At 36.9% G+C, this 144,179-nt stretch overlaps 1 protein-coding gene across 1 annotated transcript; it reads right to left on the bottom strand.

Moving 5' to 3' along the window:
* Positions 1–88,401: 88,401 nt before the first annotated feature.
* On the bottom strand, positions 88,402–90,593 carry LOC149190044 (uncharacterized). Its single transcript, XM_089413342.1, has one exon. The coding sequence runs from the start codon at positions 90,473–90,475 to the stop codon at positions 88,466–88,468; it is 2,010 nt and encodes a 669-aa protein (XP_089269468.1). The 5' UTR covers positions 90,476–90,593; the 3' UTR covers positions 88,402–88,465.
* Between the last annotated feature and the right edge of the window lie 53,586 nt (positions 90,594–144,179).

Raw genomic sequence — 144,179 nt, 5'->3', positions numbered from 1 at the left:
TCCTATTAAATCCTGTAACATAAATGTAGACGGACCTATGACTTCTATGATTTGAAAAGGGCCAAGCCACATTCGTTGAAATTTTGTATGTTTCCCTTTTTCCTCATTAGCCTTGTCCCATTTTAAAACTAGATCTCCCCTCTAAAAATATTTTCTGGATATCATGTTGGAATCAAAAGAGGCTTTTACTAATGCTTGATGATGAGCGGGAGTTACTTTAGCCTGTTCTCGTTGTTCTTATAACTTAATTATTTCCAGTTTCCTTAGTTGTAAGGAAGAAGTTGGTGCTTCGTCAATATATTGAACCAAGGCTAAAGAGGGAATTTCCAAATGAGTTGGAAGAACCACTTCTTTCCCATAAACTAAATTAAAGGGAGAAGTGTCGATGGAGGCTTTCTGCTTTATTCGATCTTCCCATAAAGCATATATTAAAGACTTATGCCAATTTTTATGATTTTGGTCAACGGTTCGCTTAATAATTCTAATTAAGTTTTTATTTGTATATTTAGCTAATCCATTCCCATGTGGATAGTAATTGGCAGAGTATTTAAGCTTGAAACCTATTTTGAGTGCAAATTCAGTCATTGCATTACCAGAAAAATATGATGCATTATCAAACATTAAAGCAAAAGGCAACCCAAACCTGGTAATTATGAACTGATCTATGAACTCGATGATATTTTTAGCATTAGCCGTCTTGAGTGGAACTACTTCTACCCATTTAGTAAAGTAATATGTTGATGTAAGGATATATCTCTGTTGTTTAGAAGAGTGAGGAACGATCTCACCTATTACGTCCAATCCCCACTGATCGAAAGGTTGCTCAATGTTAACTAGTTGTAGTGGAAAGGATGGTTTCTTTTGTCTCCCAGCAGCGGTTTAAAAGACTTGACATTTCCTCACGTGGTTATGTGAGTCTTTGAATAATGAGGGCTAGTAATAGCCTGTGCGTAGGATTTTATGAGCAGTAGCGTCTCCAACATAGTGTCCACTTGCTAGCCCATCGTGGAGTTCCTGCAAGACTTTTTCAGCTTCATATTTATCAAGACATCTAAGGAGAACATAATCATAATTTATTCTAAAAAGAATATTGTTCACGAGCTGATATTGTTTGGCTTTCAACCTTAGAGCTCTTTTCTTGGTATGATCGAGGTTTGAAGGAGCATATCCATTCTTTAGATAGTAATTGATATCAGCATATAATGACTCAACATCATTTAGGCTTACCTCGTACATTTGTATCTCTGCAGATGGAATTTCAGACATAAGCGATGCTCTGGCCAACATTTTTCAAAAGCCTTGACCTTTTACAATACTTTCTGGTTTGATTTCTACGTCATATTCCAGTAAGGCAGTAACCCAATTAGCTCTTTTCTCACCCACATCTTTCTGTACTAGAAAATTTCTTACTGTCGGAAATAGTACTATGATTTTAGTATGTGTTTTGATTAAAAAAAGTCTGAAATATTTAATTGCTTTGAAAATAGCATAAGCTTGTTTCTCCACATCTGAATAATTTAACTCAGCCCCTTGTAAATTGGAACTGAAAAAAGCAATTGGGTCTTCTGCCTTTTCTTGATTTGCTTGAGTGAGTATCGCAGTGTATGATCTATCAGAGGCAAATGTATATAAAATAAAAGGATCGGAAAAATTAGGAGTTGCTAAGGATGGAGCATTAACAATTGCTTGTTTGATCAGATTGAATGCCTCATATTCATCTTGGCCCCATTTAAATTTTGAGTTCTTTTTAATCGTTGCTTGTAAAGTAGACACGATTCTTGAAAAATCTGGAACAAATCTCTTTTCAAAGTCAATCTGGACAAGAAAAGATTGCATGGATTTCTTGTTGTGAGGTAGGGGTACTGCATAAATCTCCTTGATTCTGTCAGGATCAATGTGAATTCCAGATTTTGACACTATGAATCCGAGAAGTTTTCCTTCACTTAATGCGAAAAAGGATTTTTTCGGGTTAAGTGAAATTCCATACCTTTGACAACGTTGGAAGCTTTGGTTTAAGTCTCTAAGATGATTGTTTCGTTTCTTGGAATATACAGTTATATCATCCAAATATATTGCCATTAATTTATTAACCAACCCCTTGAATGCAAAGTCCATGGCTCTCTAAAATGTGGCACCAGCATTAATCAGACCAAATGGCATCTTTTGATATGCATATGTGCCCCATTTAGTTCTAAATGTGGTTTTTAATTGATCATCGGGATGTACCAACACTTGATTGTATCTTGAGAATCCATCCAAGAGTGACATTAATTTGACCCTGCGACTGCCTGCAGTATTTGTTCCATTAGAGGAAAAGGAAAATTATCCTTTTGGCAGGCTTTGTTAAGATTTCGAAAGTTAATGCGGATTTTAATATCTCTATTTTTCTTTCTAAGAGGGACCATATTGGAAACCCATTTGGAATGTCGAACGAGAAAAATTATTTTGGCTTTCAATAATTTGTTGAGTTCAAATTTGATCTGGTTTTCTAGATTGGGATGGATCTTTCTCAACTTTTGTTGGACAAGTTTTTCATCGTCTATCATTGGAATAGTATTTTGGATGATGGAGGTGTCGTATGTTTTGAGTTCATCGTAATTCCAAGCAAAGACACTTTTGTATTGTCTCAAGAGAAAAATATACGGTAATTTTTCTTCAGGAGCTAGACCAAGACCTAGATTGATATTCTATGGTTTGGCATTAGTTCCTAGATTTACTAATTCATAGTTCAAAGTTGAACTTTGGAGTTTTAAATTGGTAGATCTTTTAAACCGATCTTTCAAATCATAAAGGTGCTCTAACTTAACTATTGACTTAGGTATGGCATTGTTAGTGCTATCTTGTTGCAATTGTCGGTCATGTTGGTCTTCGTCAATTATTTGATTGGTGTAGGATCCTTCAGATGTGAGGAAACTCACGATAATGTTATCAGGAATAGATGGTCTAAAAATTAATTCAATTGAAAATCAATCAGGGCTAAAATCTTCTGAAGGAATGAGCTTGGAAGCTACGTTGGCTAAGAGGTCTGCACTAGCATTCTAGAGTCTGGGAATTTATGAAATATTAAATGTTATAAAGTGTTCAATCAGATCTTGAACTAAAGATTGGTAATGTTTTAAATGACCTGATAAACAATGTATATTATTACGTACCTGTCTAATTAAAATTTCAGAATCTCTGAGAACTTGAAGGTATTTTATGTCTAATCCGATTGCTTTGTACAACCCTTGTACTAAAGCCTCGTATTCTACGGTATTGTTCGTGCAATCAAATTTGAGTCTACAAGTTAGCATAGTTTTATCTCCCTTTGGACTTATTAACACGCATCCTGCTCTTTCTCCTTCATTAGATTTAGAACCATCAAAAAATAATTTCCAGAATAAAGATTTATTTACAGGACTATCTATAAAATTAATACATCTAGAACTATCTGTTTGAGAGAAATTTTCTACTTGAGATAAAACAAAATGTTCTAAGTAAGGTGAAGTATGAGCATTAAAATTTCCTAGGAAAGAATCAACTGAGTAGTTGCCAATGATGTTATTGTTGTATGCTACTGGTTCATTTTCTCCCTCCAGTTTTGTTACTCTGTATTTCTAATGTCTTTCCCGCTCAACTTTTATTTGATTTGGTTTACCATTGTAAGGGAGCCACATGTGCGACCAGTCAGTTGCAAAGTATCCATGAAGTTTTTTTGACCAATCTCTGCTAAGAATTAAGCCATAAAATTCCGGAATATCGGCAACTAAAATGTCGATTACTTGACATACCTTTGGATTGGATGACATCCTTATGGTAACCTGATTTAATTCGCCAATCACTTCGACTTGCGATCGATCTAATTGGACTATGCGCACAATGGATTTTTGTGGTTGAACGTTCAATTTTGCACATATTGACTTTGGTAAAATATTCGATGAAGCTCCAGAATCCACTAAGCAATTATTAAAATTTTTATTGAAAATTTCTTAAGTAAGAAGAAATGGGGGAGTATGGGATCTTGATCTTCCTCCAATTAAGGCGATATCATTTGGATCAACTTTATTAATCGCATTAGTTGGAGGTCTTCCCATGTCATGGGAAGCTTGAGAAATTACAACGGCGGGCAAAGGTGCAACTGGTACAGCATGTAATTCTTTCAAAAGTACCTTTTACTGGTGTTTTAACTTGCTCAATTCGTAAAAAGTGATATTGGCCCTAGTCTTTTTCATGTCTTCTATGATATTATACTCCATTTCATCCGAAACAATTAGCATTTTAGATGGAGTTGATTGGTCTATCTGGATTGGGCTGGTTTGAGTCACTTTAGGTGTCGTTTTCTTGGCTACGACTTTATCCTTAGTCATCGAGCTTGCGCTCTTTGGATTAGGTGTAGGTTGAGGAGGATCAAGTTGATTTCTACTACGAGTACGAACTGGGGATGTCTCTTGATCCTCTTCATCTGGGAGTATGAAATCCCACATACCTTGTAATTCTGCAACTTCTTCTTCATTGGTATGTTCCTCAGTAGTGATTTCCTCCTCTTCTTCTTCGGATTTAGCACTTGTAATAGCATTAGGGGGTTTGGAATCTGTCGAAGGGTTTCTTTTAAAAGGTTTGTACGGCTTCTTAGAAGAAGTTTCTACGACTTGTTTCTTAATGTCGACCATCTCGTTAGACATGGTCTTCAAAACTTTTTGCAATCCTTCTAAATCGAATGGATCTTTCGATTGATTTTTCTTGGGATCTTCCTTGAAAGTAACCTTCTTGGATTTTCGTTCTTCTATCGCGTTTTTCTTTTCTAGGGCTATAATATGTTTCTCTACTGCTATTGCTTCTTTCATATTTTCAGCTAAAGTTATTTTGTTAGCCCTATCAACAAATATTGCTAAGTTTGATGGTAAAGCAGTGATGTACCATTCACTTCAGACTTCTTCGCTAGGTTGGGAAGAAGTAGGAATTTTGTTTAAGATTTTATTGAAACGTAAATTGAAATCTTTGATAGGTTATTTTGACTCCGCCCTAAGGTTAGACAGATTGTTGATCAGTGTCGCCGTAGACCTATCATCACCAAACTTAATAAGGAATTGTTCTTGGAAAATCTCCCAACTAGAAATAGATCCGGATGGTAATGAAAAATACCATGATCCGGTTGTTCCTTGCAGAGTATAAGGAAAAAGTCGAACACCAGCATCTTCGTTGGTAACTCCATTGAGATTTATGGATAGCATAAAATTATTTATATGTTGTTCTGCTAGCATGCCTGCCTCAGGATTAAACTTAGGCAACCATTTTTCAGGATGGACCGGTAATTGACTCAAGGGTGCAGGCATTAAGAATGCCCCTGGGTTATTCCATGGAGATTTGGCCATCGCTGAACTACTAACAGAGGAAAGTGCAGAAGCTGATCCCTGCGGTTGAGAAGATGAGGATATTACGACTCCAAATGATTGAGAAGAATATGTGGTAGTTCTAGTGGACTAATGGACAATGATCTGAAGTGGAGGAGTGGATGGTTGACTTCACGGTGGAGAGGTTGAGATGGATGATGATGATGAAAGAGTATCGCTATCAGACCCTTTAGGAGATTTCCTTGCTCACTTCCTTGTAGGTAGAGGTAACTCGGTTGGCTGAACACCAAACTTTTCACTTTTTAATCTGGTAAGAGGATGAGCAAGGTTATATTGTGAAGTCAGGCTGCCTTGAGATTTATCAGATCTTTGAAGAGATATAGAAAACCGCTGAAGTTTGTGAATCAAAGATTCAACTTCAGGAGGTTCAATAGTAGATTGCTCTGAAATGTCAGGGTTTGTATCAGCGGCTGTTGCTCCAACGACTTCTGGCTCTAGATTTAAAGGTTCTAAATGCAATGGAGAAGTTGGGGGAGATGACGAGGGTGATTTACTCTCAGAATGGTATTTAGATTTATACTTGCTTTCCATTCACATTTCAGGGCCCTCCTTCTAGCGCCAAATATGTTGAAGCCCCGAAAATGGGTCTACAACAAGGGGGATACCCACCCTGTCTGGACCTTGGTTAGCAGCTCCTTTTCCATTTGGTATAGTGGATCTAACTAGGGATATGGGACTAGTTTCCCAATTTTGTGTGTGTGTGAAGAATTGATATTTCCCGTTTAAAAGTTCCTAAGTGAGATGCTCTAATTCTAACTATAATATAATAACATGCAAATGTATTCTAATAAGCAGAAAACTCTAAGTCTACACTAACCTAGGGTGTAATCCTTCTGTTATGCGATCTAAAATGATTTCAGATAACAATTGGTAATAAAGATCATTCAATTGTTATGAGAAAAGAATTCAATAAAGATGAACCACTTCATATAAAAAGTTAGACGAAACAGTTGTGAAAAACATATCGCATAATAAGCTATTCATACATTAAGCATAAATAAATAGCTATCACTGTACAAAAGTGCCAAATGATAACTCAAGCATTCACGCATCAATATATAAACAACTGAACATGAATATCATTTTAACACAAAGGCAAAAATAGTTAAGAGATAGAAGTACCATTTATAACTAGTCCTACTCATGAGCTTCAAGCAATAATGATTTATCTCTTCTTCATCCAACATCCACTAAGAGTACAGAAGTGCAACATCCGTAGCAGATATTAAATGCAGATATCAATAAATCCTATTCCATTCATTCATCAAAACCTCCTTAGAGGGTACAAAAGTGCATGTTCTGGGGATAAGTTTTTGACAAATTTCAGGACCCTTCTCTAAATGCATGAGAAGGGTTTAAATACTACTAACTGAATCTAAAAATAACTTATTACAAAAATATAGGATGCGGTTTAAATGATCGTCCTCATTTCAGGCAAAAATAAAACAAATTAAAACTAAAACTGAATCTAAAATTAAAACTACCAACTAACTATTTCTGGATCTTCTCCTTTAAATCACACACGTTCAGCATCTGTTTGAGAAGATTCGGCTGGCCGACCTCCGATTTTAGTTATGCTATGAAAACAGAATCGGCAAGAGTTGGCGCCATCTTCTTGGCAGAATTAATGATACACTTGAGAGTCATGCACTAGCTGTGTGGTTTTACCAAGTACATCCAGTAAGAATCCCAATTAAACTTGGTTAACCTTTGGATTGGTTCTGCCTTTTCTTGAGCCTTCTGCCTCCAGTCTGTCTGCAATTGTTGTTCATATGTACATACCATTTTGAAGATATTTCTGACAAATAGCACTCGTTTAGTATTCAAGTTTTACTTTTTACCTCTATCGTTGCTTTCTTACAAATTTTTTGGCTTACAGGTGACTGAGCAATTAGAAGCTTTCATTTTCAAGAAGTTTTGCTCAGTGATGCGTGACTAGGAGCTAATCGCGCATCTAAAACTGCCTCCGTTTCGTGATCTGGGCTTCCTTGGTGCGTTTTTCACCTTTTGCGCTTTTTATTTTAGTGGATATAAAGCTCAAAATTTGTGAAAATAATGATTCCATAAGCTCTTGACCCTGAGTCTTAAACTGTCTGTTTATGATATCAACGCTGTCTAGTATCCATTTAACCATGTCTGTGTATGGAAGAATTTTGGGCCTCGCCGCTATTCGGTGTAAGAATGAACAAGATAGCTCTGTAAGGGATGCCTTAGAAGAACCATGTGAGCCTGCAGTAGCCTAAACCTCCATTACTCTGGGATTTTCTTCTTCAAGTAGATTATACATGCCTTCCCAAGTAGAAATACCAACGTCTCGGTTACAGGCAGTGTTTGTATACAAGGGCACCATTTCTTTCTCTTCAGAACTCAGAGCTTTGCCTTTCTTTCCCATAGTATCCTACGTATTGCTTTGTATATTTCTCTGTTCTTCGTTCCTACAATTTACAAGTGAAGTGAGAATGATGATAAGGAAAGGTGACGGGAATGTTTTAAATGCCAAAGACATATAAAATACACCACCTTACGTGAAATGACTTTTCGATAAGCACGAAACCATATTCCATTAATGACTGGCAACTAACTCATTAATTAACATTAAAGCACATATCTAGGTCTCGGTTTATGGAAAATAATTTTTGGAACAACGAGTCCAAAATATCTACGATGAAGAGATTTTGCGGTTTGCTTCACAATATCGCAGATCGCAACATCGCAGAATCACGACATCACTTGCTTGTTATATCGCAAATTCACAATATCGCATTATCGCATAATCGTTCTATCGCATTATCGCATAATCGCTCTATCGCATTGCTACTCTATCGCAATATCGCATTGCCGCTCTATCGCAATATCGCAATATCGTAGGAGCGTGGCAGATGATAATTTTTTTTAATCTGTTTCCTGCAAAATGTGATTTACGATTTGCGCCATCGCATATCGGCAGTTTAAAGTTTTTCAACGTAAGCGGTGTTTGACGCATGCGATGCGATATATGTCCATATTCCCGTATCGTGATCTCGCAATCTTAGAATTCGGCTTGCAAGGAGGTATCCATGATCTTTTTGCAATGTGATATTTCCTAAGGAATAATCCTACTTTATCATAAAACTTAGGTTTTTTTTTATTTTTCAAGTGTATTCTCCTAAGTTTTTCAAGGGTAAGTTTTATTGAAAAAGGAAATACAAGAACTAATTGATTTTTGAAATTTTGACTAAGGGTCCCCACTTATTTAGTATTAGTAATAACACTAAATAAGAAGGGGGGTTGTTGCTGGCCACAAGAGAACCCTAAGCATCTCTGTATGAAACTACATATTAGTGAGTAGGTCTATTCTCTTCTCTAAAGTTTTATGATCTAAATGATACATACTGTCATTGGCTTTGTGAAGCCGAGGATAGCTACTCATTTTCCTTGAGGCTTTCAGTGGAGGAACAAAGTTTCCTTTGTTATTAAAATATCAATCCAAGTTCCTTATTCTGGGTAACTTATATCATATTCTCCCATAAACATATATTTCTTTTGAAAGAGGGTATTGATTAAACATGAGCAGTGTAGGGTTGAATTTTATTGGTGAGGTACTTTTTTGTCTTGTGTGCATAGGAGTGAAACATTTCATTTGTATTTGATGAAGTTTTTATTCCATGTCAAAATTTGATTTTCAGCCACAGAACAATGAGTCTGAAAATGAACTTTTAATTTGACGAAGCTTTTATTTCACACCATAATAGCTAGTTTGTCACAAAGTGTCTTTAGTGCAAGAACAAAATATTTTGAGAGTGCAAGAACAAAGTTTGTTTAAAGTACGAGAACATAATATTTTGAATGGTTCTTTAGTATAGGAACAAAGTTTTCATTTGATTTATTATGCCATTGAATATTGAGTTCATTTGTTTTGATATGAAATATTTTTCAAAAGTCTCTGATTGTTATTTTGTGTGGAGATTCAGTTTCTAGAGTGGTTTTGGTGTTACTGTGTGAACAATGCAAGAATAGAAGTTAAGGATTTTAATTGAAGCCTTTTTGAACCTAGTTAATTTAATTGTCAGGATAGAGAGATGATTTACAGAATTTGTCCAAAACCTTTTGCATTGATTGTGCTATGCTTCGAAGTCTACGAGGCCCTAGTTTCACAAGTAAATGTTGCGAATTGAATCTACAATTCCACCAACCAAAACTTTGGCACCGTTGTTGGGGAGGCATTGAAGGAATTCTGGTAAAGTTTTTGTTTTTTTTTGTAGAGGTAAGTATGCTTTGTTTTTTATTTGCAGTGTGCTTCTATTTCATGAAGGAATTTCCTTTGCATTAATTGCCTGTTGTAGACATATTTTTTTTGAATTAGGTACAACATTTGGGTTTGAAATTTTCATTTTTAGCAAGAATTTTCACACTTTTTATTATTATTTCTGGTTTAATTTCTTTTAAAATGCATGACTAGGAGAGATAGCGGTCCGAAGCCCAAGAAGGGCAAAGCAAATATTGATAAATCAATTTTTTTTTCCCATGGTGGGCCTTCTATTTTAGGAAATAATTCCAAGCAGATACAGACCAATCACACTGGTACCTTTCACCTAGACTCTGGAGGCAGTAGTTCAAGAATCTCACAGCCAGTCAAGGAGAAGAAGGAGATTATTTGGATTGAAAAACTCAATCTGAGACACAATCAAACTTCATAGCCTAGAGGAAGTGGTTTGTTTGGAGGAGGAAAGATGATAGATAATGAAGAAGTGCGTGGAAAAGGGACTAGCGAGAATCAATCACTAGAAGGACAATCCACTTTTGAGTTTCCAATTGTGGACCCAAATGCAATTGTTCAAATGAAAAGCAATCCACCTTCCATTCTTCCACACTTTCATAGTAAGGTACATGAAGATCTCGACTCTTTTCTTTTTGAGTTTGATATACTTTGTAGAAGTTACAACTATTCTTTGGATGCCCAGAACCTAAAGATTTTCCCTACAACCCTTAAGGATTCATCATTATGCTAGCTCATGGGTTTGTGAGGAAATACTATTACTTCTTGGGAGAAAATCAAGAGGGTTTTCTTGACTAAATATTGAGAATACTGTAGAAAACGAGAAATGCAGGATGAAATTTTTACCATTTCATTATGACTATTCTTTGGATGCCTAGAAGCTAAATCTATTCCCTATGACCCTTGAGGACTCAACATTATGCTGGTTCATGGGTTTTGGAGGAAATATTATTACTTCTTGGGAGAAAATAAAGAGGGTTTTGCTGACTAAATATCAAGAATATTGTAAAACATGAGAAATGTAGGAAGAAATATTTACCATTGCACACAGTGATGATGAGACCCTGGAGGATTATTTAGAGAGATTTTATACATCGTTCAAAAGTCAACGCAACAGTTTGATATGAGCACTGTTAGAACCTTATTTCTACGTGGGATTTTTGATGATTCTAGGAATTTGAACCTGTTAGGGCAAGGGTACATTTCTTAGAATTATTTTGATCAAATTTGTGATCTACGCAGTAAATTTTCATGAAATTAACCCAAATCTGGTAAGGGAATTAGAAGCAATTCCAGGAACAATAGATTTGGATCAACGGTTGCTATGATAATTGGTTTGGAAAATAAAATGGATAATACGAAAACTGGAATTATGAATATTGTTAGTAAAATAATAGGTTCTTTAAAATTTCAGCAGAAATTAGTAGAAGAACAATAAGAATTTTCCATTTATTATCCAAAATGTATAAAAAATCATCTTTTACGTGAGTGTCTTGTATATGTCAAAAGTGTTAATAGATGTGTAATATGTGTAGGAAAGCATCCTAACGAGGAATGCCCATCTTACCTGGATTGAGGGAAGCATTTGAAGATGAGTATCCAATACCCGAACCATTGCATATTGTGGGGGAAAGTAAATCATGGCCACATGTAAGTATAGGTATGATTTCTAAATGTGCACCATATTTTCCTAGTTATAATGCACCACAATACTATTTTCAAAACATGAATTATCCTCAGTCTTGGTAGCATGGGTATCACTCTAAGGATGGTTATTCTCCTCCTCCTCCTGGGAAACAAGGATGAATGGGACCACCACACTCTCATTTTCCTTACCCCATGCATACACATTCATATCCTACATCATATGCACATTATCCTATGACACAACCTACACTACCAGTTGCTTTGCCTTAGTAGATGTAACCTATTCCACCACCACTTCCATTGCCACCACTATTCTGACTGCCTCAGTTTCCAGTGCATCCTGTGCCCAACCCAAATAATAAAGAGGTACAAATGATTCACTCCATTGGACCGCCCCCTTTCCCTATTTACTAGACCATGCCAGTCAGGATCAATGACCTCCCGCTAAGATTGGGAAGGGTGATAAATTAAAAAAAAACAAAAAAAAAATGACAATAATCATTGAGGAGAAAACTGAGGAGGAAACTCCTAATATTTCAAACAATGATGTTGCTCCTCAGTCAGTTCTTACAGACTCGGATTCCTTACCTTCTTCTTCGAACTAGCCTCCCTTTCCAGAGAGGCTGGTTGTGGAGAAAGTTGACCCCACCCTTAAGTATGGCCTGGTTTATGAGTTGAAGAATATTTGCTTAAAGGTTCCTCTACTTTAGGCTATAAAAGAGATTCCTATATGTACCAAAATTATTAGGGAAATTTTTCTTAAAAATCCAAGGAGGAAGAGAGTTGAGTCCCACACTATCCAGTTTCTTGGGATAGTAGCCGAGTTGATGACAAGAGGTGCTCAGGTTGAGAAACATATTGTTCCCAGAAATCCAGTTGTCTCTGTTAAAATAGGTGATATACTCGTTCCTATTGTGTTAATAGATCTTGGAGTGGCTACTAATGTCATGACTAAGAAAACCATGGACCTGCTTCAGTTAACTCACATTCGTCATACACCACTTTGTTTGAACTTTCTAATGGATCTAAAATCAAGCCGAAGGGTTTGTTAGATGATGTGGTTGTCTCAATTGATTCATGGGAGTACCTCGCAAATTTCATTGTTTTACAACCAAAGAATCATATTGGGGGGCAACCTTTGATCTTGGGACGACCATGGATTGCTTCAACAGATGCCTATATAGGTTATCACTCCAATGACATGTATATTTCCCATGGGGATGCTAGGAAAAAGGTCACTTTATACCCACCTTCTAGATCTATCCAAGAGCCTCGTGATACCTTGTGGTTGTATTATGATAGTAGTGATGTGGAGACTTAGTGTCTTTCCATGATTCATAAGTATACTTAGTTGAATAAGGAGAGTGTGATCCAAGATTTTCTAGATAGTTTAGACACTATGTAGTATTTTGAATCACTTCATCAAATTTTTAGCCCAAGTTTCCAAGGAAATTGTGGTCCCAAATCCTCATAATCATCATTATAGAGTTTGTTAACCACAAAAAATGTTCACAAACCTGACACTACTCTTGTTGAGGTAAGTCCAGGAGAATCCTTACATGTTGGTTTATACCTAGACCCATTCCAGCAAGAGTAGCTTGTGGCTTGTTGTGACATCATCTTGATGCCTTTGCATGGAGCTACAAGGACATGAGGGGCATCCCTCCTAAAACATGCAATTATCATATTTATATTTAGGAGAGTCCCCAGCCTGTCCGACAACCCAAAGAAGAATGAACCTTGCACTAAGAGATGTTGTTAAAGAATAACTCCAAAAACTATTAGATGTTGGTTTTATCTATCTTATATCTGATAGCCAATGGGTCTTTCCATTGGTAACAGTCTCGAAGAAAGATGAGAGATGGATAATTATCTATTATAGAGAATTAAATAAATCCACTCTCAAGGATTAACTTCCCCTTCCCTTCATTGATCAAGTACTGGATACCCCTGCAGGTAAAAAGTACTTCTCATTCTTAGATGGCTTCAGTGGCTACAACCAAATATAGATCGCACCTAACTATCAGGAAAAGAATACCTTGACTTGTACTTAGGGAACATTCGCTTACTGAGTGCTTCCCTTTGGAATTTATAGTGCTCTAACCACCTTTCAAAGGGCAGTCTAGGCTACTTCTGTTGACCTTGCATGTGTAGAGTTTTATATGGATTACTTATCGATATTTGGTGATTCTTTAAAGAAGCTCTCTGGAATTTAGAGAAAGTACTAAATAGGTGCGAAGAGGCCCTTGTTAAATTTGACACCATAAAGGACAAGGAATATGTATTAAACGAAGGGCCATGGTTCTGGGGCAATGTAGGCTTGTTTGTGAAACCTTGGTTCCCAGATTTCGACCCCAACAACATGGTAGTCTCCAAAATGCCAGTATGGGTAAACTGTTTAATTTACCTATACACTTTTGGCACTACAAAGTACTGGAAGGAATTGGCAATGCCTTGGGGACATTCTTAAAAGTGGACAACGAACGCCTATCAAAGGATATCTACACTTTCGCCAGGATCTGTGTGGAGGTCGATCTCAGCCAAGGCCTACCAGATCACATCCTCTTACTCCACAATGGAAAGTAATGGGCACAGCCACTAGATTACGAAAACGCTGCCTTTCGTTGCCGCATATGTAGACAAACTGGTCATCTTCAGAGTGCATGTCCACAAAATAAAAAAGATAGGAAAAGAAGACAGCCCCCAAAACCAAAAGGCTGGCAGTTTTCGACTATATGGACAGAGGATATAGAAGAGGAATAGAAGGCGGAAGACACCAGTGTACCTCAAGAAGCTGTAGAAGAAGGAAATAATCCAGAAATCAACAATGACAGCAGCACACTCCACCCACAGAATAATGAAAATCTGATTGGATCTACAACAGATCCAAATGCAAGAAATCCACAGCAGCAATATGAGAACAAAGGCCAGGAAATTGGGGGCAGCAAGCGAGCATACTCTACAACAAGCTCAGATTCTGAAAAAGAAATCATGGCTGCTCCAAACGAAGTTCAAATGACTATTGCAACAGCCACACCCAACAACGAAGGTTGGCGGAAAGTGGAAAAAAAGAAAGGTAGGATAGCATAGACAGATAGCTATTTATTTATAGATCATGTTCCTAGTAGAACAAGTTTTGATACAACGTATGCTATTGTAGCATCTACAACATGTAATTTTACTCAAATTGAATAAAATTACGAATTTTCCAGTGGAAAAAAAAGGTGCGAAGAGGCCCACCTTTCTTTGAGTGACAAGAAATGTTGATTGATGTGCAAAGCAGGGGTGGTCCTTGGTCATCTAATTTGTGATAAGGGTATCCAGGTATATCCAACCAAGATATATGTTATCATACACCTTCTTGCACCGAAAACACGAAGGGAAGTGATCCAGGTGGATGTTGGTGGCCACCCACCTATCCCATTTGGACCCCCACAACTGTCTCTTTCAGTCTTTTTAGTTTCCTAAATTGTAGCACAATTTACTATTTTTAGCAGTTTTTCGGGTCCTGAACTTCCGGAGCCGTTTTGAGGCCCTAAACGACGTTTTTTTGGGATTCTGGGGCAACATGGGTCCATGGACCGATGTTGCCTCCCAAAGTGGTAGTACTCGGATAGATCTTTCTAACGAGCTATCGTACGCGTCAAACGGAGATCGTATGCCAAAGTTACGACCCCGGGAAATTGATGTACCAATTTACCCAAACGGGGCCCACAATTTGGTGTTTCATCTTCTAGGGTTAGGTTTCGGGATGTGAAGGGTTTTTCATTGTTTCTCAACAATAAATAGGCCTTCGAGCCTCATTGTAACACAGTTCGGAACAGTTCAGAGGCATGTAGCCGCACATCTCTTCTCAGAGATAAGCTACCATCGCCCTAGCTGGTTTCTTTCCATTTCTGTTTGTAAGCATATTTCAGTATTTTCCATTAATGAAATGAAGTATTATTTCCGCTGCATCTCTGTATTTATGGTTATCGCATCTCTGTGTTTATGGTTATCTCTGTAATCTATTGCGTTCCTGTCTAAATCCGGATCAGTGGTATCAGAGTGGTCTGCTTTTTCTCTGTTTTTCTTTGCATGTCCCCAACGAGGTCAGGATATAAGGAGTTAGGGCTTGAACTGGTCGAACCCTTGCAAGACCAACCTCGCAAATCCCGACGGCCTCCCATGGCGGATGAGAAGAAAGACGAGGGAGCAGGAGATCCTATCAAAATCTTGCTCGAAGAAGCACTCGAGCGGCAAAGGAACGCGATGATGGATAGCTTTGCGCAGATCCTTCAGCGGCTACCCAGAGGCGACGCATCGGCTTCCAGCAGTGACTCTGGAAACGCCACACCATTCAAGGTACAAGTTAATTTTGAAATCCCCATCTTCGAGGGTAAAATAGACGCAGATGCCGTAGATAAATGGTTAAATCTGCTAGATGGGTATTTTTCTATTCACGAATTTTCAAGTCGGGAAAAGATTGTTTTCGCTCTTCTCAAAGCAGCACCCCACGTCAAGGACTGGTGGGAAACCTACTGCGAGCAGAAGGATGAAAGTACAGGCTCACTATTTTCAGCCGCACCCACTTGGAATGACTTTCGAGATGCCATCAAGGAGCAGTACTACCCTGTCGGAAGCTATGAGGACAAATACATCAAATGGACCACACTGCGGCAGGGACGAGACCAAGATGTGCCGGAGTTCACAAACATTTTTCATACCCTTCGCACACAGTTGGGTATCAAAGATTCTGAGCTGCATCTGGTACTCAAATACCGTGGCTGCCTACATAGATACATCCAGGAAGAGATGGTGTTTTTGAACATCCCCTCACTCGGCACAGCATACCGATATGCTGTCAAAATCGAGCAAAAGTTCAAACAGAAGAAGCGAGACTTTGGATCTGCAAATCTGAAGCCCAAAGGACAAAGCCAAGGCGGGGTGACCCAAGACAACCCGTCGAGGCCGCAAGAAAAGAACAACACCACAAAGCCGAAGAAGGACACAGGAAAGTGGTGTGAGTTCCACAAGAGTCCCACTCATAACACAAGTGAGTGTCGGACCAAGCAGTCACTGGTGGCCGAGTTGAAGGCTTCCGAACCAGATGCATGTTCTGACCCTGAGCCAGAACCCGACAAGGGTAATGTCAAAGGGAAGCAGATCATTGATGCGGATCTTAGCGGCACTGTTGCCACCGCCAAGATCTAGAAAGATGAGCCCGAAAATCCAGAGGAAGGGGAGCGTCTTTTCCACTCACAGATGTGGGTGAAGGGTTCGCCGCTACAATTCATTGTCGACAGTGGCAGCCAAAAGAACCTCATTTCAGCAGAGGTCGTGAAGCGGTTGGGCCTACCGACTACACCGCACCCACAGCGGTACAGTATCCGGTGGCTTCATGAAGGACAAGATCTGAAAGTTCGCCAGCAGTGTCGCCTTCCCTACAGCATCAAACCCTTCACAGACGAGGTATTGTGTGATGTTACACCGCTGGATGTTTGTGATGTACTATTAGGCCAGCCATACTTATGGAGGCGACATGCTGTGTATGAGTCAAGGCCTCGTGCTGTCATTATTTCTTTGAATAATTCATTATACAAGATACCAGAGGTAGCCCCACCTACTGCCACATCCTTGATCACTACCAAGAAAGGCAGCAAGCTCATATCACAGTCCAGGAAATTCATCTGTCTGGTTCACTCCCAAAATAAGGGGAAGATCGTTGCTACATCCATGACCCCTACAAAGGGCTCCTACACGCAGCAGCAGCAACAAAGGGATACGATCATGACAGAACACAGGAACAACTTCTCCTCACCCACAGGGGTACCACATAAGTTTCAGGTGGGCAACAAAGTTTGGTTACATCTGTAGAAAGAACGCCTTACAAGAGCCCATCAGAAGCTCAGATCACTCGGACATGGTCTTTACAGCAGTACCAAGGCTATGGGGAACAATGCTTTGGAGCACATCATTCCTCCATTCCTTCGCCTGCACCAAATGTTCAATGTGGACCATCGTCAACCATGCTTCCCACCATCACTGGACACATCAGAGATTGCAGGACAAGTTCAGCAGATGGAGGAACTCAACGCAATGGGGACCATTGCTTCCTAAGGGGGGAGGAATGATCCAGGTGGATGTTGGTGGCCACCCACCTATCCCATTTGGACCCCCACAACTGTCTCTTTCAGTCTTTTTAGTTTCCTAAATTGTAGCACAATTTACTATTTTTAGCAGTTTTTCGGGTCCTGAACTTCCGGAGCCGTTTTGAGGCCCTAAACGACGTTTTTTTTTGGATTCTGGAGCAACATGGGTCCATGGACCGATGTTGCCTCCCAAAGTGGTAGTACTCGGATAGATCTTTCTAACGAGCTATCGTACGCGTCAAACGGATATCGTATGCCAAAGTTACGACCCCGGGAAATTGATGTACCAATTTACCCAAACGGGGCCCACAATTTGGTGTTTCATCTTCTAGGGTTAGGTTTCGGGATGTGAAGGGTTTTTCATTGTTTCTCAACAATAAATAGGCCTTCGAGCCTCATTGTAACACAGTTCGGAACAGTTCAGAGGCATGTAGCCGCACATCTCTTCTCAGAGATAAGCTACCATCGCCCTAGCTGGTTTCTTTCCATTTCTGTTTGTAAGCATATTTCAGTATTTTCCATTAATGAAATGAAGTATTATTTCCGCTGCATCTCTGTATTTATGGTTATCGCATCTCTGTGTTTATGGTTATCTCTGTAATCTATTGCGTTCCTGTCTAAATCCGGATCAGGAAGTGAGAGGGTTTATGGGTCATGTGGGTTATTACCGAAGCTTCATTGAGAATTTTTCTAGGATAGCTACCCCTTTTTTCAATTATTAGCTAAGGATGCATTGAAAACACAAGGGGAAGTGAGAGGGTTCCTAGGTCATGTGGGTTGTTATCGAAGATTCATTGAAAATTTTTCTAGGACAGCTACCCCCCTTTTTCGATTATTAGCTAAGGATAGTGATTTCTCTTAGACTAAGGCTTCCCAATAGGATTTTGGGAGTCTGAAGGAGAGATTAGTACAGGCACCAGTCCTAAGGGGACCTAATTGGTCCCTCCCATTCCACATCTCCTCGAATGCCTTAGATACTACCATTGGTGCAACATTGGGAAGAGAAGAAAATCAACAATCCTATGTGATCTACTTTGTCAGTAAAAACTTGTCATTTGTTGAGCTTAACTATACAATAATATAGAAAGATTTCCTAGTTGTCATTTTTTCTATTAATAAATTCAAACACTATGTTACAGGATATGAAGTATTTATGCACACTAATCACTCTGCTACAAAATATTTTATGAACAAACCTTTAACTAGTGGTAGGATAACTAGGTGGTTTATTTTACTACAGGAATCCAATGTTAACATAACTAATAGGATAGGAAAATCAAATGTAGCAGCTAATTACCTTTCTAGATTGAATAATCTTGGTTAAGCAATTCCTGTAGATGACTCATTTCCTGATCAACATATTTTTGTTGTTTCAACAAACTCCCCTTGGTTTTATGATATAGCCAATTATATTGTCATGGTAAAAAAACCACCACACCTATCCACTAGAGAAAGGTGGAGGATAACGCAGAATAGTAATTCGTACTCCTGAATTCAAGGAGATATTTTCTACACTGGACCTAATCTTATTATCCGTAGATGTGTATGAGCAGAGGATTTGGTTGATATCTTAAGAGTCGCCCATGATGAGACTTGTGGAGGCAAAACTGGTCAAGCCAATGAGATTCCTTTATGCCCTTAGGTCATGTTAGAGCCCTTTGAAAAATGAGCCATTGACTTTGTGCGACCCATAGCCCCAACATCTTTAAATAAAAGACATCTTGGTTTGTACATATTTCGTAACAAAATGGGTAGAAACTAGAGTTGTTTCTTATGCTACTAAAATATTTGTTGTTTATGTCACTCTTATTTAATGAATTTTTTACTTGATTTGGTGTTCCATGAGAAATTGTTAATAATAGTGGATCTCAGTTTGTTTTTAATATGGTAAAAGGAATTGTAGATCAATACAAAATTCATAACAGGAAGTCTACACAGTGCCACCCATGGGCAAATGTCCAAGTAGAATATACAAATAAGGTTATCGAGTCCATCCTTACAAGAATAGTAAATATTCATAAAAGGGATTGGGAAAATACTTTACCAGAGGCATTATGGGCTTACAAAACTACTTGGAGGAACAACACATGTCATAGACCTTATGATTTGGTGTACGGGAAACAAGTATTGTTGTCAATTGAATTCCATATTAAGACCTTTAGAACTGTAGTCTAGTTTGGATTAGATCTCTCGGAAGCATGACAATAATGCCTTTTGAAGTTGAGTGAAACTGATCAGATGAGAAGGAATGTTGTTCAATAGACTACCTTGATGCAGAAACATCGCAGTAAATGGCATGAAAAGTTAATCAAGAAAAAGCAGCTCCATAAGGGTAATTGTGTGCTTCTCTATGATTCAAGGTTTAATGTTTTTAAGGGAAAGCTTCATATTGGAAATAAAAACCATGGATGGATAGGGTATTTTTTTCTTGGTGAATGGAAATAGGCTTAGAGTATATCTTCATCCCAACACTGAGGAATATTTCATGCAGAAAGTATAAAAACAATCAAATTTGAAAATGGTAGGTAGGGGAGAGTACCAACCTGTTGTGAGTATCTTTTGATCTACTCTTTTACTAGAATAATTGAACAAAAAAAAAAACTAGATAATAAATAAATATTAATAACAATAATACCACATGGCAGTGAAAACTAGCTTGCTGGAAAAGTTGTGTAGGGGTATGCTTGAAAACAATCTCATTGGGAGACAAGTTCCTTTTTAATAAAATGGGATGCCACTTGAATTTGAATGCATGACTAACTTACTTCTAAGAAGAAGCAAGTTTCTTGAGGGACTTCCGATGGCAACAAAAACTGAACCATTATTAAAGTTTAGAGAAAGTAGCATGATAAAACTTTAAGGTGGTGGCATAAAAATTCATGATGCAGTTAATTGATTTACATAGGTCACAACATTATTTGATGTACGCATTAGCTATTCAAGGTGGATACTTTGTCTTTCTTCCTCTCCCTTTTTTGATTTTTCCCTTTGATTTCATCTTTGTTCCTTAATATATAATGATGCCCTCCCTATTCTTATATTAATTCCTTATTCTCACTTCTATTTTTTCCCTCTTGCACCCTTAAATTTTTCCCCTTCTGTCTTTTTCTTATCTCCCTTTAAATAAATCTTCCTTATTTTAAGTGTCCCTAATGATTTTCCTTCCCTTTTCTTATGTAATATTCACATCCCACTTCTTTATTTTCCCTCTTATTTTTTAGGTTCTGGAATCTTTGAAGCCTTGTTTATTTAAGGACTAAGGCATTAGTAACATTATAACCTGGCGATTAATCCTCCTTTGCTCTGCAATTTGTTTTTAATGCAGTCCAACATAAATTCTTCAAAGGAAAATTGGTTGGTCACTATAGTACAAGAATCATTTTTATAACAAGTACAAGTGCAAGAATTTTATCAGCACAATAGAGGAATCCTTTTTAATTACAATAGTGACACTCTTCATAGAACAGTGCAAGAATTGTTTTTACTACAGTTCAGGAACATTTTTTAACACATCATGGGTTGTTTTTTTTTTATGACACCGTTGGAATTTTCCTTATGAATTGATTTTAATAAAGTGTAAGAATTTCCTTTTTGAGTGCCACAAGGATGGGTCATTTTTTTATGAAAATTATATGTAGAAAAAATGATGACTTTATCTAGGGCATGAGTACCTAAACCTTCATCTTTAAAGTGGTCATTATTGTTAAGGGTTCTAAAGGAATATGAATGATTAACATAAAATCTGGGTGACCTCTTATCATTATAAGTAACATCCATCCCCATGGAATATCATCATGAAGGTTGAAATGCATGTATGGAGGCCATCCGACTTAACCTTGTCATTATGTTTTAATACCACCACTAAAAATATTCCCTCCCATCATGTGAGAATCGGACACTATCTACCATCCAAATATTTATGCCATGGAATTATGACCCGTATGACCGTTATATTTTAAATGCTAGTGTTAATCATTATTTTATGCCTATTTTGGAAACTTTACCTCATTCATTGTTTTTAATTGAACCCCGTAACATCTTGGGTCATAACTACTATCTTGAGTAATAAGGGGTTAAGCATGAGGTTTCAGTGCAAGAATTGGGACATGGAAGGAGATTGTATTTCAAATGAATGCATAGTATAGGAATGATGTGAGCATTAAAATGAAATCATTCCTGCACCATTCAAATCTCATTATAGTATTATGTTGATCTGTGAATGCAAGCATCGAATGTATTTGAATTGTGGAAATTTGTATAATTATAGGTTGTATTGGAATCACAGGTAACAAGGCACTAGTGCGAATTGGATTGTTCTCTATCAAAGTAGTTGAGGGAACAATAGAATATGAATCAATTCTTCCCATTTTTTAGGAGGTGGGATGGATTCCCTTCTTATACCTGTTTAATGGCTATGATTTAGAGGTCACCAAGGCCTTTGCACAAAATTTTGATGGGAAGATGGTGACCATAGGCTCATTGATTTTCAAATTGATAGAGAAATTCATCGACTAGGCCACCGAGCTGCATGTCACAGGGGAACAATGGTTTAAAAAAGGAGAAATAGTGAAAGGAGTCCAGTGCTAGTTTTTGGTAAAGACAAGATGTACAGTTGATCAGAAAAAGGGAGTGGAAATGAGTGAAATGATTGAGAAATAGCAACATTTGTTGTTTATCTTACAAAAATTCCGAACTTGTGAAGGTAGATACTCCATGAATTACCTTTATCACATTTGATTCTTGATGCACTTTGAGTCCAACAAGTTAATTAATTTTCAATATTTCTTATTAAAGAAACTAGAAAAGATGTCTAGGAGTTTTAGAAAACCTCAGAGGATTAGGTAGGCTATAAGTTGTGTCATTATGGGTTGATAAAAATTTTAATTAGTGAGGAATCGAAGAACAGGGGTTTTATCTAGGAGAAATTATTGGAGATAAATCAGAGTGGAGGAGTCATGAAGGTCATTAGCATAAAGAGTTAGCATGGAAAGAAATGTGGGAGGGCTAAGGAATCCAGGGTTACCGGGATTCAGAAAGAATAAAAACAATAAGGAGAATAATCTAAAAAGGTTAAGGAGTCCAGGACAGTTAGGTCTCAACCACTGGAACTATTATCACTCAAAAAATTTCTCAAGGTTAAAGAAATAAATTTCTGAGGTAACCACAAACCAACTTTAAGCTTAGGCTCTAGCCAACCTAAGTCCAGAGAGGGCTCTCTCTATATGATTTAGCTTTGTTTGTTTGGATATTAGGCTAGCTATGAAAGTTCAAGGGGGGTTTTGATTGAAGGTTGGATGGTGGAATCCTTAAAATAGATGGATAGATTGTTGTCTTTGTACCATTGGGATATGGAGTCAAAGAAGGGCAACAAAACTGGAATTGACTCACTAAAGGAAGTTTTCAAAGGGCAAGCTAGTAGAGCGAAGCACAGGTCTTTGGGCTGGATGGTTGAAGTGATTTTAACCAGGGTGAGATAGCACTTAAGAATTATCAAAACGGGATTAAAATGAGGAACAGAGGATTCTCATGAACAAAGGGAAATTAAGAATCCTTTGCTATAGATCAGAGGGAAATTACCTAAACTAAGGAGCAATCAAGAATTCCTTAACTTACATAATTAGCAGAAAACATTAAAACGCATAATAGTTTAAACAAAGTGTAATGAATAAAATTATGAGATATCATTACATATTATAGCATTCAAATTTCAAATACATTAAAGATTGTGAATTTGTTTTTTAAAGAAAGATAACAAAACAAGAGAAAATACTTGTCTGTACTTCGCACTACACATGAATCCAGTGAAATGTCTTGTCTTTATTCATCAATTACTGGCTTAGTCAATGTTCTAATGGCTTAAAGTCTTTCGATCAAGAAGTCTATAGAAATGTCTAAGAGTCCACCCAAAATACTTCAAATGAAGAAGTATTTATACTAATTCTAACCTAAAATATCTTGAAAAAATATCAAGATTGGTTTCAAAAATATCTCCAACTGTTTTACAATAATAGAACTTAAATAATGGACATTCAAAAATAATGAATCTATTTGGCACTATTTTTATGGATTTATGGTGATGAAGAAGAGAAAGTCGAATTTTATAGCAACTCTTAATTGATGATGAGGCATCCCAGTTACTAACTGCATCCTTCCTTTGTGCATTCTACCCTAGAAATTCTGCAAACTTAGGGCCCAATGATACGCTTGTATATCTCTATCCGAGATAGATATGTAAAAAAGTGAAAGAGGTTATTGTAGATAAGAATGTTTTTGAGATAAACCTTTCTCAGTTTCCCAGCATTCAGATCCAATTGTCAACAATATGCTTTGCAAAAAGATGTCAAAAACAGGACTTTGCACAAACTGAAAAATAGGCTGTGAAGACATGCACTTATCTCACTATCGGTAACACATATGTAAAAATTGAGATAGGTTTTTGTAGGCTGGCCTATTAGGAACAAAATCTCCTTCAATTTCGTAAAATACTTCTTGGATTTTCCACAATGTTTTTTGCAAAACTATGACGTAAACAGGAAATTTCTGAAGAATGTATCATTTCTGCTCTGATTTCATCTTTTAACCTCAAATTTATTTTAACTGTTTTTCTCTTTTACTTTTGATAAACTTCATTTTTGTTGGTGAAAGTGTTTTCATCTCTGTTTAACCCTTACTTCCTCCATGTTTACTTTCAATTTTTACTATTTACTGTTTATTTTTACCGTTCTGGTTTTTCATCTGTCTTCACTTTGACATGAATCTGTATGCTATGCTTTGTAATTGTCTTCCCTATTGTTTATCTTCATGCTAGCTAATTTACTTGACTTTGTATTCAGTTTGATACTCTTTAACCCTGATACACTTTGACTATTCTTTACTATGTCCTTTTACCTTCACTGTATATTTTAGGCTTTTACTGTCTATTTCAACAGTAAATCATTTAATTTCATGTTTCCTCTACTTGTATTTTAATTGTACGCTTTATTTTCCACCTTTGTTTGAATAGACTTGATAACAATCTCGGAGTAAATAGGTCTTATGACTAGTATTAAGACTGTTTATCCAAGGTTGTGGTCTTTTGATCACTTTTAAAACAAAACAAGCTGTTAGGAAAACATTAGATTGACAGGGAGGGTCATTAATGGCTTTATCAAGCTTTATAGGCCTACAGAGTAAGTTCAAAATGATTTTTGGAGGTAAACCATGCTTGAAATGGTTAGCAAAGGCTTCAGGTGGAGTAGAAGGGTTTCATAAGTTTACACAGTAGAATGGGTGAAGGGCGAGAAAACCTAGGTTCTTGGGGTTTGAACTTTAACGGGCAAACTTCCAAAATATTGCGTGAACTGAACAGTAGATGGTTTGTTGCGTAGCGGGTGAGTGGTAAGCGGTTTGTATCACATTGCTTTTGGGATATTGGTGGTTTTGGCAGAGGGTCACACGATGCCACAAATTGGATGACACGTAGCATCGGCGAAAATTTAAAACAACTTGCATCGGGTGGTTAACGTTCAACCAAAAGGCCCGTGCGATATGAGCGAGAGCCGTTGGATGAGGGAAGGCAGATCGAATAGTAGTCGACAACGGAAAGTGTTAGGGAGTTAATGGAGGGTCCCGATGGAATAATCAACATAATTAAAATGACTTTAACTATATCGGTGATGATTGTATTGGCAGTGAGGCTATTAATTAATCCAGGTGATTTAATTAATCCCTTTTTAACACATTGATGGGTTTTGGATCTTAATTAATCATGGTTCGATTAATTAATCCAACTTAATTATCTTTATTATGGTTTATTTTCCAAAACTCAGGGCGGGCTATCTATCGTATGGGTTTTAATAAAATATATGGGAAAGGGGTGATTTTTAGGATTTAATACATAAATAAAATTAGAAATTAATATGAAAGTGGAAAATGGAGATGAAACGTGCTAAGTACAATGAGACTCGGAATTCATTTACATTTTCATGTTTACACATAATAACTTAGGCCAAATGTATATTTGAGGGTTTTGCGAAAAGGGGATTTTACTTTTCCTTAGGTAAATTGTGATTTCACCTTAGGAAAAGGGATTTTTTAGATGAAATGAATGAATTATGGATGGGTGAATGTTGATGAAGGGGTTTTAGCACTTAGGCCTCATAAGTTATTGGGCCGAGGGTCTGGTCCCTCCAGAAGTAAGAGAAATGCTCCGAGCCCCTTTAACTTTCAAGTTGTTGGTGCCTTTAGTACTTATGGGAAATTAGTAAAAATTTAGGGAAAAATGAGTGAGGAGGTTAATTAGTTTGACTATTGTCTATGATGTAAATGTCTTCATTGTCATCCATATCTTCAAGTGTTTTTTATGATGAGACTGTATGACTTGATATCTGGATAATCATTCATCATACATAATTCTACAACCAATCATCTACTTACCCACCTACACATCTACCATTTTCTCTTCTCTTTCTTAGGGTGAACTTAAACTGGCAAACCCTTATCAAACTTTCTTTTCTTTTACATATAGCCATCTATCTAAGTCTAATCTTATTTCATCCAAGGGTTTAGATTAAACTGTTGAGCTCCTTTTATTCACTCTACCTAATCTAATTATCTGCCAAGGTTAAACAGTTTGGTCAGATTTTATTCTCTATCTCTAAGCATGAAATTGAAAACATGGAATAACCAAGATTAAATTGTTTGGTTACCATGGATTGTGGCATGAATAACAAGTTGCACACAATCATTATTATGCAGAAAAGTGAATAGTAGTGGCATTTGGAATTGCACACTTTCATGGTATTTTTGTTTTTGGGGTTCATATTCTTTCATTATTTTTTTTTTTACCTTCTCTTATTCTTTTTGTCCTTTGATTTTTATTTTAGGACATAACCTCTTTACATTTTTTATTTTTATTTTTGAGTATGGAAAACGTATGTACATATTTCAGAGCTAAACCAAGTCAATCATGATATATGACACCTATGGTATAGGAACATAACAGGAACAACAGGAGAAAAAGAGTTAGAAAGCGAAGAATATTGTGACCCCTAAAGCTGTGGTGCCAGAACCACCCCGCGGGATAACACAAGGGTTACTAAAAATATGATGTACTTATTCTCATCGGAAGACATCAAGATCTCCTCGTTTGCTTGAAGTTGAAGTCAATAGGGATTCTGAATCAGATGGTTCTTCATTGGGAGAGCCTCCATTGGATATCCTTGAAAGAAATGATGGAATGGTTAGTGATAAGGTTTCAGTTTACTGAAAGAAGCATAATCTTGATGAAGAAAATATCTCTCTCTTTTAATAGGAGTATGAGCAATGGGTACCCTGTTACTAGTCACAAGCAATAGGAAGAAGAAAATGAGGACGACTCTTCTGGTGTCTGTAATGAGAAAGCTTGAAAACAAAAAAGTGCTCCATGAAGGAATTCAAGCACAGAGGGAGGAAGAGCATGAGGACTCTATTCCTCTTGCATATGTAATGAAAAAATACAGAAACAAAGAAAATTTTATGAGCATAAGGATAAATAATTGAAGGAATCTATTCCTGATGTACCTTGTGTGAAAAGTACAGAGGAAAAATAGAAATTAAGACAACCGATTCGAGAGTTGGAGGTGTTGAATAAGTGTATTAAAACTCGGAATGTTGACAACTAGAAACAAAGAGTTTCTTACAAGGGTGGTTGGAATGAAGGGGCAGGTTAAGAAATGGAATATTCAAGCAACCTACATGAAAACCCATGCTATGAGTTTCAAAATACAAGTAAATAAAACCTAACTCGAGGCTTAGGAATTAATATTCAAATTAAAAAATGAAGAGGAAAGATTTCAATTTTTATTTTTTTGCAGAGTTTAGTAAGCAGTTGTGTGAGGATGCACAACAAGATGAGGTTGGGGGAATGTTAGGTCCTATAATTGTTCTAATTTTTACCCAAATACCCCTGCCTTAACCTCTATTTCACAAATCATAGAAGCCTCCATGCCTACATTTTTAACCTTTCTTATGTTTCTTTGGGTATAATGGATAAATGTTTCTTATCTATATTAAAAGGTCAAATAGATTAATATTTTAAACCAAAAATTACCATCATGTTACCTAAAATATCTCTTGCAATGGTTGTCACTAATTTCAAAATCAAAGTGTTATGGTATAGGAAGATCATATCTTGAGTTTCTTTCACTAAGGAAGGGAGATCATTGGATTCGATGGTTTGACTGAGAATTTGATGTGAGATGTCAAGGAAGGAATCACTAAATTCTACTGTTGGTCTTCAACATAGTTATTTTTATTGGCCTCCTGGAAATGGTTCAAGTAAAACAACGTATGCAAGGGTTTTTATTGTTAGGGGTCAGTTCGTAATAAGGTGTATTTTTGTGTCTACCTTGATATGGTTGAGAGCCTGTGTAAAATGTATATATATCTAGTTACATGAATAGATAGGTTAGTGATACTATGGAAAATTTCTTGTGTTGATACTTTGAAGGCATGTATTTTCATAACTTCCTCTGGATTTGGATTTGCTATTACACTGAATATATTGAGCAAAGACTTTTTTTTATCAATAAGAGGAGCTTAATTCCAAGTTCATGAAATTATTTTGTTTTTCAGTAGATTTTTAAACTGTCTCACATAAGTTATTTTCTTTTCTCAAAGGGACACTAGTTGGTTGGCTACGTCTAAGCCAACCCAACACGTTCGCCCTCAAATCATTTGTTGTGTGATTTATTATGTGTTGAAGCTGGTGTGTGCGCATGTGCATTTTTTATTTATTGTGTTAGGTGCGTGTGAAACAATAAGAAACCTTGTGCATTATTTATGATGAGTGGTAATGGCTCAAATCTGAGATTTATATTCATTTTTAAGAGTTATTTCTTGAATGAAATGTTCAGAAATCATGTGCATTGTTTATGAGACGCAATGATGATTCAAATCCGAAAGTGTATTTTTTCATTTTCGAAAGTTATTTATTGAACCAAGGTTTAAACCCTAGCACATAGTTTTGTAACACTTACTTTATTTTTTAACAAAACGAGACTTCGAGATTGGGTTGATGGTGAAAAATACCTTTTTCAAATTGAAGATTTAGTTTCACAACTAGAATATGCATATTTAAGTTTGATTGGCACACATTGAATATTGCTATTGGAAAATGGATGATGAATATTGATATTATGTTAAAAACCTTAAGGATCTTTGTATGAAACTACATATTAGTGAGTGGTTTTACTCTCTTCTATAAAGTTTTATGATCTAAATGATATGCAATGTCACTAGTTATGTGAAGCCGAGGATATCAACTCAATTGCCTTGAGATTTTTAGTGTGGGAACAAAGTTTCCTTTGTTATTAAACTATTGATCTAACTTCCTTATTATGGGCTACTTATATCATATTCTAACATAAACATAGATTGATTTTGAAAGATGGTATTGATTAAACATGAGCTATGTATGGTGGAATTTGATTGGTGAGGTATTCTTTTATCTTGTTTGCATAGGTGTGAAACATTTCCTTTGTGTTTGATGAAGTTTCTATTCCATGCCGAGATTTGATTGTCAGTCACAAAAAAATGTGTGTTAAGTCCGAGAATGCACTTTTAATTTGAGCAAGCTTTTATTTCACACCAAAATAACTAATTTTCCACAAAATGTCTTTTGTGTAGGAACATAATATTTTGAGAGTGAAAAAATAAAGTTTGTTTAAAGTACAGAAGAAAAATATTTTGAATGGTTGTTAAATATAAGAACAAAGTTTTAATTTGATTGTTTATGCCATTGAATCCTGAGTTCATTTGTTTTGATATGAAATGTTTCTTAAAAGTTTTTGATTGTTATTTTGTGCGGAGATCTAGTTTCTGGAGTGGTTTTGGTGTTACTGTGTGAACAATGCAGGAATAGTAGTCAAGGACTTTATTTGAAGCTTTTTTTAACCTGATTAGTTTAATTGTCGGGATAGAGATAAGATTTATATAATTTTTCCAAAACCTTTGGCATTGATTGTGCTACGCCTCGAAGTCTACAAGGCCCTGGTTTGGCAAGTAAATTTTGTGAATTGAATCTAAAATTCCACCAACCAACATAGTGAATCTCCAAGTCTTCACTGATGCAGATTGGGAAGGGACTCCATCAAACGGGGAAAGTAATTTAGGTGCTATCTTCAATGTTGGGTTTGCAACTATTTCATGGTATAGCATGAAACAAAGGTTTGTGGCACTCAACTCAGTAGAGTCTGAATACATGGTTGAGGGTTAAGCAACATTTGAAGCCATATGGATAATGAAGATACTTATGGATCTTTTGCTTCAGGAGATGGATTCGAAAGTGATTTATTCTGATAATCAGAGTTGTATTAAACTCTTTGAGAATCCAATATTTTATAACAAGTCCAAGTGCATTAATATCAGGTACCATCACTTGCGGGATTATGTGTAGACGAGAATTATGATGCTACAATACATTCCAACAAAGGTGTAGGATTTATATATCTTGACAAAGGCATTATCAAGAGGAAAATTTGAATTCCACAAGTGTAGGATAGGGGTCGTGAAAATCAATTCTTTCTAAGAGGGAGTGTTAGAAATTGTAGCAAGAAAGGCTCAATTTGACTTATTCCTTAGTCAATTTGAGTAATTCAATTTTCCACATTAGTAAAATGACTTGGATTGCAGTTAGCTACAGTGACATGGCCTTGTCTAGTAGTTAGGTTAGTAAATTTGGATTATAGGCTTCGAGTAGAGTTATGTAGGTAGTGATTGCTAAAATTTAGCAATTTAGTTCAGTTATCTTCAGCTTAAAACAGTTTGTTATCACTGAAAATATTTCAAAGGAAAAGGGTAAGGTAAGGGAGAATTGGTCTTGGTTATTCTCATGCTCCTTTCATGCATAAGAAGCACTTGGAAAACTCATGGTCAGCATACATCAGAGTTCTTTGAAGGCTCAAGCAAGGCATGTAAGGTAATCCTAAATTTTGATATAGATTACATTTTGAAAGTTTTCCTTGAAGAATGGTGTTTATTATATTCAGTTTTGAACAAGCTTCATGACATGTGGAGAAAGCCATTTAAAGAAAAAGAAAGACTCAAAAAGGTTAAATTTTGGTCTTAAAGCTGTGTTTTGAAATTACACAGTAGTTTCGTAGCGCGCTACGAAACTGCTGTAAGTGATGCCTAATGCACAGCAGTTTCGTAGCGCGCTACGAAACTGCTGTAGCTGCATATTGTGATTTGATGGATCATTTTTGTAAGACAAAAGGATATCTTTTTGAGGATGGGCAGCTGAAAGGGATTACTTACAAGGTATAAACATCAAGCAAAGGCAAAACAAGGAAAGGAAAGACTTTTATGAACTCCAAAGTTTTATGTTATGAAAAGAGCAGTCAACTTCCAAGGGGATTACCAAGCAATGGAAAACTCATATCTTAAAAGTAAAAGAGGTTTTCATTCTTAAGATACTAAAGTAGAAAAACCTCTTCCACTTTCTTCAAATCCATTATTATTTGAGATAAATTAATGACCAAAGTTGCGCTACGAAACTGGTGTAGGTGCTGTTTTTCATCTCCTGTTTTACACCTGTTTTTCAAAGACTCATTCTGGGCGGTAGGAAAGATGTTTCGAAAAACCAAGAGAGGTTTTTGTTCAGAATGGATTGATTCACAAAAGCCTCCTTCCGTTTTTCCAAATACAGTTTTTATGAGAATTTATGAGCTCTGTCCCAAGACCTATTTTTCAGCCAGAACAGAGCAAGAGCCAGTCTCCTAGTTTCTAGGAACAACAAAAGGATGAGTCATCAAGGGCCAGCTGGAAGGTTATGAGCACCATCAAATTCGACTTCATGGAGTTTTAGGTGTCAAATAATGCTTTAGATGTTTAGATAAGGTTGTTGTAAACATAATAAGGAGTTACACTCCTAGTTGTATTAGGTCTCTAGGACTGCTAGTTAGGTGTCATTTGAATTTAATAGTTAGTTTTGAGTGTCATTAGGTGTCAGGTCAGGTAGAATTCGAATTTTCCTCTTCCTAGAGGAGGAATCTAAGCATGTAAGGAGCTCTATATATAGCAGAACATCTGATGTACAAAGGGTTGGAAATTTTATGGAAAAGCTTGTATTTGGCCTATGTAAGACTCATTTTCAGTAATACATGCTTGACTTTACTTCTCAGGATTCATGAAGGGTTTTTTATGTTCAGAATATGTGATGTTGTCATTTTCTTAATTCTTACAGTGGTATGGATGTATAATCACTCATAATTCACTGAATGTGCTCTGACTTCCTGTATACATTTATAAATTGTGTGGTCCCATATGAGTCTATGTTCTGAATGTTTAAACGCTGAATGCCCTAACTTCCATGTAGGGTTGAGTTCATTGTTATATTGAGGTGTTGTTGACTCCATAAGCCCAATGGATAGTTTTTTTTAATGTGTTTCCACCATTCATACTTTTCACAGTTGTTCTATAAGAGTTAGCCATCTTATCTTTAATCAAAATCATTAATCCATCAAGAGAGAGCCCTCTCAGGTTGAGGAGGCTAAGCCTCAGCCTAAAGTAGGTTGAAATAGTTACTTAGAGTCAACCTGACCAGCAGCCTATCAGGATCTGATTTTGAGATAACACAGTTAACTAAGCTCAAGTAATTAATTGGGTCAGTTGAAGGTCAATTGATTAGTAGAATTGTTGTTAACTAAGTGTTCTCTCAGTTAAACTAGTAATTAGCTAAAAATAGCCCATACGTGCATGAAATTCGAATTGCTAGGCTGGAATGGAGGAAAAGGCACATTGTAATAATCAATTACATACTATTTGAGTGTACAAGCTTGGAAGTTAAGAAGGTAATCAATTCCTTGGGGTTTGTGCAAGGAAATAAGGATTTTCCCTATTTTTTAGGAGCTAATTTCCTCAACTATTATGCAAGGAAATAGGAGGAAGCTGGAGGCTTGAATTGGCTAATTGGTGGACAAAGAAGGACAATGAGTAGGAGAACAAGTTTATAGTGCAGGTGTCCTTCAGAGTTGAAGCAAGACATTGTTATAGTTTCTCATTCTCATATGATTAATGAAAATCAGTGCAGAGGTTTTTCCCTATTGGGTTCCCCTATAAATCATTGTGTTTTTGTTCTTTTGATGGTTGCATGTCATTTCATGTGTTTCTAAATTTTGATTTTCATTCTATAGAATTGTAGAGGAAATTTGTAATCTCTTATTTTCAGTTCAAATTCATCAGTAGTAGAAAATTTCTATTAATTTTTACATCTTATGCCTAGGGGAATCCATGGAAACTATAAAGCTAATAATAAATGGCTTGTTGCATTGACTTTTTCTTCTTTTGTAAGTGACTTTTTGTTGGCTAACTACAATGCTTGGAGCTTGGATTGTTATTTGTTGTAGAGTTTCTCTTGGAAAGGACGAACCATGTGTGTGAGAGTATTGGAGAAACACATTCTCCACCTTTTGTAATTCCCTTCATTCAACAATATCCTTCTTCCCCTCATGTACCATCTCCTCTCCCCTAGCATCCCCTGAACTCTATAGTTCATAATGAAATTTTTTGATGTTTTTATATTGTGGTTTTAGGCTCACTTTTCATTATATCTAAATTGAGTTTGTGCTAATAAGAATGTAAGAAGATATTTTGAATTAAATTGATACACATAGAAGTATATACATAACTTTGTTTGAATGTTTAGGTCACTCAAGAAAACTGACTTACATTTTTTCATCCTAGGGTACACCAAGAGAGATATCAACATCGCACCAATATTGAGTATATCCTCCCTTTATTTTCTTCAATGACTTTCTAATTCAATGTTATTTTCGTTATTAATCTAATTTGGAAATTTAGAAAGAACACAAGTACAACCCCTTTTATTTACCTATTGTTTTTGTCAAGAAAAATTACTTTATTGTGAGATTAGTGTGAGGATATTATCTAAAATCGTAAACAACAATATCTATAATAGTTTACATATCACTCAACATCGGTTTCCCAAGTGTATTTAATTCCTTCGTTGTCTTTTGTGTTCTCAATGCTCTAGGTTCAATGTCCTATGATTTTTTAGCATTCAAGGTATCATAAGAATCCTCAACATTGTAAGTGTTAAATGAGTACCATATGCGATCATATTATGAATAATGAATTATTGAGTTTAGACAAATATATCTATCATAATTATTTTTTTATATAAAAAGTCATATCTCTAATCATGTACTAGATTATTTGTAATCTAATGAAGATCATTTTCAACGTGGTTTTTTCTTACTGTAATAATGCTTCCCACTCTAAACTTTTGTGTTGATTTAATAATTATATACTTTACTAATATTATGAATTTTATTTTATTATTCTTTCTTTATTCTAACACATTAGTTTTTTTATGATAATGAATAAATAAAAATAATATTAATATTTTTATAAAATTATCTTTTTTGAATTAAAGTGTGGTTATATTTATTTTAAGTAATATCCTACTTAGAGTTTAAATGAATTTTAATTATGCTACTACTAAGAGTACAATAAGAAATCATTGTCACTCTCGTAAACATATTTTTTTTTACACATTTTTCGTTAATTAATTTAATTTTAAATGTTTAATTAAAACTTCTCACATAACTAATAATAATAATTAATTAATTGCAAAACAAAATTCATAAAAAATAATTAAAAATTATTAATATCTTGATGTTTTTGAAAATAAATGTGTTTTTCTAAATACTTTGTAATATTAATGTATAGCTATGAGATCCAACATTATTTCCATTATTTGCAGTACTTAAACAAATTTATTCTAATTTGTAGATTAAGTAAATTCATCTTTTTATAAAAATTATTAATATGAAATTTTTGAAAATAAATGTGTTTCTAAATACTTTGTCATATTAATGAACAACTATTCTACCTCATTGAGATCCAACATTATTTCCATTATTTATAGCACTTAAAAGAATCTATTCTAATTTGTATATTAAGTGAATTTATATTTTTTATATGTAAATATGAATTATACTGAAAGAAAAAATTAAGAGTTAATGAGGAAATTGAATTTATATTATTTTTTATATAATTATGCATATGGTTCATTATATCATATTCTTAAGGTTTTTCTGGTTACTCTTTAAACTTAAATATTAGCAGGAAGGAAAAAGATAAATACCCACAATTAAAAGGTTTTCAAAGGTTCTGTAGCTTTTTTTCATCAACCGATCTTAGCTGGAGCACTTCTAGATAATTAAGAGGTAATGAGAGGTAATGAGGAACTTGAACTTATATTCATTTTAAATTACATTCATATATATATATATGAATGTAATATATATATCGTTCATGATATCATGTTCTTGGGATTTTTCTTATTACTCTTTACATTTAAATATTTATGGTTAAATATGGTTGTGAAGAAAAAAGATAAATACCCATAATTACAAGGTTTTTATAGATTCTGTAGCTTTTTTTCATCAACTGATTTTAGCTGGAGCACTTTTAGATAAATGCTAACATTTTTCTACTCATAAACTTTGTATCAACCTTATTTTTTAAAATTTTGTAGCTTTTTTTTCATCAACTGATCTTAGCTAGAGCATTTTTAAATAAATGCTAACATTTTTCTACTCAAACTTTGCATCAACCTCATTTTTTAACCAAGATTGCTCATGATTATATTTTTATTTTCACTTTTATGTTTAATAAAATAGAAATTTGTTAAGTCATATGGTATAAACCAACCTAGATATATCTTAATTCTAGATCTACCAAGTCCCAAGAGAGATAATATATCTTTTCACTCTAAAAGCCATTTTCATATAGGCTATATTCTACATAAATACCATGGGTCAATGCCATGGGCCATTTTTATTTTTATTTTTATTTTGTTTTTATCGGGTTGTTTTTATTTCATTATTTTTATTTTTCATTTTTTATTTTATTTTAAATGAGTTAAAATGGTTACATTACATTAATCATTTAATTTAATTTATTTTTTATTTTATGTAACTTGACATAGTCAAAATTTTAAACTTTACATTACAACATCTCTACCATACTGGGCTAGAGAACGTCATTGGGCACAATATGTTTTAATTTAAAGAATAATATCTAATTATGAAAAAGGAAATATATATCATATATTTTGTTGGTCAAAATAACAACATTATATTATAGTGAAATCCATAGTACAAAAGTAGGCTACATGGCCCACTTAGCTTTGCTACATTCAGAGGGGAGAGGAATTGGTGCCAGAGATAACAGAAAATGCAACCATACAACCATTATTTTTGATAGACTTACTAGTCTTACATAACAAAAGGATGACAAAAAGACCAAGAACTTGATATAATCATGTCACAGAGGGTGGTGAAGTGGAATTCTAGGAGGACCAATAGGGAATTTGACCCACTCATTCATATGGAAATCAAGGTGTTCCACATTGGCCTCAAAAACACACAGTTGATCATTGAGGTGTCTTTGGTTTCAGCAGATACTCTCAAGCAAATCTAGAGTCTCATTGAGGTAGAGTCATTAAAGTAGGCCACCAATTCATTCTGATCTTCATAACGGTGCTCTCTCATGATGTCCAGGTTTGCCTGGATGCCTCTCAACTGATATGCAATGGTTTCCAAAGAGGTTGGAGCCTCCACTTTACCTGGTCAACACTTGCAAGCTCGAGAAACCTCATCCACCCATTCTCCACTGACCACATCCTTCAAAGCTGAGCTTGAATCACTAATTTTATGTCCAACATGGCCCTGATGCCCACCTCCACAGAGGGGACACCCATGCTGGTGGGGCATGGATGGTCACTCTCGAATACCGCCAACTAAAATGACCATAGAGGACACAACCTCCCAAGAGGAAAAAACCACCTACACACACTCAAGAAACCACGAACAGTGCCACACTTGCCCCAATTTAGCCTTAAAGATATAACCAAGCCAAGCCACCCAACAAATATACACAATTACCACTTGGTTGAAGCTCGTGGATGGACCTATTCCTTTTTCAGTCCTCAGCTATAATAGGGGAAGGCTAGCTGTAATTCTCTGCCCAAAAAGACACAACTGCACTCCTAACAACTTTTTCAATATCTCAAGATACGTAACAAGGAGAAAAATAATTAAGGAAATTATAAACTTACCCACTACTAGAATCACCCTTTTCATCGTGGAATTTTCTAGAGGGACTTAATTGAAACTGGTGCCACTGCAAACCCTGATTGTCTACATGAAAATTTCCTTTAGAAAGAAAGTGCTACCACAGATAGGGCCACACCCTCCATAGAGCAATGGACAGTGTCGACTTACTAACCACAACCAAAAAAAAACACAGGGGAGGACAATTAAAAAAATTGTACAATAAGCTAGAGATCCCTGAGTACCCACCAGCCTAGAGCAACCCTCCATTAGCGACACATATACCATATAAATGCATAAAATCCCATAAAACAAGCCACAGTAGCAGAGTCCAAACACTCTGAATAATTCCAACTACCCCATGGCCTTAGCAAGCTCACTTGGCCTTAACAATCTCATACACCACCCTACACATTGAGTTCATCGTCCAAGATACAATAACGATTATACTATAACAACTACATAATATAAAAACCAAAGGCGAGTATGGAGAGTTTGACCAACTGTCAACCCATCACATCACCTTATGCTTCATAATTCCTTCACCTACTGCGTGCCTCGTGAGGCTAACACCAATATGGCCCGGCCAAGTGCTTGTACACCCCCATCAGGGTAAGAATTATCTTCTTTTAGTAGTTTTGAGAGGCAGTCCTTTTCACCTGGGTCCAAATCATCTCATCTTAGATCTAGATGCCACATGACTACAAAATCACCATGACCTTCCATTGTTCCCCAATTTGCGATCCAATCAGCTACCTTATTACCCGATCTTAGTCTGTGACTTGTTCCAACATAGGAAAACATGCTTAAGAGGGACATGATCCGAGCTACTTGAGTCACCAGTTGCCGGCTACATACCAGCTTAAATGGTGGGGATCCATCCACGAGTTTTTAAGCTATATGAATGACCATTTTCGAGTCTCCTAATATTTGAATCTTGGAGCAACCAAGGTTGAGCGCTAGATGAAGGCCTTTATCTAGACCAATTATCTCTGCTACATTATTTGTAGTTACATCATTGTTATGCGGAATCTACGACTACAGACATAATTATTTTTCGTAGGTCTGGTGGACTAACCTAGAACAACACAAAGACAAAGAAGTTAATGTTTTCCTTAAAGTAAATAGATAATGGGATGAAGTCTACTTGAAATTCGTTGTATGCTTCGCTCCTTCCTTGGCTTGTACGCTCCTATCCTAGCTCCAATAACTGTAATTAGAACCTGCACAATCAGACAACATGAGTGAATGAACTACAGGATCTATGTAGCATCATGTAATCACTTTATTCAATATACCAACATGGTATTGAAATACATTAAATCATAACATAATATATAGGAAAACGGAGAACTCTTTGCATTAATAGGAATGAAGTGAATTACAACAAAAAATAGGTGTTGATCTTGTAGAAGAGCTCCTCCAAGTTGAATTGTCCTTTCCTTTCCATAAAGTGCACCTATAGTCATGCTAATGTATGGAATAATGTCTCTCATAACAACAACAAAAGGGTAGAATCAATCTCCAAAATCCAACCCCTTGCCTATGGATGGCTGTAAATATATAGATGAGGGAGGTATCATGATATCTTATCCTTTTATCAATGTAGGCTTGAGATCCACTCTTGATGGGAGGATGAGCTCAAGGGATAAGGGATGAAAAATCCAATGTAGGATAGGATAGTATTTGAGACTTTTGTCCAAGGTAAATAGTTGCAACAAATCCTAGAAGCTTCTTGAAGAGGAAGCTTCAGGGTTATTTTTTTGTTTTCCTAATTTTTTATAATAAACACACCCCCAACATAGGGAAACTTGTAGGTGATCAATGCAGGCCCATAGTAGGACAACCTGTATGTGAGTGTAGACCAATGAGGGGCCAGGATGTGTTGGGCCTAAAAATGACTAAAATGAGGCAATTTCAGGTAGAAACGCAGGGATATGAGAAATGCATACTTAGTTATTTGTGTAGGGAGCATGACCAAGTGTTCAAAGGATGTGAATGATCCTATTTGAAGGCCTATTGACCATATGTGACAAAATTTCCTATAAATGATTGCACCCTAAATAAAAATGTCAAAAATGGTGGTTGATAACTGAAGTGCTTTACCTTATGACAAGTCAGGATCAAGAAAAAACAACAAGATCATCGTTAGTTACAATACATTCACATCATGACATCTTTGTTGAGGGAGGCATACCAATACTTAGCACATAAGCTAACACTACATGTAAAATGATCAAAAGACATGTCCATAGATTAAAAATGGTGCACTCATAACTGGATGACTATCTTTATGATCATAGCCATCATACATTGTGATATTGTATTACTCCTGAAATCGTAGCTCGGATGGAAGAAACTAGATTCAAGTTTTTCTACATCATTCAAATGACTAACCAATGTACGAGTCTAACCATGTGAATTAATGAGATGAGGCCGAACATGGTAGACACCATGTGATTATCGATCAATTATGTAGGTTGTTAACAGATCCGAAAGAAACCACCGATGATGTTAATGGCTCTCAAGGTACTGTAGTACAATATGTATGGTGCGAATAAATGCGTTTATGTCGAACACCACACATAATATTTTTCTCAAGGGCCAATGATGAAAACCTATCGCCGAGAGTGAGGAAACTTTTCACTCAGGTATGAAAACACTAAGGTACCAAGAGATGTTCCTAGGTCAACTTCCTTGATAATGAGTTGATGTTGATAGGAAGTGACCTATTGCAGGAGGGCCTGAATGTATCCCCTGTCAATGAAACAAAATTGATATCATGATTTGAAATAGAATGATCAGAATGATTCTCCTATAGAACTCGATCAGGAAAGGAAGACATCGAATGAAGGCTTAAGAGTATTGTAGTAGATATTGGCTGAAGGACTTCTCTTGAACACAACAACGACATTGAATGGAGTTGGTAGCATTGACCCAAAACCGAAAATGGAAGTTTTGAAATGGTATGATAAACCAAAATACACTCAGATTTCCAAACCCAATAGCGATGGAGATGAAGTGGAAGAGTGTTGCGTTCAAGAGCGACTCATTGCCATTAAAAAATGGAGTACCATGTTTTCCCAATTTTTCCAACCATGCTGGTCAGTACCTCTTTATATTTTAACAAGCTTGATGAGGATAACATATGCTTGATCTGTAATTTCATCATTCAGATGAATCCCTTAGAGAATATTTAATGAACCTAAAGAAGGAGTGGTTCAGTCCCATCATGAATGACGATTCCATCATTGTTTGATTTTTTATGAGTACAACGAATGTGAAAACTCATCATCTTTTTCATATTTAGAGATTTTTAAAAAGAGGAAAAAAAGAAAACTCAAGACGTTCCTTTTTGTAGATAGTCCCTTAGGTCTGAAAAGGCAGAAGATAATACCCAAAAGAACCTCTTAGCCATGTTCGAATAAGGTATTCCTTTTTCGTAAGTAGTCTATCTCAGGTTTGAAAAGGTAGAAAATAATACTTGAGAGAAAATCTTACCCATGTTCAACTAAGGTATTCCTTTTTCGTAAGTCCTCTATCTCAGTCCGGAAAAGGGTTAAACTTATACTGAATAGACATCCTTTCATTTACTTTAACGAGTTCGAAAAGATAATTGCTCAACAATATTTTCACATTTTGGGAGTCTAAAAAGAGCTGAAAGAGGAATCCAAGGGGTTCCTTTTTCATGAGTTTATAGAGCCAAAAAAGTGATAAAAATGTGCTCCTTAGCAAAAATAATATGCTCAAAAGACTAAAAAAATTGTCAAACAACTATCGCCCTGCTCAAAACATCACAAAATGGATTAAAAATACTTGTTTCATGGAAAAAATGGGTTGTAACTAGTTCAAAACATTAAATATGAGTGAAATAATTAAATAAACAACAATAAATATTGAAAATGACTCTTCAAATTTACCATTTCGCATTCACCTTGAAGAGTGAAAGTTTTGAGTAGTTTTTCCATTGATCTTCTGCAACTGATTGCGCTCAATCTGGTGGATTGTTTAAAGCACCATCACTACAAGTTCAGAACTAAGACCTTCTCTTTCAATTCATGGTTTCATTTTGTGATTTCCTGTAAATTTTTTTAGTGTTTTTTAGTGACTCGAGGCTCAATAACTCACCGTAGGACCAACATAGCCTCATATAGTCAAAAGGTGCATTGCACCTAAGTGAAAATGCACTACAAGGAGGGGTGCAATGCCATGTCTCTCCTTGTAGGGGTGCATTGGGTGAAAATCCAATTTTTTTTTACTAATTTCCCCGAAAAAAATTCAATTTTCCTGTGTGGAATTGATCCTATTGAGTCTCTTGTTGATGTTTTAAGTCTTCATTAGCACAAAATGGCCTTTGTATGGAGAGAAACAAAACATGAAGACAAATATTTGAATGCATCCAAAGATCTTGCCACTATCTAGGCACTAAAAAACTATGGATTGTTGAAATTATTTTGGCTTCCCAGTATGAGGCAGTAGATGGAATTACTAAAGTATCTTTTTCATTCAAGGGATATTGAAGTACATGCATTCAAATTTGGGGAAAAGTTTCTCAATATAATGGTAGAGTACATATATCTTTTGTCAGTTTTATCCATAAGAGGCGTCCCCATCTCTCTACTAGGTGGGAGAAGGGGTGGAGAAATGATGAAATATTATATTGCCACTTATCACAGACTTCGAGCCAAGCTAACTAGGGATGGAAAAATTAGCATAAAAGATGTAACCCATTTTCCTTTAAGAATGATATTATTCATCATCATTAGATTGGCGAGTAGCTTAACACTTCTTGTAGCTAGCAAATCATACATGCAATATGGTGTGGAGTGTTTAGAGCCAATAGTATTCAACTAGAGTAGGGGAGTGTTGGTCAATATGAAGGAACAATTGTCTAAAGCAAGAGAGGGAAAGTTGAAAAACTTTGGATATAGTTCCGTGTTGGTATATTTTTCTCTAGAGTGGGTTCCATTACTACTGCCTCGGCAGATTACACTTAAAACCATTAATCTAAAGGTTCCACAATTGAGAAGGTGGATAGATCATATGTCCTGACATGCAGGACCATCGATGATTAGTTTCTCACCAACCTTCTTTGGATGGCTACATAGACAATTCCTTATGATAAATGATTATCCGTACACAGGGATGGATTTCCATGAAGACCTTGAGATCATGATTCCTGAGGGTGAGAAATGGGGTGTTACAGGTAATATATTTCAACCATTTGATTTTTTGAAGTTTTACAATTTTTCTTATGTTTTTTATGTTTCTGAGACTAAACTATTGATTTGTCCATGTAGATATTGGGCCTGTTAAACCTATAGGTGCTTCATATTTCTACTATGTAGGAGAACAACCATAGGAGGTAGTAGTACTAGTACAAGTTGTTGTAGTAGGATGAGATGCACTACAAGATCTTAATGTAGTCGAGATCCTATCAGAGGTGGAGTGCCACATGGAGGGTTTGACACATGGGATAGATGAGACTGCGTCGACTAGATTCTGATGTGACTTCAACAACACACTATTGGAGTATCTAGTCGTATTGGTTGGGTACTGCGCAAAATAACTCATGCAATGGTATGTTATCATGAGCACTTTGATTAGTCTACTTAGACATTTTCATGTAGTTTTTTATATGGGCATTGTGGCCATATGTGTCTCGAGAAAATTTTTCATAAAACCAAACTTTATATATATATATATATATATATCTTCAATGTTTCCATGTTTGTATTATTCTTTCAATAGATATTATCTGAATTGAAACTTATTTACATTCATTGCAAATGCCTATCTAAAACAGGATTAGCAAGAGCATCTGTCAATGTGTTTAGATTTCTAGAAATATGTTCATATTGTATGAAATCAAGGTGTCTTTCTAGAAGGCGAACCCTGAAGAACATGTGAAGGATGGTAGGACTTCTAACTGAATAAGCTTTAGTGATTTGTAGTACCATGAGCTGTGAGTCAAGTCTGATGACTAAACAATGGATACCATGTGAAATAACATTAGACAATAGCTCAACTACTGTGTTATACTCAATGATGTTGTTAGTAGAGCGACCGATACAAATCCCTTTTAGAATCACTAATCGCCATTTGGAGCAAATATATCCCATGTTGTAGAGGATAAGTTCTGAGTACTATGACTAGGACCATAAACATAACCAAAATATAGTTCAAGGGATGTCAAGGTCTGCAAACCAAATGTAAATGGGATCAATAGAAACCGTAGCAAACTCTTAAGAGACACACTACAAACACACTCAATAAAATTATATACAGTATGTACACAGTGCACTATGCATGAGATAAAACATAGTATTTATTTTGGTACAACCCATTTATAGGTTGCGCCAGTGGAACTTGATTAAAATTGACTAACTGATATGAATGGAAAATGGCATCCACCCATGGTATTCATCCACCCATAGTATTCATTCACCCATGGAATTTACCCATGATATTGTAAGTGGCATCCACCCATGGTATTTATCCACCCGTGGAATTTACCCATGATATTGTAAGTGACATCCACCCATGGTTTTTTCCCATGGTATTGTAAATGGAATTGACCCTTGGTATTCATCCTCCCTTGGTATTCATCCAATCATGGAATGTACCCATGGTATTGTAAGTGACATCCACCAATGGCATTCATTCACCCATGGTATTTACCCACCCATGGAAATTACCTGTGGTATTATGGCTAAAAAAAGCGATCAGTAACAAGTCACGTTTTGTAAAAGGACAAATGTTCCACAACAATGTAGCCTTTACCATTATTATCTGTTTTAATAAAAAAGTTTCTTTATGGTTTTTTTTATCGTGTGTTCTCCTCTTCTCTTATGGCATTTCAATTTTTCAGATCTTCGTGGCCTCCTGCCCCATTGGTCACAATACCAAAGGTAAATTCCATGGGTGGATAAATACCATGGGTGAATGAATACCATTGGTGGATGTCACTTACAATACCATGGGTAAATTCCATGAGTGGATAAATTCCATGGGAGGATGAATACCAACGGTCGATGCCACTTATAGTACCAAGGGAAAATACCATGGGTGAATGAATACCATGGGTGGATGTCACTTACAATATCATGGGTAAATTCCATGGGTGGATAAATACCATGAGTTGATGCCACTTATAATACCATGGGTAAATTCCATGGGTGAATGAATACTATGGGTGGATGAATACCATGGGTGGATGCCAACAACATTCAAAGTGGGTTCCCTTTGGAGATGTGCCCTCCCACCCCGCTTTAGTAGGAAATGAGGAAATCAGAAACAATGACTCATCAGGGATATAATATTCAGATGTTGATTCAAAATCAGGAGAGGGAAGATCACACAAAAGCTCAGTCAAAACTACGGACTTGTTTGACTTGGATTTGATGAACTCTAGGTCAAACTCTTGTAGGATGACAATCCATTTAGGGTATTTCCCCCCAACAATTGACGTGACAAAATATATCTCATATGATTTTAATATGGAATAGTCATAGTTCTCCATAGCAAGATGTAATGGAGGAACCTTTGAATCACTTGAATGACCGCCTAAGCCAACTTTTCTACGTTGGTATACCTAACTTTGGTATCATTGATATTTTGACTTATATAATATACGGGATGTTTAGTCACTACATTATCTTCCTAGAATAATACCATTGTTATAGTTGAAATGGCAGCAATGAGACACAAGAAATAGTCACGTTGGTAATGAGGGGGGTATAAGAGAGATGCCAAAACTAGTAAATCTTTCAAGGCATCAAACGTCTTTTGAGTAGAATTGTCCCAATGGAAGGGAACCCCTTTCTTAAGCAGGTGAGTGAATCCTTTGGTTAACTCGACGTAATTAGGGGCGGACCTTTGCAGGAAGTTAGCCTTCCCTTGGATTCATTGAAGCTGAACGAGAGAAGGAGGAGACAGGTTGATGATTGCTTGTAATTTCATAAGATCGATACAAATTCCATGTTTTGAAATGAAAAAACCAAGTTGACCAGAACTAATTCAGAACACACATTTGTAAGGATTAAGTTGAATATTATAGTGTCTACACCGTAAGAAAATGACCCTAAGATGCATTCAGTGATAAGCACGATGTTGATAATGATCATGAAGATTGTCCAAATAAGGTTACAACATGTGTTTAATGTCATGAAAAGCATAATCCATTGCCCGTTGAAATATTGCCCCAACATTATTTAAACCAAATGGGAGTTTCCGATAGGAAAATGTACCCAAGGGACAGATAAATGTAATTTTAGGTTGATCTGCTGGGAGAATGTTGATTTGATTATATCCGAAGAAACCATCCATGAACGAATAGATTTCACAACCAGCAGAGTCATCAAAAATTTGATCGATGAATGAGGTCGGGTAATTGTCCTTTTGACAAGAACAATTTACATCTTGATAATCGATGAATATACGGATTGTCCCATGTTTCTTCATGAAAGGAACAATATTTGACACCCAGTCGGTCAAAGGAATGGGGTAGATCAAACCAACATGAAGAAGTTTTCCAACTTCAATCATGGGATGGACCTGATGGAGGCATTTCCAGACTGGTTTAACATTAGGATACATTTTAATTTCATGCAACACTATATTTGGGGTGATACTGTTAGGGCCTAAATCTGCCATAGGCTGAAGGAAGGAAAAATTCAGGGTAACAACAAACCACCATCAGTCTGGTAGCTAGCCCTACCAGAATAGGAGAGGGATCTCTCTAGGTCACGATCAGTGAAGAAATAAACAATATGGTTTGAGATGACTTACAATGAATATTGATTTTAGGCTAGTAAATAGATATGGAAAAAGGCGATTTTGAATGACTGAATTTTCTGGGCTGTGTAGGACCAAAGGACTGCATGACCTAGGAAATTAAATCAAAGACACAAAATAGTTCATGAGGCAAGATAGGCGGGAAGTTTAGCAATCAGATTTAAATAATATGGAGTGGGAAGCTTGTTTGAGGGGGGGCTGAAAAGGGCATATGTGATGAATCCTTTTCAGACAGAAGAAGAAAACACAGAGGATGAATGTTTTCCAAGGCAGAGCAATAAATTTGGATTCTACCTTTCCTACTTAAAAAACGTTCAACTGGAAATGAATATGAATGAACTGCAAAATATTACAAGTTACATATGAAACAGAGAAAGAAACATATTGCTAAAACTCACGCCACAGGAATCTCATAAATCAGAGCTGCATCATTTTTCATTAATCTCCTGGCCAAGCTGTAAAATGAATATGTTGGGTTTTTCTCTACGTTATTCCCAGAAACTCCAACCCTTTACAAATGATTTTCAATACCATAAATAACATCAAAAGTGGGAAAGCAAATCGATGAAGATAGGGAGTCATTTAATCATCATTAATGAACTGAAGTTGAAGGGCCAACTGTTTTCCAGCATTGCATTTTCCACCCAAACGACCAATGGAGAGGTCTAGGGACTCAAAACTTGCCCAAATTTCTTGGCCATGCACCATCAGTCATGATTTTTCATGCCAAATCCAATGATGTAAAAAAATTTCAATTTGGAGCTCCCTAGAAAAAGTGTGCGCCACGTGCGCGGCGCATAGGGAAGTGGCGCTGCGCATTGGGCTTGACGCGCGGCGCATAGAGCCCGTGCGTAGCACTTTTCAAAGGAGACTTTTGGAGGCCTTCCCGATGTCCAAATTGGACATAGGATAGCTCGTTGGAAAGGTATTGAGTCTACTTTCCAACCCAACCGAAATTTTTCATTTTGGAGTTCATTTTCCCTATCAAAGATCAAATCTACCAAGACTGGTCAAAATGTGCCAAATGAGGCTGCCTCCAGGAAGAGTGTTGTTGCAGTCAACTTTTGAAGGTGTTCCTCAACTCCAAATTGAGCTCATGATAGCTCATTGGAAATATCTTTGTGTCTAGTTATCATTTTACCCATCAAGCAAGTAATTTGGCTAACCAAGCTATGGGAAAACTTGAGTTTCCCAAGGTCACTTTAGAGGTGCATCAATTCTCTCGAGGAAATTGTATTTTTGACATTTCTCTAAAACCATGACATCTGTATAAAAAGTGAAGGAGGTTTTTCTTCCTTGGCCTATTGTGGACAAAAACCTCTCTCAGTTTTCCAAAATTCATCTGTTCTTGCTCAAAAACATCATTTGAGTGAATTATTGAGCCTTCCTCTCGCCTGCAAGTATTATTCAAGCACTTTGAGAACAACAATTTGCAAACCTTAGACCTAATGACCAAGTTGACTCTTTGCTTATCAAGTGATAAAAACAAGATTGTAAATTATTTCAAGACTATCTTAATGAACTTTAATAAACAGAGCTGAGCCAACAGGACATTGCATAAGAGATAAATGAGTGACCAGGTCCTTCCGTCATAATATGGCATGCTCCTAAATGGAATGCAAGTGATCGAGCAGAATGGGACACCTAAAAATGAAATGAAAAAAGAGTTTTTATCTCTGAGGAGGACTAACAAGACCGACTCTAACATTGGCTCCAATGGGGGATGGTAGCTCCCTGGAGGTGGGAAAAACTGCAGATCTTTGGGAGAGTAGACAGTGCCTTTGTCCATTGGGCTATGGAATCGATGACTTGAAAAATCCACATGACTCAATTTATTGACTGAAACCTTACTCAGACCGACTTAATTATGGAACCAACATGACTGAAAAAACTGACTCAATGCAAAAGGAAATGAATCATGACTGACTTAACTAAAACAAAAACTTACAAAACTTGTTCAATGGAAGCGGTCCATCAAGATTCGAGGGTTTCAAATCATGATGACAACCACCTGCGTACTAATGCAATATGTACAATCATGTGTAATGTGTCTTCCAATGTAACCAATCAAGTAGATGCCTCCTTGATTGATTCTCCTGATCAGATCTTCTGGTCAACAACAGATACTGGTAACTGGGCATCCAAAAACATAATTGACCATGATCTCCTTCATCACTGAATACTGCAATAATCACCTTCACTGCTTGTTATAGACAATTTTGTGCCTTACAACAATAAGCATGAATTGTCAATAATCCAAGGGATCCAAAGTTCCCTAAACATGATGTTCCTACCCCTAGAGGAACAAGGTCAGCAAACCAACAGCTCTCAAATCAATTCTCCACCTAAAAACACTCAAAAACAAGCAATCCTGAAATCAAAGCGGGTGCTCCACTAGGCTTCTGCGCTGAAACACAACTGCTCCATGGTGTACCTGCGTTGCAAAGCAGGTAGAACAAAGCCCACCTGCGTTGGGCGAGTTTGGACATGTGGCACAGTGTGTCATTGCTTTGGAATCTTCCAAAAATGACACTTGGATCATGTATTTCGCCTTGTGATGAGTCAGAGGCTTTGTTTCTCCAAGTGGAAGCAAGGTTCACCAAGTGGACTCAAGAACTGAAGATCAACTAAAGATTAACTAAAGAGAGAGAGGACACAAGGCAGCTACACATCAGTTGCAAGTTGACTCATCCTTTCTCAATTTATCTATATATTGAGCTCTCTCCTATGAGCTCAGGAGGCTGGAATTTTGTGCAAAGTAATGATATGCTGTTGGTTTCATCATTGAGTTATTGGGTGATTGTTTGAGAGAGTTGAAGAAGAGCAATTCTTTCTGCTGGGAGGTGTTGCTGGGTTGGAGCCTGCAATGGTTGTAATACTCTCAGAACCTTTATTTCTTCATTAATAAAAGCTATTGAGGTTCTTCTATGTGCTCTTGTTTCAATTATATATTGTGATGATTGCATGTTTGGTTTACACTAATCCATGAACTAGTTATGATTGCATGCCTCTCGTAGTTTCCTTCTTTGTTATTTTGCAGGATCTCATTGTAGTTGGGCGAGCAGAAGGACAAAGAGCTAGGAGCAAGCGGCCAAAGAGAAGAGTTTGGATTCGACATTAAGCGCAAGGCAACGGTTAGTGCTTTCTCCATTCTCTTTTGCTTTCATAAAGAAGTAAACCTTAAGTAGTTTGTTTTACAGTTGTTGCTAAGGAACTGTCACCCTTAGAGTGGGATAGGGTCATCCGAGTCGGATACTTTTCCCTACAACAAACTGGCGACTCCGCTGGGGATCGTATCCGTTTGATTGTGTTTGTAGTATTTTGCTATTCATTTCCTGAACAAAAGAGTACCAAATCGAAAAGCTTTTGACTATATCAAAAGCGAAGTAGAGGGGCTGCTACTCTTGCTCATTTTCTGAGCAGATTCATGATTTGAAGAGCTGATCTACAAAGATCCTTGTAAGCTCTTAGTGATAGCTTTGCACCTTCTAAATCATCCCTTTAAGTGTGCTTGACTGAATGCTTCTGATTTGAGCAAAAACCGTGCATTTTTTAGAAAATTATGACCCGGAGACTGTGAAAACGCAACTCTCGTTTTCCAAAGCAGGTAGTACACAGGCTACCTGCTTTGCAACGCAGGTCCCGAACTAGCTACCTGCGCTGAGAGCCAGTTTGACTGTGCAGAGCCTGCGTTGACCCAAATTTGCTTAGTGCATTTGGGGTTTCCTCCTTTCTCTTGCCTGTTTTCACTTAGTTTTGCTGCTAGGTGTCAGTCTTGTGCCTGTTTTGAAACCAATATTACTTGCCATCATTCTGCCTCTGTTATATAACGAAATTGTACTTGTTCTTTGTATTTCTTGCTCATTTACAATTTCCCATAACGAAAAGTAAACTAGTCATGCTTTTGGCCTCTTAGATCTGAACCTGTGTTAGGCGTTTTGCTGATCTAAAGAGTTAGCTTGTTTGCTGTCCATAGCTGGTTAGTCGTTTTACTTTCGTTCGTATGGTTTGATTTCATGTATTTCCAGTGATTAAGCAAGTGAATCTTAAGGTGTCTTTTGATTTTGGACAAGCTTGTTTACTTTCGCTTTAAATCGAAATCAAAGTTATATAACCACTTTCTTTTTGTATCCATCCACATTAAGAAAGGGAAAAGAAAATACATGCATTGTGCATTTTGCATTTGACTGTGTGCTTGACGATTTAGGAAAATTTGCATTTTAGTGTGTGCTCTATGATCTGTGTGAAAAGATTTGCCTTTCTTTTCCCTCAGTAGTTAAGGTTTTCAAAGTTGAAAGATTGAAAAGTTTGCTTCTCATCTTAGACTGCATTCAGGAATTTGTTATATACATCTCGTGGTGATCCTTAAAGGCAAACTGATAAGCAAGATCAACATTAAAATAAATCCAATTTACATAACAACGCTTTGTAACATAACGCAAACATCTAGAGGTCTAGGTAGAGACGTGTTCCGGCGTCGTTAAACATAGTGACTGTCGATCTCTACGAAGGTGGGTAATTCCTCCTGAGAGTCGGTGGCACTAATACAGACTTGTGCTCCCACGTACCGTCGAGTATATATTGGGAGACCCCTATAGGCAATTATCCTTTATCCATAGGAAGCCGTGTCGACCGCCCTACTGATCGCGATGCAGTGAACACAGCTTTCACGAAGATCGACCACCCGTACCGTAAAACGTATTCTGTGGTTTCGCGAAAGGTTTGGCACACCCTCTGCCTAGATCTCCAGAGCAGTTTCTTTTGGCTTTTTTCAAACTCTATAACTAAAAAAGTCCATCCGAGCATTTGTCACTTCGGGCTCGTTAAAACATCGAAGGCGACTAGAGTCATCTTTAGCTTTTTCTCGACTCTTAAAACATGAAAAAGCAAGTTTGTGTCTAAAAGCGTCGTTAATAAAATTTATTTTAAGCGGAACAAAATCACCTGTTATTCCCACGTTGATCTTTCAGTTGAAAAGTATGGAGCCCACCAACCAAGGAGGCAACCTTGGCGGAAGTCCAAATCCCTTCTCCTCTTGGGGAGATGTTGGTGCGCCTCATATGGCAACATTGTCACTTCCAGGATTGACAATTGGCCTACCTGTATGGCTCTTTTCAACTAATGTAGTCCAGATCGCCACTAATCCTGAGCAGTCGAATCAACAGTCAGACCAGTCTAGGACTACCCACCAGCCTTCCACTTCTTACAATACTTCCTCTGATCCTTGATCTTCGCAAGGTAGAGCTGGCAAAAGTCAGCCTCCCAAGGAGAAGAAGGAAAGGAAGAAGAGAGAAAAGAAGCAGAAGGAGCCTATGGCGAAGGCGACTGGGGGCAAGCAAAAGACAGATGACAAAAACCCACACACTGCACCGACCGGGCCTAAATCGCCGTGTGTCATTTGTGAAGGGGCCCACTTCCATCGTGATTGTCCTTGTATTCCCCGGATACTAAGGGACTGGTCCCCAAGATTGCACAATCCGGTAGCATCAACCTTTGGCAGTCATGTTGATTGCAGTCCGTCAACTAGCGAGAGTGAAGGACGAAGAGGGAGACCAAGATCACCCTGTATATTGTGTGAAGGCGAGCATGCCATCCATAGATGTCCATTCTTAGATGAGGCAAAGAGAGTTTTGGAAGATCGTCCGGTTTCGCCGTTACGACTTCCTCCTGGATAACAAAAACTCGCGCCTAATCCCTCGATAGTTGAAAATCCAGCTGACCCGCCCAAGTGGTCAGCTGAAGTGTCGGTCATTGAGAATGAACCTGCTGAATCCAGACCAGACGAAAGTCTAAAGGTCGAAACGGCAGTTGACCCGGTTCTCCCTTCAGAGGTTTCATCGTCCAATGACTCCGTCGTTGAAGACCCATCTTCAAATGACACCCTCACTGAAGAGGATAAGGATGACACCGTCCATATTCTTTTCATCAACACAGACTCTGATGAGCATCAGGGCAATGCGCCCATTCCTTTATCGCAGGAAGGAACATCGTCAGGGTCGTATCCGGCCGTATATTCGGTCCCACCACCAAGCAACCTAGTTTTATCCTTTGATTGGAATCAACTAGGCAGACCCCTGTTACCAGCCAGTATCCCATTCAGAATCATAGTCCAAATCTACAAAATGGTGATGGCTGGAACTATCATTGATGAAGGGGCATCTGTGAGTATCCTTTCCTCTATTGCTTGGAAAGCACTGGGTTGCCCGGCGCTTTTACCTGAGATGAGAAATCTATCAGGTTTTGATAAAGGAACCAGTCACCCGTTAGGGATTCTCCCCAATGTTCCAGTTACATTGAAAGGGAAGACAGTTCGCATGAACATCATGGTCGTCCAGGGACCCTTGGCATATAACTTACTCCTTGGACGAGACTATATATATTGCATGGAGGCAATAGTGTCCTCACTCTTTAGAGTCATGTGTTTTCCGAACGAAGGAAGAATGGTCCAGCTAGTAGACCAACTTTCATTTCCAGGATCACGCAATGCAAATAGTCAAATACCATCCCTTAACGGTTTATCCACTCAAGGAATGTCACCGCCCCCGGTTCTACTTCCCGATGAATGCGAGTAATTCGAAAAGAAAGAACTGGGACCCAGGGGGCATGCACCCTGGCCTGCCTCGGGCAGAGAAAACCTTAGGTTTAAAGTTAATTTCCGCAGAAGAATGGACTAGTCCGTACCCTGTCCGGCAGTGGAAGGGAGGGTTGTTCTAGGATAAAATTCTTGTGTCAAAGTTATGTTGAAGCGAAGCGATCGCTCCCTTTGTCTAAAGAAGTGGGCTCTTCTAAGGAGGGGGCCTATTTGTGGCAGCAAGAAGCCACCATCTTTGAATGTCAAGCCTCACCCACTAAAACAAGCTGTTTTGAAGGATAAGTAGGGGCAGTCTTCAAAGAAAGAGATGAAATTGCTGCAACAAGTAGTCACCATCCTTAGCAACCTAATGATAGACATTGCCGAAAAAGAGTTTAGTTTGTGGCAGCAAACAAAACCATTTTTCGGATAATAAGTAAGAGATGGCAGAATCTCGAAATTATACTTTATACCTGGGGGCATGCAAACCTTTTGGAGTGCAAGCACGAGACGACTATTTTTTTTTTTAAATTTTTAGGTCCTCTAACCCGTTAAACTCGTAGGATTAGCCGTTTCCAGCTTGCATAAAGAAAGGATGAAGGGCAAAAGTTAAAACCTGCCAAATTAGAGTAATTAGTGAGGTATCACTCCTTAAATAAGATTATCTCACCTAAGGCATTCCTTGTATTAAGACTGGTATAATCGAGCAGTTTTAGCAATGTTCATGCTCATTAAAAAATAAAAGCAATCATCGAGCAGTTTTTGTGCAGAAGTTCATGCTCGTTAAAAAATAAACGTAAATTGTGAGCAATCTTTCCCTAGCAGTTCAAGCTCATCCAGAAAAATGAACCGGTAAACAACCTCGAGAAATGTAACCTTTGAAAGCCATATTAAAAGCCCTTGGTCGTGTTTATATGCCATCACCTCCATCTGTTCATTTGGCCAATCGTTCACCTCCATATGTTTGTTTACCCATTTTGAGGAACAGCTGCGAAGAGTGATTTCACTTAGCCATCCTTGTGACACTGCCGTGATTGGAGAATTCCAACCTGTACCTGGAATCTGCTGCTATCCCTATTCATCACTCGTTCCTCAAAAGACGAGTCTTCTTTGAGCTCTTTTCACTGACTCGTAAAATATGAAAAGTTTGCCGAGTTTTGGCCTTCCAGCTCGTTAAAGCGACCGGAAAGCTATCCCTCCTCTAGATTTTAATCTTTTTGGACCTGAGGGATTATTGCACAAAAAGATCGAGTGCTTGTTTGTTCGGCTCGTTAAAGCAACCGAAAATTCATCCCTTCTGTATTGTTTTAAACTTTTTCGGACTTAAGGGATTAGATGACGAAAAAGGAATTTTGGAGTTAACTTTTCGTACCTTTTCAGACTCTCTAAAAATGAAAAGGACCGAGTTTTCCTTGTCGTTAGACTCGTTAAAATGATTAAATAGCGACAAACTTGTCTTTAGACGAGAACGAGTTTCCCTATCGCTAGGCTCGTTAAAACATAGCGATGGGCTTGCCCGAAGGGCAGGTTATAGAACAAGCATATGTTATCCTCCTCAAGCTTGACAAAAATAAAGAGGTACTGGTCAGCAATGACTGGGGAAAAATTGGGAGAACCTCACAGTATTAATGGTAGCAAGTCGCTCTTGAACATGACACTTTGTCCTCCGTCCGCATCGGGTTGGGTTTTTTCATTCACCGGTCGCAGAATCATGGTCTTCGCCACACCATCCACAATTGGGGTAATGCTACCAATCTATCACATCAGTGTCGTTATATGTTCAAGAGATGTGGTTCTGTAAAGAGTCAACCCTGTTCCACCCACTGCCATACATTATCCTTCATCCACTTCATGACCGCCACCCTGAATCATACATCACAGTTTGTTTTCACCTCATCATAATCACTAGCTCCGTTCCGTGTCACTGATGTGGGATTCATTAAGGCCCTCCTTTGACGGATCGCTCCTTGTCGACATCAGCTCATTATCCAAGGAGTTGATCTAGGAACACCCCCCTCAGTACTTTGAAGCTTGCATGCCTCAATGGCAAGTTTCTCACTTCCGGCGACAGGTATACATCAATGACCTTCGACCAGAAGATTTTGCATGGTGGTCGACGCCAAGTCCTTTATTCCCACCATGTAGATTGTACTGCCGTACCTTGAGGGTCATCATCCTTATCGGTGATTCCTCTCGCGCTTGTTAACGGTTTACATTATTGACCGGTAATCAAGCGATGTCTTTCCATGTTCGACTTCAAGAAATTCTCACATGGATCGACTTGTACATCGAGTGAAGATCGGAAGAGACTGAAGACCCCAGATCTAGTTTCATCCATCCGGGCTGCGATATATATTCAGGACATAAAGACATTTGATATGTACATCATTGCAACAGATGATCATCCTTTTCAAAGGATGATAAATTCGGCAGAGAATTATCAGTCTAGCATCAGACGATCGTCTGTTCTATGTACCAAAATGTATTTATAAAGCTGAGCATGGGAATGCCCGCCTCAGCTAGATCATGAAAAATGTATGAAAAATAATGTATTGTATTGTATCTTATTACAGGACACTTCTCGGCAGATCGAATGAACTTCGGATCCTCTCAATAAAGCATTTCACCCGATAAACGACCTCATACTTTAGGGGGCATCTGTTATAGACAATTTTGTGCCTTACAGCAATAAGCATGAATTGTCAATAATCCAAGGGATCCAAAGTTCCCTAAACATGATGTTCCTACCCCTAGAGGAACAAGGTCAGCAAACCAACAGCTCTCAGATCAGTTCTCCACCTGAAAACACTCAAAAACAAGCAATCCTGAAATCAAAGCAGGTGCTCCACTAGGCTTCTGCGCTGAAACACAACTGCTCCATGGTGTACATGCGTTGCAAAGCAGGTAGAACAAAGCCCACCTGCGTTGGGCGAGTTTGGACATGTGGCACAGTGTGTCATTGCTTTGGAATCTTCCAAAAATGACACTTGGATCAGGTATTTCGCCTTGTGATGAGTCAGAGGCTTTGTTTCTCCAAGTGGAAGCAAGGTTCACCAAGTGGACTCAAGAACTGAAGATCAACTAAAGATTAACTGAAGAGAGAGAGGACACAAGGCAGCTACACATCAGTTGCAAGCTGACTCATCCTTTCTCAATTTATCTATATATTGAGCTCTCTCCTATGAGCTCAGGAGGCTGGAATTTTGTGCAAAGTAATGATATGCTGTTGGTTTCATCATTGAGTTATTGGGTGATTGTTTGAGAGAGGTGAAGAAGAGCAATTCTTTCTGCTGGGAGGTGTTGCTGGGTTGGAGCCTGCAATGGTTGTAATACTCTCAGAACCTTTATTTCTTCATTAATAAAAGCTATTGAGGTTCTTCTATGTGCTCTTGTTTCAATTATATATTGTGATGATTGCATGTTTGGTTTACACTAATCCATGAACCAGTTATGATTGCATGCCTCTCGTAGTTTCCTTCTTTGTTATTTTGCAGGATCTCATTGTAGCTGGGCGAGCAGAAGGACAAAGAGCTAGGAGCAAGCGGCCAAAGAGAAGAGTTTGGATTCGAAATTAAGCGCAAGGCAACGGTTAGTGCTTTCTCCATTCTCTTTTGCTTTCATAAAGAAGTAAACCTTAAGTAGTTTGTTTTACAGTTGTTGCTAAGGAACTGTCACCCTTAGAGTGGGATAGGGTCATCCAAGTCGGATACTTTTCCCTACAACACTGCTGACTGCAACAAATCTACCATTGGATCCTGGAAAACATGAAGATTGACCTCTTGCTGGAAAAACAAGGTATCTTTTTCTCTTGATTTTGGACTTTCTTCATAAATAAGAGTATGTTCCTGGTCTTTAAAAAATTCTGAACAGATAGATGAGCATATTTCCTCTTCAAAGAACATTTCAAAACATGAGACATATGAAGAGGAATCTGAAAGGGAATCTTGAATGGTCTGATCTTCTGAAGTCTGAATATATGGTAGGTCATCTTCATACGATATGACAACCAGATTCTCATTACATTCATCACATTCATCAATCATGAGAAAAGCAACTTGAGATGTTTCTTGAAACCTAGCACTAACATTTCTATCATCTACCATAAAATCCTCCAAAGGAACTTTTTCACTTGCTTGAGCAAATATCTCATCTTGCTATTCATGAGCTGACTGGATTATCTCTTTATGATGGCTTTGTTCTAATGACATGAGAACATTTGGATCCATAACTCTATCTTCTTCATTCCAGATGATTTCAGCAGCAGAGTTCTTCTTCATGGGATTCAGTATGAGGTATTCTTGGTCATCACAATCTGAATCTGTATCTGAAATAGTTGTCTTAACATTATCACATTCTGAATTTGAAACTTGATTTCTCTGCATGCTGTCTTCTTCTATGGACAGATCTGAAACGACACTTTTTCTTTCATCACTTTCAGCCATATAGACCTCTTCAACCTGCTAATCTATGAAGCTACTTATAGGACTGTCATCCTTTTCAGAAGAGGAAGAAGTTCCACCCTCACCTTCTTGACCATGTGCACACTACAGATTTACGTTAACTGGAGCTGTAACATGACCGTTCAAGAGTTGATCTATCTCATCTTCACACAGAGGAGAAATTTTTTTTTGTTTTCTTCTGCTCAAAGATTAATTATCTTCATTAATTTCAAGTGAAGGAGTATACAAATTTTCCTCATATTACTGATCCATTTCATGTAATTCCCATTGACTGTTAAGATGAAAAATTCCTTCATCTTCCATCGTACTATAATCTTTATTCTGCTGCAAATTTTCATGATCGTCTTTATGCTGTTGAAATGAATTTTCATACAACGCTTCCATGATTTCTCCGTCCACCAAGTCATCATGCCCATAAAAATTCTCATGATTTTCAATAAAACTATGAACATGGCTACAACAGTCCTGAACTAAAGCTAAGGATGGATATGATTCTTTATACCTTTCAAAGAATATTGCATGAAAATCCTTTAAACAATAAATAGAAGCAGGTGGCAAACTTTCATACCAAGATCGGGCTTTGTCTTCCAGAGTAGCCATAAACATTTTCATCAAACAGTCTTCAGGAAAATTGATCTTTAGTTTATGCACATGAATGTGAAATTTCACTAGATGAAGAGCAGCGTCATTACCTTCCACATTTCTGAACATAGGCAAATTCTGAAGCCAATCCACCTTGGGCATTTTATTCAGAAAACCTGGGATGTGATCTATGCTCATGGGAGTGTATCTTCTTGCAACCCGCTCCATTTTGAAAATCTCAAATCTACTGATCTCTCTGCAGTGGAGTCACCATGAAGGACTGATTGTTGGATTCTTCAGTGAATGGAGTCGCTAGGTGAATGATTTCAGCCTTCTTATGTCTGATCGTTGTTCACCATCAACAATGAGCTTTGAACTTGAGATATGTACTGGGGAAAAATAATCTTCAAGCAAGCCATTTTCTTCCCCAGTGGAGTCGCCACTATTTTAGGGCCTAAATCTGCCTTAGGCTGAAGGAAGGCAAAATTCAGGGTAACCACAAACCACGCTCTGGAAGCTAGCCCTACCAAAATAGGAGAGGGCTCTCTCCGGGTCACGCTCAGTGAAGAAATAAACAATATGGTCTGAGATTACTTACAATGAATATTGATTTTAGGCTAGTAAATAGATATGGAAAAAGGAGATTTTGAATGACTGAATTTTCTGGGCTGTGTAGGACCAAAGGATCGCATGAGCCGGGAAATTAAATCAAAGACATAAAATAGTTCGTGAGGCAAGATAGGCGGGAAGTTTAGCAATCAGATTTAAATAATATGGAGTGGGAAGCCTATTTGAGGGGGGGCTGAAAAGGGCATATGTGATGAATCCTTTTCAGACAAAAGAAGGAAACACAAAGGATGAATGTTTTCCAAGGCAGAGCAATAAATTTGGATTCTACCTTTCCTACTTATAAAACATTCAACTGGAAATGAATATGAATGAACTACAAAACATTACAAGTTACATATGAAACAGAGAAAGAAACATATTGCTAAAAATCATGCCACAGGAATCTCATAAATCAGAGCTGCATCATTTTTCATTAATCTCCTGGCCAAGCTGTACAATGAATATGTTGGGTTTTTCTCTACGCTATTCCCAGAAACTCCAACCTTTTACAAATGATTTTCAATACCATAAATAACCTTAGAATTCGGAAAACAAATCGATGAAGATAGGGAGTCTTTTAGTCATCATTAATGAACTGAAGCTGAAGAGCCAACCGTTTGCCAGCGTTGCATTTTCCACCCAAACGACCGATGGAGAGGCCTAGGGACTCAAAACTTGCCCAAATTTCTTGGCCATGCACCATCAGTCATGATTTTTCATGCCAAATCCAATGATGTAAATTTTTTTCAATTTGGAGCTCCCTAGCAAAAGCACGTGCCACGTGTGCAGCGCATAGGGAAGTGGCGCGACGCATTGGGCTTGAGGCGCAGCGCATAGAGCCTGTGCGTAGCACTTTTTGCAGGAGACTTTTGGAGGCCTTAACTATGTCCAAATTAGGCATAGAATAGCTTGCTGGAAGGGTATTTGTGTATACTTTCCAACCCAACTAGAATTTTTGAATTTGGAGTTCATTTTCCATCTCAAAAATCAAATCTACCAAGACTGGTCAAAATGTGCCAAATGAGGCTGCCTCAAGGAAGAGTGTTGTTGGAGTCAACTTTTGAAGGTGTTCCTAAACTCAAAATTGAGCACATGATAGCTCATTGGAAAGATCCTTGTGTCTAGTTATCATTTTACTCATCAATCAAGTCAGTTGGCTAACCAAGCTAGGAGAAAACTTGATTTTCCCAAGGTCACTTTAGAGGTGCATCAATTCTCCCGAGGCAATTGTATTTTTGAAATTTCTCTAAAACCATGACACCTGTATAAAAAGTGAAGGAGGTTTTTCTTCCTTAGCCTATTGTGGACAAAAATATCTCTCATTTTTCCAAAATTCGTATTTTCTTGCTCAAAAACATCATTTGAGTGAATTATTGAGCCTTCCTCTGGCCTGCAAGTATTATTGAAGCACTTTGAGAACAAAAATTTGCAAACCTTAGACCTAATGACCAAGTTGACTCTTTGCTTATCAAGTGATAAAAACAAGACTGTAAATGATTTCAAGACTATCTTAATGAACTTTAATAAACAGAGCTGAGCCAGCAGGACATGGCATAAGGGATAAATGAGTGACCAGGTCCTTCTGTCAGAATATGGCATGCTCCTAAATGGAATGCAGGTGATCGAGCAGAATGGGACACCTAAAAATGAAATGCAAAAAGAGTTTTTATCTCTGAGGAGGACTGACAAGACCGACTCTAACATATACCTACCATTTCCTCATAGGTACAGGCAAAGACATTTTGAAACTCCTGAAATAGGGCTTTATAGGTCTTAATTTTGGATGGAGAGAAAGATGCACCAATGTGTAGATGTTCGACAATAATCAGTTTAACAGAGATATCAAGAGGTAACATTTGTTGTATATTCAAGAGATTCTTTTTGGAATCGATTTTGTGAATAGAAACAGAATTGATAAAAGACTCAAAAATATTCGGTAGATACACATCACTGAGATTATCCTTAATGGAATCTAATAAGGAGAAATGATGGTGATGATCATCCCATGGCACATCGTATGGCATCATGATCTCCATGATTCTCTCATCAATAAAGAATATATGAGAGAATGGATTAGAACATGTACCATAATCCAATGATCGATCAACCAATTAATCTAAGAGAAGGAATCAAAACAAGACACACAAAGTTGAATACATGGCTTCATAATTAAGCTCAATGGGGCTAAGTGACATTCTGACACAAAAACTATGGATGTTAGCTTCATCTCGTACAATCCATAGATTAGTCGAGATAGGAGAAGATGATATCGTATTGATATAAGCAATCGATGGTGACATGTCAGGAAGTGGAGGAGGTGGGAGTTAAAATTTTCCCATAAGTCAGGAATCCTTCAGTAGTCCAACCCTGATATGATGATAAGAGTGTAGAGATTCCCCTACAAGAGGGACACTTCTAGTAACATGATAATCAGAGGTGAATAAGGTGAGTTAGCTGATGGCCACAATCCCACTCTTAGGAGGAAAGAGGATCATACAAAAATAGGTCCAAACAGAAACAACCATGGCGTAAACCCACGTGTGAGACCCAATAGAAAATTATAATCAAGAGGTCCTTCAATAACTTCAAATTCTATGGATATAGTTTCCCCCCCAATTCTAGTTGCAAGGAGTTCAAAATGAGACAAGGTTTATACGTTCTCCCATCAAAATATTTCAATGTGGTGGGTGACTGACTTAGTTGAGGAGAACCAATCACTTTTCAACAAGAAATAGAAATAATACATGTCAAGGCTCCCTTTTCCACAATAGCAATTTGGACGGAGTGGGATCCGATGAAGGTGATGTTGAACTGGTAGGTTGATTAGTAGCCTAACCGTCTGGAGGAATCACATTACCATAGTAATTATTTTGAGTAGAAACCATAACATCAAATTTAGGCTCTGTGGAGGAAAGTATTAAAACTATGTTAGAGGAAGAAGGGTCCTAAGAAAGCATGTTGGTCTCCTGATTGGGAAACAAGTCGGTCAACACAGTGGGAGAAGTGGAAGATTTCAAAAACTGGTTCACTTCCATGCAGCAAGGAAACTCAAAAGTAAATTTCTCCTCATTGCAAATCAAGCATGGGTAGTGAGGCTTTCATTTTTCAACAAAGGACTGATTTGTTTGTTTATCTTGTGGTGAATAATATTTCTTCTTTTTCCCCTTCCCTTTCTTCTTACTTCTTGGTTGTTGTTGATATTTCCCTTTATCAAATGAAACAACATTTATCTTAGAAGTAGAAGCCATGGGAGGATTGGATGGAGGGTTTTGGGCAGATGTGGTGATAGCAACACCAGATGGTTTACTCACCATCTGAAAACTGGCTGAACTAATGATGCCATCAACAACATGAGATTATTTAGCAGGAGTTGGAGGAACAATGTTTGAAGGTCTCGGAGAATCTAGTATCTTCTCATAGAGCGTGCCAGATTGGGTATAGATGGGGTACAAATACTAGGTATGAGAAATTACTTGCTCTTCAATCACGAACCCACCTTTAGCTACATCCTTTGTGATAGATGAAAAAAGGGATTTAATGAAATATTCCGCTAACAATTGATCCAGAACATAGGTCTTAACCAACCATCGATGAAGTAGCCACTCATGAATGTGATATGAGATGTGAGCAGCCTTAGTTTGCTTAAATTTGTTCAAAAGTTCTATTCCAGTTCCATATCGGATGGGCAACTCAAAATGTGTGAGGAAGGTGGTAGCTAAGGAACTGAAATTGTGAAATGAAGCTCTAGTTAATTCATTGTACCATTTAGCTATGGTACATGTAAGATTACATTTGAAAAAATGTATTTGAATGGAATCATCATTAAGGAAGTTCGAAGAACGCTACAGATGACATGTCATGACATGGGTCGATGGGTCTTCTCCAGGATTCCCATTGAATTTTGGGATATCATAAGGAAATTTGGTAGGAATTATTAGCCACCAAGGTGAATGAGCATAGGATCATTGGACAACTGAGTCAGGTTTGGCTATTAGAGAGTCACCATGAAAGGTAACTGTCAGTTAAAATCCAGTGGAGGATAGCCTGGATAGGAAGGAATAGGTTGAGAAACATGTACTTGCATTCCCAGATAAGGATGGTTCTAATAAAGAGGAACCTAGACACTAAAATAAGGAGGATTTTGATAACCAACATATGCGTAACCTTGTTGACCAGTTCTAGGATATCCTTGTAAAGGCTAGAATGGTTGGGTTTCGATGTCTTGGCCTTGAAAAGGCACTTGAGGAATCCCTTGATAAGGTCTATACTTTTTCCCCCTTGGATTTTGCATCACCTCATCATAAAGTGGATTTCATTGAGGTTGTGCCATACCATACACAATCTGTCCTACTAGAATTTGAGGAATACCTTTCCCAAGTAGTTGAGACTACAAGGTACCTTGTAAAGGTTGGGTAAGTGGAACCTCAGGGGTACCAGATACCGATGGAATAGGTTGATATGCAATAGCATCCTGTAAAGGTTGACTTACATGTATTTGAGCTTGTTGAGGTATAGATTGAAGGGTAGGAATTTGAGATGAAGATGACATAGGTTGATAATTCAACAATGGGTCCAAAATTGAACCAGGTTGGATGGGAAAAGTAGGTTTCCAAACATTGGCAACCATCCCAGGATAAGGAGGATTATAATAAGGTTGGTTACTGATTTGAGGTATACCAATGATAGGTTTCCGCCCTACCATAGGAGGATGGGATGATGGAGGGTACCCAACATAAGGAGAGTTAGGTTGTTGAAGATGTCCTTTCCCACTAACATAAGGGCCAACCTATTGTTCAACTATAGGTGTAGGCAGAGGATCGCTATAACTATAACTTGCACAATTAGACAACACGAGCCAACGATCTATATGATCTATGTACCATCATCTAATCATTTATTCAATATAGCAATATGGTATTGAAATACATTAAATCATAATAATGTATATAGGAAAGAAAAGAACTCTTTGCATTAATAGAAATGGAGTGAGTTACAACCAAAAATTGGTGTTGATCTTGTAGAAGAGCTCCTCTAGGTTGAATTGTCCAAGTTTACTTACCACAAATTTCACCTCTAGTCACCTTGATGCATGGAATAATGTCTCTCACAACAACAAAATAAGGGTAGAATCAATCTCTGAAATCCAACACCTTGCCTATGGATGGTTGTAAATATATAGATGAGGGAGGTAGTTCATGAATTCTTATCCTTTTACCAATCTAGGCTTGAGATCCACTCTTGATGGAGGATGAGCTCAAGGGATAAGGGATTAAAACTATAAGGTAGGAGAGGATAGGGTTCAAGACTTTTATCAAAGGTAAATAGTTACAATAAATCTTGGAAGCTTCTGGAAGAGGAAGTTTTGGGATTATCTTTTTTTTCCCGAATTTCTAGAATCAATTCACTCCCAACATAGGGCAACCTATAGGTGATCAACATAGGACCAGAGTAGGACAACCTATAGTTGAACTTAGGCCAAAGAGGGGACAAGGTGCACTAGGCCTAAAAATGACTGAAATGAGGTAGTTTCAGGCATAAATTCAGGGATATGAAGAGGCTACTTAGGGCATTGTATAGGGAGAATGAAAAAGTTTTCAAAGGATGTGAATGATCCTGTTTGAAGGCCTATTGATCAGATGTGACAAAATGGCCTGTAACACCATAAAAGCCAACATAGATTCCTTGGGAGTCATGAATCACCCCCCAAATCCTATTGGACCTGGGTTACCTTTAGAGGAACCATAAAAGTTGATTTTTTCAAATCTCATAGGGGATGAATCTAGAAGGCAATGGAATCAGAGTAGCTCGATTGTAGGAGGAAGAGACATTCCAAAGGTCAATTCAAGGGACAATTTAATCAAGGAGAGAGTCCCAAATTCAGGTGGGTCCTCTTTCTAGTCCTCCTCATCCCATTTTTCTGCCCAGATAGATTCCTTGAGATTATCTTTGATGGTATTCCATATGGAAGAACTCGACAGGGTCACGTTATGAAAGATAACACGGTTCTTCTCTTTCTCGGTATTCTTGAGTAGAAAACCTAAGACTAGGATCCATGCTATGTTTACTATTAGATTTTTGAAGTGCACCCTCTTCTATTTGTTGATAATTGTAATTAGATCCTCATTGTCCCATTCCAATGGTCCAAACAACTTACCCACCTCCATCCATACTTCATTCGCTATTTTGCAAGTGTTCAATAGATGATTAATGGTCTCTTCCTATTTTTTGCACATTGGGAATTGGGATGGCCCAGTAAAGCCTTTCTTGATCAACCCATCCCATGTCAATATTCTTTTGTGACCCAACAACCACATGAAATGAGCAAATTTAGGCCAAAGTTTCCACCCCCAAACTTTCTCCCACAAACCTCCTCTTTGAATTTCTTGAGCGTTGATCTTAAGCAGATAAGCCTGTTTAATAAAAAAATGAGCCCCATGACTCATAACCCCAACGAATATTGTCTGAAGCTAAGGAGACTAGAATAGGGTGCTCCCACAAAGCTTGAGTCACGATCTTCTAGTGATCCAGAGGATCAACTACCTTCAAGTCCTAGGTTGATTTCCAAATACGCCAATCTAATTGGGAGGGAGTCTCCGACAAAAATTATTCAACTATCCTATTATTGAACTGGGTCGGGCTTTCTTTCAAGCCTTATAGAGATACATTCAAATCTAAGCATGGAAATTGTTGCCAGGATTCTTCCCAAAAGAGAGTAGTAGAGCCATTCCTGATCTCCCAGAAGAAGTGGTCACGAATAAGGAAACTATTACGACATGCTAAGTTCTAAATGGTCATGCTAGTAGGCATGGGAGTGTCACGTGGGAGAGAGGGTTGAGATCTACCTTGCCCATATTTGTGGTTCCATATGTTCTTCCATTGCTCAGTGCCACCTTGCACCCATCTCCACCAGAGCTTCACACCATTGATCGCGTTCAGATCTTTAGGGTCCCTTAGTCTCAATCCACCATGAGTCTTTGCGAGGTAGATCTCATCCCATGCCACAAGGGACCATTTTTTCTTTTCCAAATTATCTCCTGGCCATAATAATTTTTGGCATATTGATACCAAATCTTTATATATGCTTTTGGGAGTTGGGAGGACTGAGAGTTAATAAACAGGGATAGCTTGCAATATTGATTTCAGAAGAGTGGATCATCCAACAAGGTTTAGTACATGAAAGGCCCAATTGGACAAGTGATTTAGGAGCTTGTTACAAACTTCCTTCCAATAGGAAATGCACAAAGTATTTGCAATGAGAGGGATCCCTGGGTATTTGGAAGGGATTGAGTCAATAGAAAAACCCAAAATGTGTGTCAAGTGTTGTTGTATCGGTTTCAGAGTGTGGGAAATATAAAGATAAGACATTCCTTTATTAAGGAGCATACTTGAAGCCACATGAAATTCTGCTAGAATCCCATCGAAGGCCACTGATTCTCAGATAGAGGCTCTCCATACAACAAATTATCTAAGAACAAATGACGGGACATAGTGATATCAATTCCTAGGATATGGAGGAAAACTATCTCATTATCTCACACTGATTTCCCAATTAACAGCCCAAGGCCTTCGCAACAATGATAAACAAGAAGGGGGAATAGGGTCACCCTGGAAAATCCCATGAGAGGATCTGAAAGTAACCGTAGGAGTACCATTAAGGAGGATAGAAGATAAATGGGTGGAAATCAAGGAATGTATCCACCAGATCCATTCCTCTTCAAACCCAAAATCCCTTAAGACAAAAAGAAAGAATTACCAATTAAGACAATCATAAGCTTTAGATAGGTCCAACTTCATCAACATGCCATGCAACTTACTACTCCTAAGGGAATGGATAAATTCATGAGAGGATATTATCCCATCTAAGGTGTGTCTCACCTCCATAAAACCATATTACTCTAGGCTAATAATATAGTGTAGGATGGGCTTAAGGCAACGAATAAGAACATAAAATAGGATCTTATAATTGATGTTATAAAGCGCGATGGGGCAAAAACCACTAGGGTCATTGGTGGCATTAGGCTTAGGAATAAGAGTAAGAAAAGTTGCATTCAAACAAAACTATACCTAGCGATGTTGATGAGATTCCTCCACTAAGTTGACTATGTCAAAGCCTAAAAAGGACTAGCATGCATTGAAGAATTCTAAAGTAAAGCCATATAGGCTCAGGGATTTATATTCAGTCATCTCTTTAACAAGTGCTTCCACCTCATCAGCTAAAATTGGGCGCATTAGAGCCTCATTCTGGTCTGTAGTCACAATTTGAGGAATACACTGAGTGACCCTTTCTATTTCTTTAGAGCAGTCGAGTACATCCAATGAGAGTAAATTTTAGAAAAAGTAGATGAATTCTTACTCCATAGCCGGTGGATTTCAAGATAATCCTCGTTTCTAGAGGATAGAGAGGTAATGTGATTATGCTGACGGTGATTGATTATTGATCAGTGGACGAACTTTGAATTTCTCTCACCCTCTCTCGGCCATTGAATTTAATATTTTTGACGACACAAAGCTTCCTCTTGTTTTCGCTGCTCTTTAAGTTGATTGACTAAACACCCTTCTTCCTTCGCCACTAATTCCAATCGACCTTCTTGACTAATCTAGGTCTAGATATTTTCCATCACTTCCTCTAGCTGATGTTTTTCTTTAAAGATATCCTCAAATTATTCCCTACTCCAAATATAGATTTTAAGTTTAAGGGCCTTGGTATTCCATTGGAAGGTTTTCATTTTATATCCTTCTGGCACCTCTAGAGATTCCCACCACTCTTTTTATTTCTCCACAAACCTCGGGTGATGCGGCCAGAAAAGTTCAAATTGAAACAGATTGTTTTTGGGAGGGGAGATAAGTTCCAAGTCAAGACAGATCGACTAATGATCTAATCCCAAAGAGGGAAAAATGGAAATGTGAAGAAAGGGGTCCCCTAAGAGCAATTCCTCCGAGATAAGGAGTCTATCCAGACAACTAGCCACTTGAAACCACCCACCCCTTCTATCATTACAAGTATGTAGACCATTTTTGGTATCCAGATCTGTAAGCTTGAGCTCAACAATTGTTTCATTGAAAGCCACAAATATGGGATCTAGTCTACGAACCCCCCCCCCCCCCCCCCCCCCCAACAACCTTTTTCTCATCTAGAATGCGAATCATATTGAAATCACTACCAATAATCCATGCAAGATATGGGAGACTAGTTTGAATATTCACCTTCTCTTGAAGAAATTTATCTTTTTCATATGGGTTCAAAGGGCCATATACTATTGTTAAGGCTATCCAAGAGTTTGAACCTGTATCTCAGAATCTTCTAGTAATAATTTGCCTTGATCTGACCCAATCCTGGGAGACTACCTGGTTGGGGTTCCAAAGTCCCATGATTCCTCCTCATGCATCAGCCACATATATTTTCATGACTTCACTTCCCCTCCAACAAATTTGACTTACATCCTGGAGTTTTCCTATTGTCATCTTTGTTTCCTGCATTAGAACGATGTCTAGTTTCACCTTATTAATCTATTTTTTCAGTGAATGAAGCTTACATTTTCTATTTAAGCCCTGCATGTTCCATGAGACTATTTTCATTGAGAAGGGGATATATTGTGGGGAAAATAGTCTATTAGGGGTCCCATCTTCCCATAATTAAGCAAAAAATTCATCCACCTCACGAATTACTTCCTTTGTCATCTTTATCCCCTTTTTTCCTTTCTCCATCGTTCCTCGATTTGGGAACGTGATTTCCAAGATCCCTCCCTCGTTACTAGTGTTTTAGACTTTTGCTTCCCTGTCCGGTTTCACTACTCAGACACTCCACTTACCAAACAGGATCTTGAAGTGGATGAGCTATTAGATGAAATATCTTTGACATATGCTTTGATCCATACTGTGAATAAATCAAGCATTTTGCATTCATCAGATCCGAGACAATTATTTTTCTCCTCCACTTCCAAGATTTTTGTTGTGTTAATCATAATTTCCTTAATTATTTTGTCTTCCTCCATATGTTCTAGAGATTTACTTTTGGGGGTCAATTTGTGTTGTCGAAGAGTGCGTTGTTGTGTCTACCTCCATTACTTGAATGACCATTGGTTGGGATGTTCTCCCTCTGGTTCCTTGACTTACAGAGTCTCTAGAGTTGTGAATGGATTCTCATTCCCTGGAGGTGAGGGTTTACCATGATGAGGCCAACTTCATGTTGCAGAGGATGATGATGAGACCCTGCTGGGGGTGGTTGAGTATGAGATTAGCAAGTTCACCAACCCCTTACTGATTGAAAACCTTCATCATCCTTAGTCCTGGAGGCAACTAGGTCCTCTTCCACTAGAGTGAGAGGGAAATCCCGAAAGATATGCCCATACCCATGACATCTGTGAAATTTGAAGGAATGTGCTCGTAATCAAGAAGTAGAGTCCAAATAGTGTCATGGTATTCCATATCTGTAGATTCTAGTAACAACTCATAAATATTCATGTGGACATAGATTTGAACATATGATTGATTTAGAATTTATCCAGGACAAAGAATTAAAGGTATTACAGACTCATGTGCATGGACGTGCCTATGTTACTTTATGCAATGGATCGATAAGATTGTGAAATACATAGACACTGAGGTAGTTAGAGAAAACATAACATGCAAACATGTAAACACGATAAGTTTAATAAGGAGTTCAACCAATGCTCCTAGGCTATGTCTCCTGGTCCAACCTTTAGTGGTGGCCCCTCTATTATGTTTTCAAAGTAGAGTTTTTACAATAGTGAGCTCAATTCGAGTCTCACTAAATAGATAAAAATCAGTAGGTCTGGACTTGGATCCTTTAAGTCTTTGGAGTACATAGACTCTCCTTACTGAAACTCGACCTCTATTGGTCACAGTAGTATGAGCCCAATATGAGACTCATACATGATAGGCCTATTCCGAGGAGTTCACTTAAACCTCTCAAGCCTTCTCTGGAGTACACGGACTCTCTTACTCTCTTTGGCTCTGTCTGGCTCGATGCTGCCTTCAGGTCAGCTCGACTTCTTCTCTCTGTTCTCTGCTCTTAGCTTTCTGTGTCTAACTAACTCTCCTCTTGTTCTTTGCTTTTGTCAGTTCATGGCTTTAAAGCTAGTCTATTCTTTGACTGCTCATTTCTGATTCCCGGCTTTCTGGTTTCCCTACCTCTATCTATTCGAATTCCCCTATTCTGTGTCATCATCATCGTGAAATGCCTCAAAAGGAGGTGGCCACCTATTTCGTAATGAACAGAGTGTCAGTTCTCTTGGACGTCTGCGAAATGACCTTTTTTAACATTAGCTCTAAGAATGCTCGCGAACCTGATCTCTCTGCCAACTCATCGTTCATGCCAGACTTAAAACTTTATACAACTTGGCCTATTTACCCCGCTAAATCTGGTCATTCATCGGATTGCATTTTCGTCGTCGAACTAGAGCTCCCAGATCCTACAGTCTCCCTCCATATCGAGCGGGTAGGTAGCACAACATTTACCCGTCCAATGTGAGCAGTTTTCTTTCTCTTCTGCCAGACATGTGGCATCCAGTGTGTGGAATTGGGTGAGACTCGGTTGAAACCACTTACCAATCGAAGCCCTTCCGATATCCTGCTAGTTTTAGTGTGGGACCTGCCTCTAATGGAATCGGTGAATTCCATACAGTTTTATGACTTTGTGGGTCTGGGTCACTCGGGGCTTTTTCTTCTCGAGGTGGTTTGCCCAGTGATATGCGATTAGCGACATGTGTCGCTAATTGCATATCAGAAACCTCCCCTTGTTTCCCAAAAGGACCTCCCATTTCGTTGTTTCATGGCAGCGCATGTTACCATGGGCCAACAGTCTGTGCGCTTGACCAAGGGTCCTCGTTGTTCCGTGCTACTCATAGTTACAACTGTTCCGAGGTATTCCTGATAAGCTCGACCTGTGTAAGTCTTTGAAACTTGGTCATGAATTTTACAGAGTTATGAAAGCTTAGAGAGTATTTTAGGATCCAATTTGGATCACGGCCTTCCCACTGAAAAATATTTTCAACCACCAAAAGTTAGTTTTTAAGCATCAACCAAGTGAGGGTATAGATTCCTCGCTTGCGCACTTTCTATCCATTTCGAACTGCTTGGTTTTGAACCTTTGAGTCCAATTCTGGGGTACTCAACATCCCCTCTGTGCATGGTTCTCACCTTCTTGTCCAGAACTGTGTCTTCCTGCAATTCATTAAGATATTCAGGCAACAGATCATCAATAAAAGGAAATTTACTGTACTCTTCAGGATCTTCAATTAATGAAGGTTCAGATAGCCTAAAGTTGTCTGCATTAACAACTAAGTAGATGTGAATGTAGGCTAGTAAATCAAGGCGAAAAACATTCTCACCAATTTTCTCAAGTATTTTGAAAGGTCCATACCTTATTGGCTTCAGCTTCTTACCTTCACCTTGCATTCTATCCTTGCTGATATACAGCTAGATTTGATCACTAACTTGGAAACTATGCCCCATTCGATGCTTATCATTCATTGCCTTATACTTGAATTGGCTCTTTTCTAGCTGTTCCTATACTGCCTGGTGAATCTCTTGGATTTGTTCAATGAACTTGGTTGCCTTGTCCACATCACTGTGTCCATCAACTGCTATGTCTTTAATAAAGACAAAATCCAAGGGAGACCTTGGTGTGAAACCAAAATAGGTCTCAAAAGGATATCTTCGTGTAGGATAATGTTTAGCTCGGTTGTAAGAATGTTGCACATAACATAAATGTTCATCCCAAAGCTTGGGATGCTTGCTGCAGTAGCCTCTAAGCAACTGGATCACTGTCCTGTTGACAACTTCTATTTGGCCATCCGTTTGTGGATGAAAAGTTGTGCTATTTTTCAATCTGGTGTCCATCAATTCCCACACACACGACCAAAACTTCCCAAAAAATCGGGTATCTCGATCGGATATAATGGAAGTGGGTAATCCAAAATGAACCCATACATGCTGGAAGAAAAACTTTGCAGTTTGTTCAGATGTAATCTATTAGTTACAAGGTATTAAAATACACATTTTTCTGAACCTATCCACAACAACATATAAATAGTTATGACCTTTCCTAGATTTAGGTAGCCCCCCAACAAAATCCTTGGAAACACTTTCCCAAGGATGAGAAGGAACTGGTAGTGGAGTGTACAAGCCTAGTTTTCTATTACGGGCTTGCTTTTAGCACACATGGTACACCATCTTACATATCTAGAAACTGTCTCATTCATTTTTGGCCAATAACAAAATCTTTGCAGCTGTGCAATTGTTTTACCTACCCCAAAATGACTTGATATTAGAGAAGTGTGTGCCTCTCGAATTATCTTTACTCTTTCAGTTTGTGGAATGCATAACTTCCCAAAATGATACAAGAGCTAGTCCTTAACATGATAATCCAATTCTCCTACTTGTTTTCCTTGACTTAAAGTTGCATATACATCTTTAAAATATATATCTTGAGCATGTTGTTCAATGTAGATTTCATGCAATACTGAATTATGCTTAAGTAGAGTAGATGCATTTATGATTGGTCTGGACAACATGTCTGAAACTTTATTGTGTATGCCCCTTTTATATCTGATGACAAGATGAAACTATTGTAGAAAACCCATCAACCTAGAGTGTCTTTATTGTTGCAACTTAGTTTGGGAGTGTAAATATTGAAGTGGTTGATGATCAGTATGTATAACTGTCTCTTTTCCCATTAAGTAATGTTTCCACTTTTTCACACTCTGTACTAGTGCATACAATTATTTATCATATGTGGGATAATTAACTGCTTCAGAACTAAATGTCTCAGAATGATAACATATGGGTTTACGTGTTGCATCAACGCTATGCCCATGGCATAGTCACTAGAATTCGTTTCAATCTCAAATGGTCTTTGAAGATCGAGCACTGCTAGTACTGGTGCTATACTAATATTTTATTTCAAGGTGCCGAAGGCTTTCTGTTGTTTGCCTCCCCATTGAAACACCTTGTTCAATCTTGTTAAAGCGTGTAAGGGAGCTGCAATTAAGGAAAAGTTAGAAATAAACTTTCTCCAATATTGTGTTGCTCCTAGGAAGCTTCTAACTTCTGTAGCAGATTTGGGTTTAGGGCAATTTAAAATGACTGCAACCTTGGAGGGATCTATCTTCAATTCACCACCACCTACTATGTGACCCAAATAATTCAAAGATGTTTTGCCAAATTCACAATCTGAGAGTTTAACATAAAGGTTTTCTCTTTTAAAAACATCTAGAGTCTACTTAACATGCTTTAAATGTTCTTCCCATGTTTTACTAAATATAAGAATGTCATCCAGATATACAATGACAAAATCATCAATAAAATGTTTGAGTACATCATTCATTACTCTCATGAAAGTAGCAGGAGCATTAGTTAAGCCAAAAGGCATAACCAACCACTCATACAATCCCTGCTTTGTTTTGAAAGTAGTCTTCGATGAATCTTGCTTTACAACTCTGACTTGATGATATCCACTATGCAAGTCCAACTTGGAAAAATAAACAACTTCTTTCAACTGATCTAATAGATCATCTATGCGAGGAAGAGGATAACAATTTTTTATCGTTATTTTATTCAGTACTTGGTAATCAATGCACATTCTCCATGAGCCATATTTCTTTCTCACCAAGACAATTGGAGACCCACATGGCAATGTGCTAGGTCCTAAAAACCCTTTCTTGAGCAGTTCATGTACCTGCTTCTTGATTTCTGTATTATCTAAAGCGGACAACCTATACATTCCAATGTTAGGCAATGGAACATCTTGCTGCAAATTAATATCATGTACTATTTCCTTTTTGGGTGGCAGAGCTTCTTGAAATAGTATATCATATTCTGAAACAAATTTTTCTAAATCAGCTTGTTGTTTAGCATCACAACCCTCAAATACATTGGTTTATCAGGTTTCCTTTCCTTTGCAACCATCAGTAAAAGTTGTTTTCTTGAATTTACAATTCTTTTCATTTGCCCTGAGTTTATGAGAGTATAATTATTGAGCTCTTACAATATATTCGATTCTATCTATAACGAGTTGATACTTGTTCTCAGCTCTATAGAAAATATCCTTTCTATCATACAAGTAAGGACTTCCTAAAACAATTCCACATATATCCAAAGGAACTATGTCTAACTCCACCTCATCTACACATGTTGACCCAAAAGAAAACTTAAGTTTACATTGTCTAGTAACTTGTAGCTTTTCTTTATCACATAACCAACCTAATGGATATGGTTTCTTGTGAGGTGTGGTTAGTAATCCCAACTTCTTTACAATTGCTTCAGAAATTAAATTTACTTGTGAGACACTATCAAACAAAGTATCAATCTTTTGATGCTTGGAAATAACTCAAATATGAAAAAGCTCATGTCTTTTCCTCTCATTTTCTTCTTTTTCAGTAGATTTTGCAGAATTACTAGTAGATGCTTTAGAATTTTTACCTTTTATACCTGTGGCTACGATTGTTGTTTCATCCCTTGAGTCTGACCCCAAATCCTTTTGAATAGCTGCAGCAATGTTCTTCTTTTTGCCCTTGTATTTCTTGGGTTTCAGCTCTGAATGCATAATCCAACAATATTCATCATCATGCCCATCCTTCTTGCAGTGGGTGCATGAAGGCTTGGTATTTTGTACAATATTTGTCTTCCTCTCTTTCCATTTTTGTTTTCTTTTCTCCTTATTCTTGCTTGCAGTGGGTTTTGATGATCCCCCAACTTCTGGGTTCACATTCTTACCTCTAGCCTATAGATGTGTAGTCTGAACAGATACCTCATCTATGCTAGTGGGATTAAACATGAGAATAGTGTGCCCTAAGTAGTTGTGTAGACCACCTATATACTTCAGCAGAGTTTCAGGTGAGTCTAAAGAAATTCCTAGAATCAAAGCCCTTTTCCTAAATTGTTGGGTGTAACTTTGTACACTTTGCCCTTTTAATTGGTGAAGAGTTTGCCAACTCATCATGGCTTGCTCCATATAGGCTAGTGGATAGAATTTCTTTTTTATTGCAGAAACAAATTCACTCTAGACAGAAAGAATCTTACCATGTTTCTTCATGTCAGCTTGTGTCATGCCTTCCCACCATACCAAGGTAGTGCCTCCAATGCGTAGGGTGTCCAGCTGAACCTTACTCTTATCTGAATCAATGCTCTACACTCAACAATACACATAAATATGTCTAATCCAATTATCCAGCTTCTCTGCATTCAACTCTCCATCATATATCAGTAAATAAAATTTAACATCTAATTTAATCAAAGACATTTTCTTCTTATTTTCAGTGCTATTAGGAGGTATGAGAAATTTTTCTTCTTTCCCTTTGCCTTTAGAGTGGTCATGGAGGGGAGATTCTTATACTCCTTTGTCTTGTTTGGAGTTTGATGAATCTTCATCTCTACCTTTATTAAATTCCCTATACATTTCCTCCACCATGGCTTTCATGGCCAGAAAACCATCCATGAACTGGGAGTCTGATTCCAAGGGGTTTTCCTCTGACATTTTCCTATTAGGCTAGACTCTTCCAATTTCAGGGTTTGCTTCAACCAACTCTCCTTATCCTAATTTAAGCTTTGATCTAGTTAGCATTCAACAAAAAAATCAAGCACATGCTTGTCTAACCTTAATAATCTAGAGCTCTGATACCACTTGATCTGTAATTTATCTAGGACAACGAATTAAAGGTATTATAGACTCATGTGCATGGACGTGCCTATGTTACTTTATGAAATGAATCGATAAGATTGTGAAATACATAGACACTAAGGCAGTTAGAGAAAGCATGACATGCGAACATGTAAATATAACAAGTTTAATAAGGAGTTCACCCAATGCTCCTGGGATATGTCTCTTGGTCCAACCTTCAGTGGTGGCCCCTATATTATGTTTTCAAAGCAAATTTTTTACAACAGTGAGCTCAACTCAAGTCTCACTAAACAGATAAAAATCAGTAGGACTAGACTTGGATCCTTCAAGTCTCTGGAGTACACAGAATCTCCTTACTGAAACTCGACCTCTATAGGTCAAAATTGTATGAGCCCAATTTGAGACTCATACTTGACATGCCTCTTTTGAGGAGTTCACTTGAACCTCTCAAGCCTTCTCTAGAGTACACAGACTCTCTGACTCTCTCTGGCTCTGTCTGGCTCGATGTTGCCTTCAGGTCAGCTCGACTTCTTCTCTCTATTTTCTACTCTTAGCTTTCTGCGTCTAACTAACTCTCCTCTTGTTCTCTGCTTCTATCAGTTCATGGCTTTAAAGCCAGTCTATTCTTTAACTATTCGTTTTCGCTTCCTGGCTTTCTGGTTTCCCTGCCTTTGTCCGTTCGAATTCCCTTGTTCTGCGTCATCATCACTGCGAAACACCTCTCAAGGAGGTGGCCACCTGTTTCATAATGAACTAAGTGTCACTTCTCTTGGATGTCTGTGAAACGATCGTTTTTACTGTTAGCTCCAAGAATGCTCATGAACCTGATCTCTCTGCTAACTCATCGTTCATGCCAGACTTCAAACTTTATACAACTTGGCCTCTTTACCCCACTGAATCTGGTCATCCATCGGATTGCATTTCCACCGTCGATCTGGAGCTCCTATTTCCTACAGTCTCCGTCCATATCGGACAGGTAACTAGCACGATGTTTACCCATCAGATGTGAGTGGTTTGCTCTCTCTTCCACCAGATGCATGGCACCCAGTGTGTGGCATCGGGCGAGACTCAGTTGAAACCACTTACAGCTTGAATCCCTTTTGATATCCTGCCAGTTTTAGTGTGGGACCCGCCTCTAATGGAATTGGCGAATTCCATATGGTTTTATGATTATGTGGGTCCGGGTCGCTGGCAGCTTTTTCTTCTCGAGGGGGGTTTGCCCGGTGATATGCTAGCGACTTGTCACTAATCGCATATCAGAAACCTCCCCCTGTTTCCCAAAAGGACCTCTCGTTCCACTGTTTTGTGGCAGCACGCGTTATCATGGGCCAAGGCTCTGCATGCTTAACTGAGGGTCAGTTACAACTGTTCCGAGGGTATTCCTAATAAGCTTGACCTGTGTAAGTCTTTGAAACTTGGTCATGACTTTTACAAAGTTATGAAATCTTAGAGAGTATTTTAGGATCCAATTCGAATCAATGATGGATGACATCTCCACTTTGATATTTCAAATACTTTGACAAATTCTCCAATTGCTTTGTCGATCTATTCAAGGATATATGGTTCCCAAAAGTCTTCTGTAAGGGAGAACATGCAAACCCAAACTGGTACTACCTTGAATTGCTCCTTTTCTAGATTATTGCATTCCTCCCAAAACATGATGAATAGTCTGAAACTATTCATAAAGTACGTGCCATTTTTAAAGATACACTTTCGGTCATCCATATCTGCAAATATAACCGTAAAAAATCCTTTTTCTCTCATTCTCAACTCGATCTTCCCTCTGGAGTTCCATTTTGACTGGATCCATTGGATAATTTCTTATTCTCTTGGCCAGATCCCCATAAATTTGCATATCACTGCATGATCTTTCATATATTGGCTTGAGACTTTTCTAATAGATTATTCAGAATAACAAACTTTGGGTTCTTAGATGCTTTTGGAAGGCAGCGACTCTTACCACAAGCTTTCCATTGAGCATCCATCACAGGGGAATCGCCAGGCGGAGAAGATGGAGACCATTACCCAAATTTCCTAGTTGTGAAGTGCTAGCGATACTCTGATTGACCACATCTTTGAACGATGAGGGGCCTCCCCTCCCCTACTAGGGGTTGCTCATGGGCCCGCCACTAAACTTCGCCTGTGAATCGAAACTATTGGGGCTTGGATGAAACTTCAGTCGAATGGTCAAAAGCCCAGAGATGACTCGAGGACACCCTGCAGAACACTAGATGCTTCATAAACCCTAGTTAAAATGCAATGTTATAGATGTTAACATTTTATTTTATTATATATCGCATTTTGAATAAATTTAATATATGTATTTACAAAAATATTTACTCGTATTTCATATTAACTTTTCAAACATAAATGTTAATTTTTTATTTTTATTTTCTCTTATTTCAAATATTATTTGAACGACTTTGTGAGTAGTTTTCTCTCATCAACAATCTTACACACAACAAATTTCTACTTTATTAAAGCAATCTATCTTCAAACCATCTCTCACTTATATATGAGATCTAATCATAAATGTTGAAAGAGATATTAATTGAAACTCCAAGGGAATAAGTTAAAAGAAAATTGTATGTGACAATACAAGACAAAAAATCATATTCATTAAAATATTTAACATATACTTATAAATACAAACAAGTGAGAAATATTTATTCTCTAACCTTATTAAATAATTAATAATTAATTAAATAATTAATTAATTAAATAAATAATTGTTAATTATTATAATATTTTTTTCAAATTTTAATGATAAATATTATTCTCCCTTATAACAATTTTTTTATAATTTTACAATACATCATTTTCTAAATTCATCATATTATTTTGTGAATCTTCTCACACCAAATTTATAAACTTACAAGTTTGTTCGCTTATGTATCTCATGTAAAATTTAATTCCAAATGTTGAATGAGAAATAGATCAAAACTTCAAAAGTAAATTACAAAAGAATTGTATTATGAACATGCTAGCTGAATTAAAAAATTATAAATACTTTTAAAATAAATACAAGACAAGTCATATAAATATTTATCTGCATACACTATAGAACCACAAATAAATAATTGAATAAGTACTTGTGAATTATTATAACACATTTTTCCAATTCGTTAAAATGTTTTGAACATATATTTATAAATATATGAATATAAAACCAGACTTAGAAATATTTATCATCATACATATTCTGAGTAAACAATTATCAATTATTATAACATTTTTTAAAACTTCTATGGAAATGGTCATACATATTAAATAACTAATGACTAACTAAATAAATAACTATCAATCATTATAAAAAAAAATTAAAACTTCAATGGTGGAAATGGTTTGTTTTCGTTTATATAAATCAAAGCATTTTTTTTTAAGATTAAAAAATAATATTCTTTTTATAATTAATTTTCATATATATATATATATATATATATATATATTATATGGTATTTTTTATTTATATTAGATAATTTAAGTTTATGAAAAAAATTTCGACCTAAATCACATAATATTACATTTGTCGACGTGTTTCAAACCAATCAATATAATTCATCATCAAAACTTATATAATTAAATCTCTATATTTTTATCAATTAAAATAAAATTTTATATTTAATTTTTCGCTAATATTTATAATCAAAATGACATTTTTTTAAGTTTTACAATTAATAAAAATATAAACTCTAATCCATATGCATATAAAGCTCAATAAACTAGATTAATTTATTATTAAAACTTTTATATACATTCTCTCACTTACGTAATTAAACTTACATCACTCAACTAAAAACAATACCATTTAAACTTAAAATATAATTAACCCAAAAATACATTACCATAAAAAACAAATAATAATTAATCACCATAAATACAATCCAGTACCGAGTGATCATTTCATGGATTATGTGAACCCAATTACAATACACTTTGTAATTTTAACGAGCGATGACAATTCTGTGAGGACTTGGACTACATGCACTACCTCCTTCGCATGGAAGTGTGGCAGAAGGATGGGGAGTTGTTTGTGTCTCAGGGCAAGTATGCCAATGAGACACTCAGGAGATTCCACATGGAGAAGTGCAAGCCCATGCCAACTCCTCTAGCAAGTAATTGGAGGAAGGAGGATGCTACTTCAGGAGAAGTAGTAGAAGCTACTGTGTATCGGCAACTTGTGGGTTCATTGATGTATTTAGTGAACACATGACAAGATTTGTGCTATGCGATGAACCAGTTGATTCAAGCAATGGTTCAACCTACCAAGATGTGTTGGAAGGCAGATAATCATGTTTTGAGATACCTTGGAGGCACATCTTAATATGGATTATGGTACAGATGGACAGAGGGATTGAAGCTATAGGGCTTCACTGATGCAGATTGGGTAGGGAGTCCATCAGATCAGAAGAGCACTTCAGGAGGAATTTTCAACCTTGGGTCAGTTGCAGTTTCTTGGTACAACAGGAAACAGAGGTCAGTTGCACTCAGCTCAGCAGAGGTTGAATACATGGTTGCAAGTCAGGCAGCATGTGAGGCCATATGGATGCAGAAAATTCTAGTTGGTTTGTTTGATCAGAGGATGGATCCAACTGTGATCTATTGTGATAATCAAATTTGTATCAAACTCTCTAAGAATCCAGTATTTCATGATTGGTCCAAGCACATCAAAATTTGGTGTCAACATCACAGAGACTGTGTGGCAAGGAGGATCATGTTATTGCAGTATATTCGGACCAAGGAGCAAGAGATGACATTTTTACTAAGGCATTGTCAAAGTGTAAATTTGAGTTCCATAGAGATAGGATCGGGGTGGCAGATAATCCCTTTCTTGTTGAGAGGGAGTGTTGAAATGTGGCAACAAGAATATTCCACTTTTAATTTGTCCTTGAATTAAAATTGAGAACTAAAAATCAAATTTAGTCTCACGAGCTACATGAAAAATAATTAATTAATTCGTCTTGAGTTAATTAGTTGGAGAAATTCAAGCTAGAAGTCTTTGTGAAGTCATGCAACAGTTATCCCTTAAATTAAGGAGATTATCCCTTAATTAAGGAGATAATATTGAGTTGTATTTGAGTTATAATTAGTTAGCTCAGTTAACTAAGTTAAGTCCAGTTAAATTAGTTCCAAACAGTTTGATAAACTAATTGTGAGTTTAGTTAGTTAATGCATGCATGCATCAAACTAGTGTACTCTACTCCATATAACTGAAGATTCCCTCATAAATAACTCATGCAAGTCAGTTCAGACAAAGACCCAGTTGAGATTAAAGGCAGAGACAATGTACTATCAGTTACAAGAATTTTCTTATAAGAAAATCTCTTACATTCAAAAGGAATTCATTCCTTGAGATTTGTGCAGTTTTACAATGTGTTGGAGCAGTGTGTGAGATCAGTGTCACACAAGGTTAAAGCTGGATCACCCAGGGAAAAATGCACAAGTAGATAGGAGGCTTAGAGGGTAGAGGATAAGGCATATGAGCAGTCTATTCTGTCTATGAGCAGAGTGAGGGATTGTACTGAGTGCTGGATAGCTATGAGAGATAAAGCTGTGTGTAATCCTGAGATATTTCCACTTGTATGATAATACATATAGCGGGGTTTCTAGCCAAGGCTTTCCCCAAAGTATTCTTCCATGTTTCATGTGTATTGATTCTTCTTCTCTGTTATATGTGTTTTGATTGATCTTGCTCAAATTGTTGGAAATAATACTGAGAGGGGGGGGGGGGTGAATCAGTATTATCACATTAATAAAACTTTTTCATTTCCATAATCAGATTCATATATGCTACTTCCACAACTTCTTATGATTAAGTTAATTGATCTTCAACCATATTATCAGATAACAGATGCAGTAATAGAGAATAGATCATCACACATAAGGCACACACATGAACACCATGATATAAGGTGGAAACCCAATGCGGGAGAAAAACCACCTACTGCAAGTCATCTCAATCTTCTTCTTAATAAGAAAATCCTTTTACAATATTTGTACTGGTGCAGTCTTATACCAGTACGAGAGCTACAACCCCCTTTGCTCTTGTACTAGCCGATCCATTTACTAGTATGCAGGCTGCTACCTACTACAATGCTCCAAAGATCTCCCTTAGATTTTGTACTAGCTTAGATACTAGTACATAGGCGCTGACCTACAATCTTCTCTCCTCTAGGTACCATGTTTCATCAATTTTCAGACTGGATACACTGAAGCACAACACATAATCTGAAAGGCCACTTTTCATCCAATTTTCATACTGGACCCAACAACAACATTGAAGCTCATAATCAAACAACCTTTTGAATCACCCAATCACCAGATCCATACATATACAATGATATTATGAGAGTTATCAACCAGATCTAGTACATAAATATAAGTCATTAATCATGTTGTTATCTGAACTCAATACCAGTAACCAAACATCAGTTATGCACCCAAAACCCTGCAGAATAGTCAAAGGCAGTTAAAACAAATTTTAAGCAGGGATCGTAACTTCACTGGTATAGATCTGCATATATCTGTACTACCTCCGCACATGCGCCTTCTATGGCGCCGCGACCACCGCACCTGCGCCTTCTGTGGCGCCTCCACACTGCGCCTTCTATGGCGCCTCTGTGGCGTCTCCGCACTGCGCCTCCGCACTGCGCCTTCTGTGGCACCTCCGCACTGCACCTTCTGTGGCGTCTCCGCACTGCGCCTTCTGTGGCGCCTCCGCACTGCGCCTTCTGTGGCGCCTCCGCACTGCGCCTTCTGTGGCGCCTCCGCACTGCGCCTTCTGTGGCGCCTCCGCACTGCGCCTTCTGTGGCGCCTCTGTGGCGTCTCCGCACTGCGCCTTCTGTGGCGCCTCTGCACTGCGCCTTCTGTGGCGCCTTCGCACTGCGCCTTCTGTGGCGCCTCCGTACTACGCCTTCTGTGGCGCCTCCGCACTGCGCCTTCTGTGGCGCCTCTGTGGTGTCTCCGCACTGCGCCTTCTGTGGCGCCTCCGCACTACGCCTTCTGTGGCGCCTCTGTGGCGTCTCCGCACTGCGCCTTCTGTGGCGCCTCTGCACTGCGCCTTCTGTGGCACCTTTGTGGCGTCTCCGCACTGCGCCTTCTGTGGCGCCTCCGCACTGCGCCTTCTGTGGCGCCTCCGCACTTCCGCAGCTGCAGCGCTCGAGAGATCACCCTTCACAGATTCGCTTTCAACTCCACTTTCATAGATCAAACTTTCAAAACAATAACCCAATATTTCAGATCTTAAGATATTCAATTGCAAGGATGAATTAGCCAAGTGATCTCCTTTGCTTTATATAGGCAAGCTTCTTCCTAAAATCATGGATCAATACCATAGATAACCAATACAAGGGGCCCAAAAACATGGGGCTCAATAATACCAAGGACTAACCACCATGGACCAAAGGTAAGTTCTCCAACATATACACACTTTTGACGAGGTACCATGGTCCAAAACCATAGGTTCAAATACCAAGGACTAACTACCATGGACCAAATGTAAGTTCTCCAACATGAAAGTGCGTGAACTTTTTCTCTACATGAAATAAACTTTTCTCTGCATAAATATGCGTGAACGTTTCTCTACATGAAATAAACTTTTCTCTGCATATAAGTGCGTGAACTTTTCTCTGCATATAAGTGCGTGAACTTTTCTGCACTATAATTTATCATCTGAGATGAGTGGGTTGCCATCAAGTACAACATATGTATCATAAAGCCATACCAAAATCATAATGCGAACACAAATTGACTAAGCTTCCGCAAGTTTGATTGCAGAAGTAGATTAAGTATTTTTCTTTAGTTATATTTCATAATCAGGTTAATCTACAATGATAATTTCAACAGGAGTGATACAACCTAGCCTTGATGTTGGAAAATCTCCTTCCAATAGTCTCCAATCCTCCCTTAAGTGATAATATTTCAGCCTCAAATTGATAACATAAGTTTACATCAAAAGTCAACCATTTTCCCTCTAGTCTATTAGTGAATTTATAAGACAAGAGGAGAGGGTTAGAGATCCTCTTTTTAAGGATAAGATCCACAAATATGGGGATTAGGGTTCCATAATGAGAGTAAAAATATTCATAAATCATGGGATGAGGCTCAAATAGGTGGGGGCTCGAGTCCTTCTTGTTGAGATAATATTCCCCAACAAGGCTTCTAGAAATTTCTTTTTATTTTTACCTACGTTAAAAGGTTGTCACACTTTTTAATGGAAAATAGAGCGACAAATTATGTAGGCTACAATAATTAAAATTGCATTTACACAAATAGTTGCTAGGAAAAGTGCGACACTATTTCAAAATTGTTTTTTTAGCAATGTAATCCAGGATTCTTGTTGTTTTTAGAATGGTTTTTCTTCCAACATTGTAGGGGATTGCTTTCAAGAGTTCATCGGATAGTGAGAGATCTGGATTTGCGATCATGTGCTAATGGTGACAAAATGACATGTAACACTCACTCCCCCATCCCTAGAACTCTATCTTTCATGATGATGTTGTTTGATGAATTTATACTATGGTTTTAGGCTCACTTTTCATTATATCTAAATTGATTTTGTTCTAACAAGAATTTAAGAATACATTTTGAATTAATTTGGTGTGACCACTCAAGAAAAATGACTTACTTTCTTATATTCTAGGATACACAAAGAGAGATATCAACATGGAACCAATATTGGGTATCTCTTCCCCTTTTTTTCTTCAAGGACTTTCTCATTCAATGTTATTTTGGTTCTCAATATAATTTGGAATTTTGGAAAGAACATAAATACAAACCCTTTTATTTCCATATTATTTTTGTCAAGACCAATCCCTTTATTGTGGGATTAGTGTTAGGATATTATATAAAATCCTAATGAACAATATCTATGATGGTTTACATATCACACAACATCAGTTTCCCAATTGTACTTAATGTCTTCAATCTCTTATGTGTTTTCAATGCCCTAGGTTCAATGTCCTAAGATCCTTAAGCATTTAAGGTATCATAAGCATCCTCAACATTGTAAGTGTTAAAAGAGTGTCATATATGATCATGTGATGAATAATGAATTGTTGGGTTTGGACAAAGATATCCATCATAGTAACTTGTTATAAAGGTCACATCTCTAATCATGTACTATATTATTTGTGATCTAATCAAGCTGATTTTGAAAGTGGGTTTTTCTTGATGTGATAGAGCTTCTCACTCTAAACCTTTGTGTTGATGTGATAATTGTATACTCTATTAGTGTTATGCTTTTTATTTTAATGCTACCACATTAGGAATTTCTTATCATAATGAATAAACAATGATAATGTTAGTATCTTAATAAAATTACCATTTATTGATTAAAAATATGGTTATATTTATGTTAAGTGATGTCCTTAGAGTTTAAATATATGTGCATTGAGCTGTTACTAAGAGTACAATAAGAAATCATTATCACTATCAGGAACATGATATTTTCCTACCCACTTTTAGTTAAATAAATTAATTTTAAATTATAAAAGAGAAATAAAAAATTATTAATATTTTGAAAATTTTGAAAATAAATATAATTAATAATATTAATGCAAAACTCTTCCTCCTCCTTAATATCCACTTTAACATTATTTCCATTATTAGTAGCAGGTCATTTATAGTGTATTAAGGGAATTGTGATTTTAATGGAGAAACCAATATTTTTTATATTTAAATATGAGCTATACAAAAAATAAAATAAAAGATATAATAAGAAATTTATATTTGTTTTAAATTCTATTATTATTTTTATATAATTTCATGTATATTGTTCATGATACCATGTTTCAGAGGTTTTTTTTATAATTCTTTAAACTTGAATACTTATGCTAAGAGGAAAAATAAATACCAACAATTACAAGGTTTTCATGGTTTTGTAGTTTTTACAATTACAAGGTTTTCCTGGGTTTTGTAGTTTTTATTTCATACTACTCATGATTATATTTTCGGTTTCACTTCAATGTCACATCATATATGTGTACACATATTTTCTGAGATTGTTAAAAGATTTTAACATAGGTTATAATAGGATTAAATTTATGTTTAATAGAATAACAATTTGTTGGGTCAATAGTTTAAATATTTTTTATATAAAAAATAAAAATATATATCACATTTTGAATTTTATATATATTAACTTTTCAAATGTACATTTTAATTTAATTTTATTTTATTTCAAACCTTACTTGAACTACTTTGTGAGTGGTTTTCTATCATCAACAATCTTACACATAATAAATTTCTACTTTATTAAAGTATTCTCACTTTCACAACATGTTCACAAATTCACTGATATGTTATCTAATTCTAAATATTGAAAGTGCCATTAATTGAAACTCCAAGAGAATAAATTAGAAAAGAATTATACTTTGAGTATAAAGATAAACCATGTTCATTAAAATGTTTTAACATATATTTATAAATACAAACAAGGCTAAGTGATATTTATTCTCCAACACTATTAAATTATTAGTAATTAATTAAATAAGCAATTATTAATTAGTATACCTTTTTTTTCAAATTTTAATAATAAATATTGCTCTTGCTTGTAATATTCTGTTATTTATGATATGTTTTGGGAATACATTATTTTCTAAATTCATTGTATTATTTTGTGGATTTTTCATAGTAACTTTATAAACTTACAAGTTTTCTCACTTATTTATCTCCACACATAAAATTTAACTCCAAATGTTAGATGAATAATTATCAAAACCTCAAAAAGAGTAAACTCTAAATAAATTGAATTATAATCATGTTGACTCTTTAACATATATTTATAAATACAAAACAAGTTGTATTATCTTCATACACTATAGAACCACAAATAGCCAATTAAATAAGTAATTGTCAATTAGTATAACACTTTTTCAAATTAGATATTTATCATCATACATGTTAAATAAAAAATGATTAATTGAATAAGTAACTATTAATTATTATAACACTTTTATAAAACAAATCTTATAAATATTTACCATCATACATGTTAAATATTTACCGCCACAGTTGTATGAGCCCAATCTGAGACTCATACATGACATGCATATTTCGAGGAGTTCACTTGAAACTCTCAAGCATTCTCTGGAGTACACAGACTCTCTGACTCTCTCTGGCTCTGTCTGGCTCAATGTTGCCTTCAGGTCAGCTCGACTTCTCTCTATTTTCTACTCTTAGCTTTCTGCGTCTAACTAACTCTCCTCTTGTTCTCCGCTTCTATCAGTTCATGGCTTTAAAGCTAGTCTATTCTTTAACTATTTGTTTTCGCTTCCTGGCTTTCTAGTTTCCCTGCCTTTGTCCGTTCGAATTCCCCTGTTCTGCGTCATCATCACTGCGAAACACCTCTCAAGGAGGTGGCCACCTGTTTCATAATGAACTAAGTGTCACTTCTCTTGGATGTCTGTGAAACGATCATTTTTACCGTTAGCTCCAAGAATGCTCGCGAACCTGATCTCTCTGCTAACTCATCGTTCATGCCGGACTTCAAACTTTATACAACTTGGCCTCTTTACCCCACTGAATCTGGTCATCCATCGGATTGCATTTCCACCGTCGATCTGGAGCTCCTAGATCCTACGGTCTCCGTCCATATCGGACAGGTAAGTAGCATGACGTTTACCCATTGGATGTGAGTGGTTTGCTCTCTCTTCCACGAGATGCATGGCACCCAGTGTGTGGCATCGGGTGGGACTTAGTTGAAACCACTTACTGCTCGAAGCCCTTTCGATATCCTGTCGGTTTTAGTGTGGGACCCGCCTCTGACGGAATTGGCGAATTCCATACGGTTTTATGATTATGTGGGTATGGGTCGCTTGAAGCTTTTTCTTCTCGAGGGGGGTTTTCCCGGTGATATGCTAACGACTTGTCACTAATCGCATATCAGAAACCTCCCCCTGTTTCCCAAAAGGACCTCCCGTTTCACTGTTTTGTGGCAGTACGCGTTACCATGGGCTAACGCTCTGCGTGCTTGACTGAGGGTCCTCGTTGTTCCGCATTGCTCATAGTTACAACTGTTCCAAGGGTATTCCTAATAAGCTCGACCTGTGTAAGTCTTTGAAACTTGGTCATGAATTTTACAGAGTTATGAAATCTTAGAGAGTATTTTAGGATCCAATTCGAATCAATGATGGATGACATCTCCACTTTGATATTTCAAATACTTTGACAAATTCTCCAATTGCTTTGTCGATCCATTCAAGGATATATGGTTCCTAGAAGTCTTCTGTAAGGGAGAACATGCAAACCCAAACTAGTACTACCTTGAATCGCTCCTTTTCTAGATTATTGCATTCCTCTGAAAACATGATGAATAGTCTGAAACTATTCATAAAGTACGGGCCATTTTTAAAGATACACTTTCTGTCATCCATATCTGCAAATATAACCGTAAAAAATCCTTTTTCTCTCATTCTCAACTCGATCTTCCCTCTGGAGTTCCATTTTGACTGGATCCATTGGATACTTTCTTATTCTCTTGGCCAGATCCCCATAAATTTGCATATCACTGCATGATCTTTCATATATTGGCTTGAGACTTTTCTAATAGATTATTCAGAATAACAAACTTTTGGTTCTTAGATGCTTTTGGAAGGCAGCGACTCTTACCACAAGCTCTCCATTGAGCATCCGTCACAGGGGAATCAGCAGGCAGAGAAGATGGAGACCACTACCCAAATTTCCTAGTTGTGAAGTGCTAGCGATACTCTAATTGACCACATCTTTGAACAATGAGGGGCCTCCCCTCCCCTACTAGGGGTTGCTCATGGGCCCGCCACTAAACTTCGCCTGTGAATCGCAACTATTGGGGCTTGGATGAAACTTCAGTCGAATGGCCAAAAGCCCAGAGATGACTCGAGGACACCCTGCAGAACACTAGATGCTTCATAAACCCTAGTTAAAATGCAATGTTATAGATGTTAACATTTTATTTTATTATATATCGCATTTTTAATAAATTTAATATATGTATTTACAAAAATATTTACTCGTATTTCCTATTAACTTTTCAAACATAAATGTTAATTTTTTATTTTTATTTTCTCTTATTTCAAATATTATGTGAACGACTTTGTGAGTAGTCTTCTCTCGTCAACAATCTTACACACAACAAATTTCCACTTTATTAAATCAATCTATCTTCAAACCATCTCTCACTTATATATGAGATCTAATCCTAAATGTTGAAAGAGATATTAATTGAAACTCCAAGGGAATAAGTTAAAAGAAAATTGTATGTGACAGTACAAGACAAAAAATCATATTCATTAAAATATTTAACATATACTTATAAATACAAACAAGTGAGAAATATGTATTCTCTAACCCTATTAAATAATTAATAACTAATTAAATAAGTAATTATTAATTATTATAATATTTTTTTTCAAATTTTAATGATAAATATTATTCTCACTTATAACAATTTTTTTATAATTTTACAATACATCATTTTCTAAATTCATCCTATTATTTTGTGAATCTTCTCACACCAACTTTATAAACTTACAAGTTTGTTCTCTTATGTATCTCATGTAAAATTTAATTCCAAATGTTGAATGAGAAATAGATCAAAACTTGAAAAGTAAATTACAAAAGAATTGTATTATGAACATGTTAGCTGAATTAAAAAATTATAAGTACTTTTAAAATAAATACAAAACAAGTCATATAAATATTTATCTTCACACTATAGAACCACAAATAAATAATTGAATAAGTACTTTTATTATCACACATTTTTCCAAAATATAAATATTTATCTTCACACTATAGAACCACAAATAAATAATTGAATAAGTACTTTTATTATCACACATTTTTCCAATTCTTTAAAATGTTTTGAACATATGAATATAAAACAAGACTTAAAAATATTTTACTAAAAAATTATCAATTATTATAACATTTTTTAAAACTTCTATGGAAATGGTCATACATATTAAATAACTAATGACTAACTGAATAAATAACTATCAATCATTATTAAAAAAAAATTAAACTTCAATGGTGGAAATGGTTTGTTTTCGTTTATATACTTTCTCTCAATTATGTAATTAGACTTAAAAACAATACCATTAAACTTACATCACTCAATTAAAAACAATACCATTTAAACTTAAAATATAACTAACCCAAAAAAACATTACCATAACAAACGAATAATAATTAATCACCATAAATAGAATCCAGTACCAAGTGATCATTTTATGAACTATGTGAACCCAATTACAATACACTTTGTAATTTTAACGAGCGAGGACAATTCTGTGAGGACTTGGTCTTAATTCAGTAAGTTCAAATCTGTGGCGTAGTGCCACTGAAACCGGACTCCCGCCAAAAGAGCATTGAGCCAGAAAGCAGATGAATACACAAGAATACCATTATCATTCACTAATGCAGAGGAATACACCAGAATTCCATTCTCATCCTTGGATTGAGAATCATATTCTGGTGGATACTCGCCTAACAGATAACTTCCAGTGGCCCACTTTACCCAAACTAGTACTTGTAAAGCACCATATACCCATCTACCAAAACATTTTGGGCCCAAAATTCCTAATAACAAGCTACCACATAAAATACATATCAATTCCAAAGCTATCACCGCGCCAACCAGAACTTTTGGACGAAGCAAAGTCTTCCTCAAACCGCCAGGAAAATGCCGAGCCTTTTGGAGTATCAAATCCCGAACCTTAAGACGACCCCAAAACTGGAGTATGGGATGAAGGCAAACCTTAAGACGACCCCAAAACTGGAGTATCAAATCCTGAACCTTAAGACGACCCCAAAACTGGAGTATGGGATGAAGGCAAACCTTAAGACGACCCCAAAACTGGAGTATGGGATGAATGCAAACCAGGAGAGGAAGGCAAAACTGAAGCATCCGCTGAAACCAAACCTTAACACGACGCCAAACATTAATTATTGGAGCAAACAAACCCTTACCTGTTGTTGCTTCTTGGGAAACCGTAGATGTTGGCTCTTTGGGTTCATCGACCTTATCGGTTGGCTCCTTGGATATGGAATCTCTTGTCAAATACAAATGTAAGCAGTCCATGCCCAAAGCAATGCCAATGCCTACCAATATCGCAACAACAACAAGGTATTTGGAAGGCGATGCAGAGTGCACATCGTACCATTTTCCAATGTTTGTAGGTTGCAGAGAAACAAAGAGCACCCAAAATATGGAGCAAAAGAGGTTGAAAGATCCTACTATATAGGACAAGGTTCTAACGCCCAAACGAGTACCTCTAAAGTTCAACACCCGGCACTGGTTGTTCTTTTGGGCATTACCATTTGTTAGAAAAGCACCGGCGGCAAACCCACTTCCCTTACTATCTACCACATAATCTTTAATTGCTCTTCTTGCCACAAGAGAGCTGGAGAAGCCATCGACCCTGAACCAAACAGTGAGTACAAGGTTGAGTGCGATCTCTGTTAACCTTGGCACTATTAAAGACGCAGTGCTGTAAGCACGGTCAGATTCTCCCGTAGCTCCGAAAGATCTGTTCAGCAGCTTTGTCCAGTAATCATAGCCTGATGGAGAAAGGGGAATGCAGATGCAAGGATGCTCCTTTTCCATGGCTCCCTGGGAAACATACTCAAATATTTCATCCACTGCCTGCTTTTCTTTCTTCCTTTCTTCCTTCCACCCATGGCAACCATTTTCTAGGCACTCTGGAGATGGCAGTAAGCATAGGGAATCAGATAGTCGTTTAAGACTTCCGGGCATCCGTTGATCAAGCACCTTTACGATGTCTTGCACATTCCAGAATACAATGCATTTGCATTCAGATTTACCATCCTGAAGCTTGCAATTACAGATCCCAGGAAGGAGTTCAGCAGATTGAGATTTTAAAGGAAAACATTGAAGTAGAATAGAGTGCACCTTATAGGCATTGCAGATATACTTCATAAATTGCTTCATCGATGAATTGGGCGGGTTGTATGACAGCATTACCACAGAAGCCTTTGCAAATCGCTTTTCTGGTTCTGGACTTTGCTCGCAGGTAGTCAGTCCGAACCCGGCATTTATCGGGTACAGTTCGGGGCCTCTCAGGGTTGCCAGAACATCCCTGGCGCCCAACTCCAGGTCGAGTCTTCCCCTTAACAAGCTCGTAGTAAAAACCACAAAATTTCCCAAAATAGCGAATCCCAGATCGGGAAAATTAGCGGACCCCGATATGGTCTCACTGGACTCGAGCTGCGCGAAAGCAAGATTGCATCCCAAGCAGCTAAAGAAATGAATAATGAACAAGTGCAGTATGTATCGGCTTCGTGAGACACCCATCTCAAAATTCAATGAACGATGAAGCTTTTCAAATCTGCGATAAGCAAAAGAAATTGAGTTCGGCCACACTCCCCTGACAGTAAGGTAATACAGAAGCCACGAGCCCCATTCCCGAGAGATGGACCGTTTCTTTTTCGTGTATATTTTCTTTCAGGGCCCCTTGTCTCTTTACTTTTATGAGCCCAACGGAATAAATTAGACGTCTTTTGCTTTGGTATGTTTGCTTTTATTTGCTTTTGCGAACATGATTTAATCCAAATAAAATTAGTGAGGGTTTCCGCTAATTTTATAATTATAGCACATTTGATTAAGGTTAAGATGCTAATTATTATTACCCTGAGCAAGTATATAGGTAAATTTCAACAAATATTGGTGCAAACTAGTTGGATCAGTATATATACAAAGTTCATTGAGAATACATGAAATACTGTGACATCTCCATCTTACTTTGACTGCAGACGGACTCATTGCGTATAGAATATTATAAAATAGACTTTGATTCGAATAAATCATTTTTCATTTTAGATTTTTATTTTTTTATTGTTTCAGGGATGGACCGGACTGCGTATAAAGGTTCGAAGTGTAGTTGATAATTCCCCGCGTACATCCAAATTTGAAAACCCTTTAATAAATCCAAAAACCTCCTTTAGTATGACTCTATCATATTAACATGACTATTTTATCCGCCATCTGAGATATCAAGTGCATTTTTATGCCATTCGAGCCTTGGTCGCTTAGAGGAAGCATGATGATTAAACATTTTCTTGCATTTTAGAAGACTTTTTTTGGCTATGTTTCTTATTTTTTTCCAAACTATTTGATTTTTATCATTTATACAAAAATTAAACATCATTCTCAGATATTTTTATTTTTGTAAAAATTAACTAGAAGCAAAAATTGATTTGAGATTGAATGCTTAAATTGCTTGAGTTTTAGAAGTTTTTTTTTGCTATGTTTCTTATTTTTTTCCCAAACTATTTGACTTTTATTATCTATACAAAAATTTAAACATCATTCTTAGATATTTTTGTTTTTGTAAAAAGTAACTAGAAGCCAAAATTAATTTGAGGTTGAATGCTTAAATTGAGCATAAACCATGGATATTGATTGCCCATCACCAAAGATAGAGACTCCACCTAAAATCTTGGAATGTCAACATTTCTTCTAATACTTGGCTTTGATGGATGGTAAATTAAAAATTGAAAAGTCACATAACAATCGATTGAAATCGTAAGTAACAATACAATATAATAGCCAAGACCTTTCTTAGTCACATCATGAAAATTAGGAACTAGATATTCATAGAAATTAGTCATGAGGATGAAGAATAAACAAAGCACAGGGTCCCAAAGTCTTTTCCTGCATGCATGAGATGATAAAAGAAACATATGCAGAGCATCATCTTAACGTCTTGTTATATATATACATATCACGTGGATCTTTCCACACCTTTCTTTTGAAAGGAAAACATTTTGTTCGAATTACATTCATTTAATCAAAATTGGGAGAAATAAAGCTCATTACCTCACAATCTATCATATTATAGCCGAACACCAAAGAGCGTTGAAATAGCAATTTAGACTCAAATTGAATACATAAAGGTACACTTAAAATCAATTTGAATATGGGAAGGTACACTGAAAGAAGATTCTAACCAAAACAAGAAAATACCTATAGTACAAACAAAGACTAAGAGCATGTAGCGGATGCACTTTTATGCGATTCGAACTTGGGTCGCTTCGCCAAATCATTCACGCCTCCATCTTCCACCATTTCGAATTTACTAGACCACTACAATGAGATGAAATCCTCTCTAGCTGGGTCACTACCATTCATTCTTGGGTTCATTTGGTAAGGAAAACAGAGTTACCATGTCCCTCGCCCTGTTGTGGGGTCCCTTATTCCTCCATTTGCTCCGTCAATCTCTCGTGCCTCAATGCTACTCTTCACTGATTATAATTCAGCTCAACTATTTTTTGCTTAAGGATTCTGAATTCTGCAGATCCTGTAGAGCATCCAAGGGCATCTCTAGTTACAATGTTGTAAAGAAAATTTTCTTTGCCTGTGCGACCACTGGAATTCCTAGCAAGCGGCAGGACGAGGCGGGATGCAGGAAGAGGCAGCTACATGCCTCTGAATTGCATTACAATGAGGCTCAAGGGCCTATTTATTATTGAAAAACATAAGAAAACCATAAACAACAAATAACCTAACTCCAGGAGATGTAACGCTAAGAGTTTGTGGGCCCTGTTGGGGTTAGTTGGGCAACGAACTTCCCAGGGTCATAACTTGGTCATATTATCTTCGTTTGGCGCATATGATACCTTGTTGGAAAGGTCTCTCTATGTACTACAGGATTTTCGTAGGCCCCTGCCAATGGATATGAGCCTACGATGGACCTGAAAAAAATGTCGTTTAGGGGGTCAAAATTGCTCTGAAAGTTCAAGACCTAAAAAAATGCTAAAAATAGTAAATGCTGAAATAAACAAGGAAACAAATGAAACTAACTGGAGGTCTAAGTGGAATAGGTTGGTGGCCACCAATATCCGCCTCGATCATGTGGTAACTCAATGTACCATTTCGTTGATCGACCTATTAAAGTCCACTGAAAAAGTCGTAACCTAATGGAATAATCATTTAATGAATTTGAAGAACACCATAGATGATAACTCATTACGTGATTTGATGGATCCTCTCCAGGATTACCATCAAATTTCAGTATGTCACTTGGTAATTTAGCAGGAATCACCGACCAAAAAGGATAATGGTAAATTGGATCATTCATGCGATGAAATAGATCTGATAAATGTAACATCACAATGAAAGGTAACTGTCAGTTAAAGTCTTGCTGAGAAGACAAATACCCTTGAGTATTTAGCCCAACCCATGAAGGAGGATATCCAGGATATCCTAGAATAGCTTGTGTAGTTGGAATTTGCATTGCTTTAGGATAATGAGGGTAAGTCATGCTAGGTTTAGTTTGAAATGAAAATCCTTGAAAAGGCTGACTAGGATATGGTTGACATTGAAAAGGTTGACCTTTATACAAATGACCTTGTACCATTTGAATCTGGCCCTGAAAAGGTTGACTTGGGTAAGGTTGACCTGGATACAATGTTTGAATTGTTCATACACTTGGTTGACGAATAGGTATCTAAGCCATAGACTAGAAAGTTGGACCAATAAAAGATTGAGGTATAGACTAACTAGTTTGATAACTAGATTCTTGAGGCATGGTCTCTGTAGGTTGTTGAACTGAAATCTGAGGCATTCCTTGCACAATCATTTATGGCATATATTGGACATGTGTTCGAGGTATATCTAGAACCGGTTGTTGAATAGTTGTTTGCATAATAGGCTGAGAAAATATTTGAGGAATACCCTTGACAGGTTGTTGAATGTATACTTGAGGAGTAAACTGGATAGGTTGTTGAACATGTTTCTGTGATATAGTTCATCCAGTAACTTAGACAGGTTGATAAACACACACTTGTGGAGAAACTTGAACAAGATTTTGAACATAAGGAGGGTTCCAAATAGTACTCCCCATTCCTAGAAATGGAGCACCAATCAAGGGTTGACATATAATAGATTGACTTCGATCGACGTAAGGTATCTGACCAAGGTTTGTATAAGTTCCAGTAACAGACAATCCTACAAACGAAGAATAAATTCCTCGAGGAGGTTTCCCTCTAGGAGAAAGATAGGATGGTTGCCCCCAAGCCAAAAATTTAATCCCAATTAGAGCTAGTTGAGGAATACCTGTGTTGTCAGATAACATATGAATGTATTGGTATGATGCCAAAGGTGTTTTAGGCATGTAATTCATGCTCTAAGAAGTAATTTCTACATTAGTAGTAGATAAACCAGATTAGATTCCAGAAAACCAAGTAGAAACTTGAGAAGAAGGAGTGGCTCCCAAAAAAGTTCCACTGAGTGACTGATACCCAACATGAACCAAAAGTCCACCATATAAGAATAATTCCTATAATCCTATAAACATATAATTCACAGTAGGCTGGCTAGGTGGTCTGCTCATCTGAAAAGATGAGGTTTGACTTACAGGAGAAGCTTCTGACATGATTCACCTAGGTGTAAAATCAAAAGGATTGTGTAAATGAGGAATACCTTGACCTAAAAATTTTAATGGAGTTGAATACCAAGGATCTGGTTGAAAAGGTTCAAAAGGAAGAGCTTGAACAATTAATGGATCACCAGTAGTAAGAAGAGGATATACAATATTTTCCTCTTCTCCTTTAGTAATATCTTCAATTATTAGAAGATTGGGAGGTAGACCAGTTGTAATAATAGTTCTTTTAGATGAAACTGGTAGAGGGGTAGGAGTTATAACAACTGAAGGTGACTCAGGTTCATAAATGTCATATTCAAGTTCTTCAATGTTTGGTTTGGTAAATTATGTTTCTAAAGTTATATTGATCTATGATTCACCTTGAATGGTCTCAGGTCCTAGGGTTTCAATAACTTCAGGTTCAGATTGAAATATCTCTAATTCTATCCTTTGTGGTTGAGTTACTTCATTTTTTATCGTTTCAAGTTTTGCAACACCATATGTTTCAGGTTGGTTTGACGTTCCAGATTCTACTAATTTTAATTTCTCTTCTTTGATTCATTCCAATTGACCATGTATGTATTCAGAGTGTAAACCCTGCATTCTACATGAATGTCTTGGTAATTCTGCCACGATGAATTTTATTAAATATTTGTTCCAAATTTTATTCAACCAAATAAATAACCAAAATCAAATAAAAGGGTAACTAGGTATAAAAGGACTACCAAGCCCCTATGAACTATGGAATATCATTTCCAATATGTGTAGGAAATCTCCCCGAATGTTGTGTTTGGTGTATCACAGATGACAAGGCGACTGACTCAGTTAGCTATGGATGGTATGCAACCCAGAGGGGGGCTTCCAATATACCTAAGAGTACATGGAAGCTAAGTCTGTATTAGTGTTTTCTAGCGTGTCTTGTACAATATGTAGCGTTCCGATATACATTTCATATGTGGAGCGCCATCTAATATACCTAAGGGTATGTGGAGAACGATGTTATACTTATGTACGTGGAATACCGACTACCCTCATAATGTAACACAAATAATTAAAGACAACTCATATGTTTATAAACATTGGAATACGTCTTCTAACCTAGAACCACACTAATGTTTGGTTGTTTTAATGTTTGATTGATTTTAATGCTCCTCTTTTCATTAAAGTTGATTTTATATTATGTGATGTAAATGGTATCAAGATTTCAGTTCTAGTCTAATGCAGCCAATATGAGAAAATTTATTCTTTAATTCGATGAAATTATATCTATGGGAAGGAGAAAGTTGTTTTGGTATTCCAATAAAATCCAAAAACTCAACTTTCACCACAATTCTTTTCACCAAATGTAGAAATTTCACTTTCAGATTTCAATTCATCATAATAATAATAATAAAAGCTCTTTTCAATCACCAAAAATGCTAAAATTCAAAATACTAAAGAGAAAACCAACAAACTCTTAAAAACAATAATTTCAAATTGATGTAATGAATATCAAATCACAATAACCAAAATTCTGTGTTCTTTTATAAACTAGGAATAATCACTATTGTTTTCAATTCAATAAAAACAACCAACTATGAATTAAAAGTGATCACTTTGAAAAACTCTAACTTTTCACATATGTTAATGATTCTTTGGAAGCAGGTATACATAAGTATTTAATTTGACCTATTGAGAGAAGAAAGAAAGACTCACACTAACCCAACAATGACCAACCTTTCTTTTGATAAGTCAAGAGATCAAACTCTAAACCCTATTTTGCAAAGATAAGTAATCTTTCAAAATGAGAATCCAAAACATGAAATCAAAATAAAAATGACTTTTTAATAATGTGAACAGACCCAAGAAATAATAGCAAGCAAAATTCTTCAGACCCAAATGGCAAAAACCTGATTTTTTTCAAATTTTCTAAGTGTGTCATAGGTAAGATATTAATACTAGTGTGGTGTCGCACTATTGCTAATAGTAAATTGCACAATTGTCACTCTGCTACTAAATAGCGAAGTGTAACACTCGAAAAAATAAATAAAATTTAAAAATGTAGCCACATATCCAAAAAATTAACTTTTCAAGCATCTAAATATAGTTAATAAAGGTAGTGGAATACAATCAGAGAACACAAGAAGGCATATAGAAGAACAAAAAAATTCCCCAGTATGATCACCAATTTGTTAGGCAAACAAATCTCATCTTCTGGACAAGAAAAGATCTCCCTAGACTCAAAGACTGAATCTAGTAACTAACAAACAAACTAGTAAATCTGTCCCTAGGTCCATTTCTATTGAATCATAAGCAAGAGTAATGAAGTATGAAATCCATAATTTTCAAATGAAATGCCTGATGAAGATCCTCACTATGGTTTGATGTAGCTTCCCAATGCTTAGAATCCAAACCTTTGAACATAATAACAAACAAAGTATTAAAGGTATATGATATATAAATGATTCAATACAACCTATACTAGTGATCAAGGAGACTAGTACTTAATATCATAACCAATGGATAATGAAAGTAAACATCCAATATATTAGATCCAATGGACAATATAGTGAGAAAGAAATACCTTTTTGTATTATAATTGAATGAAAAGGAGTGATACAACCTAGCCTTAATGTTGGAAAATATCCTTCCAATAGTATTCAATCCTCCCTTAAGTGACAACCTTTCAGCCTCAAATTGACAACATAAGTTTACATCAAAAGTCACCCTTTTCCCTCTGGTCTATTAGTGAATTTATAAGACAAGAGGAGAGGGTTATAGATCCTCTTTCTAAGGATCAGAGCCACAAAGATGGGGATTAGGGTTCCATAATGAGAGGGAATAGATTCATAAACCATGGGATGAAGCCCAAATAGGTAGGGGGTTGAGTGCTTGTTGTTGATATAATATTCCCCAACAAGGCTTCTAGAAATTTATTTTTCTTTTTACCTACGTTAAAATGTCATCACACTTTTTAATGGAAAATAGAGCAACAAATTACACAGGCTATAATCATTAAAATTGCATTTACGCAGATAGTTGCTAGGAAAAAAATGACATTGCTTGAAAATAGGTTTTTTGCAATGTAATCCAGAATTCTTGTTGTTTTCAGAATGGTTTTTCTTCCAGCATTGTAGGGGATTGTTTGCAAGAGCTCATCAGATAGTGAGAGATCCAAATTTGCGGTCATTTGCCTAATGCTGACAAAATGACGTGTAACACTGACCCCCCATCCTTGGAACTCTATCTTTCATGATTATGTTGTTTGATGATTTTATACTGTGGTTTTAGACTCTCTTTTCATTATATATAAATTGAGTTTGTTCTAACAATAATTTAAGAATACATTTTGAATTAGTTTCGTACGACCACTCAAGAAAAATGACTTACTTTCTTACATTCTAGGATACACAAAGAGAGATATCAACATGGAACCAATATTGGGTATGTCTTCCCTTTTTTTCTTCGAGGACTTTCTCATTCAATGTTATTTTGGTTCTTAATATAATTTGGAAATTTGGAAAGAACACAAGTACCAACCCTTTTACTTACCTATTATTTTGTCAAGACCAATCCCTTTATTGTGGGATTAGCGTTAGGATATTATATAAAATCCTAAACAACAATATTTATGATAGTTTACATATAACACAACATCGGTTTCCCAAGTCTACTTAATGTCTTCAATCTCTTATGTGTTTTCAATGCCTTAGGTTCAATGTCCTAAGATCCTTAAGCATTTAAGGTATCATAAGCATCCTCAACATTGTAAGTGTTAAGTGAGTGTCATGTGTGATAATGTCATGAATAATGAATTGTTGGGTTTGGACAAAGATATCCATCATAGTAACTTGTTATAAAGGTCACATCTCTAATCATGTACTAGGTTATTTGTGATCTAATCAAGATTATTTTCAAAGTGGGTTTTTCTTGATGTGATAAGGCTTCTCACTCTAAACCTTTTTGTTGATGTGATAATTATATGCTCTATTAGTATTATGAATTTTATTTTATTATCCTTTCTTTTATGCTACTACATTAGGCTTTTTATTTTATTATTCTTTCTTTTATGCTACTACATTAGGCATTTCTTATGATAATGAATAAACAATGATAATGTTAATATCTTAAAAAAATACCATTTATTGGTTAAAAGTGTGGTTATATTTATGTTAAGTGATGTCTTTAGAGTTTAAATACATATACATTGTGCTACTACTAAAAGTATTTAGAGATCATTATCACTATTATAAACTTGATATTTTCCTACACACTTTTAGTTAAATAATTTAATTTTAAATATTGAATTAAAACTATTCACATAAATAATAATAATATCAATTAATAAATTAATTGCAAACAAAGAAAGTCATAAAAAAAATTAAAAATTATTAATATTTTAAATTTTTTGAAAATAAATAAGTTTTTCTAAATGTTTTATCCTTAAAATTCAATTTAACATTATTTCCATTATTTGTAGCTCCTAAAAAGTCATCTATAGTATGTTAAGTGAATTGTGATTTTAAGACGAAAACCATATTTTTTATATGTAAATATGTGTTATATATTAGTTATACAACAAAAATAATACATATAATAAAGAATTTATATTTTTTAAATTGTATTATTATTTTTATATAATTTCATATAGTTCATGATATCATGTTCATGAGGTTTTTCTTATGATTTTTTAAACTTAAATATTTTTTTTTTTCTTTTTTTTTTTTTCTCTTTTTTTCTTCTTTTTTCTTTTTTTTCTTCTTTTTTCTCTTTTTTTCTCTTTTTTCTCCGTAAAAACTAGCTAAGTCATGTATTATATGTACAAGTAAAAATTACAGACTGTAAGACATGTCTTCCAGGGCCTATAGTAGCACCCTGGGAACCTTGACCAAAATTCTAAAAGCTCCCTCGCAGGGGTAGCCTTGTCAAAACCATTCAGACATTGCATGACACTAAAAGCTCCCACGCAGGGGCAGCACCGGATCAATTTTCCAAAACAGTTCTAGAAATCATCAGACTCCCAGAGGAGCCGCAAGGAGAAGACCCAACACATTCTTGCCCACGCAGGGGCTAACTGCCAAAAGGGACTGACTTAAAGACTAGACAGAAGTGAGCAAGACAGAAGCGCTCATGTCACCTATCGACTTGGACCAATTGAAATTAAGACCAGACCAGAGACGAGACAAAATTACATACGACGAAGATGCAAGCATCAACTGCCAGCAAGCAAAACGAAATAGCAAGAGAAAAGTACCCGCGGCTGCGTTAATCCTGGAGATGTGTTGAAGGTGGAGGGAGGGTCGCGAAATAGGCATCAGCTTCTTCAGCGAGGCTTTTGTCCTCCACCACATACGCCCAACCATCGCCCTCTGCTCGTCCCTCCCACATCTTTCTCCCTGTCTCTTCGTCAACACTTGGAGGGGGTGGCCCCATTGGAGGAAAGGTGTCTTGCGTGCCTTGTTCCGCCGCTTCTTGTTCTCCTTTGTCAATTTCTTTGCCTTTGCCTTCCGGTTGCTTCTCCGACAAGCTCTGAGGGGTGTCCTCCCCATTGCCTTCCGGAATTGCTGTGAACATGACTGATATGTGAGCAGTGAGCCCTGGGTAGTTCTCAGAGCCTTGCAGGTTGAAAACCACCGAACCGAAGGAGGGAAGCTCCAGTCTTCCTTCATTGGAACTCCCCACTTCCAAGAATTGCCTAATAGGGAGCGGGGTAGCCCTGGCTCTCCTATGGCAGTAACAGCAACAGCAGTGGTGATGCTCATCCGCTGCAGGGGCTCGTGAGGAGGAACCTCTTGCTGGACCTCTCCTACATGGCTGTCGTTGTCGAAGTTTGGCCATGGTGAGTCTGAATCTTCTCTTGTATGCTTGCGGGTAAGCTTGGAATCGAAGACAGAACCAATTGCTTCCCAGATCTCTCTCGGGTACCCAATTTCCACTCTGAAGCCCTTCCCTTGGTAGCAGAATGAACCAATTCCAGTGCTGTCGCCGCAATTGTGCCAATTGCCACCGTCTACTTGACTAGCAACCAGAGTGGCAATGGCAATGACAATGGCCACGGGAGTCCAAGCCTGTATGTGAAAGAAACTGCCACCGCCTAGGCTCTCTGTAATTCCCCCTCTTCCAATGTTTCTCAGACAATAATTCCTTGCGCACTTCATCGTGCCTGATAAACTCTGCCTTGTGCCCTCGAAACAGGCGCGCATTAAGTGCCTTCTGCGGATCCATCTACTTAACGCCCTCGCCATTAACTGCATTAATGCAGCAGGGGGTTCATATAATAGTTGACGGCCTTCCCCTGGTGGCCGTAGTGTTAACACGGGGCAGCCCATGCGTGGCATGTGGCGTGCCCGTCCTTTCCATTCCGCCACCCGCATCCGGGGTTTTAAACTTAAATATTACTACTAAGAGAAAAAATAAATACCAACCATTACAAAGTTTTCATGGGTTTGGTAGTTTTTATTTCATATTGCTCAGATGATTATATTTTCCCTTTCACTTCAATGTCACATCATAGGTTTTCATGGGTTCGGTAGCTTTTATTTCATACTGCTCACATGATTATATTTTCCCAATCACTTCAATGTCACATCATATATTTGTGTACATATATTTTCTAAGATTTTTAAAAGATTTTAACATATCTTATAATACGATTAAATTCATGTTTAATAGAGTAACAATTTGTTGGGTTAATGGTGTAAATAATATTTATGTAAAAAATAATATTTAATTATAAAAAATAAAAATATATATTATATTTTGAGTTATATATATATATATATATATATATATATATATATATATATAAATTTTCATATATATATATATAATTATGTCGTGAGGCATTCTTTTTTAAAAGGAATTCTCTTACTTGCCTTCTTGTCATAATCTGTGTTATTAGTTTTTTGTTAGACAATTGGGTTATGATTATCCATTGATTTGAATGGAATGACAATTGCTACTCAAACCATTTCCCAATCGCACAAACGACTCTGATGCATTTTTGCTGAATAATTCTTTGCAGTTAACTACCCTGTGGGTGAAAGTTTAGTAGCCTCCATGGTTGCGGACTATTGAAGTTGGAGGTCATCTACAACTGCGTGGGAAAGAATTTCATGGTTTTCATGCTCTTTTTTGCAATTACTCTGGTTGTTGTGTCTGTTCTCTATGTCGTACAAGACATCGTGCCATGTACCAATCTGTCTGAGTGCTCAAATAATTTCATGGTCAATTTCGCCCATTCTCATTGCAAAGCGTCAAACTGCATAATTTCATGGTTTATTTCATCTGTTCTCATTGCAAAGCATTCAAGATCAGTGGCACCAAGAGATATATGGAACCAAGGTCAGGCTAAGCCATCTGAAGGTTTAGGGATCGAATCTTCACCCCAAATCAATATCTGAGCAAACAAGACATGGAGAGAAGGTATAATTCTATCCAGTCGAAGAGAGTTTTCAAAGATTTTTGCTAGAGAATGGATTCCCCATGTTACACAAAAATATCGTCACCATGATTATTTGCAGTCAGTATGGGTCTATCATCACTTGTACTTTCCTCCTAAGCAAGTCTCAGACCTCAGGTCTTCAAGTCAAGCTTTGAAAATGAGAGAAAGACATTGAAAATCAATAAAACTCTGGTTCCGCACTTTCTCTCACTGTTGCCTGCGGTCCCACACCTTCTGTTTACAAAAATTGCGGACTTGTCCGCTCTGTCCCTAAAGGTGTGGGTGCGGACCCATGTGAAAGTCAAAAAGGCACAAGTTTATTCTAAAAAACTCACTTTGGGTTAATTCTAGATGATTCTAGAAGGAATTTTGACGTGGATTGGCCGCTCTTAGGTGGTTCATGCATCCCAAAAGAGAAGGAGCTAATCCCTTGATGAGAGGAGCTATCCCTTTGAAGGAGGACCTAGTAACTTCCCTCCATTGCACTATAAATTCAGGCATTGGGCTGGTTGCTAGGGAGGTTAGAAGCTGAACATTTTTGAGGGTAAATGATGGTGAAATTAAGACTTCCTAGTTGAGCTTGAGAGGAAAGATCACATACCTTTTTGGCTTCATTGGGAAGAGAGTGAAACTTGTCAAAGTAGAGGAGACTTCTTGCTGGACCCTGGGAGGAGCTTGTACAACGTCAAGGCACAGGTTGTAAAGTTCTTCTTTGATTTGAATTAATACAATCAGATTCATTTTTCTCAACAAATTGTCTCATGTCATTTGTTTCATGAATTCCTTGACTTTCATGTTAAATATGTTTTATGATATTGGCTTTTCAGGTGCTATTTAATTTGTTTGCTTGTTCGTGTTTGCAGATTCGCGACAAGGGAGCTCATTCGGATCGAAGGAGTGAGGCTTCCACAAACTTGCGTTGGACCCAAGGTAGGCCTAAAACACTTGTTTGCCTTTGTTTATAAAATCATATTTAGAGAAAGATAGTTTGTGATTGGTTTGCTTGTCATTAGGTCTTCTTTAGATTTTAGTAAGATCTATTTTGTCTGTAAGATCGACTCATTCCGTGTGACAAAATGGCGACTCCGCTGGGGACTTGATTTTTTCCTTGTTTTTACTTTGACCTGAGAAACTGTGTTTTTGTTTCTGTTTTTGGCTTGTTGTGTGTGGAATTGGGTAGAAATTGTAGATCCAGGGTTACTTTTCGTTTTTCATAACTTTGGGAGATGACCGCACCCTAGCCTTTTGACATAGTGCATACTTATCTGCACTTTTGCTTTTAGCACAAAGCGGTACCGCACCTGTGTTAACTGTGGGCCTGCGAACCCTGTCAAGATTTTGAAAAACCTAAGATTTCCTTCGTTAGTCAGCTTAGTTTTTTGTTTAGAAGTTATTATCCACTGCCCACACCTGCATATAACCTGTCTGAAGCTTTCCTTAGATTAATTTCATTGGTGTTAGGGTTTTAGGTGAAATTCCTAGGAGTTTTGCTTGTTGGGTTTGTTTTTCATTTTGGTCTTGTAGTAGCTCTAAGCTTAGAAGCTGTAGGGACCTCAGATCACCTTGGTCTCTACCAGCCTTCTTATGAGTCTGACTATTTATGAAATCTACCCTTGTTGAGGAATCCGCTTTGTGTTTTCTCTTTACAAAACTTTGAAAAGATTGTGTTTAAAAGTTTGGATTTTCATTTTTAAAAAGAAAACAAAATTGGTTGTTTTTGACTGATTTGTGATTCTGCATAAATTGGTCCTTAGTTTACATCTAGCTAAGTAAAACATCCTTAAAAAAGACATCTTGTAGGCTTTGACTTCAAATAGGTTTTCATAATTTATAGATCTCAAAGGTAGTCGTTTGCAAAGTTTTGAGTATTTTATAGAAAATAAAAAATCTCTTTTGGAAAAAGTTTGTTTTTGTAGTGGTTGAGTGCTTTGAAAAGAAAAGGGAAATTTTTGTGAAAATAACTAGTTGTCTCGTTTTGAGTGCATTGGAAAGGACAAAAGCTCTTCTTTTAATTTGTTTGTTAAGAAAGATTTGTGTTTACAAAGTATTTGCATTCTCAAACTCTTTCTTAGCTAGAAGTTCATCGAAGGGAAAAGATTGTTTAAATCATCTTAGGTGCATTTTTAGTGATTTTGAGTCGAGTCTTCATACCACGAGTTTCATCTCCGCACCTTTTGACTTAAACAAAAACCAATAAAAATAACGCTTAAAGTAAAATTCATCTAGCAACATTTTTATTTCTAGGGCTCTGATACACCAACATAGCTTAGGCTAGTGTCTTGGAGTAGGAGAGTAATTAACTCTCCAAGACAGTAAAAACAAACAAGTAGTTGTATCTTGTGGTAGGGAAGAAATCCAATTGTTGCATTTATGCTCTGGGAAATCTCCTCTTAAAGGAGAAGCACGAGATCGTGTCCGAACCAGTGTGGGAATCAATCCTTCCTCATTGGGAACGACGCCATATATTCACGTATTAAAAATGGTAAACCTCGGATTAACCATTGTCGAGGAGCCTGGGGTCACTTGTTGGTAAACCTTGGATTATGTCAAGGAGCCTTCAAGGGGATTGAGCTTGCTACTCTGCCCTTGCGTGCATATAGGATCGTAGACTGTTCCCCCAGGTATATTTGTTTCAATTGGTAACCTTAGTGGCCATATTCTTTAGGATTCTTCCTAAGGTGATAGTGGTGGGAAGATCCCACTGTACCTGGAGCAGACGTCGGCTAGACTCACTTGGATTTTCTGGGGGGTTCTCTTCACTCGAGATGGTTAAGTGGAGGAACTTGTGCCAGTCTATTCATTAAGCAGGTTGTCAGGGTAACTGTTCCAACCGCCATTCTATATTGAACTCTGCAACGTTGGATTTCATCACCAACTAGTGTCTTTAGTAAGGAAAGTTACTGTTTGTGTGTGTTTGATCTCCTAGATTCTTTAGGCGTGTGATCCAAATTTGTTTGGTTCTTTAGAGGCTTTAGGTGGTTTTCAATGAGATTTTACTTTGTTTGCGTGTGAAGTAGTTAAAATTTTTTAACCGTGGCTGAATTATCGAGGAAGTCCCGTAGACTTCGGGGCCAACCTCCTGAGTTTTCACCGAGCCAGCTTGAAGGGTTGAAAGTCCTCGTAACTCCTAAAGACAGTAGAGTTGGGTCACCTAAAGAAGGAGAGTCTTCTTTGGTGGTACATCTTGATTTTCAAGATTTAATAGCGGATTATAATCCACAATCAGTGTCTGTTTCCGAAGTTACTGGTAGCTTTTCATCTACTAGTGATATAGGTGAGGAACCTAAAATATCCGAACCTAAAAGTGAATTTGTTGCTACTCCGACATCGGGGTTTGCTTCTCCAGCTTCCAGTGGTCCTCGTTCACCTAGGGTAGAAAGAATAATCACCCAAGATCTTCCTTCTGGACTTATAGCTATCGAAGAACTTGCTACTCCGGAAGAAGAAGTAGGCATCCCTATCCATGAAAATCAACCTGCTATTGAGCTAAGGGAGCGTGAAGCAATTTTTTACAGTCCACCTAGGAGCAGTGCTTGGTATCTTTCTTTGACTAATTTCTTAGAAAACCCAGGGTTACGTTTTTCACCACCTCGTGTTCCTTATCACCCAACACCTAGCAGTTATTATCCTCCATTGAATATGTCAAGGCAGTCATCCATGTTTACTCAATCGCCCGAATCCTTTTTGTACGACGGTCCTTCTGTTTCCTCTGGGTATCAGTCACTTTCTGGTACTTTCTCGGGAGCATCTCCTCAACCCATTGAGCAAGGGTTATTAACTGGAAGCAATGGTACTAAGCCATTGAGCGTAGAAGATATTCTCATGATATCAGGTACTATTCCCAATCCTCAACCTCAAGGTGGCCAGTTACCGCCTGGGGGGTAGCCTCAAAATCCTCAATTATCGCCTGGGGGGAAACCTCAGGGTACCCAATTTGCACATGGGGGGCAACCTCAAGGACAGTACATACCTACGGGACAGTACGTTCCTCAAGGTCAACCCCAGACTCAATATGTACCCCAAGGTCAACCCCAATATCATTTTATACCTCAAGGTCAACCCCAGTATCAGTACGTGACCCAAGGGTATCAACCCCAAGGTCAGTACTCGAACCAAGGTTTCCAACCACCCTCCGGTCAATCATATGTTCAAGGAACGGGAAATGTACCTTTGAATTATCAATCCTACCCTCAACCCGGTTATGGTCCTCAATATTCTCAACCTGTTATGGGTCCGTACCCCGGAATGAATTTAGTGTGGGATCCATCCCAAACTCAACAGGTGTTGCAGCCAAGTGTATAGTTGTCATCTCAAACTGGACAACCCTTAGTTTCTGGTACACCGCAGCAACCTGTCCAGTCTAATATACAAACTTCTGTACCTTCGGTAGTTTCTCAGCCTGGGCCTAGTACGCCTCGTACTCCGCCTCAAACAACTGCTACAACTGCCGCAACATCTGTTCAATCTACCCCACCTACTTCCGGAGTATCGATAGCTCCAGTTTCTACTGTCCCTGTATCAACTCCTCAGACATCTTTACCTCCGTTTGGATCCACGATTCAAACTTCGGTTCAGATGCCTGTAGGACAACCTGGTTTAAGTACGGTTGTCACAAGTCAACCACAATTTACTTATCAACCGTACCAGGGACAATACCAATTCGGTCCTACTATGCAGCAGCCAGTCTATCAGTATCAACTGTACCCTGGGTACACATATCAACAACCTCAGCAACCCCAGTATGGTCTGATTAATCCTAGTTTTCCGGGAGGATACAATATCCCAAATGCAATTCCTATTCCTAGTTATCCTGGATATCCTCCTCCTGGAGCTGGTCTCATGACCCAGAGTTTTAGGGACCCTAATCGTCAGTTACCGTTTATTGCAACTTTGGACTTGCATGACTTGTCGCGCCTAACGAACGATCCCATTAATTATCTTCCGTTTTGGTCGCCAATGCCGAATAAGTTGCCTAGTGATATTCCTAAGTTCGAAGGCAAATCAGGAGAGGACCCGTCGAACCATGTGATGACTTATCACCTCTGGTGTGCGTCTAACTCCATTTCAGATGATTCAATCCGTTTAAGACTTTTCCAGCGCACTCTAATTGGTCTCGCGGCTAAGTGGTACATTGAGTTACTGTGAGGCACTTTTTATAATTTTAGTCAGTTAGCTACCTCGTTTTTAACTCATTTTCAGTTGCCAGTCAGATATGACAATGGTACGGAATTACTAACTTCATTAAAGCAATCGACGTCCACTTACATTTCAGACCATATTCATGAATGGAGACGTTGGCAGCGTTTAGTGAAGGTTTTTATTCCGGATCAGATCTTGGCTAAGTGGTTTGTAAAATCCTTGTTGCCAAAGATCACTGAAGATGTAGCTAAAGCTGAAGTTGTTACTGAGGAGCAAGTAATTGCTCAAGCACAGTACCTTGACTTGGTCTATACTCAGTCAGGTAGGTTACACGAGAAAATCCCCGATCTTTCCAAGCAAAATCAAATCGTTGCAGCTCCTTCGGGATCTCGTGCCGCCAATGGTATGATTGGTACGGTTAACACTAAGAGTAAGAAGAAGTCTTCCAAGAATTCTTCTCCTATCATAACCTTGCCTGATTCCCTGACAGGAGATTCTTCCGCGGAGATTTCCACCGATATTCACATTGTAGAGTCATCTACAGCCAAATCAAAATCCGGTGGGAAGAAGAAAGGGAAGAAGGAGAATAAAACGGACAAAAATTCAAAGGAGAAACCTGAAAAATTGAAATCCAATGACGAAAAACGCAAACCTCGTTATCCTTGTCTCATTTGTGACGATGAACATTTTACAAGAGACTACCCTCATCGTGCGGAGGTTGCGAAGATTGTCAAACGTTCCCAAACGCCTGCTGTTTTGAAGGATCCTTTTCCAAGTCAAGACAGTAAGATGATAGGTTCTTCCTCGAGTGCCAATGAAGAACCCATACTGATGATGTCCCATGTTAGGATTGTGACTCGATCGCATGATTATGGTAGTAAAAGTCCTGTTGATGGTAAAGAAGCAGAATCTTCTCATTCTAATCCATCAACCTCAGCTCCTGGTTCCGATCCACTACAGATCGAGAAACCTAATCCAGACTTGGTAATCAAACCGCCCACCAAGGGTATACTTCGAAAGTTAGCTTTCAATCCACATGCGAGAGCGGCTCAAAACTATAACATTGTTGAGGATTTAGTTGTTTCACCCTCGACAATGTCGGCTTTGGATGCGGTGCAATCATGTCCAGCACAGCGTAAATTACTTTTGTCGGCTATAGGAGCTGTTGACGTTTAGGACTCGAACCTAATAATTTTTTATCTAGAAAATAGTACACCACGCTTACCTCATCAAATGGCTTTCCAGATTCCAGTGATAATCAAAAACAGGCCTATTCATCGGACTGTGATTGATGAGGGAGCCTCAACATGTATTATGTCGATACAGTGTTGGAGATCGCTTGGTTCTCCTTCGCTAAATCAATCCCCGACGATTCTAAAGGCCTTTGATGGCCGTGGGTTTCATCCTTTTGGCATTCTACAGGATTTGCCTATAGGGGTTGAAGGAAAAACCGTTAATCTAGATGTGGAGGTGGTTGATGCCCCTCTAGATTACAACCTTCTCTTGGGTCGAAGTTGGTGTTACGCTATGACGGTTGTCGTTTCATCGGTCTTTCGGGTTATAAAGTTTCCTCATAATGGAAAGATCGTAACAATAGACTAGCTGGCTTACTTTTCATCCGACCCAGCCTCTTCTGAAAGTATTCAGCATGTCGGCAAAACGACTATCCCGTATAAGGATGTTGGAGTAGGACTAGTTAAAGATGCCGGTTTACTGGGAACTTTTTCTTTTCCTCCGATCAACGCATCGTCTTCATTTGCAACCATTCATATGATTACGTCAAACACCATTGTTTATGATGATCCTTGGATCGTTCCTTATGAATCTAAGATAGACTCATTTGGTGATGTCATGCCTTTGAGTCCATATGAAATTGCATATGAGGCCGTGCAATCATTTACCGACACATCTTCAACCGAAATTGACTTAATGAATGTGGTCCGTGAAGAATCACTTTTCACATCAAGCTCGGATTCAGTCACATTTTCTGAACTTGTTCACTCTGATGAGCAAATTCGTGAAATCCTATGTGTAGGTGATCTACCATGGGAAGATCTCCATCACAGATCTTCGTTTTTACCCGAGAATGAATGTTTTGAAAATGATTTTTCATCAATTTTTATGACTGAATATGTCAAGGAACCTCAGAATCCAATGAAACATCCTGATTCAGAGTTAAATTTGGGAAACATCTCTCGAACTATTCCTATTGACATTTTGGTTAAACCTGGAATTGTTGAGAACATTCATATATGTGCCTCGTGTACAGATGATGAAATTCAAATATATAAGGCCCTATTTCAAGAATTTTGCGACGTGTTTGCCTGGTCCTATGAGGAAATGCTAGGAATTGATCTTGCGATTATTGTTCATGAGATCAAGACTTACCCAGACGCTAAACCCGTCCGGCAATGTTTGCGTCAAATTCACCCAAGAAAAGCTGCTGCAATTAAAGCAGAAGTTGAAAAATTACTCAAAGCAGGTTTCATTTATCCGATCCCGTTAACGGATTGGGTATAGAATATTGTTCTAGTTAACAAAAAGCAAGGGACAATAAGAATATGTATCGATTATAGGGACATTAATCGAGCCTGTCCAAAGGACAATTACCCAACTCCGTATATCGATCAAATCATTGATGATTGTGCCGGCAACGAAATATTCTCCTTCATGGATGGTTTTTTTGGATACAATCAAATCAATATTCTACCTGCCGATCAACCAAAAACGACTTTCATTTGTCCATGGGGGACATTTTCTTATTGCAAATTACCTTTTGGACTCAAGAATGCCGGAGCAACTTTTCAAAGGGCCATGTCTTATGCGTTTCATGACATCAAGCACATTGTGCAACCCTATCTCGATGATTTGCCTGCTCATTCATTACATCGAGCTGATCACCTCGTCCATTTACGAGCAATCTTCATGAGGTGTAGGCATTATCGGATTCGGTTGAATCCACAGAAATGTGTTTTCTGCATAGAAATGGGTTGATTGCTAGGGTTTGTAGTTTCAAAAGCCGACATTCGCGTCGATCCCTTGAAGGTCGAAGCTATTGTCAAATTGCCTCTTCCTTCGAGTCTTCGCCAACTCCAAAGTTTGCAAGGGAAATCAAACTTTTTATGACGATTCATTCCTAACTACGCCGAGGTTACAAAGGGTTTTACCCGGTTGTTGAAACAGAATACTCCATTCTATTGGGATGAGATAGCTCAGAAATCTTTTGATGCACTAAAACACGCGTTGACCCATGCACCGTTATTGCATCCTCCCAACTATAACCAAGATTACTTCTTGTATCTCGCCGCCTCTCATTCCACCATTGGAATGGTCTTAGTTCAGGAAGATGAATTCGGAACTGAACACGTGATATATTACCTTAGTCGAACCTTAAATCCAACTGAGCTAAAATACTCACATGTGGAGAAATTGGCATTGGCAGCTGTTCAAGCTGTCCAACGTTTTCGTAACTACATTTTACTACGTAAAACTACAGTAATTTCGGATTGCAACCCTATGATCTACATTTTGACCAAGCAATTGCTAGGGGGCAAGTACTCTAAATGGATTGTTATCCTGCAGGAGTTCGACTTAGAATTTGAAAAATCTAAGTCTAAGAAATCTTTAGTTTTTGCGGAGTTAATGTGTGATTTCCCGCGTGCTGATACGGAAACTATGGCGGAGGAGCCCATTGCGGACGAATCCTTGTTTCTAATCAGCACTTTAGATCCGTGGTATGGGGATATCATCGTTTATCTCCAAACCCAATCCTTTCGGCCAGAAATTTCAAGGTCGGAACGTCGGAAAATACGATTCCAGTCCCAACAATTCAGGATTATTGGAGATACTCTTTATCGCCATGGGGCGGACTCTGTTTTTCGACATTGTTTAACTCACGAAGAAGCTGAAAGGGTTCTAAATGACTGTCACTCTGGAGCGTGTGGCGGTCATATGTCTGGGTATGCCACATCCCAAAAGATATTGCGCGCTGGCTACTTCTAGCCGTCTTCGTTTAAACATTGTATTACCGCAGTCCGAAAATGCCACAACTGCCAAATTTTTGATTGAAAGATGCACGCTCCACCTACTTCTCTCAACCCTATAATTGCCGTTGGACCTTTTTCCAAATGGGGTATCGATTTTATTACATGTAACCCTCACTCGGCCGGGGGGCATGCGTATATCATCCTTGCGGTAGATTATTTTACCAAGTGGGCCAAGGCGATGCCTACATTTGAGGCAGACGGCAAGACAGCTGCAATTTTCGTGTTCAATCATATAATTGCTAGGTTTGGTGTCCCACAAGCGATTATCACTGATCATGGGCGTCATTTTCGAAACGTTATGATGACCGAACTTACAGGCCAGCTTAGTTTGCGTCACGATAGTTCAACTCCTTATTATCCACAAGCTAATGGTCTGGTTGAATCCATAAACAAAGTTTTAGTCATCATGATCTGACGAATCATTGGGATTCATCGGTCGAATTGGCATAACATGCTATTTTCAGCGCTTTGGGCATATCGAACTTCAGTAAAAACATCAACAGGGTTCACTCCTTTCCAACTAATTTATGGTCTGGAAGCCGTGTTACCCATTGAATGCGAAATCCCGTCATTGCAAATGGCCATCGAGTTACTTCTAGCCACTTTCGAAGAGGAGAAGCGTTTGTTATACTTGGCTCAATTAGATGAGAATTGACGTGATGCTGCATTGGCGATCGAGACTGACGCAAAACGTATGAAAGCTCAGTATGATCGAAATGTGACCCCTCGAAATTTTTCGGAAGGAGATCTAGTCTTAGTTTACGATCAAGCTAATGATAAGTTAGGTGCTGGAAAATTCGTTCCTATGTGGCATGGTCCTTATGTTGTCAAGCTGAAGCTAGCAAAAGGGGCCTATGAATTGGTAGACTTTGACGGGGACTCTTTGGGTAAACCCAAAAATGGTCTTTACTTGAAGAGGTATTATGATTAAAGGATAGCTATGGAGATTTTTAGTTAGGATAGTTTTTCTTTCTAGCTGGTGTGTTTTAGTTTAAACAGTGTGCTTAGCTTAGAGAGTGTTTTTCGTCATTATTCCTGCTTATCTTGGTTTTACTCTTGATATTGCAGATGTCGATGCCTCTCCAAACATACATTGGTTTCACTGATGGTGCTTGTCGTAATACACGGAACATTTCTTCCGCAGCTTGGGTTATCTATTCTCCCTCTTACAAGTTGGTATCTATGCATGGGGTAAGCCTCAGTCAAACAACGAACAACATTTCCGAGTATAGTGCAGTGATTGAGTTATTATCTGAATCTATTTCATTTGGGATTCAGAGTTTGATAGTGAGGTTAGATTCTTAACTCGTTGTATTACAGCTTAATAGAGTGTATGCCATTAGAAATCCAGTGTTATTGAGATTATTTTTGAGAGTGCGTCTCTTGGAATGTGAATTTGATTATATTGAATATCAACATATTCCAAGATCTTTAAATACATTAGTAGATGCAATTGCTTCTCGAATGTTAAGTAGACATTTGTGATAATCATACATGTAAACTTAAAACCATTCCATAACATGATTTACAAGATAAGCCAGTAATAGTGATATATATATCTATATATATATATAGGAGTGTGTCAAAAAATACATCGTCCTCGATCATAGGTTGAAAAACACCTTATGATCGGCAAAAATGATAAGTACAAAAAACAAAAATGTCATATGTGCCCACAATAGGCGATCATCCTATCACTGGTGATGATCTCGATAAGGAACCACTGCACGGGCCACCTTGCAAAGGAACCTTCTAAAAGGTCCTGGGACCCCAATCACATAGCGCTGAAGTCGACGAGGAATGTCATCTATGGCGGTCTCCAGAATATCTCCTGTCAAGTGCTCTAGATGACTCTCCAACTCGGGCAAAACCTCTGCTGATTCGTCCTGTGGGGCTGGCGCGGCTGCAACTGGTTGTTTCCTCTTGTAAGGCTGGAGAGCAGCTGGTCGTTGTGGACCCACATCTGCATTTGAAACTTTTACTATCAGTTTTGGGACGATAGAAAAATAATAAAAAATTTTAATAGAAAAATGTTGAAAATGATTTTACCTGAGTCATCCCATTGCTCTCCCATTGCTCTCGTGGTGGAAGAGCCATGTCTGGGTCACCACGAAAATCTACCCCAGCGTAAGGGAAGTCCTGAATAGAAAAAACCTAGTTTTTCAACCACTGGAAATACTCAGGTTTGAATCGAACAACCTCTGTCCCCTCGTCTGGATGACGGGCCATAACTACGACCCATCGCATCAGTTTGGGCTCTCGAGGAAGCCCAGCTCCAACAGTAAGGTGCTGTGGGATCAACATGGGAACCCTCTCCAGATCAAAGGTCACAACCAAAGCCCCATAACCAAAGGTCTTTAGTTGTCCGTTCTTGGCTCTGGTCAGTTGGCTTTTCACATTGGGCAACACAGCATCGCACCAGTTGAAGATGGTGCCTCGAAAGCAGTCAACTGCCATCCGCATCTGGGATCCGGTGGCAATATGTAATGTGGCACTCCCGCAAAGTCTGGTGACAGTAAACACGATCACCATGAGTTCAGGAAGGGATATGGTTTTTATGTCTATCCCTTTGTCTCTAGCCTGACTGTTGCAAAACTCTAGCCAGAGGCTATCGACAGGCTGGCCACTTGGCCTAGTCCCGAATAGAGTCAAGTCTTTGCCTCTCATAGGAAAACTGGTCAAGAAATATATGTCTGCCAGCTCGATTTCGAGTTGGTGGCCACCAATGAAGAAGCACTGGTCCTATATGCTCCATCTGTCAACCAGCCACTGTAAGAAATCCACCTGGGCCCTCATGCCAGGTATGGCCCAGAATTTGTACAAGCCGCAGGCCTTCAATGCATCGATCGAAGGTTGGTGATTCAACGCGCCTAGATCCACGTCCTCATGCTCTCGTTCACGCCAATCTAGCATGATGTACTCTCTGCATCAAGTAGAAAGACAAATTAGAATGCTAGAAATTAATTTGTTTTGGCCAAATTTGAGAATTTTGGGTTTAAAACCCTTGCGGCGGGGACCGCACCCTCTGCATTAGACACAGTGCGTGGTTCTGCACCTTGCCTACATGGAAGGTGCAGACCCCTGACTTTTTCCCCATTGAGGAAAAGTCAGGGTCCGCGGGCTGGCAGTGTTACACCTGTGGGCCCCCGCGCGCAGGTTTTAAGCCTAAAAACCCTCCAAAAAATGAAATAAAAGCCTAAAACAAGAAATGAAACGGTTAAAAATGAAGAGTGGGACGATGTGGATTACCTAGAGAAGACGACGTTCGATTCCGACGGTTGGATTTTCCACAATCTTCACGGGAAGTTTTCTGAACAAAAGCACTTTTTTCTCACCCAAAACGCAAACGGTAAAAATGAATTGACGAAAGACCTTTTTATAAGTTTTTTGAGTAAATGAATTGCAAATTTGTTAATGTTTCACTTTGGAAAGGTATTTTTGCAACATTTTTATCCATTTCAAAGAGGTATGAGTAATGTTTGCATTTTTGTTCAGGATAACGGATTATTCAGGCGAAATCTATCATTTTCGACGAAAAAAAATTTAGAGTCACCTTTAAGCTCTTTTCTGACTCCTAAAACATGAAGAGATTGCTGAGTTTTTCTTTCAAACTCGTTAAAACGGAACTAAAAGACGGTTCACTTACAACTCTTTTCTGACCGTAAAAACATGAAAAGATTGTCGGATTTTTGTCGTTTCAAATTCGATATTGGTTATAAAACGATGTGTCATTGATCGCTTTTTTACTTTTTCAGATCAAGGGCACTAATTACGAAAAGTACTCCTTGGTCGTAAAGATCAAGCGGTTCTCTCAAGTATTATTTTATACTTTTTCGGGCTTGGGAGACACAAATTTACGAAAAAGGTCAACCCTGGAGTTTTCTTAAGTTTTTTCAGACTCTCTAAAATTGAAAAACACCGAGTTTCTCCTATACTGGACTCGTTAAAATTTCACAGTAAAGGACCTATTCAATTACAAACACGAAGGAACAACTCCTTCTTAGGGTTCGAATTTAAACTAAGTTGGACTCATCCGAAGGATGAGCTTATAATCAAGCAAATGTTATCCTCCTCAAGCTTGTCAAAAATAAAGAGGTACTTGCCAGAAATGGTGGGGGAAAAGAGAGAAAAATGAACCTGTTTGTCATACTTTGTAACCACTCTTGAACACGACACTTTTATTCACCTGGGTTGGGAAATCCTTTGCCTAACAGTTGATCAAACCACATTGAAAGTCTTCAGCTGGTTTCTGTTTATTAACTTTGGGTCAATTGTCACCAAGCCATATGTTGTGTCGTTATGTGTTCAAGAAGTCACTGCCAATAAACCATTCATCTGCAAAATATCTGTCATCCATCTTGACCATCCCTGAGTCAGTCCTTGCAACTAAATTTCTTCAACTTGATCTATGATTTCGTGTTGTGGGCTTGGCTGCGACAGATCGCTTTCTATCGACTTCAGCTCATTATCTAGAAAGATGATCTAGAAATTGTCAGTACCTTGGGATCTGCATGCCTCAATGGCAGGTTTCTCGCCTTTGACGACAGGTTGCATCATTGACCTTCGATCAAAGGATTCCATGACATGTTCGACATCAACACATTTATTCACATCTCATGGATTGTACTGGGTACTTTGAGAGCCATTGACATAACTGGTGGTTTCTCTCACACTTGTTAACAGTTTACATCATTGACTGCTAATCAAGTGGTTTCTACCATGTTCGACATCAACACATTCATTCGCATGGATAGAATCGTACTGTTTCGGGAAGTAGAAATGAAGACCCTGGATCTAGTTTCCATAATTGAGGCTGCAGGAATTTTGTATTCATTATATAATGGACTATTCATAAACAGATGGTTGCGTCCATACTGTGTCCACATGAGTCTATACTTGTGATGTATTACAAGATCATTCCTGTATCAGAGCAGTAGTTAGTTTTCTAAGTCAGTTTTGATCTAAGTATGGGAATTCCTACCTCAGCGATGATATGATCTCATATATATATCTTGCATTGAATGTTTTTACAGGTTCCGACTGGGATCTCCATAAGATGATCCTCGAAATGATAAAGTACTTCACTCTTCCTAAATGATAAATGGAATCCTCATCTACTCCAGACTTCGCACTTTAGGGGGCAATCTGTTACACAAAAATATCGTCACCATGATTATTTGCAGTCAGTATGGGTCTATCATCACTTGTATTGTCCTCCTAAGCAAGTCTCAGACCTCAGCTCTTCAAGTCAAGCTTTCAAAATGAGAGAAAGACATTGAAAATGAATAAAACCCTGGTTCTGCACTTTCTCTCACTGTTGCCTACGGTCCCGCACCTTCTGTTTACAAAAACTGCGGACCTGCCCGCTCTGTCCCTAAAGGTGTGGGTGCGGACCCCTGTGAAAGTCAAAAAGGCGCAAGTTTATTCTAAAAAACTCACTTTGGGTTAATTCTAGATGATTCTAGAAGGAATTTTGACGTGGATTGGCTGCTCTTAGGTGGTTCATGCATCCCAAAAGAGAAGGAGCTAATCCCTTGATGAGAGGAGCTATCCCTTTGAAGGAGGGCTTTATCCCTTTGAAGGAGGACCTAGTAACTTCCTTTCATTGCACTATAAATTCAGGCATTGGGCTGGTTGCTAGGGAGGTTAGAAGCTGAACATTTTTGAGGGTAAATGCTGGTGAAATTAAGACTTCCTAGTTGAGCTTGAGAGGAGAGATCACATACCTTTTTGGCTTCATTGGGAAGAGAGTGAAACTTGTCAAAGTAGAGGAGACTTCTTGCTGGACCCTGGGAGGAGCTTGTACAGCGTCAAGGCACAGGTTGTAAAGTTCTTCTTTGATTTGAATTAATACAATCAGATTCATTTTTCTCAACAAATTGTCTCATGTCATTTGTTTCATGAGTTCCTTGACTTTCATGTTAAATATGTTTTATGATATTGGCTTTTGAGGTGCTATTTAATTTGTTTTCTTGTTTGTGTTTGCAGATTCGCGACAAGGGAGCTCATTCGGATCGAAGGAGCGAGGCTTCCACAAACTTGCGTTGGACCCAAGGTAGGCCTAAAACACTTGTTTGCCTTTGTTTATAAAAGCATATTTAGAGAAAGATAGTTTGTGATTGGTTTGCTTGTCATTAGGTCTTCTTTAGATTCTAGGAAGGTCTATCTTGTCCGCAAGATTGACTCATTCCGTGTGACACCCCACCTTTGCTTGTTACAATGACCCTTACCTCTATGGCACACCCTCCTTAGAATACCCCAAATTGCTCAAGGTCTCAATTCATGCAGGTTACCCATGAGACCCAGACAAGAGGGCCTTGTTGCTCGATCTGGATGCATTGAGGCAGAAGGAAAGTCCCTGGTTGGCTAAAACTTTCAGAGGAACTGTTATGTCAGAAAGCCTTGTTGTTGTTAAGGCTTGCATGTATTCAATATACATATGTTCCCTAATGAGGATTTCATCATTGATTTCTTTCCATTAACAAATACTGAGATTTCAACAACATCCAAGTCCCTTATTTTAATCGCTTCTGGATTCTCTGGGCATAGGTTAAAGATGGGTCCTTTGATAGGATGGATAATGGCTGATCCTTCCCTCACAAGAGAATCTCATAACAACCTCCATGGTTGTGATCCTATTGAAGCTGGAGGTCATCTACAACTACGTTGGGAAGAAGTTCATGGTCCGCATGCTTTTCTTCACAATTTCTTTGGCTATTGGGCATGTTATCTATGCCATACACGACACTGCACCATGTACCAATCTGTCTTACTGCTAAGATAATTTCATGGTCGATTTCGCCTGTTCTCATTGCAAAGCATCTGAGGTCAGGCACAACTTGAGATATATGGACCCAAGGTCAGGCCATCTGAAGGTCTAGGGATCAAATCTTTGCCCCCAAATCAAGATCTCAGCAAACAAGACATGGAGAGAGAAGGACATGGAGAGAAAAGGTAGAATTCCATTCAATCGAAGAGGGTTTTCTTAGCTTTTACGACGCATCCCGTTAGCAACGTGAGCAGTCCTCTACCCTTTCTTTTCTTCACTCCTTAGCCCAACGTCATACCAACATATCTGTATCCCTTCAATTGTCCCAACAACGATATAAGCAGTGTTGTGATGCACATTGATCCCCTCTACATTTTGAACCAAGAAAAAAGCTTGGTTTCATATGGAACACCAATGCTTAAAGGCCAAATGTCATCATATAGGGGTTTTTTTCCTGAATATAGGGTGGTTCAGTCAATGCCCTTACCCAAGCACGATCTCCCATTACCCTTTTCTATTACCTTTCAAAATCTTCCTATCCTTGCATGTTGAAAAAGCGAATCTAGAGATGGATTCAACTTCTGTTATCTGGATGAAAAGGGTGATCATCTATTTATTATTTTTATTATTATAATAATGAAAATGTATATGGTCATTCCGGGAAGGGTTATTAGGGTAAGTTGCTAGAGCCTTTTCCTTCCATTCACTATCAAAGGAGGACAAACAACTCTCCTCATCAGATGGATGGGCAGGTCAGCCAACGTCTTATTCTTTATTAGATGAAGATGTGAATTTATTTCCATTGAAAAACTCAACAACATCCAATTCCCCTATTTTAATCGCCTCTGGATTCTCTGGACGCGGGTTCAAGATGGGTCCTTTGATAGGACGAATAATGGTTAATCTTTCCCTCACCGTAGAAGCTCATGGGGTGCCCCTGCAGTATTTTTCGATTGAATGTTTTCTTCAGAATCTGCAGGGTAATCCCAAAGAATATGAGGATCATGTTTCTCCTTATCTGTGTAACACATCATCATAAAGGTACAAATATATTGGAAATAATCGTAACACTACTTGAATTTGATATTGTTCATTTCAAATTTCCTTGATGAACTAGCATTTTTCTGTTGGTTAGATTCAGAGTGAATGGAAGTATATGTAAATGTTTATAAAAATTACTACTTTTCTTAAGATCGGAGTCTTAGTGGATATGCTAGCTATCCTTGCTTATATGGTGTAGGGAATATTTTGTGATTTTCCTTTGGCTCTATGATATATATATGTTCTTCCAGAAATAAAGATCACTATGCCTTTTTTTCTCTGTTGAAGCTAGCAACTACATCAAATTCTTGTCTATGTAAAATAATCAAAGGAGCTTAGAGTGCTTGTCATTTTACTAGAAGCAATAGTAGATTAGTATGTTAGACATATTTTCATTCAGGATCATTATGATTATGTTCCATGATGACTGAAGATGGAAAATTAGCTTTGTTTCTATGAATTGTCGTTTTCCATTATCTAACAGAGCATTGCAACACATGCTTTTAAATCAAATTTTCAAAGAGATAAGTTTAAACATGTCATTTTTTGGATTTGTAATTGCAATTATTACTAGAATCCAACCATGTAATTGTTGGTGAGTTTGCAACTTTTTATTGTTGGAATTACATTTTTGAATGTATAAATGGGTTGAGCTTTCTAAAAGATCCCCTTAAACCTGGATTGTGCAACCTCAATCACTAATATTTACAATTCCAACAATTCTTCTAAAATTTCACCAAATTTTGAGAAAACTTATTAGAACAATGTTCCCAGAAAAAAAATTAAAAATAAGAATGTTTACTACACTACTTTTCAAACATATACCAATAATATTCCCTGTTGAATTTTGTACTAGAAACATCCTCCTTACATTTCATGGATTGAATGAAATGTTCAGGTTGTATCCTCAGGTTCTAGCAAAGTTGATTTTTGTAAATGCATATTGTTAAATGATTAAGGTCCAAATCACATGTCATTACAACTATGTTTTGTGTTATTGCTCCTTTGCTGCTCTATATAGAAGAGATGTTGTAATGTCATGTTCTATCTTTTTTTCCTTTGCCACTCATTATTGCTGGAATTGTAACCTTATTGGCCTAAATCAAATATATCTTGAGGGAAACTCTTGCCATTTTAATTTGAAATTCAATTCATAAAAGACTATCATCATCTATCCAAACAGTTGCAATCTGTTTCTCTAGAACCCAAGTGGATAACATACTTCCATTAAATTACCAATGACATTGAAGATGGAGATAGATATCTTGGCTGTCATTTTTCCTGTATCATCCTCTGAACTTTGAATTTAAAAAAACAAAAAATTCTTGAACGAATCTAGCAACTTTGGGTAGTGTTCATGTGACATACCCAGTTCCGCCTGTTTGCTTTTGATATGAGTTATAAGGCTAATACAATTCCATGCAATAGTTGTTGGTCCTTTGCTCTTGACTTCAACTTCCCCTTCTTGGGTAGGAGGAGAGGGTTATTTTGTGGACCTCTAACATACACTATGGTATTCATCATATACTCCACATTAAGGAGTAGTAAAAAAATATGTCTACTCAATCACAATATTTCTATCCATAATGCCTTGCTCAATCTATTATGCTTACTTCTCTAATGCTTAATGGATTTGCAGTCTTGGATTTTCGAATATTTAATACTGACCAATTTATACAAGTTTGGAAATAGGCATTGCCTTGTGAAAGTGGCAGTGTAATGTTTTAGGGCCTATCAGTATAATATGGCTCTACACAGAGGAACCACAAGGGTATGTACAAAATCCATCTCTTGTATGCAAACTTTGGAAATCCACTCAATGGACTCAACCAGACACCTAGAGCTTGGTATGCAAAAATGGATTCTTATTTACTACCTCAAAGTTTCATTTGATGCAAATATGACCCTAATGTTTATATGTCAAAAACATTTGAAACATAGTTACAGATGGAAGAGAAACTATTACCTCAAAATGGGTACTCGGGCCCAAAAACTCCCAAAAAAAATGAAAAAACAACCAAAAAATGAAAATTGTTTATTCCAGAACGATGTTTTTTTTAGGATAAATTTTCAACATTTTTTTAAATGGAAGTAAAAACCATTTTTTTTTTAAATAGATGAAAAAACACCCTTAAACAAAAATTGTTTATTCTAGAATAACAAAAAAAAAATCGTGTTACAATTTTGACATGTTTTAGCAATGGAGTTAAAGAGAAAATATCTGGACTTTGAAAAACTGTAAAATTCCAACAATTTTTGGACATGATGTTAAAGATAAAATATCATGTCTTAAATCCGAATAATTCCAACTATTTCCATTCATGTTGTTAAAGATAAAATATCTTGACTCTAAAAAACCTTGAAATTGTAATTGTTTTCGACCATAGTATTAAAGATAAAATATCATGACTTAGAAAAACATTAAAATCTTGACAAATTTTTAACCACACAATTAAAAACAAAGATTATGACTACAAAAAATTCTCATGTTTTCAAAATATTTCAAGCATGACATTATGAAAAACCTTTATGACAAAAACTTTAAAAATGAACACCTAAGAGCAATTTATTTTTTAAATGCTAAATATATAGGGATTTTAAAATCTTAACCTAAGACAACTCGATACATTGCAACAATATTTATAAATCAACCATCAAATTGACACGCGGTGTAGGTGAATTCGACCCGTTGTAATGAAAACTTAAGACAGACCATGAAATTAATACATTGTGGGGGCAGACTCGATTCATTATAACGAAAATTTTAAAATGAACTATCAAATTGCCCATAATGTGATCAGGTTGTTAGACGAACATCAACACATACCTTGTAGAAAAAATGAAAATAAAAACCGAATTAAAAAAATAAATGCATAAAAAAATAAAAATGAAAAATATAAAAGAAAACAAAAATTTAGATATTGGAAAAAAAATCAATAAAAAGAAAACACAAAAAATAATATATATATTTTTAATATTGATAAAAAGAACAAACAATGAGAAAAACACAAGATAATAATAAAAAGAAAGCAAATTTTAAATATTGAAAAAAAATAAAAACAATAAAAAAAACAAAAAAAATAATAAAAAAGAAAACAAAAATTCAAATATTGAAAAAAACACACAAAAAAAAAAATTAATAAATAAATTATAAAAACAATAAAAAAAAGACAAAAAATAATACAAAACCACCAAAAATTCAAATATAGAAAAATAAAAGGAAAAAATAAAAATATAAAATATAAAAACATTTTTTTTAAAATAATAACAAGAAATAAAGCATTAAAAAAAATTTAAAACATGTAAAAAAAAATAAACTAAAAAAAGAGACAAAAACACCTAAAAAAAAATGTAAAAAATAACATAAAATTAACTTCTAAATATTAAAAAAAAAAAAAAAAATCTTAAAATAAGTAAAAAATAAACATAATTTAATAAAAAATAAAACAATAAACAAAATAAAAAGAAAACATTTTTTTAATAAATTTTATTTTTTTTAAATAAAAAACAAATTTTTTAAATAAAAACATTTTTTAAAAATAGAAAACATTAAACAAAAAGCATAACTTAAAAATGAAATTGAATTAAAAAAAAATTGAAAAGAAAAAATCGAAACAAAACAATTAAAAATTAAAATAAAAAAACATTTAATAAAAAAAAAATCCAAAATCAAAATAAAACAATAAAAATAATAAAAATGAAAAAACAAATTTAAAAAAAGAATTAAAAAAAGTTAATAAAAAATAAAAACAAATTTCTAGCTTCCGTTGGAGGAGTTGGCCGCGTGCATGGGCGGGGAGGCTGATATGTGCAACCCGCCTCCCTGCCTGTGCCCGCGACCAACCCCTCCTATGGATGCTAATTATTATTATTATTATTATTATTTTTTGCCCTTTTTTTAAATATTTTAATTTTTTGTAATTTTTATTTTCCAATTTTTTTGTTTTAATTTTTTTAATTTTTATTTTATAATTTATATTATTTTTTTTAGTTGTTTAATTTAACTTTTCTTTTTAATTTAAATATTTTTTTCCAATTTTTATTTTTTATTTTTATTTTGTTTTTTGTTTTTAATTTAATTATATTATTTATTTAGGTTTTTTTAATTATTTTTATGTTGATGTATTTTATTTTGTTTAACTTAAAAAATCTTTATGAGAGATTTTTCAGCGTACATCACAAGAAATTTTATTTGTCGACGCGTTTCGAACCAACTAGTGTGGTTCATCGTCAGGACACGCTGAATGAGTAGATCAGGGAATAAATGTTAAATAAATAGAGTAGAAACTCCAACGGTTAAAAAACGGCTAAATTGACAACAGCTAGATTTGACTGATAATTAGTTAGGACCAGATTAGGGTTATAACCATTATTTAATTAAAAAAGGAACCTTAGTTAGTTAAATGGACCATTTTTAACCACCTATAATTATAAATATATATTAAAAATAAATTATAACCAAAGCTAATATTTATTAATAGTTAGTTAGTTATAAAGATTATTAAATATATAAAAGTACCTAATTCCTAAATTCAAACATAAGTCAAAGGGGTTGTTCCATACATTAATAAATAAATATTAAATTAATTATAAACTAAAGTAATCTTAAATAATAGTTATTTATAAAAGTTCAACAAATATATATAAATGATAAGGTAATTTAAGGTTATGATAATAGAGTAATTTGATGATATTATAAATACATATATAAATAAATCAATCTACATTAATAGTACATAATCCAAGTTATGAAATATAAATATTAGAGTGGTTAGTAATAAAAGTCATAAACATTAGGGTAATAAAAAAGCGAGTCATATAAATTAATTAATATGTAATATTAAGGGACAATTCTAAAAATATATTAGGATAAATCAATTCAAAATTAATTTTAATTCAAAATTAATCTATAAAAGTTAGTTAAAAATTAGAGTAATTTAATGGTTAGAAAGAAAATGTTAATATTTAAAATTAAAGGTTAAAATAATCAAAGAAAAATTGCAAGCTAATTCCCATAAATTTATTAGCATAAAAAGAGCAACAATAAGAACTTCAAGGAACAAAGGTCCCAAGAAACAGGAAACAGGGGAAAAAATAAAAAAAATAAAAAAAAAAGGGAAGGAGGGGGGGGGAGGTGGGTAGGGAGACCATGACTAGGAGGAAGCCCCAAGAAATAGGAAACAGGGGAAAAAAAAAGGGAAGGAGGGTGGGGGGGGAGGCGGGCAGGGAGACCATGACTAGGAGGAGAGGGTTGGGACCCAACAAATAGTGATCCTCCAGCCATCCTCTCTATTGAGATTGTTCGGCCTTTTCTCAATCTCAAGCGCCTCCCTAAATTTTTGGTGATGGAATTGGGACACTTTAGCAATCACACTAGCCTCCTCAATGCAGACATGATGATTGGTTTTCTCAACATGCTCTGCTAAAGCAAAAGACTTGGCTCTCCTATGCTTAAGGTCAGCTGCATGCTCACTAATCCTCTAATTAATGGAGCAACCAGTCTCACCAATATAGGGAGGTCCCACAAGAACATGGAATAATATAAACTCCTTTCATGTCCTTGGGGTCGATAGGATCCTTCATAGATCTAAAAGACTTACGAATGGTATTGAGAGGTCTAAAGGTCAAGGGGACATTATGCTTCTTAAGGATCCTCGCAATCCTGTCCGTCGTTCCCTGAACAAATGGAAGCTGGACACAGGGAATCCTCTCCTTCTTATCTCTTCTAGCTATTGAGTTCTTAGCTTCTTTGAGGAAAGCCTTCCAACCCAAGTGCCTACTATAACCGTTTTCAACAAAGACATTAAGGAGATGGGATTTCTCCTCTTCGAAGCTCTTTTCATCAGAGATCCTTAAGGCACGACTAACAAGGGTGTTGAGAACCCCCAACTTCTGAGCCGGGAAATGGTGGGAACTAGCATGAAGATACTGCTTCGTATGAGTTTTCTTTCGAAACACCATTGGGGGTCCTACCTACCTTCTGGAGAAGTTCCTTGCCTTGAGGCTTAAACCCTTAGTTGGTCGTACAGGGTCCTTCGCTAAAGACTCTGCTTCTTTTATCGAGGAGCTCAAAGACATTAAGCTGGACTCTGGAGACAGTCTGGTCAGTTTTGATGTGGTTTCCCTGTACACTTGCATCCCTATAAATGAGGCCATGGAAGTTATCTACTGTCTTACCGATCCTGATACCGCTCGATTGGTTGAGATCTGCCTCACTTCGACTTTTTTCTGTTTTGAAGGTGAGTTCTTCGAGCAAACCTATGGTGTTGCCATGGGCTCACCCCTTTCCCGTGTTGTTGCGAATCTTTTTATGGAGGACTTTGAATCCAGGGCTCTTAACTTAGCCCATCTCTTGCCTAAGCTTTGGAAAAGGTATGTGGATGACACTAATGTCATCTGGTCTCATGGCCAAGAGGAGTTAAACCTCTTCTTTGATGATCTCAATAGTCCATCCTCGGCCATTAAGTTCACTAAGGAGCAGGAAGTCGATGGCTGCCTCCCTTTCCTTAATATTCTTATCTCAAAGAATAGTGATGGTTCCCTCTCCCACCGGGTGTTTCGAAAGAAAACTCATACGGAGCAGTATCTTCATGCTAGTTCCCACCATTTCCCGGCTCAGAAGTTGGGGGTTCTCAACACCCTTGCTACTCGTGCCTTAAGTATCTCTGATGAAAAGAGCTTCGAAGAGGAGAAATCCCATCTCATTAATGTCTTTGTTGAAAATGATTATAGTAGGCACTTGGGTTAGAAGGCTTTCCTCAAAGCAGCTAAGAACTCAGTAGCTAGAAGAGATAAGAAGGAGAGGATTCCCTGTGTCCAGCTTCCGTTTGTTCAGGGAACGACGGACATGATTGCGAGGATCCTTAAGAAGCATAATGTCCCCTCGACCTTTAGACCTCTCAATACCATTCGTAAGTCTCTCAAATCTGTGAAGGATCCTATCGACCCCAAGGAAATGAAAGGAATTTATATTATTCCCTGTTCTTGTGGGACCCCCTATATTGGCGAGACTGGTCACTCCATTAATCAGAGGATTAGTGAGCACGTAGCTGACCTTAAGCATAGGAGATCCAAGTCTTTTGCTTTAGCAGAGCATGTTGAGAAAACCAATCATCATGTTTGCATTGAGAAGGCTGGTGTGATTGCTAAAGTGTCCCAATTCCATCACCGAAAATTTAGGGAGGCGCTTGAGATTGAGAAAAGGCTGAAAAATCTCAATAGAGAGGATGGCTAGAGGATCAGTAGTTGGTGGGTCCCAGCCCTCTCCTCCTAGTCATGGTCTCCCTGCCCGCCTCCCCCCCCCGCCCACTCCCCTTTTTTTTTCCCCTGTTTCCTGTTTCTTGGGGCCTTTGTTCCTTGAAGTTCTTATTGTTGCTCTTTTTATGCTAATAACTTTATGGGAATTAGCTTGCAATTTTTCTTTGATTATTTTAACCTTTAATTTTAAATATTAACATTTTCTTTCTAACCCTTAAATTACTCTAATTTTTAACTAACTTTTATAGATTAATTTTGAATTAAAATTAATTTTTAATTGATTTATCCTAATATATTTTTAGAATTGTCCCTTAATCTTACATATTAATTAATTTATATAACTCGCTTTTTTATTACCCTAATGTTTATGACTTTTATTACTAACTACTCTAATATTTAGATTTCATAACTTGGATTACGTACTATTAATGTAGATTAATTTATTTATATATGCATTTGTAATATCATCAAATTACTCTATTATCATAACCTTAAATTACCCTATCATTTATATATATTTGTTGAACTTTTATAAATACCTATTATTTAATATTAATTTAGTTTATAATTAATTTAATATTTATTTAATAATGTATGGAACAACCCCTTTAACTTATGTTTGAATTTAGTAATTAGGTACTTTTATGTATTTAATAATCTTTATAATTAGCTAACTATTAATAAATATTAGCTTTGGTTATAATTTATTTTTAATATATATTTATAATTATAGGTGGTTAAAAATGGTCCATTTAACTAACCAAGATTCATTTTTTAATTAAATAATGGTTATAACCCTAATCCGGTCCTAACTAATCAGTCAAATCTAGCCCTTGTCAATTTAGCCGTTTTTTAGCTGTTGGAGTTTCTGCTCTATTTATTTAACATGCAATGCTTGATCTGCTCATTCAGCTTGTCCTAACGATGAACCATACTAGTTGATTCGAAACACATTGATAAATAAATTTTCTTGTGATATACGCCGAAAAATCTCTCATAAAGTTAATATGGATCATAGAAGCCTCAACTCTACAATTAAAAAATCTTTATGGATGTATTTTTTTTATTTTATTAATATTTAAATTTTTTCTTTAAATTTTATGCTTTTTTAAAATATTTTCCTTTGTTATTTATTTTTTTATATTTTTATTTAGTTTTTGTTTTATTTTTATTTTTATTTTTACAATTTAAATTTGTTTTAGTTTTACATTTTTATGGGTGTTTTCTTAGTTTTTTAAATATATATTTTTATTATTTGACTTTTTTTGGTCATGTTTTTTTAATCTTTTTGTATGTTTTATTACCAATATGAAAATCACAAACATTTTTAAAAAATATCCACCCTTAATACATTAGAAAATTTAAAGTGTAAAAAATAATTCCTCTAAACAAAAAGGGTTGATGCTGCATCAACCCTTTTCAAAATCAAGATGAAAGTCATTAACATTTAAAAAGGGTGTTCATACTTGCTACATAAAAAAAAAAAAAAAAATTGAAGTGTAAAAAATAAACTCTTTAAAAAAAAGTGTTGATGTTGCATCAACACTTTTCAAAATCAAGATGAAAATCACTAACGTTTAAAAAAAAAATGTTCATACTTGATACATAAGAAAATTTAAAGTGCTAAAAATATGCTTAAAAAAAAGTGTATTCTGGCATTACCACTTTTCGAAATTGGGTGATTTTTTGCTACCTCAAAAAAATGGGTACAGTTCATTTTCTCGTTTGATCGGTAACTATGTTTTGACTCTCTGTTAATCATAATGCTCTATGTAGATGCACTACAAATAATAGGTAGTTTAGCCTCAGCCATTGTTGTACTCAAAATTAATTTACATAATAGTTTTCCATGATGGATATGGGTCTCTTACACTTTTTCCTTAGAATAAAAAAGAATCTTTCTCTGGCTGGAGCCTAGTTTCTCCATTCCAAAGAAAATAATAGTCCTAAACCTTTCAAACTTGAAGCTCCGCCCATGAGCGAATGCAGGGGGTTGTTTCCCGAATAGAGGGTGGTTTGGTCGACGCCCTTATCCGAGCGCGATCTCCCATTACCCTTTTCTATAACCTTTCAAAATATTCCTATCCTTGCATGTTGAAAAAGTGAATCTAGAGATGGATTCAACTTCTGCTATTTGGATGCAAAGGGCGATTGTTTACTTATTGTGTTTTTTATTATAATAATGAAAATATATCTAGTCATTTCAGGAAGGTTTATTAAGGTAAGTTTATGGAGGGTTTTCCTTCCATTCACTGTTAGATGGGGACAAATAGCTCTCCTCATCAGATGGATGGGTGGGCCATCCAACGTCTTAATTCTTTATTAGAAGAAGATGTGAATTTCTTGCCATTGGCAAAGACTGAGATGTCAACAACATCCAAGTCCCCTATTTTAATTGCCTCTAGATTCTCTAGCCACAAGTTCAAGATGGATCCTTTGGTAGGACACATAATGGTTGATCTTGCCCTCACACAAGAAGCTCATGGGGTGCCCCTGCAATATTTTTCGATTGAACGTTTTCTTCAGAATCCGCAGTTTAATCCCAAAGAATATGAGGAATAAGATTCTTTTTATCTGTGTACCACATCGTCATAAACGTATAAATATATTGAAAATAATCATAACACTACTCGAATTTGATATTGTTCATTTAACTTTCCTTGATGAACTATCATTTTCTATGGGTTAGATTCAGAGTGAATGGAAGTATATGTAAATGTTTCTAAAAATCACTACTCTTATTAAGATTAGAGTCACAGTAGATATGCAAGCTCTCCTTTCTTATATGGTGCAGGCAATTGTTTGTGACTATCCTTTGGCTCTATGATATATATGTTCTTCCGAAAATAAAGATCACTATGCCTTTTTTCTCTGTTGAAGCTAGCAACTTCATGCAATGCTTATGTATGTAAAAGAATCAACGGAGCTTAGAGTGCTTGTCATTTTACCGAAAGCAACAGTAGATTAGTATGTTAGACATATTTTAATTTAGGATCATTATGATTATGTTCCATGATGACTAAAGATGGAAAAATAGCTTTGCGTTTATGAATCTTCATTTTCCATTATCTAACAGAGAATTGCAGTACATGCTTTTAAATCAAATTTTCAAAGAGATAAATTTAAACATGCCATTTTTGGGATTTGTAATTGCAACTATTACTAGAATCCATCCATCTAATTGTTGGTGAAATTGTGCAATCTCAATCACTAATATTTACAATTCCAACAATTCTTCTAAAATTTCACCAAATTTTGAGAAAACTGATGAGAAAAATGTTCCCAGAAAAAAATAAAAATAAGAATGTTTACTACACTATTTTTCAAACATTTACCAATAATATTCCCAGTAGATTTTCCCTCGAAGCATCCCCCTTACATTTTATGGATTGAATGAAGTGTTCAGGTTGTATCCTTTCAGGTTCTAACAGAGTTTATTTCTATAAATGCATATTGTTAAATGCTTAAGGTCCAAATCACATGTCATTAAAATTAGGTTTTGTTTTATAGCACCTCTGCTGCTCTATATAGAAGAGATGTTGTAATGCCATGTTCTATCTTGTTTTCCTTTGCCACTCATTATTGTTGAAATTGTAGTATTATTGGCTTAAATCAGATATATCTTGAGGGAAACTCTTGCCATTTTAATTTGAATTTCAGTTCATAAAATATTATGCCTGTTTATCCATACGATTGTAATCCATTTCTCTAGAACCCAAGTGGATAGCATATTTCCATTAAATTACCAATGACATTGAAGATGGACACAGATATCCTGGCTGGAAGTTTTCCTGTTTCATCCTCTGAACTTCGAATTTAAAAAAGCAAACAATTCTTGAACGAATCTAGCAACTTTGGGTAGTGTTCATGTGACATACCCATTTCCACCTATTTGCTTTTTGATTGGATTTATAAGGCTGATACAATTCCATGCAATATTCGTTGGTCCAATGCTCCTGACTTCAACTTCCCCCTCTTGGGCAGGAGGAGAGGGCTCTATTGTGGACCTCACACCTCTAACATGCACTATGGTATTCATCATACACTCCACACTAATGAAGGAGTAGTCAACAAATATGTCTACTCAATCACAATATTTATGTCCATAATGCCTTGCTCAGTCTATTATGCTCACTTCTCTAATGCTTAATGGATTTGCAGTTTTGGATTTTCCAATATTTAATACCGACCAATTTATACAATTTTGGAAATAGACATTGCCTTGTGAAAGTGGCAGCAGAATGTTTTAGGGCCTGTCAGCATAATATGGCAAAATTCATTTGACATGACAGATGATGCCTGGTAACTTGAAACTACAAGAAGACATTTTTTGTATTTTGAGGAGAATTGTTTTAAAATATTATCTTCAATCAACATTTTCATTAAATTTGAGAGAGATCCATAATTCGATTAGAATTCACAAGTTCTAAAAAGAGAGAACATGTCATGATCCTCATGAATCAATACACCAATTTTTAGTGTGCATTTAATCTTTTGGATGTTATTCCGAAAAGAAAATGAACATCGCCTAGTTATTTAAATGACCAATCTCAATTCTTCAATTCCATTCTCATCCCATGATCGATTTGGGATGAACGCTGAAACCAAGACAACTGCCACTAGAATCAGGAGTATTATACATAAGACATTACCTTCCAATGAAACACACACAAACCTATATAATGTTTTCTAGATAGAAGAGATAAGAGGGGAGGGTCTGGGTTTCAAAATGGGATATCCTTACCAATCTCAGAAATAAAGAGATGAACCAAAGAATTATAATGAGACAAAGGAAAAATTACAACTCTACTATGATGCATTTGGCAAAGAATCCCATATATGGACAAGTTATGTATTTACTTATTTGCATCGAGGGAAATCTCAAAGAACTCAGAATCACCCTTAGAAGGCAAGCATTTTAGTTGCACATCATGTGTATTTGAAGACTCAACATTTGCTAGCCATTGTGAATCAAGTTTACCCTACGAGAAAATATCACCACGGTCTTCATATAAGACACTTGGTGCTTTTTGAGGAGTAGGAAAAACTGGCCTCTTGAAGCATGGATCAACCACCCTTTGATCATTGGTTGAAACATACTCAAATGCACTCTGACCCAGATTTACCAACACAGTCACATCATAGTTGGATGCAATTATTGGGTACAGAGGATTCTTAAACTCATCTAATTTGCATGACAGAGAGTAAACCTGCTTTCCGTTTAATGTACAATAAACTCTTCTGTTTTCAGGATCAAAGCCACATCTAATGATAGTGTTCACAACATCCCAAGCTATTTTCATAGAAGATAAATTATGTTGCTCTGTCTCACCATCTACATGAGCCATCCCTGCATCAACACCTGTTAGCACTCTAGGAAACTCTCCTAGGTTGTAGCTCAGAGATGCCTGGTAACATATAAATATTCAATATCGTTCTCTGAACTATGTGAATGGATTGGGGTTTGGATCAAGTTAGATGACTGTTTCAACTATGTTTTCACTCAAGACATGCATGAACACCCTTAGCTTGACAAGGCTTTCAACCACTAATTCTCAATAGTTTATAGATTCAATGAATAGATGGAGAATCCTGACTGTACCAACAGATACATACATAAACACATACGAATGGCTAGCTACAGAAAGTAAATGAATCTTGCAAATCTAATTTATCAACAGAGGGATAAGATGATAGTTATCTGGCATTAGACATAGAAGAAAACATGAATAGCCTATTCAAGTGCAAGCTTAGAATAGAGGAGAATATGGCAATTGAACATGTAACAGAAAAAGAAGCTTGTATTATTGGAGTGAAGATGAGACACTGGGAGAACAGAGTATCCACAGTTTCCAAAAGTTGAACCCGTCTTACTTTGAACTTTTAGCCATTTATAAGCTTTTTACAATACTCTTAAACTCTCTGAGGCTCGAGATGTCTTAATCTATCCCCTCTATCTTCTAACTACTTGATGTCATAACTAGACAAACATGAGCTTAGAGAGCTCTGTTTTTGACAAAAATGGCAATCAAATTCTAGTAATTTCGCCACGTTGTTATGTGGTTCACTCATGCCAATGATGTTCCATGATCATTTCTGTTGGTTTGGCTGCATCGTTCTATTGTTTTTTCCCTTTTTGGCCATGCATTATGTTATTTCAGTTCACTGTTTGACTGTTAAAAACACTGACAAAGCCAACAAATTTCCTCCCCGGGTGACTAGTGGGAAGTGGGGTATGGGGGCCATTGGTTGGTGTGGATCGATGGTCGGGATGTTGGTCAGGCAGCGGAGATCGATCTGATCGGAGATTGGAGAATGGAGAGCGCAACGGAAAGGAGATGAACTGATAGAAGAACTGCCAATATTTATGAGCACGGGTGTATAATTTTTGAAGTCCTGCTTATGGCCAAAGCGGAGAAAGAGGAGACATGGACCATCGAAGCTAAAACAGGGGACATTTCCGTTAAAATAGCGGCACTGCACCTCGGGGCTAACAACACCCACATTTTATTTCAATCCAAATTCCAACCTTCATGTGGATACAATATGGAACTGTAAAACAAATACAACATTCATTCCATAGTTGGAGATATAAAGAACATGTTAATCAGTATTAAGGGATAAGGTGTTGACTATCAAATATGCATACCACCTTGAAAGGAACTCATGAAAAAGAGCAACAAGCATGCATTCTTCAAAGCCCTAGCTAATGCAAACCTAATTCATTGATTTTGGTTCCATGCAAATTGTAGAAAGTTAATCTTATTTCTTTGTAACTAGCATGATAATTACACAAGGACAATCAACCATTGGGATTAATATCATATACAAAAGGTCATTCATTATCTAGAGGAGGGTGGATGCTTATAACTTCAGGGCTAAAGGGATAGGTTGACAAAACCTAAACTAAAAATTCTTGCTAAAAACCCAAACTAGGGAATATGCTAATTTCACAAGATTTTGATCCATGGCCTATGTACTTTTACTCTATGGGTAATAGTTTTTCTTAAAAGTTAGTTGTAGGATAATAAAGGCATGGTTAATCTTGAACACTATGCATTTTCGGTTTATATTATTTCTTAGTTAAAGCTGAAGTTTCTCCATTGCTGAGTGAATTGTCACTTCAGAGATATGCCACTAGTAATGGACAGTGTCAAGGATGTAATAAGTCACATGAAATTGTTGCTTATGATTTAAGACAGTTGGATAGGATTTTGTTTACCGTTTTTTATCTTTAATGATTTTTTATTTGTCACAATGCTTCTCGAATTTATGCCTTACGTCGTTTCCTTTGCAACATCTGGTGCAATTGCTAGCTTTATCTTATTTCAAATCTTATGCAACATCTGGTGCAATTGCTAGTTTTATCTTATTTCAAATCTTACTTGAACCACTTTGTGATTGTTCTTTTCTCATCAACAATCTTACACATAACAAATTTTTATTTTATTAAAGCAATCTCACTTGAAGCCATTTCACAATATGTTGATAAATTCACAAATTCACTCATATGAGATCTAATCCCAAATGTTGAAAGTGCTATTAATTGAAACCCCAAGGGAATAAATTAGAAGAGAATTATAATCCAAGCATCAAAAATAAATCATATTCATTAAAATGTTTTAGCATATATTTATGGATACAAATAAATCTAAGTGATATTTATTCTCCAATACTATTAAATTATTTGTGATTAATTAAATAAATAAGTATTAATTATTATAATATTTTTTTCTAAATTTTAATGATAAATATTGTTCTTGCCTATGATAATTTTTTATAAGTTTATAATATTGTTTTGTGAATACATTGTTTTCTAAATTCATCTTATTATTTTGTAAATTTTTTCACACTAACTTTAAAAACTTACAAATTTTCTCACTTATTTATTTCCACACATAAAAATTTATAAAACTTCAAAATTAGTAAACTATCCATAATTGATCATGTTAACTCTTTAACATATATTTATAAATACAATAGGAATCATATTATCTTCCTACACTATATGGAGCGTTTGGGTCATGGAGAGGTGGACCGTTGTTTTTTGGTGTATATTTTCTTTGAGGCCCCCTTGTCTCTATACTTTTATGTAGTCAACAAATATGTTCGATTAACCGTTCGAGTCCCGAGATGATGATGGAAAGCGGTACTTTATATTATTCATCTAAATTGGTGGGGAGATTTGGCTTTCACGTGGTCCAATCCCTGGTAAGATTGTTCTGCTCGTTTCTTTGTTGAAAAAAAATTATATTTAAATTTAATATCTTATTCTTTTAATTCTTAAAAAACCGGTTCAAATACTTATATCATTTATCCCATAATATAATTATAATAAAAAAATATTAAACCATTCAAACATATTAATTTTATTCTTTAAGTTGTTTCTCTTTATCAGTTTTGTGTTTCTTTTTTATTAATTCAAAATATAATGAAAATGAGACAAATAAGATAATTGTTATATACAATTTTAAATACTTCTAAAATTTTATTAGATATTATAATTTAGTTTTTTATTAAATGATATTATTAATAAAATTTATTATTACGATTAAATAAATAAAATAATTTTACACAAAAATATTAAAATTTTATAATATTAATAAAATAATTTAAATTGATATAAGATGATGACCATTAAATGTTTATTTAGAGAAATGTGGTCTCTTTTTCTTATTTAACTAGTTAAAAAGGATGGAAGTGTGACAAATGTTTTGAAATTGAGAGTGGATGTGAGTAAGAGATGGGCAATATACGAGAAAGTGTTGTTTATCTTCAACCTTCTCAATCTTGCAAAAGAGGGATTCTTTTGTCTCAAAGTGTTTTGGGAATAAAGCATCACCTAACCCCACTACCCAATGTTTCTACGGAGCTCATGAAAATTAACTCTTATCATTGCAAAGTTCATTTTTTTCATTCCAATGTTCATTTTCTTCTTAGCATTGGTCAACACAAAAAAATCTAATAACAAAATTTATGATAATAACAAAATTTTTCTCAAAAATCAAAATTCTCACTAATTATAAATGATACTTATTTATATTTAATTTATTTATATAAATGATATTAAGCGCTAAAGATAAATCTACCAGTTATATTTATACAATTAAATGTGTACAATTTGTTTTTATAAAAGTAAATGAGCCGTATTTGTAAAAATATATTTTTAATGTACTTTTCTGAGTTTTTGTCATATATTTCTTTTTTATTTGTATTTTTATGAAATAACCACAATCAAATGATTATTATTAAGATTTTTTACTGATGTTTTATATACTATTTTTATTTATATATATGAAATAAAATTAAATTTTAATTTTAAAAATATAACTAATATTGAAAAATAAATAAATATAATTTTATATAAATATAATAGAAATGAAATTTAATTGTGATGTATACCTAATTAAAATTTTAAAATATAATTTTTAGTCATTTTTAAATTTTTATTATATTTAATTTTCTTTAAATGAAACATATTTTTAAATACAAAAGTAAATTCATAATTTTGAAAATTTTTACAACACTAAGTATGTTGTTGGCATTTGGGATATTGACATAATCGAGATTCGCGGCACAGTCATCAACAAAAACTCACTTAGCATTGACCCTTTCGACAACACCCACTGAGTGGGTGAAGTCTCACCCGAGATGTTAATGGGTGACTGTTGAAACTAGGTTTCCACAGTTAGATGGGATTGTCGTGAGGTTTCACCATCATCCCTAAATGTAGGCATCGCCTTGGCTCATTTCGTAAAATAATCCACAACTAGGATAATATAGTCATGCCCCTTGGCCGAGTGAGGGTTACATGTAATGAAATTGATGCCCCATTTCGTAAAGGGACCGACAATGATTATTGGGCGAAGAGGAGTAGGAGGTGCATGCATTTTGCGATCATATATTTAACAATTGTGAAATTTTTGGACCGCAATAATGCAATCTTTAAACATAGAAGGATAGAAACATCCAGCACACAAGATTTTTTTAGTAGTGGAAAACCCTTACATATGACCACTAGATGCTCAAGAGTGACAGTCATTCAAAGTTTTTTCGACTTCATCATGTGTTAACATCGTCGAAAAATTGAATCGGCACCACAATGATAAAACGTATCACCAACAATAATGTATTGTTGGGATTGGTACCGAATGCGATGATGGTCAGTTCGAGATAAGTTTGACTAAAAATTTTGAGTTTGGAGATAAATAATAATATTTCCATACCAAGGATCTAGTGTATTGATAAGAAAGAGAGATTCATCTAGAAGAGAATCCTCTGCCACTATTTTTGTCTCAGAATAGGTAAAGTCACAAATAAGCTCAGCAAACACTAGTGATTTCTTTGACTTGGGTTTAACAAATTCTAACTCAAATTCCTGTAGGATAATAATCCATTTGGAATATTTCCCCCCAAGTAATTGTTTGGTAAGAATATAAACCATGGGGTTACAATCTGAAACTATTGTTATTTTGCATAATAGAATATAATGGCGAAATCTATGGACAACTTGTACAATTGCCAGGGCCAATTTCTCCACAAGTGCATATTTTATTTTAGAATTGGTAAGATTCCTACTCAAGTAATAAATAACATGTTAATTCTTTAATTCAACCTCTTGGAATAATACCATATTGAAGGCAATGTCTGATGCAACAAAATACAAAAAATAATCTCGGTGATAATTTGGCGGAAGTAATAAAGGTATGTGAGTCAACACGTATTTAAGTGCATCAAAAGTTTTTTTAGCAGTTTCATCCCAAATGAAAGGGATGTTTTTTTCAAAATTTGAGTAAAACCTTTAGTTATCTCTGCATAATTCAAAATGAATCGACATAAAAAGTTTCATTTCCTGTAACACCCTCCTCCCACATCTACCCAAGTAACTGGCCAATCTGGGTAAACATGTGACGAGAGGCTACTATGATTAGATTCAACCTCCTATTTCACCTTAAGGAAGTGGAATCAATGGAAACACAACATACAAACCTTCCATCTAAGCTATAGTAATCCCTTGAACCATCCCAACCACTCAGGTAGCTAGCCCCTAGGTCCCACTGAGGTTTTAAACCACTTGACCCCCAGAAGTTCCCATGATATGGACTTAACAATGTCGAGGAGGCTCTGGACGCTCTCATGCCAAGGCATGTCAACGTCCAGAGATGATTTTGCCTAGTGTTGTGCTAGCATCCCTGGGATTTTAGCCACTTTTTTAGGTCTAGAGCCCAGGTCACTGCCTAGAATTGAATGGCATCTTTAGAACATAGAGATAACAAGGAAATAATGATGCAAATGTAAATACTTGAACAAGTCCTTAACTGGACCCCTACAAGCCATGATAGGCATTTCTTCAAACATATCATGAATATGTAATCTACAGGTGTAAACAACATATTTAAGCATAGGGGTCTCATACTTATCTGAGAATCACTATGAAGCATTGTTCCCTTATATCATCTATTGCATTATCATCTATTAGGTCATAGATACATTGTTTTTTCATATAGAAGTAAAAACATGATGAGAGCCATAAATAGTCACTGTCATAAAACACATACATAACCAACATAATAGCAATAGAAATACCAAGGAAATCATAGCCATATGATCCACATATAAACTGATATAATACTCATAGAAATACAAGGAGAAATGACCTCATATCGATCATGCAAAATCCAAACCCGAGATGGGACTACCACGTTCCACCCGACCATAGAATGGATGATCCAAATATCTCTTCTTCCATTCACCCCCGTGCCATATTCCAAGCATGAATATGGGACTCAAACCAAAAGAATCAACTAGGGCATCTCGAGGCTAACCCACCTCACCCTCAACAATAGAAACCAGGCTTTACCGTAATCCATCTTGAATCAGTAGGCCAACACAATCAACATGTAATAACCGGCTTTACCATGACCTTCACCTGATCACTAGGTCAAACAAGCATGGAGGCCACCAGATTTATCCACCTACCCTGTGAGGAATTTTCTTGTCTCCTAGTCTTTAAGGATTTACGACAATCCACACTGGATCACTAGGCTTTAAACCAAGACCCACTCTCCAATCTTTACAGCATATCCCAACCCGGGATTACTAGGCCCAACGGAGAGCAATCCACCTCTTGGATTTACCGTATATCCTTCCATTCACCGGCAACGATTCATAGGCCCATTGCGGCAACACAATCTTGGCTTTATCGGAACCCATAATTTGACTTAGGGGTTACTACGCCAGTGACTTTACCATGATCCACATTTTTCTTCAAGGACCACTAGGGCATGTGTTCAAAGATCCACATCACTCAGCTTCAAATCCATTTGGCAATTTAGCTCAACCAAAACATGAGAACCCCATCACACCATGGCTATCCAGAAATGGCAAGGCTAGGCTCAAAACATTGTAACACCTGGAAAAACCCGTGCCATATCAGCAAAAGAACCACATGCAATACCATGCATGCCAAATCTAGCAAGGAAAATACACATGCAAATCGATATCTACAAAGAATACTGATGTAGCTGCTTGTACATGCTCTTCCTTGCTTGGTCTCTGCTTCCTCTTACCTTCTTTGCCTTTCTTGTTCAAATGCCAAAATGATCAAAGAAAAATCTAAGTGTCCAAGAGTGAGAGAGAGAGAGAGAATAATGAGAGAACTCTAAAACTGAACTGATCCTCAGAAGCCTTTTTATTAATTAGGCCTTTATTCTCTTCATTTTCCATTTTTTCCTTCATTTTCCTCCTCAAATGCAACCTATGACCTTTCACCTTCCTTTTCTCCTAATTTCCATTATTTTCATAAATAAATGTGCCAAAAATGCCATTTTTCCTTTCCAAAGCCTTAGCCATTGCCTTTTCCAATTTCCTTTGCCATACTAAGCCAATGAACAGCCACACTAGGATGTTTTTCCCAACATTCAGCTTACAATAAGTGTCCCATCAACCGTGGTTATTATTTTTCCTTTATTAACTTTTCTTACATGGCATTTTCACCAAGGTTGTTACGAGTCCCTCCCCCTTGGGGGACATCATCCTCGGTGTTCAACCACACCTATACCTGAGAAAAATGGTTGAAAAAAAACATAGTTCCCATTGAGCTTTATAACATAGCTCGATGCAATATTTACAATTATCACCCTGCTTTGAAGAAAACAAACATGGCAACATAATAAGCATAACATCATAATGACATGACACCCATACCACTTATTGGAGCTTTATAAGATAGCTCATGGTGGTACTTACATCCATATACATATGTACATATACCAAAACATCACCAAACGTGTACCAAAAAATATACCAAAGACATATACCAAAACACCATACCAGAACTTCTTTTCCTCAACCAGTAAACAATGAAGGATACATAGCCCGCATCTGATCCTCCATCTCCCATGTAGCTTCATCGGTCCCAATTTGCTTCCGCTACACTTTAAACTGCTCGATTGCTTGGTTCTGGAGCATGAGCACATTTTTCCTGCAATATACATTGAGACTCTAGCTGGAATTCTCCATCTGGTTCCACCTGCAATACTGACCAGTCAATCATATGATCAACATATTTAACATACTTCTTAAGCAATGACACATGGAAAACATCATGGACTTTCACTGTCAGAGGTAATGCAAGTTGATAGGCTACTAGCCCAATCCTCTCAACAATATTGAGGGGTCCACAAAACCATGGTGCTAGCTTGGCACATGATCGAATTTGTAAGGAGCTCTTCTTTGGTTTGATGCACAAGTACACCTGCTCCCCAACCTAGAACTCCTTGAACAACCTGTTCTGATCTACATATCTCTTCTACCTATCTTGTGTTGCCTTTAGATTCTTCTTTATAACCTGCACTTTTTGTTCCATGTCCGCCAACATGTATGGTCCATTCAACACCCTATTAACAAGATCACTCCAACTGATGGGAGTATTGCAACTCCTCCCATGTAATGCCTCAAACAGACTCATCCTCAAATATTCCTGATACCCATTGTTGTAAGCGAACTCTACCAATGGAAGATACTCTTCCCACTTTCGTTGTTGATGCATCATGTACATCCTCAACATGTCCTCCAATATCCTGCAAACCCTCTCAGTATTTCCATCTGTCTGCAGATGATAAGCTGTACTTAAGGCCAACTCTATGCTCAAACCTACAAACAATTCCTTCCAAAACTTGGAGGTGAACTTTGCATCCCTGTTTGACACAATCTTCTTTGAAACACCATGCAATCTAACAACATCTATGATGACTATCTGTGCTACATCGCTAGCTAAGAATGTAGACTTCACTGGAATGAAGTGTGCGACGTTTTTCTACCCACCCACAACAACCATGATGGAATCATGTTGTCTCACTGTCCTCGACAATCCTGTGATAAAGTCCATGGAAATGACCTCCCATTTCCACTCTGGAATCACAATCAGTTGTAGCAGTCCACTTGGATGCTTACACTCTACCTTCACACGTTGATAATCGAAACACCTAGCCACAAAATTTGCTACATCCTTCTTCAGATTTGGCCAATAATTAAATTTCTTCACTATGGTCAACATCTTCTGGTAGCCTAGGTGACCTGAATATGGTTTCGCATGAAACTCCCTCAAGATCACCTTCTTGATCTCACTACTGTCTGACACATATATCTTGTCTCTGAATCTAACCAATCTGTTTATTATAAGATAATAGTCCACATCATGTGCACCTATACCTATACTTGTACCTATACCTATACCTATCCTACTACCTGTACCTTTACCTGTACTCTGCTATACCCTGTGCACAATCTCCATATACAGGACATCTTACTAACCTGCCTGCAAGATCCTATCCTGTAAGTCTGTCCCATCGGAGCTCATAGCCACTAAGTGATTTACCTATACCCGCCTGCTAAGATAATTTTCCACCATCTTCTCCTTCCCTTTGATGTACCTGATCTCGAAGTCAAAATCACTAATCGTGGAGAACCATCTAGCCTGTCGGGCATTCAAATTCAGTTGGCCAATAAAATACCTCAACCCAATGTGATCACTCATTAGCACAAACCTCCTACCAAGAAGATAGTGCCTCCAAATCTGCAATGCATGCATGATCGCTTCTAAATAAAGATCATGTGTTGAGTAGTTCTACTCATGCTCATTTAGTTTTTGTGACTCATAGCATACCACCTGTCCATCTTGCATAAGGACTCACCAAGTCCTCTCTTGCAATCATCTATACATATTACAAACTCCTTGTCCGAATCTGCAATCTTTAACAATGGAGCATGTGTCAACAACTTCTTAAGCTTCTCAAAATTGGCCCCACACTCCTCAGTGTAGTCAAACTTCTTACCTTTCCTCTGCAATGAGGTAATAGGATAAACAATCTGCGAGAAGTTCCTGATGAACATCCTATAATAACTTGCCAACCCCATGAAATATCTCACCTCATCCACATTTATAGGAGCTACCCACTCCATGATGGCCCTTATCTTTTTTGGATCTACTGCAATGCCCTCCTTAGAGATAACATGTCCCAAGTAATGTACCTCAGTCTGAAAAAAATTGCAATTGTTGAGATTAGAATACAGCAATGGTCTCTCAACAACCTCAACATTTCTGTTAAATGCTCGGCATGCTCTTCCTCATTTTTAGAATATACCAATATGTCATCAATGAACACAATAACAAACTTATCCAAATACAGACGTAACACATTATTCATCAAGCATATAAATGTAGCTAGAGCATTAGTCAAACCAAATGGAACTACGACAAACTCATAATGGCCATACTTGGTTCTGAATGTGGTCTTGTAGATGTCCTCTTCTTTGATACATGCTTGATGGTATCCGGATCTTAAGTCGATCTTAGAGAACATCATTGATCCCTTCGGCTGATCAAAAAAAACATCAATCCTCGGTAACGAGTACCTGTTCTTGATGGTCTCTTTGTTCAACTACTTGTAGTCAATGCACAATCTTAGAGTACTATCTTTCTTCTTCAAAAACAATACCAGTGCACCCCAAGGTGATACACTTGGCCTAATGTATCCCTTGTCCAACATTTCCTTCAACTACAACTTCAACTCTACCAACTTAGGTGTGCTCATCCTGTAAGGTGATCTTGATGCTAGAGCTTCCCCTGGCACTAACTCAATAGAAAATTCTACTTCCCTATCAGGTGGAAACTCTAAAATCTCCTTGGGAAACAAACCCTGAAATTGTTATAGAACTGGGTACCTACTCAAAACATTTGTATCCTCAACTTCTTTACCATTATCACTAGAAATATGTACGGAAAATAACACATACCCTTTCCTACGACTATGCTTTGCATGCATAGTTTTCACCATCCTAACTGATCTAGCTTTCTTATTTGCATGCAAGACTCTTGGTTCTCCATTGTCATCCACACACTCAATTTATTTATCATAACAATCCACCTTGGTTCTATGAAGGTACAACCAATCCATGCCAAAAAACATATTGCATGATTCCAATGGTAATACATTCAAATGTGTTGCAGTAGGCATACCATCCAAATCAAATTCATAAGCTCTTACCTAATGATGAAATCGCTTCTTTGGACCTGTAGCCAATTGCACTAACCAAGATTCTGCATGCAATTCCTTACTCAAACCACACTTATCCACCATGTCAGGACTAACATAGCTATAATTAGATCCAGGGTCAATCAAAATAGAAATAACTTGATCACAAAGCTTATCGTCCATCTCAATGATCAATGACTGATGGTCTACCAACTTTTTTTCCAATGTTGCATAAATATGAGGAACACTCTGATTAACATCCCCAGCAGTTTGTGCCTCTTACACACTTATATATCTGAGGCCTACCACCCTGATTCTGTGGAAAATCTCTCTTAAGGTGCTCTTTTCCACATTTCCAACACTCCAACCGACCAGTACCATCACCTCTCTATTGTTGCGATGATCCATATCCCTGTCTAGTTGTATTGAACCTCTTTTGTGGTGCCACATTCTCTTTTTCATCTGCATTCTGAGGCATTGATTTTCAGCTGCCATTTATCTTTACCTTTGCAATTTCCTTTCCATCCTTGCTCGGATTCATTCTTACGCTTTGATTGTTCATAGCAATGCTTCAATTTCCCAATAACTTCCTCAAGTGACCGAGGCTCATCATACTCAATCCGATCTCTAAATGCTAATTGCAATCCACTAACAAATCACTAAACTTTAGCCTTCTCATCTTTAAGATATGGTACATAACTCAATAGCTCCAAGAAGTTAGCCATGTACTCTTCATCTGTCATTGATCCCATATTTAGCTCATATAATTCTTTTGCCTTACTGTCGTAGTACCTTTCTGACAAGTACTTCTTCCTAAAAAGCCTTTGGGACTCGTGCCAAGTTAAGTCATTTGTCTTGATGTCTCTAACCCACTTCACATCTTCCCACCAGATATCTGCTTTACCTTTCAAGCTGAAGATAACAATTTTGGCCTTCATGTTTTCTGTGTACTCATGCAACTCAAAGAATTTCTTCATCCCAAGTATCCAAGCCTCTACATCTTACGACTTCTTCACATCTCCATCAAAAGTAGGTGCCTTTTCTTTCTTAAACTCATCTGGTAAGTATCCCATATCACTCCCCATGTAAGGATGATAACGATGAAAATCATGATGCCTATCAGAACCAGAACTAGAATAATACATGTATCCATCACCTCTCCTATCTGAAGTATCCAACAATATGCCATCTATCACCATGTCATCTCTATCTGACCTATAACCACCATGAGACCTACTTCCATATGCCCCATTATTTTTGTCCTCCTGTCCATGGTTGATCCGAAGTGGCCCTTGTCACTGCAATTCTGACAAAATTTGAAGAAGTATAGCATTAACCTCTGCTTGTTTCTCTTGTGCCTGTATGAAGTTTTCATTGTCTGCCTTACAACTCCTTATTTATTCCTTCAATATTCTCAATGTGTCT

This window comes from Pinus tabuliformis, chromosome 3_1 (assembly GCF_031772625.1).
Source record: "Pinus tabuliformis cultivar Carrire ecotype Pingquan chromosome 3_1, CPIR1, whole genome shotgun sequence".
NCBI classification, from domain to species: domain Eukaryota; kingdom Viridiplantae; phylum Streptophyta; class Pinopsida; order Pinales; family Pinaceae; genus Pinus; species Pinus tabuliformis.
This window is presented reverse-complemented; position numbering and strand designations above follow the sequence as displayed.

Coding starts and splice junctions, on each gene's coding strand:
- LOC149190044 (XM_089413342.1), bottom strand. CDS start 90,475: ATGGGTGTCTCACGAAGCCGATACATACTGCACTTGTTCATTATTCAT.